General features: G+C 29.7%; 5 protein-coding genes and 2 non-coding genes across 7 annotated transcripts; 4 read left to right on the plus strand and 3 right to left on the minus strand.

The window, feature by feature from the left end:
• Positions 1 to 1846: 1846 nt before the first annotated feature.
• On the minus strand, positions 1847 to 2001 carry LOC122850732. Its single transcript, XR_006373641.1, has one exon. It is a non-coding gene; the product is annotated as a 5.8S ribosomal RNA (ribosomal RNA).
• Positions 2002 to 13831: 11830 nt separating this feature from the next.
• Positions 13832 to 14368, minus strand: LOC122850456. Its single transcript, XM_044149601.1, has one exon. The coding sequence runs from the start codon at positions 14366 to 14368 to the stop codon at positions 13832 to 13834; it is 537 nt and encodes a 178-aa protein (XP_044005536.1).
• A 13967-nt stretch (positions 14369 to 28335) lies between these two features.
• Positions 28336 to 29154, plus strand: LOC122850457 (baculoviral IAP repeat-containing protein 2-like). Its single transcript, XM_044149602.1, has 2 exons — positions 28336 to 28843; positions 29066 to 29154. Exons 1-2 carry the CDS (start codon positions 28336 to 28338, stop codon positions 29152 to 29154), a joined length of 597 nt encoding a protein of 198 aa, XP_044005537.1.
• An 8585-nt stretch (positions 29155 to 37739) lies between these two features.
• Positions 37740 to 63275, plus strand: LOC122849275. The gene is made up of 3 exons (XM_044147950.1): positions 37740 to 37901; positions 49189 to 49491; positions 63238 to 63275. The coding sequence occupies exons 1-2, from the start codon at positions 37746 to 37748 to the stop codon at positions 49468 to 49470; spliced, it is 438 nt and encodes a 145-aa protein (XP_044003885.1). The 5' UTR covers positions 37740 to 37745; the 3' UTR covers positions 49471 to 49491; positions 63238 to 63275.
• Positions 60400 to 65699, plus strand: LOC122850459. Its single transcript, XM_044149603.1, has 13 exons — positions 60400 to 60608; positions 60844 to 61581; positions 63238 to 63461; positions 63556 to 63698; positions 63864 to 63950; positions 64042 to 64140; positions 64258 to 64314; positions 64432 to 64518; positions 64637 to 64735; positions 64838 to 64925; positions 65020 to 65120; positions 65226 to 65466; positions 65581 to 65699. The coding sequence occupies exons 1-13, from the start codon at positions 60400 to 60402 to the stop codon at positions 65697 to 65699; spliced, it is 2292 nt and encodes a 763-aa protein (XP_044005538.1).
• A 13984-nt stretch (positions 65700 to 79683) lies between these two features.
• On the plus strand, positions 79684 to 82380 carry LOC122850460. Its single transcript, XM_044149604.1, has 7 exons — positions 79684 to 79692; positions 81388 to 81504; positions 81575 to 81638; positions 81735 to 81800; positions 81871 to 81957; positions 82056 to 82106; positions 82211 to 82380. The coding sequence occupies exons 1-7, from the start codon at positions 79684 to 79686 to the stop codon at positions 82378 to 82380; spliced, it is 564 nt and encodes a 187-aa protein (XP_044005539.1).
• Positions 82381 to 110293: 27913 nt separating this feature from the next.
• Trnay-gua lies at positions 110294 to 110392 on the minus strand. The gene is made up of 2 exons: positions 110355 to 110392; positions 110294 to 110329 (listed from the first exon to the last, which is right to left on the minus strand). It is a non-coding gene; the product is annotated as a tRNA-Tyr (tRNA).
• Positions 110393 to 124399: the final 14007 nt, after the last annotated feature.

The following is a 124399-nucleotide window of genomic DNA, read 5'->3' on the forward strand; positions in this document are numbered from 1 at the left end:
TCCTCCGCTTAATAATATGCTCAAATTCAGCGGGTACTCTTACCTACTCTGAGGTCATTATTAATTATTTTATTATTTAAATATATATATAAATTTGAATTTAAAAAAAAAATTTTTGAAAAAAAAATTTAAAAAAATTTAAAATAAAAAATCTAAAAAATCATTAAAATACAAACAAAACAAAATAATCAACAATGACAAAAAATATATAATATCATACATATTCAAGGACTCGACGACCGGCCACAAATATTTATTTTATATTAAAAAAATATATGTATGCACTTATTTATCGTTCGAGTATTTTTTCCTATATTCAAATATTTAACTAATGATTTTTTAGTATATATTGAAAATCTTTATTTAACATTTTTTTTTTTTTTTTTCACAAAAAAATCTTTTAAATAAATTATATATATGGGGCATTCCATGTCAACTCACAGGGATTTTTCCCTCACCCTCTCAGATTCGAAAATAAATATTTTTTTTGAGTTAGTCATCGACTCAGATGTACCTCTGATTTTTTTTTTATTTTTACCATCATTAACCGCCGAGCCAGAATCAAAAAACGCCTTCTTCACAAGAGAAAACTACGATTTCGCCATTTTTTAAAATTCTGATTTTTTTACTACAGATAGAGCACAAGATTAGCTCAATTTCCAAATTTTATCATGGGATAACGATGGGTTCATTATAAAAAATTTTTTTTTCCATGTGAAAATTACTAAAATCAGGCAAGATCATATCTCAAAAATCAGTTTTTTTTTTTGTTTCGTATAGGAAATTTCCTCACGATTACGGAAAAAATACGAAAGAAATTCCCACGCATGCGCAAAGTGGTTAAAAATCAAGTTAAATTATCGAAAAAACGGCTATTTATCGGTTATATATCGTACAGCCATGAAAATAACGATTAATTCTAAAATTCAATAATGGCGATCGGTGAAACTCGTTAAAGAGAAAAAAATGACCTAATAAAAATTTCGATGTCTTGAATAGTTTTCGACTTATCGATATTTTTTCAAAGCATGCATACGATTTACTTAGCCGTTAGATGTTTTACTATAGCTGTAATTATAGCTAAACATTCAATATTTATTCGAGATGTTAAATTTTTATTAGGAATTTTTTTTTTCTTTGACGATTTTTTTCGATCACCATTATTGAAGTTTAGAATTAATCGATATTTTTATAGCTGTACGATAAATAACCGATAAATAGCCGTTTTTTCGATAATTCAACTTGATTTTTAACCACTTTGCGCATGCGTGGGAATTTTTTTCGTATCTTTCCCGTAATCGTGAGAAAATTTTCTATAAGAAACAAAAAAGAAAACCTGTTTTTTGGGATATGATCTTGCCTGATTTTAGTAATTTTCACATGGAAAAAAAAATTTTTTTTAATGAACCCATCGTTATCCCATGATAAAATTTGGAAATTGAGCTAATCTTGTGCTCTACTATCTGCAGTAAAAAAATCAGAATTTTAAAAAATGGCGAAATCGTAGTTTTCTCTTGTGAAGGAGGCGTTTTTTGATTCTGGCTCGGCGGTTACTGATGGTAAAAATAAAAAAAAAACAGAGGTACATCTGAGTCGATGACTAACTCAAAAAAAATATTTGTTTTCGAATTTGAGAGGGTGAGGGAAAAAACCCTGTGAGTTGACATGGAATGCCCCATATATTTATATTTATTATTATTCATATTAAATTAAAAAAAATTTAATATAAATAAATAATATAATTCAAAATGACGAAATAAATATGAACATTTATTTATCGCTAGTACATATATATTATTATACAAGTATAATATATTTATATGTAAGTAGTTTTTTGTATCATAAATGACCCTTAGCTAGGTGTGGTCCGGGAATTGGATCCGTGGACCGCAATGTGCGTTCAAAATGTCGATGTTCATGTGTTCTACAGTTCACAAGTTGTCACGCAATTAGCTGCGTTCTTCATCGAACCACGAGCCAAGTGATTCACCGTTCAGGGTAGTAATTAGTTTTTCATTAAATGTATTATATGAATATATAAAAATATATATAAAATATATTATAATAAAATTTTTATTTAAACAAATTCAAGCAAATCAAGAATATATATATAAAAAAAATCTTTGACTAAAAATTATATATACAGACTGTCCCATTTTAATTGGATAATGGATTTTTCTTGAAAAATATAGCTCAAATTGAAAAATGATTCAAGTAAAAGTTGTAGGGTTTGGAGGGGGACCTAGAAAATAAAAAAAAAAAAATTCAAAAAATTCAAAATGGCGGAGTTTCAGGTATGAACATAGTTTTTTCAAATGGGTACTGTATTTTTTTTTTGTACCAAAATGTTTCTTACATCAAAACTAACACTTTTTATTTGAAAAATTTTTCGATAAAATCACTGTTTTTTCGGCCCGATTTCATCTGTTGATGGATTTTCCTCAAAAAAAAATGGCTTTGATATTTGATATTTAAAAATGATATTTGGAAAAGTTGGGGTGTTCAGGAAGACAAACACGAAAGGAAAAAAATTCGGTAAAAAATACAAAATGGCGGAGTGAGAAACATGGATGGAAAAAATGGACTTAGCCAAAAAATTTGATTTAGAAAAAGTGTTAATCTTGATGCGAACAATTTTGTAGTAAAAAAAAATTGCACCTAACCTTAAAAAAAAAAGATGTTCATACTTTAAACTCCACCATTTTGAACTTTTTAGAATTTTTTTTTTATTTTCGTGTTTGTCTTCCTGAATGCAACAACTTTTCTAAATATCATTTTTCAATTTGAGCCGTATTTTTCTAGGAAAATCCATCAACAGACAAAATTTGGCCGAAAATAAGTGATTTCATCGAAAAACTTTTCAAGTAAAAATTGTTAGTTTCGATGTAAGAAACATTTTGGTACAAAAAAAAAATATAGTACCCATTTGAAAAAACTTAGTTCATACCTGAAACTCCGCCATTTTGAATTTTTTGATTTTTTTTTTTTTTTTCTAGGTCCCCTTCCCAACCCTACAACTTTTACTTGAATCATTTTTCAATTTGAGCTATATTATTCAAGAAAAATTCATTATCCAAATAAAATGGGACAGTCTGTATCATATTTTTTTATAAAAAAAAAATAATTATATATTTCAAATATATCGAGAAATATTACAATAATTATAATTATATATTAAAAACCTTCGGTGTCCCCAATTTAATTATCGAAATAAATAAATGGCTGGCCGTTCAAGGAAAATATTTATATTTTATAATAAATATCCTATAGGTTACCAATGATCGAAAAATTAGTATAACTGTTAATAATATATTGTGAGCTTATACCAAAATCCCACTCGTAATATTATACATAATAAAAATATTTAAATTTATATTGAAACTTAATTCAGTTCTTTTTGTTTTTCAAATTATTTTTTTTTTTAATTTTACTTTTTTTCTCTAAAAACTTTTTCTTTTTTTGTTTCTAAAAGTTATTTACATTTTTGTTTTTTTAATTTTTATCTAAATTTTTTTTCTTTCAATCAATATTTTTGCATTTTATTTTTTACCGTTTTTCTGATGACCTATTTCTCAAACATTCATTTATTCATTGTTAAAGGGAACCCGAAAAAATGTCATTCATCCGAGGGAACGGGAGTTTCTTCACGGGAAGGATTCATCGGTGTACCAGCTGACTCACGTCACGGAGAGGAGGCCCAATGCATCGAGGTTGACAGTGTTTGTGGGGAAGAAATAAACGTAAACAAACGAGGCTGTGACGCTTGCCGGAACGAAAAAATATAGTATGTTATTTTTTTTTTATTCGATTAAATTTTTTGTCAGTCAGTTTTTATTTTAATATAACAAGTGCATGCAATGTAAATATAAGCTAGGTGGAAGTACATATATATTCGGGAAATTTATCATTTTTATTTAGTAAATTTTATAATATTAATCATGAATAGTTCAAGTAAAAACGAATGTCAAGACGGTGGAAGTGAAGATTGTATAGAATTACTCGATGAAACGCGTGAAGAAATACCTAAATTTTTACTCACAAGTACGACGTATACATTCAAAATAAAAGATGTTCCTCATAATCGCGGGCTTGTTGAGTTTATCGAGAGTTCTTTTCGACAAGTATATCAACGCGTTATGTCTTTGTCTAGCAATAACACTGACCGAATTATTTTTAATTTCCGATCAGAAAATATTGATTACTTCAGACTAGTGATTCATTTACACATTTAACACCAATTAATAAGTTCACTTTTGATCGTTTATGGGCAGTAATAAGTAGTATATGTCAAAGTGCTGGTGGTATAGATGCGACGGCTGCATTTAATATAAAAGTTATAATTTTAAAACGAATTGTTGGTGGATGTGGAATGCCTAAAAGTGAAAGATCGAGACGTGGTACACTAATAATTAATAATAAAGATAATTTATGTTTACCAAGATCAATCGTAGTAAAATTATCTGAATTAGAGACAAATAAACTTGACGTGGCTAGATTAAAAGCAGTTCGTGACGCTCGATATGAATTCCAAAAAACATTGACTCTTGAATTTATAAATAAATCTGGTGTTGTTGTTATCCCACCTGAGGGGTGTGGGTTAGAGCAAGTGAGACAATTTCAGATGTATTTAGCAACACGCCCAATCAAGCGCGTTTTAAAAATATATAAATATGTTTCTAATAATATCAATGGACATGAATTAATATTTGATGGTACAGATTTAGTTGAGGGTTATATTCGTGAAGAACGAAATTATATACCAATTGCATATTATGAAAATAGTCATCATTATGAACCAATAAATAATATAATAACTTTTATGCATGGTACAAAAAAATATTGTTCAATTTGTGATAAAAGATATTCATCACCTGAGACGCATTTGTCATGTCCTGCTCGATGTGATCGATGTTTCAATAATTTGTGTGAGATAAATATAGAACTAATTGAGTGTCGTGATTGTGATCGGGTTTTTTATGGACAACAATGTTTAGACAAACATAGGACAGCTCAATCTTATAATTCAAAGCATTCAGTGTGTGAGGAAATAAAAAAGTGTGAAAAATGTTTTAGAAAAGTTTACTTAAATACGCGTCATTTATGTGGATATTATCATTGTTCTGCGTGTGAAGAACTTCAACCACCATCACATTTATGTTATCTTAAAGGTAAAATGAATTTTAAAAAGAAAAAAAATCTTTGTGCTTATGTTTTTTATGATTTTGAGACAATGCAATCTAAAACAGTTAATCATAATTTATAAAATTCATGAGGTTAATTATGTAGTAGTTGATCTTGTGTGTGATAAATGTATGATTGATACAAGTGATTTAGATGAGCGTAATATACCGATCGAGAATAAATGTGATTCATGTACTACTCGCGAATTTATTGCTGAAGGGAAAGACACTGTAAAAAAATTTGTTAATTTTTATTTGGAATAAAAAATAAATATAGTGAAATTATTGTATTAGCTCATAATCAAAAAAATTATGATGGTCAGTGGGTTTTAAAAGAATTAATTAATCGTAAATTAGAAGTAAAAATTAGTACTATAATTACTGGTACAATTATTAATGTTTTGTCAATTGAAAATATAAAATGTATAGATTCACTCAATTTTTTTCAAGCACTTTTGAGTGCTTTACCTCGTATGTTTGGTCTTGATGAGAAAATTTCAAAAGGTTATTTTCCACATTTTTTTAATCATGAATTAAATCAAAATTATATCGGTGAGGTACCACCACCAGAAATGTATGGTGTGCGTGCGAAAAATAAAAAAGAAGCTGACAAATTTGATAAGTGGTATAAATAAAGAGTAGACTCTGGGGAATTATTTGATTTTAGAAAGGAAATGAAACTTTATTGTACTCTAGATGTAATTGTTCTACGTATGGCATGTTTCAAATTTATAAATTTAACTTTAAAAATTACTTATGTCAATCCATTCCGTGAAGCTTTGACTTGTGCTTCATCATGTATGCGTGTTTTTCAACGTAATCTTACTAAAGAAAAAATCGGAATCGTTCCCAGGTCTGGTTATAGATTAAGCGACAATCAGTCAAAAGAAGCTCTTCAGTGGCTGGAATGGTTAGCATATTTAACAGTAAGTAATATTCAACATGCTGGTAACTTTCATGAAGTCAAAATAGGTCCAAAAAAAATTAGGTTCAAATAAAAATGACGGAGAAAAGTGGAATGAGTATAAAGAAGTTTTAAGACGATTTTTATTTTTCAATAATAACAATAATATTGACTACAGAAATTTAAGTAATGATAATGGATACAAAATATCCTGAAGACTTGATTATAAAAGCAGTTCCTAAAATTTTTCAAAAAAAAGCACAAGGTTTAATAAATCATATAACCAGAGCAGATAACGGAAATCAATTAAAATGGAATGATAAAGGCTTGGTTAGTATAGAGGGAAAAACTATTCATGGTTCTAGTATTATTGATTTAATTAATGATGCGTTACGTCATCGTAAAAATATTTAAGCAATCGGCCATGATCAGTTTGCACGATTTTTAAAAGATATTCATGCGCCTAGAGATTTTGTTAGTAATATTAGTTTCTGGGAACAAAGCGACAACGATGATGCTGAAGAAGAAGTAATTACACCAAATTTAAGACCACCACCAATTAATAAAAGAAGATTGAGCAGAAGAGAATTGTCTTTTTCTAATGAAGAAATATCTACTGTACGTAAAGTTAAAAAACCTCCACAAAAAACTGTAAAATCAGCTACATCAATTTTGCGACCATCAACAAGGTCATCACAATGGTTAAGCATAAAAAAATAAATTTACCAAACATTTATTACAACCCCAAAAATCCCCTATCATTCTCGGGTGCACGAAATATATTTAAAAAATACCCAAAGTCAAAAAAAGAAATTAAAGATTGGTTAGATTTGCAAAATACTTATACACTTCATAAACCAGTCCGGAGAAAATTTTCTCGTTTACATTACACTACAAAAAATGTAGATGATTTATGGGAAATGGATTTAGCTGACTTGACCTCATTACAAAGTTATAATGATGGTAATAAATTTTTATTAGTTGTCATAAATGTACTTAGTAAATATCTTTGGGTTCAACCTCTTATTAATAAATCAGGAAATACTGTATGTCAAGCACTTGAAAAAATTTTTTTAACTAGTGGACGTCGACCAGTAGTTTTACAATCAGACAAAGGTAAAGAATTTTTAGATAAAAATGAACAAAAATTATTGGACCAAGTCAAAATTCATTTTCGTGTAGCACGTAATCCCGATATCAAAGCAGCTATAGTTGAACGAGTAAATCGCACACTCAAAGAAAGAATTTATCGTTATTTTACGTATAAAAAATACATTCATCAACAAAACCGACTCCAGCCGCTGTTACTATATACAATGCTCAAAAGGCACGTGAAAAGTAAATCGCACACTCAAAGAAAGAATTTATCGTTATTTTACGTATAAAAAATACATTCATCATCAAAACCGACTCCAGCCGCTGTTACTATATACAATGCTCAAAAGGCACGTGAAAATATAGAAAAACAATATACAAATGCGACAAAAAAAAATAATAAAAACCATGTTGGTGACTATGTTAGAATCAGTAATGAAAAGCAATCTTTCAGTAAAGGTTATGCTGGATCTTGGTCAAAAGAATTATTTATAATATCAAAAGTTTATATTCGACAATCTTTACCTATTTATGAAATTAAAGATTCAAAAGGTGAAGATATTTCAGGTTATTTTTATGAACAAGAAATAAGTAAAGTAAATCAAAATATAAATGAAGAATATTTTGATGTTGAAAAAATTCTTGACACACGGGGAAAAGGACAGAAAAAAGAATATCTTGTTAGATCGAAAAATTATTCTACTGATTTTGATAAATGGGTACCAGCAAGTAATTTAAAAGATCATGTTCAATAAAGATTTTTATATTACACTTGTTAGTAATAAAAATAATCAATATTATCCGAATAATACAACAGCTGCATTTACAACACAATTACATCGTGCATTTAATCTTGAAGGAAGCTGGTCAGTTGGATTGAGTGAAATAGCGTTTCCAAATGCTTTTTACATATAAATAAAAGTGAAGGAATAATTAATATTGATCTTGGTAATAATAATTTTAATGTAAATATCGAAAGTGGTGTATATCCAAATACAGATAGTGTCATATGGTCATTTAATGAAGATAAAAATTTTATACAACATTTTGAATTAGTATATAATACTCGGACACGTTTTGTTACTATAATAAAGAAATGTAGTGGAAAAGATTGCAAAAAACATAAAATAAAATTAACCAGAAAAATTGCAAATATTCTTGGATTTATATACCAAGCTGAGGGTCTTGTTTTTACTGAAATTCAACACGTTTTAAAAGCAAATGCACCAGCAAGCATATTACGTAGGCTTCCGTCAGCTTTATATGTACATTGTGATATTGTTTCTCCTCATATTATTGGTGAATCTAATAAGCAAGTACTTCGAGTTGTGCCTTTTGACTCTAGTAATTATCAATACGGCTCGTCCTTAATTGAAAGATTTCAACCATATTATTTTTCCTTATTACGTCACTCATTTGACACTATTACAATAGATATAAAAAATAGTTTTGGTGGCCCTATCTCATTTGCATACGATCCATTATTCGTGACACTCATTTTAAAAAAAATAATTAAAATGTATATTCAATATTATGAAAATCAAGTTGGTGGTGGGGCACTGATCCATCAAGTACATTTAAATCAACGTGGTCAAGGGATAGGAGGGTTTCTTGGTGGTCTCTGTAGAGGAATATTACCACTAATTGGAAGTGCATTGAAACCAGTTGGGAAAGAATTATTATCAGTTGGAATGAATGTTTTGGGTGATGTCATTACTCGTCAGAGCAATTTAAGAGATTCTCTTGATAATCATTTGAGACAATCTGGTCATAAATTAAAAAGAAAAGCTATGGATAAACTAGATACATTTTTAAGTGGAGGTGGAGTCGGGTATAAAAGTAAACGACAAAAGACAATAACCAGTCAGAAACGTTTAACTTCTCGAAGAAAACGTTTCAAGAGAAAAGAAAATCAAAAAGGTCGTGGCATTGTCAAAAGAAAAAAAAAAAGAGTTGTAAAAAAAAAGAAAAAAATTCAAAAAGGTGGTGGAAAAAAAAAACAAAAAGTTGTAAGAAAAAAAAAAAGAAAAAAGTCAATTGATATTTTCTCGTCATAATGTCATTTCTTCATAGCCATTCTTGTGAGTGTAGTAAATCTGAATTGGATTTATTTACAATACCACCTACTCAGACTACTGTTGAAGAGTCTCACTGGGTTTATGACAATTCAGTCACAACGCTCACACAGGGTTCACCAATTGAATTACATATTCCAGCTAATGGAAAAGAATATATTGACCTGGCACATACTATGTTAAAGATAAGATGTAAAATTACAAAAGAAGATGGAACTGCTGTTGCTGCTGATGCTGTGGGTGTAACAAATAATTTTTTACATACAATGATTAGTCAATGTGATGTTTTATTTAATCAAAAGTCAGTCTTTGGATCTAATTCTTCAAATGCATACCACGCATATATTGAAACATTATTAAACTATGGATCAGATGCATCAAATAGTCATTTGGGACTATGGTTTTTAGATACTCCAGGTTTCATGGAAGCACCAGTAGGAGCTGCGGCTGGAGCACAAAATAAAGGATTGCAAGATCGATCACTTTTTATGACTAATGGCAATCAATTTGAGATGCTTTGCCATTTACATGTTGATGTTTTTAATCAAAATAAATTTTTATTGAATGGTGTTGAGATGAAAATAACTTTAACACGATCAAAGAATGAATTTTGTTTAATAGACAACACAGTGGATGGAAATTATAAAGTAAATATTTTAGAAGCAACACTCATCATACGTCGTGCTAAGCTCAATCCAAGTGTACTTGTAGCACATTGAAAAGCATTGGCCAAATAGACGGTAAGACAGAGGCAAAAACAGGATGTGACACTGAATTGAACGACTGCAAAATATCCTTTGACTAGAGTAGAAGTAAAGAGTTTTATTTTAGCTCAGGGTATATTATCAAATACACTTGACAATATTATACTAGGAAGTTTACCTAAAAGAATTGTTGTTGGTTTAGTTGATAATAGAGCATTTAATGGTCATAAAAAATTTAATCCATTTCATTTTCAACATTTTAATTTAAATTTTTTGGCCTTAAATGTCGATGGAAACCAAGTTGGTGGTGAAGCATTATCTCCTAGTTTTAGTAATAATATTCATGATGCTGAAGCCTATCAGACATTATTTTCTGGAACTGGAATACATTTTGCTGATCATGGAATGAAAATTTCTCGTTCTAGTTTTACGAAGGGCTATACTTTATTTGCATTTGACTTAACACCTGACCTCTCTGCTAATGATAGCATGTACTGGAATTTAATAAAAAATGGAAGTCTCAGAATTGAGATACGATTCGGTGTTGCACTTGCTTAAACAATAAATTGTATAGTATATGCCGAGTTTGATAATATTATAGAAATTGATGGTACACGTCAGGTACTATTAGATTATAGTAATTAAGAAGTACGTATATATAGAGAGAAGAATACGTATATATCGAGCTACTTTGGTTATGTTATTCAGTCATAAATATGTCGGAAGTTTTAATCATTGATATTCAGTGTCTAGTTGGATCTCGCCATGAATACTACCCGAAAGAAATTTCTGTCTTGACATTACACGATAAATATATCAGTCATTGGATAATTGGACCACCTTTTAAGTACTCAAAACTTGAAAAAGGAGCTCGTCGACAAAACAATTGGTTAACAAAAAATTATCATAAAATTGATTGGGACGCATCTGAAGTACCTTACAAAAATCTACAATCATTAATTGAAAAAATTGGAGAACTTGGTAAAAATATTTTTGTGAGAGGTGAAGAGAAACGTATGTTAGTAGGGAAACAGGGCCGGTTCTATATCATCCCTTAATTAATCATCCCTTAATTAAAATTCGTAAAAAAAAATAAAAAAAAATAAAAAAAAAAATAAAGGGTAGTTTTTAGAGGGTAGTTGGGGGTGTAGATAAGATGTTGAAGATTGAGGGATATGTGTGTGTAGTTGAGATTGGGGGGATGAGGGTTGAGAGTATGGAGATTGAAAATGGGGGGACGGGAGTCGGGAGACGGGAGACGGGGACCAGATGTCGTTGACTCATGTATGATAAAAGAGATTGTTTATATAAACGTTATTAACGGTTTTCGTTCATATAAATACATAAAAAAATTATGGCTTTTTCTTAGAAAAAAATATAAAATAAAAGCATGCGTCATTAACGAAAAAATTCCGATATAAGTCGGGCAACATAATAATATCAAGTTTTACGTATATGTAAATTATTATATATATGTATTTGTTTCTACAAAACGATTTTTTTAATTGAAAACCTATCAGTGCATTAAACGTGTTCGTGACGAAGAAGTTAAAAAAAATATGGAATTGATTGTAGATATACAAGGATTTAAGCAACCTCACAACGCATTTGTTTTAAAGTTAGTTTGCATTTAAATTAATGCACCTGAAACACAGTTTGTATTGGGCCACCAAATACATGGAATCATCTACCTGCAAAATACAAGTCAATTAATCTGTGGTTGATACGCAATTGGCATGGGTTATCGTGGGAGTGTGGTGATGTATCTTATAATGACATAAAACTGATAATTTCTAACGTTTTGGAATCAGCTTGTTATATATACGTCAAAGGTGACGAGAAAAAAAAGTGGTTGGATGAAATCACTGACAATTCAAAAGTAATAATTGATTTATATTCAATGGATTCTCCAGGGATAAGAACAATAAAAAATCAAATAACAAGTCATCCAGGAATTCATTATGCTATACGTAATTGTCATTGTGCACTTGACAATGTACAACAATTAAAACTATGGTTTCAGAATTATTGGGGTGAGAAATCATCTCTTAATAAATCTATACAGTTGTACTATGCATTAAAAAATTTATCGAAACTTAGAAAAGAAGATATAGAAATTTTACCAGAAAATTTTATACTTTCATACGCCTCGGAATCAATGGTTGAAATTTGGGATAAATTGCCTGAAGATCTGAAAAACAACCATAAATTCATCGAAGAGCGTCGTTGTAAAGAACATTTTAATTTTTTGGGATTATATACAGATGAATTTGATGGACCATTACCAAAAAAAAAAAATTGTATTCCATGTCAAAATAATAAAAAAAAAATAATTTGAAAAAAATAATAAAACCTCACATATATATTTTATGTGAGCATTAAAATTTATGATGACTAACCAATGTTTATTTTAAAAAAAAAATTAGGGTCAACGGTTTTTACATATACGTTATAAAACACTACAGTGCATGTGCGCACGCATCAATATATACACAAAGGAGGGGCCTTGTGAATTCGAAAAAAGCTTGAGTAGAGCTCATTAATATATCAACTTGTGGTGTGTGAACATTAATAAAGTAAATATAAGTTATAACTAAAAATTATAATGGACCAGTGTCAAATAGAGTCTGAAATTTATCAAAATTTTTTGATGAATAATGCTGAATATAATACACAACAAGAAAAGCTGGAGTCATTTCTTGAAGATTTACATATACATTGGAAAAAAGTTGAACTTCTACGATTCGAAATGTTTTTGGATACGTATGATGAAGTATATTCAATGACTGAGAGTCAAATTAAATTAATTGACTTATTTGAGCTACCACCATACGTCTATGATGAAAAGGATCTTGTATTAAAATATTTTGATCGGACTGCAATTCCAACTTTAACACCACTCATACAAGAATTATTTGAGCTATGGAATAAAAATGAAAAAATTGAACGGAGATTCATAGAAGAACAAGAAAGCGAAGAAGACATTGTAGAACAAGATCAAGAAACAGACAGCGAAGAATAATTTTCAAAAATGTATTATATAAAAGTAAAATAAATATCTATAAACCAATGTTGTATTTTAAAAAAATGTTTCTTTATTTATTTTTAGTTTTACAAAATTCATTATGTTTTTTGATTAATATTGGATCTATAATTTCACTTAATTTTTTAATCCGCATTTGAAATCTTTCATGATCTCGAGCCATTGTTTCCCATTCTCCACGTCTTGCTGATCGATAGGCATACGCCCATGTATACATCACGTGTACGGTAGTGGTAGTAAACGATACATGCATCTTTTGAATAATATTGATTGCAATATTCTTCTCAATATCTGAGTTTGAAATATTTTATTGTTGATTTTTGAATGTTTTCTTCTGGTTTTATTTTATTTTTATTATCCATTTGTTTATTATTTGTCAATTAAAACTTGTAGTTAATATTTAGGTCGATGATCTCCTACTGAGCCATATTTACCTTGCTTTACATAACCATAATATGGTTCAGAACCTCGCAATGATTTAGATATTTCAAAATAATTTTTCCTCGATTCTTTTTCAACTTTTGATTCGTATTGCATTCCACTTAAACGCGAGGAGCTATTACCACTTGTATTTTTATCCATTATTTCGAAGCAAAACGTTTTTTTAAAATTATTTTCCTTTTTTTGACCAAGCAGAAAAAAGTTTAGAATCTTTAGATTTCGGTTCGTTGTATTGTTGTTGTTTTCTTTCTTCTTTTTCAGCTTTTGTCTCTTTGATCAAAGGAGTTTTATCAGAATATTCGTCAGTAGATTTATTTTTTTTAAACATTTCGATGTTTACTCAATAAAAGTTAAACATTGAATGAAAGATTTTGAGTTTAGGATTAAATTTAAACTAATTTTCTGACGGAGCCATTGATTGGATTGTACTCGACAATGCGATCATGTAATATTAAACAATCAGCCGATGTTTCAGCGGGAAACTGTTTGAATGATTCGAATTCAAGTCGTATATCAACGGGTCCAGATTTTAAAAATTCATTTTGTTTTGAACAATCAATCACAATAAGAGGAGCCTGATCTATGTATTCTTTTTTTGTTAATAATGGTTCTGACTCTTTTCCGTAATACGAAACTTGAAATTGAGCAAACATGTCATATAATAAAGCATATTGATTTTGTGTTATGTTAATATTAAGATTACCATATGGATATGATTGAGAATTCAAGAAAAGTTTAATATCTCTCATCTTACAATGATCAAAAAGACTGGCATCTTTATTTGCAACATTTTTTCGTGCTGTTTGAAAACCAACGATGACGTATCTTGGTTTTTCAAGTTGTGTTGATGTTTTAACACTCCAAATATGCTTTGTTGTTGCTGGTAGCAAAGAATAATCATACAGCTCCCAAGTACGAAAACTCATTGCTATAGATGGATCTTTTGCAGTAAAATTAAGTAAATGAATTTTTTGTTTGTCTGACACTCGTATATATGGCACTATCCACTCAATTTTTTCCAAACTAATTTTTACATTTTAAGCAGCAGCAGCATCAGCAACAGTTGTCTGTTTATATGCGTTTGTATCTGTATTCGATCTTACAATAATAAGTTCATGCTTTGCATTAATAATTATTTTACGATAATCTTCAGCGAAACCTAATAATATACTCAATGGAATTGATATATTAAACTTTCCTTCATTATCAAATATTTTTTCATCGTTTATCCAGCCTGCATTTTCAAGAAATGCTTTTTGATTAGGGTTAAATGATACTTATCCTTTCATTAAAGTTGCAAGACCAACATTTTTACTACGATCAACTTCAATGCCATTTATTCCATAACGAATTTTTTCAAACATATGAGCAATTGACATTTTAACAAGAGAAGTTGTAGCAGCGACAGCAGTTCCATTACTTTTTGTAAATTTTCCTGTAATATGTAGTGAACTTTTACTTGGTAATAAACACAAGTCTTGATGTTGAACTCCAATTCTTATTTCATCACTATTATTAAATTTTGAAGCGCCATATGGCAGATGAGTGTGAAGCTCATAATGAGCGACTGATTCATCGAATATTATAGGTTTTTGAATATTTAAGATTTCTTCCATGGTTGAAAGCAAAGAAAACAACAAAATTGTATAACTACTTTTTCTTTTTTAGTTTTAAACCGAGATTTTTCAGAAACTGAATGTTCTGACGTGTTATCACTTTCAGAGGTCTTTGAAGACTGCTTGACTTTTGGCATGTCAATTGATTTTTATAACTCTGTCCATAAACTTTTCTAGTGAAAACGATTCCCATTATTATAGGCGCTTTACATGCAAACGTATTGTTATAGTTTCTCCTCGAAAATTCACTAAGTCTCCGTCTTGATCAACAATTTTTAATTGAATATTGTGTATTGCTTGTACGGTGATTGGAAGATAAATGACATGCGATGGCACTTCTATAATCTTATATCCTTTTGGAACACCAGGAAAAAATTCATGAATCGTGTGAACTGGTCGATCATTCATGTAAGCACCTGTCGTTATATTACATTCAATACGCAAAGCATTGACTTTTATAATAGTAACAGTCAAATCTGATTTATGCACAACATTTGGCGTTAATATTTGTGATGAAAATCCTAGCAATCGACCTATAGTATTATTTTCTTGGAAATTTATAAAATTATCACATAATATTTCACAACATAATTCATTTGTATTAGCTTTAATACTCAGAGAAATTTCTGGTAATTCTTTCTTTATATAGTCTTCAATATCTTCAATTTCATAAGTGCCAGTAGGTATTGTAATTATATAGTCACCCACATGAAATTTATTATTGTATTCATCAATATTTGGTATTGAATTGAATGTTAATAATTCAACGAGTCCCATAACACAATTTTTATCTTTAGATAATTCTATTGGTGGAAAATATTGAGCCTCTAGAATAGAGGAGGCTCCAGACAGTGTTAGCGTGAACGAATCACTCATGACTGATATTGAAACTGTACGTACATATGTATTTATAATTTTCCAGCTAAAAATTTTAAACATATATGACCACATATAACTGTATCATATTTTTGATAATTTTTATAATTATATTTAATGCTACCAACACCGAGATATTTTTTAAGTTCTTCGGGAGGACCTAAGTCTCCAAAACTATCAAAAAAAATAACTTGATCATTTTTTTTTTATATGCAACCCAGTGTGTGCCGGGACCATCTTTATCATCAAGATTGATTATTGATGACTCATATTTCCTAGGACCTGATTTAGGTAAATCATTTCTCATAAATTTACCTCGAAAATATGGAATTTTAAAATTTTTTGCATATTTGATGAGATCAATATCAGTCAACGCTCGATGTGATAGCTTTACATGTTTTTTGATGGCTTTAAAAATAAACCAAATCCTTTTTTATGAGGCTGCAAAAACATACCATTTCCCAAAGCAATTGATTCCATTTTTGTATTATGGCGTTTATTTTCTTCAAGTCTACTTTTTGCAGCATTTGCTTCATTGATAGTTTTTACTACTGTAGCAGCTCCACCCGATAAAGCATCCACTGCACTAAGACCAGCAAAAATAGGCATTAAAAACGGTAAAAATCCTCTAATTTTTGCTGGTAATGGTAAAACACGAGGTAACCGAACATTTTTTTTACCACCAGATTTTTTCACAGCATCACGTGCTCCCTTTATAATTGATGTGATAGGATCGCCTCCGGGCTGAGTAAGTTTTTTTGTTAAATTGATAATTTTCTTTAATGATACCAAAGGTCTTTTTTTCTTTTTTATTTTTCTAGTTCCCTTTTTTTTCAATGTCATACCCATTTTCACTATTGCTTTCATAGCGTTTGTTATTCCCCAAGCTGCTGCTTTTTCAGCAATAGAAGAGTCGTTAGCAAGAACACGTTGCCAAGCTTTTTCAGCAAGTTCTCTGTCAGCCTGATGTCTAGCGACTAAATTATCTTTATTTTTTTCGTATTGTATATCGTGTTCTTTACACGATTTGTCTAGGGGATTTATACCTCGATCACCTCGTTCTAATCTTTTTGCTAATTTAGTACCAGGCCCACAATAATTGTATTTTGGGATATGTAACTCAAAAGGAAGTTTATTAATGATTTTATTGACAATACCTTTTCCTAATTTTTTTCGACGTCTGTGCTCAATCATAGTTTGAATGTAACTGATGTTAACGATTATGAGACATATTTATACGTATTTATATCAAAACGATTCAGTAATAATCAGGACTTGTTCCAACGTACACGATGCAATTTATTAAACAAAACAAAAAATTACCAGTAACCAATTTCGATGAACTTATTCAACAGAGTAGCGAAAGAAGGAAAAAAAGACATGGTGAATTACTACCAAACAGTGTTCGAGGAATATTTTGTGGTCCTAGCGGTATTGAAAAAACGAACGTATTATTTGCAATAATCACACATGAAAATGGTTTAAGATTCGAGAATGTTTATGTTTACTCAAAGTCTTTGAATCAGCCAAAATATAAATTGCTAGAAAAATTATTACAATCTGTAAAAGGTATCGGTTATTTTCCTTTTAATGAACATGAACAAGTACTTCAACCTCAAGATACGAAACCAAACTCTGTTATGATTTTTGATGATGTTTCATGTGAAAAACAAGATAATATCAGAGCTTTTTTTTGTATGGGTCGACATCAAGACGTAGATTGTTTTTATCTTTGTCAAACTTATGCTCGAATACCTAAACATTTGATTCGAGATAATGCGAATTTTTTAGTTCTTTTTAAGCAAGATGATCTTAATTTAAAAAGAATATATTTTGATCATGTGAATACAGATATGACATACACAGAATTTAAAAATTTATGTTATACATGTTGGAAAGATGATAAATTAGGGTCGAGAATTTTGGAATAAAGAATTTCAAACATTAATGAAAGAATATAATATACATTTATATCACACGTTTAGCAATTTAAAAGCATCAATTGTTGAACGATTTAATCGTACATTGAAAAATCTCATGTGGAAGAAGTTTACTCTTCAAGGTTCATATAAATGGCAAAAAATATTACCAGATATATTACAACAATATAATAATACAAAACATCGAACAATAAAAATGAAACCCCTAGATGTTAATTCAGTTAACGAGAAACATATATTAAAAAGTATTTATCAAAATTTTAAAATTAATAGAAATCCAAAAAATAAATATATCGTTGGCGATAAAGTACGTATAAGTAAATATAAAAATGTTTTTGAGAAAGGATATACACCGAATTTTACGACTGAAATATTTACCGTAAGCGAGGTTAAAAGCACTGATCCTGTAACTTATAAACTCATAGACTACGAAAATAATCCGATTCAAGGAGGTTTTTATGAAGAAGAATTGACTTCAGTGAAATACACAGACATTTATGTGTAAATTCTTGGGATTCGATTCACGACATAATACATGGATTGATAAATCTAACTTATGAGTACTTCTTGAAATCAGATGAGTGGGGATTCGACTATATATTGTGAGGTTTTTTTCTGACGGCTGACAGTTGGATCTCAAATTTTAGTTGTGAGTTTTTGTTAAATATAATAAAAAAAAAAAAATTAGCGTGTTGCGAGTACGCGCGGGGGAAGTGAAACTTCTTTCAGAGTAGTTTCATGTCACGCTGAATATTAATAATAATAATAATAATAATAATAATAATAATAATAATAATAATAATATTAATCCTGACAATAATATTCGAATATTATTATTATAAATTTTATTATTTATATCGACACATTAATGGAAGAAGGGCGTAAGTGCCATTTTTAGGAATTTTTTTTTTCTAAAAAGAAAAGGGCGTGAGTTCGGGCTTTGCATCTAATTTTAAGGCTTAAAGAAAAAAAAAAGTGCGTATGTTCAGGGACTTACGCCTTTTTTCCATTCTCAAAATCATTTTTAATAAAAGATGAAGATTTGTAATTATTTTTATGTTTTTCGTATTGATAATAAATTATGTATAATTATCAGTAAACAATCAATAATTTAAAAAATCCTGCCATTAAATAAATTTCAAATAAAATTGAAAATATGCCTTTCATCTTTTATCAAAAATTATTTTGATAACGGGAAAAAAGGCGTAAATCCTTGGACATACGCCCTTTATCCTTTATCAAAGGTTGTTACGCCCATTTTCCCTTTTTTTTAAGTATTAAAATTAGATGAAAAACCCGTAAATTTATGAATTTGCACTTACGCCCTTTTTCCTTTAAAATTGACGTTTTTGGCACTTCATTCTTTAATGCGACAATATAATTGATACCATCGATATTATTACTCATATTATATTGATATTATTGTTAATCATAATATTATTGGAGTTATTATTATTTATAATAATATTATTCATATATAACCATAGTATAAATAAAATAATAATTTCAAAAATATCATCGATGATAATAATATCAATATAATATTAGTAATAATAACAATAATATTATCGATTTATAATAATATCAGTGATATTAATAATATAAATAATAACATTGACAATAACATTTATATATAAATATTGATAATTATTAGTATTGATATTCAAAATATTATTATTATAGATATTATTATTAATATCAATACTATTGTGAATAATTGGTAATATTATCAAAATTATTGTTGTTATAATTATCATCATTTATATATATTTATAATAATTTTATTGTTATTATAATAATGATTCTTTAAACCCGCGAGATAACTATTGCTTAATACGTTTAAATGAATTTTTTTTTAAAATCAATTATTTAAGTATTAAACTCAGTTGAACTGTTTAATAATATTTAAATAAAAAAAAAAAAGTCGCTCACGCATACACACATAGCAGCTGACGTTCCTAGTTTATCCGCTTGTGGCCGAGCGTATACCAGAGAGAGTATACCAGAGAGAGTATACCAGAAAGAGTATACGTGACAGAGAGTATAGGAGAGCGTGTGACAGAGAGTAAACGCGAGCGTGTGACAGAGAGTAAACGCGAGCGCGTAACGCTAGCAGGGCCTCGAATTTTTTTGCTACCCTCCGTAAAGAAGTTTCACTTCAAAAATAAAACATGGTTCGTTTTATTGATGTGCAAGGATTCGGTAATCCAGAAAAGTGTTTGGATTTTTCATATAAAGAGTTTGCTTGGTTAGAGCTAGACGCTAAATATGAAAATAAAAATTGGAAAGATAATCATTTTATTTTCGCTGAAGAATATCCTGCAGCAGAATGTCCGCAAAGAGAGAAAAATAAAATTTTATGGTGTCAATCTAAAATTCATGGCATACCCTGGAGTTTTGGCGAAACACCTTATAAAAGGGCATTCTTTGAAATTCAACATTGTGTTTTTCATGAAGGACCTGTAATTGTCAACGGAAGATCAACGAAAGATTTGATTGAATATGTATGCGGTTTATATCATGAAGAGAACAACGAATTGGTATTCGATTTACAACAATTAGGTGCTCCAGACTGCAATAAAATGGAAGAAAAAGCACCATTTTCACACTCTGAAATGCATTCACTCTGTAAAAATTACGATTGTGCCATTGAAAATGTATACAAAATGAAACAATGGTTTAAAAAAAATTTTCCAAACATCAATACTGAAGAAGATTTCACCTGGATACAACTTTTAGAAAAAAGAATAGTTAACAAATAATAATTTTAAAAAACAAAAAATTGTATGGAAAAAATAAAAACTCATTTTTATAACATATTCAAGTATTATTTATTTTTTTATATCCCCATGGTACAGTGTCTGTAGTATTAGGCAGTAAAATTCGTTTGTCGTCTTGAAACTTAATGCTAATTTTGTTTGTAAAATTGTATGAACTACATGTTTTTTACTTCTAATTAAATATTGTTTTTTAATTAAATTCTTACGACTAAATAAACATTCTTTATAATCATTGAACTCAATTCCTTTCATTACAGATCTTTTTACTCCTTATGCTTTTTTTATAATTTTATGTTCATTTAATATTTTCATGCTGTAAGCTTTTGCACGCAAACCAACAAATTCCGTTACAATTTTGCCTTGGTTTTCGTCTTTCATAACACCGATTTTTCGTTTATTTACTAAAGGCATGTTATAAATATTATTTTCTGGATAATCAGCTGTATCAAATTTTTCCAAATTTTTTTTCATACATTCATAAATATCAGGTACTGTGAATAAATAAGCTAAAGCATCTGTATCCATGTATAAAAGTTTAGCTGAATTTCCGTACGTTTTCTTAACATAATCATAATGAAAATCATACAAATAAAATTTAGAAATATCAAGAATTGAAAACCCTATATAAATTGGTTTGTCAAATTTTATTTTTACTCTAGACATTTCAATAACAACAAGATCTTTTTCAAGTATGAAAATTTGGTTTTGATATTAGTGATTTTGCTCCATATCGTCCATCCCATTTTGTTATCATTTTCACATCTCTTCTACCACGTAAATTTTCGATTGCTTTACCATATATGACATTATTTAATAATTTAAATATCAAAACGCCAAAAGCATTAGTTGACTCCTGTCTTTTTTGAGTATTGAAATCTATATATTTTTTTAACCAAGGTGATTGCTTAAACTTTAATATTCTATGAATTTTTTTTAGCTGCATACCTAGACCTAAATATTGTTTTAGACTTCTATAATGAATAACATAATTTTTTTTTGGATATAAAGTGGTCATTAGTTTGACTTGTTTGGAATTTGGTGGGATAAGATGCTCAGGACAAAGTGGAAAGTCACGATGATCATCAAATAAACTCTCAGGGTATTCTAAATCTACTTCTAATATATATCCAACGTCTGAATCATCTGCAATTTTAAATACATCAATATTTTTATCATCATCCCACTCAAATCCTGCATAAGGCAAATAATTCATCATTGAATGTCCATAAAGATTATTAATATCATAATACATTATATAAGATTCATCTATATTAGTATTAAAGTCAGGCATGTATCTGTTATTTGCTTTAGCATACCTGTTTGTACATTGTGCAACTCCACCTCTGATTCCTTTTTCAATGAATAAATATTTTTCTGGATCAGTTAAGAGTTCTAATTCTATCTCTGTACATTTCAACATACAATCAAATGAATAACCTGGGATAGTATAGTAGTGTATAGGATCCAAACCATAATTTGAGATACAATTTTTTCGAAAATTTTCAAAAACATCAGCCAATAATAACACATCAGCTTGCAAATAAATATCACTGTAGTCACCTAATGTTTTAATTTTGAATGTATCCCACACTTTTATTGCATGCTCATAATCACTGTTTGAAATATTTTCATTACTTAATTTTGAAAAAAAATTTTCTTTAGGTGGTAAAGATGTTTTATTTAATTTATCAAAAGAATCTGTATATTCATAAGGATAAGTACCTTTTCGTTTGAGTAACTAAAATTCCTCTTCACTATTACAATATTTTCTAGTTATTTTTTTATCACAATCTTCCAAATATGATGCAAGCTTGTCAAGGCTACTAGGCATAAATTTAAACGAATCGAGAAATCTTAAGTGTATACAATTACTTCCCGAACCATCCAATTTTTTATACCTAACTTCTTTAGTGAATGAAACATATTTTTCTTTATTTAAAGGTAACAGCTTTATCAAGCCTTCGAATTGATTAGCCAATGATTTAATAATAAAAAAACTATCAAAACCGCTTAAATTATGAAAAAATATTGGCAATACATGTGTATCTTGATATTGTAGATTACAATTCGAATGTGCCAAACCACGAATGCGACCGGACATATGTGAATGATCAATAACGATTTTGTCATTTTCAGTCAACGGCTTGTCCCATATATGACATTTTTTAGATAAACGAAGCTCACGTTCTTGTTGAAAAGTCAATTGTTCCATTGGAAGAGGATTATTCAAAATGTTATTCACTTGTTTTGTTATTTTTTCAAGTTCATTAACGAACCACTCTATACACTTTTCACTACGATTATATGCAAATTTTAAAAGTGAATCATCATATGTACAATGAAAATAATAACCAACACTATATGGTATATGGAGATCTTTTTCATTTGCTTCTGGTTGAAGTATACATTCTAAATCAGCATAAATTGAGAAAGGTGCTGGCTCTTTGAATTTATAATTTTTAAATTTTGAAATATTGTCTTCTTGATCTGGCATTATCATTCTAGCATTATTTTGATTCAAACAATCATCAGAATGGTTTTCAAATGATTTTTGTGTTTTGAAATGACATAAACATCGGTCACATAACCATAATTCATGTTCATTTTTTGATATTTGCGAACTAATTAATCTCGATAAATTACGAATCCAAGCAAAATGAAAAACTGTTGGCGTTCTTCCTTTTTCATTATCATGATCATCATCATCATCATCATCATCATCGTCATCAATATTATTATCATCAACACAATCATCAGCAAAACTGATATTACTGTTGTCATTTGATTTTTTTTTATTGAAAGTTTCTTGATTTAAAATTAATCAATGAATTGTACTTTTGTCTGATTTAAATTGACTCAAATATATTGGAACTATTTCATTTTTTTTCTCACATTCTATTCCATGAATATTTATTGATAACTTATTCATTTTTTCAAATTTTGGCACATCTTTTAAGGCGATAGGAAACCGAATGCCTTCATATTTTAATATTGTTCTAAAGTCTGGATATGAGCTCACATGGTTACAATTCGATTTAGCTGGATGTAATGCCGCTGTTACTGATCATAAAAAGCAATATTCGTCATAATTTTGTATATTTACAACAGCTCGTTTATTTTTAATAAACTGAGGCATTTCAATATATGTATAACTCCCTCTAATTGGTTCATACAGATTAATATTTATGCTTAAATTAATTATCTCTTTCATAGTCCAGCCTGAATCCCTTTCTTGAAATTCTTCAACCTTGACAAGAAGTTTATCTGTCATTTTTTCATCAAACCAGTTGTTTAAATCAGTTGTTGGTAAAATAATGTCATTTTTTGTATTAAAATATTTCGTTTCCTCAACAATCTCATCATTTTTCATAACTTGAAATTTACATGACAAAATACCATTAACTTTTAAATTATTTCCTTTTTTTAAAATATTTTTAATGTGAATGGTAGTCATTTTTTTTGAATCTTGTAAAAAATATCGTAAGTCTATATGCTGCAAATTAATAACAACCCCTGTTCGCATACGTCCTTGAAATATCGACTCTACATCAATCCATTTTACTCTATCTTTTAATTTTCTATTATCTCTACCAATACCCATGCCAGCTTTTTTTTTATCTTTTATTTGTTCAAGTATTGATTGCAATTGTATTATTGTCGTTTGAATTTGAATTTTTTGACCATGAGACAAAGTCCAGACTTTCAATAACTTTTTTAATAATTTAATATTTTTTTTTCCGAATTTAATCCATTCTTCGATTTCGTTATGAGTTTTAATTACTCTACAAGCTTTTTCCATAATTTTAATTAATTTTTTACACTTATTCAAATCCATTTTTGGAACTTATATTTTTTTTCCCGGACGATGTTTAACACTCAAACGATTTCTGACTAACGGCCTATATAAATATACGTTCCTACAATTATATTATTATGAATTTTTACTCTCAGAAAAAGTTTGTGTCAATGAACTATGAAAAAAATATTTTTCGTCTTTTATGACACTTAAAATGACGCATAGCATTTTGTAAACAAAGAGTAAGCGGTTCAAATTATTTTTATTTTTTAATTTATAATAAACAGAGAGTTGGTGACTTAGATTTTTTATATTTTCAATTTTATTATGATATAATTTTTAATGGGTCATTTAATGGCTTATTTAGTATATAATAATAAATCAGTTTACACTTATATTTGAAAAAAATAAAAAATTATAGCTTTCGTATATGACTGTGACTTTTTTTAATTTTTTTAAATAAATAATTTAATTTATGATTTTTGACGGAAAAGTAAAGTGTTCACATCAATATATGGATTTAAATATTATAAAAACTTTTATTGCATAAGTCATTAACCGGAAAAAAATTTTTTTATAAACAATTTATGAAAAAAACACTGATAAAATTATTATTTCTATTAGGAAACTAGAAATAAAAAAAGGTCGTACCCGCCGGCAAAATGGTTGCGTATACTACAGAGGGATGTTCTATGCGGGGGCAGTTACTCTATAGTCTAGGGAGCCATGCCGGGGGCGGTTCTATGAGCAGTCTAGGGGTACCCCCAATAGAGCGGGCCCTCTGGCTAGTGTAGGGGGGTCACTGAACGGACCCAAAAAAGATCTACTATGTTTTTATGTTGCTCTGATACTTTACTCGGATTTATTTTTTTCCTTATTATCTCTTCCTTTATTTTCAGTGTTTTCCTCAATGCAATAGAAAGTCGTTCATTTACTTTATATTTTTTGAGATAAAATTGTATCTGAAAAAATTAAAAAAATAATTATTTTAAATAATAAATTTTTTAATTTTTTAAATAATAATTTTTTTAATTTTTTCAGATACAATTTTATCTCAAATCATGTAAAAAAATATACATAATTATTTTAAATAATAAATTTTTTAATTTTTTAAATAATAATGTATATTTTTTTACATGATCATGATACTTACAGCTTTATTGAAACTTTCTCTGGAAAAGTCGAATATTCTGTTGTTTCTAAAGTTTTCAACAACTCTGTTGATACAATCAAAATTCATTCTCAGTCTTTTATGCTGGAATAAAATAAAAATATTCATAAATAAAAATTTATACATATTGTTTTTAAACGTATCGAAATTATTAACAATAACTTACTTCAGTCTCTATCATCTTTACATTTTCTGCAATATCCTCATAAAATTCGTACTTCAACTCATCATTTTTTATTATTTTTATCACTTCACAAGCTAACAGCATCATTTGTTTTGTTCCTTGATTGTGTATTTCATCAAGCTAGAAAAATAATTTCGAGAATTAAATAACATTGAGTTTTAAAGAACGTATCAAAGAAAAAATTTATAAACATTATACTCACTTTATCGTCAATTTTCTTTCTATTGATGTGCAATGAAATTACTTGATTGTCACTATCAATGATTTCGAATAATTCCAAGGTTTTTTGTATTGCTGTTATTATATTCAATATTTCCAGACTCTGAAATAAAAATATTAAAAATTGGAATCACTTGAAAGACGACGAACAAAAATTTCTATTGCACAGCACACAAACAAAACTAGTCATACTTACTTCTCTCTGTAATTTCCGTATTTCTTTTATTAGCTGAACCATTTTTTTGAATTTTTTTGCTTTGACTGTCACAGACTAACCGTTTAAAACGAACTGAGGGTGTCTTAAATAAAATATTCTTGAAACCCTTAGTGAAAAAACTGATTTTCAAAATAAAAAAATATATTTTTTTATTTCAAAGGAATAACAAAGATAAAGATATAACATCATTAATATTTGAGAAAGAGGAAAAAAAAACATATAGAGAAGAAGAAAAACCCATATAGAGCATGTATTAGACTCTAATGCGTTTGTATATATTTAAACAAAAGTAATAAAATTTTAATAGTCGCCTCAAGAGTGTAAATCACGTCATGCTTCGACGAAAAAATATTTAAATACAAGTCTTTCAGTCAATTCCTTTATTAGATGAAAATAAAATTTATTGGTTTTTAAAAAAATAAATGTATAGACGCTGTGTCACTTAAGTGCATGTGCGTATATGTAATCTGATACTTTTCAGGTTCACTTTTATGTGAGGTCATCTATTTCGTCATCTCATAGAAGTGGTTTTTTTCTTTATTTGAAATTAAAAATAATTCTATTTTTTTTTTGTTTATTCACAATTTTTATTGCCCAACCATAAACTTTATTTAAATAATTTTTTCCAATGTATAAACAATAATTTAATTTTATTATATATACATAAACAAAACATTTAATTGAAAATTATTAATAACGACACACATCCGGTCCCCGTCTCCCGTCTCCCGACTCCCGTCCCCCCATTTTTAATCTCCATACTCTCAACCCTCATCCCCCCAATCTCAACTACACACACATATCCCTCAATCTTCAACATCTTATCTACACCCCCAACTACCCTCTAAAAACTACCCTTTATTTTTTTTTTTTTACGAATTTTAATTAAGGGATGATTAATTAAGGGATGATATAGAACCGGCCCTGTTTCCCTACTTATGTTTTTACAACAATATTTGCGAGAACATTGTATTATTAATTTAGAAAATATATCACCACGATTTGGTTTATTACCAGCAGACGAACATTATTGTTTATTTCACGGAGTAAATTATCCTAATTATACTTGTACTCAACAAAACGTTTATAAATTAAAAAATTGGTTCATTGGAAAAAAATTAATTATACGAGGAGGAAAAAGTGAAGACGACATTGAAGTAGATGTAGTCTTTAATTCGTTTTTCAATACAGTCAAAGAAACATTGGTATGAATACTATTCAATTAGTTGACGCATTACCACTTACGGATTTGACACGTGCAGGAGTATACGCTAGTGACCGATTACCTCATATATGGTCGAAACCTTGTGGAATTATTGTTAATCTTGATAATCATAATCAACCGGGATCTCATTGGGTGTGTTTTTACGTCAATAATTTGGGCCATGGACTCTTCTTCGACAGCTTCAGATGACCTCCGAGAGATCCCCGTTTCCTTTACGCTCTCAAAAGAAATTGTGTCATCCACGAGTACAACAATATACAGCTGCAAAGTGTTACGAGTAATTGTTGCGGTCATTGGTGCATTGTTGCTCTTCATTATTTCGCGAATGGTGGGAGGCTCGACGGATTTCTCCGATTATTTACGAATGATGTTGAACGGAACGACCGATATATTTTAAGAATGTTTGAAAAAATTGTTAGTAGACGTAAGAATTATAAACATAAGAAAAATTTTCATTTCCTTACTGGTAGTGGATCTAAAATACAATCATCTATTTGTAATCGAAATTAAATAAATAAATTTATAAAAAAAACATGTGTGGAATTTTTACTGGAAAATAAGTAGTTTATGAATTGGGGAATTGCATCCATTGGTTCAGGTGAAAACTCCCCTCCCATATTACATTATCAAAAAATGTACCCACGTCGTCTTTTACGACAACTAGTTTTAAAAATACCGTCTTTAGTAGAAGATAGAAAACGGCAATATAATAAATATATTTATCGAGTAGAAGAAACTAGACAAAAAAGTATAGAGCTATCACTGGTAGCCGATATTTGTGATCCTGTAAGATTTTCTGCTGCTGGATTTTATTATACTGTTCATGGATCTAAGTTGAAATGTTTTGAGTGTTGTGTTGAAATTGAAAAATGGAATCAAGTGACAATCCGTGGCTAGATCATCAACGTGCTAAGGCAAGCTGTCGTTTTATTAGAAATATAGCTTGTGGTAATGTACCTAGAGGAGTAAGCCCACAACTTATACCTATTGAAGGTGATCCACATGGTATACCTTCAGATTTTCGTGCTTCGTATCGTGTTCCATCTACTTCAAGAGACGAAGACCGTACATTTTATGCTGAATTTTATATTGATCTTGAAATAGAAGAATATTCTAATCCCCCAATTGAAGAACATTGTGTTGGAATATCTACTACACCGCCAGCGGAAAAAGATCTGGTCCCATATGAATCACGATTAAATACATTTTATTATTGGCCGAAATATATTTCTCAGACAAAAGAATCCATGGCTGAGGCTGGATTTTTTTATTCGTCTATAGGAGATTATGTAATTTGTCATCATTGTGGAAATGGAATTAAAGATTGGAAAAATAATGAAGATCCATGGGAAGAACATGCTAGATATTTTCCGGAATGTTATTTTCTCCGACTAATAAAAGGAAATGATTTTGTCGAACGATATTCATTGCAATACAATTTTGAAAAAAGTGAAGAAAGTACGGAAGAAAAAAAAATTAAGAAAAAGAAAGACAAAATAAAAAAAGATAAAAAAAGTAAAAAAAAAGATAATACATTTGTTTGTAAAATTTGTTATAATGAACCATTGTCTGTTATTTTTCTTCCTTGTTTACATATAGTTACATGTGTCAAATGTGCTCCAGCAATTGATAAATTTATTATATGTCGAGTTCATATACCTGGTGTCATTCAACCAATAATATCATAATTGAACATGTGTCAAAAGTAGATCAAATAAATTTTTAAAACAAATAAAATGTCTTAATTATTGAACCTATATTTCCCAGCTGCATAGAAATGAGTCATACTTGAAATTTTATTTAAAAATTGAATAATGAATAATAAATTTAATAATATAAAAAAAAAAAATTAAAAATTAAATAAAAAAAAAAATTACACCTGGGCTGACTCGAACGCTAGACCCCACGCTAGAAATATTGATATAACTTTTTATTTATTTGAAAAAAAATAGTAATCGTCCAATGGATGTGGTAGATAATATTATTATTCATAATAAAAACACTTGCAATAATTTTTTTTTTGAATTATAACAATTGTTATTGTTAAATAACCAAGTACGCATTTCAGATTTAAGTGACGGAGCGCTACGTTAAAAATATCAATATAACTTTTTATTTATTTGAAAAAAAATAGTGATCGTCCAATGGATGTGGTAGAGAATATTATTATCTATTATAAAATCACTTGAAATAATTTTTTTTCTAATTATAACAGTTGTTATTGTTAAATAACCAAGAACGCATTTTTAATTCAAGAGAGTGAGCGCTATAGACATAAGTGTAGTGCTGAGGCACTACAAAACATGGCTGCCCTACACTAACACTTATTCTCACACGCATTCTCCATTCAAACTTTTGTTGGGACTTTTGCTGCCGCTGCAGCGCTATAAACATTTTACACTAACAAAAGAAGAACCGCCCTACACTAACACTTGTTTGGCTCACACACATTCTCCATTGACACTTCTGCTGACACTTTTGCTTGCAGTCTGCTTGCACCTATGCGCGCACACACATCACAAAATAATATTTAAAAAAAAAAATAATATTATTATGTATATATCTACATACGTACATATATAAATAATAATAACAATAAATAAATAATGAAAAAATATATATGTAATAGAAAAATAATTATTATAATAATAAATAATAATCATAAAGAATAATAATAATAATAATAATAATAATAATAAATAATAATAAATAATAATAATAGGGGTGGTTTTTTAAGGGTAGTTTTTTTGAGGGAAGTTTATCAGGGCCCCGCGGAGTTTGTAGGTGCTCGAGGGGGGAACGCGAGCAAGCGGCACAGAGGGAACGGGGGCAGGTAAAAAAACGACTCCCAAAACCGGTTTTTTCGTGGATTGTATACCATTTAACAGCACGCTGCCCGCTATCTCTCCCTATACTCTACTGACATTCTACCAACTACATGGATTCAGTCTGGGCATCCATCATATTTTTTAGTTGGTCAATTAGTGACAGCTCAGCTTTTTTTGGTGTTCGACCAACTGTCCAGCTTTAGTGGTTTTGTGCCAATTACAGCATCAACATTGATTGGAGTATCATCAGATGAATCAACAGACAGGCTACGCCTGTTTGGTGATCTGACGGTTGCCATGGTAATATTGCACGTTAATGTTTTGTAAACATCCAAAAATAAAAATATATTTAATACCCTTTTGTCGATAAATAGGAGCGTAGGTATACCCCATCTATGTTTGATCAGAATAAATGGTAGTTCGATCGATAGTGTTGGGCACTGTTTATATAAAAAGGGCGTGACAGAAAAATTGTTAGATCACCAGGTCAAGGAGATGATGTAGCTGGATGTAGATGACCAAATTAATGTTGTAAGCATTAACCATATGCAAAAATACGATAAAAGATACACAAATAAGTATATGAGTTCAGCAGTTCACTTGATTATTCTTAAGTTGAGCTTTTTTGCTGGTTTGATTTCAAAGTAATTTCAAGTAAATATCGTAACACACTAAGGCACTAGGCCTAATCCACACATATGCGAAAATGTTGTTGATAAGAAAAACAGTATAATATAAAATGCACAAGCAAAGACCACTGTGACCATGCGGTCAATGCAACACTGATTGACACAGAAAAAATAACGGTAAAATAATAATTATTAAATATTAACGTTAATTTTCGATGGCACAGACCAATTACTATTAAAAGATAGTCGCGGACTTTTTGATTATTTAGTTTAGTTATTTTGTTAGAAACGCGGTGCTTTTGTTTATTTAATTAATAAATTAAATTCAAGGTCGCGAGTAAGTTTATATTGTACGTTTTGGAATATTGAGACTACGATTATTTATGGATTTTTGAGACTACGTTTTTGTATTTTGGATTTAAGATTAAATTTTGGATGAATAAATAATGCGTTTTGGTTTTGAGTATAAAATATTATTGTGTTGGTGTTGATTATTTTGATTTGACTATAATAATTTTTCTTGTAACTCTATCCGGCCCTTCTACCACAACCAGCACAGACACCTACACAGATAACGCCCCAAAAACCTAACCTAAAAATCCACGTGTCCGCTGAGTATCCAGCTAGACCCACGAGTACCCTACATTACGTAAAACCAAGAGCTGATCACGAAACGTGTATCTCTTACCACGTCCCACAGCCAAGAGAGCGAGTTCAGCCCAAGGCATTTCGGAGCAGTTCGGATCTACCAAGCTGTCCCCACTCCAAGCTATCCCTCCTCTGACTATCTTGGTGAAATAGTAAGAAAATATAATGAACAAAAATGATAATAATATACAAAAAAAGAAATACTAAATAATAAAATATAAAAACAAAGTCGTTAGTTGGAGGATTTCCGTTGGATCGGTCTTGATCAGCCTATAAGGCAGCGAGAATCGCTACACTGTTAATAATATTTTGTGAGCTTATACCAAAATCCCACTCATAATATCATACATAATGAAAATATTTGAATTTATTTTGAAACTTTATTAAGTCATTATTTCAATGTTTTTATGTTTCTCTATATGTATAATTATAAAAAAAGTATTATGCTTAATAGGGAATATAATATGTCAGGAAAATACGAAATTGAATTAAATTAAATGAAATCAAATTAAATTTGTAACATGACATTATTGTTACCTTCTCACTCAATTCTAGAATTTAGTTCAGGTCGCGGATCAACGAATTATTTTAGACAAAAGGGGGGACGGTAGATTTTATTCTACGACGCTAAAACTTACCGGAAAAACGTCACTAAAACTAACCAAATAACCAAATAGAAGGATAGCCAAATAACCAAATACCAAATACCAAATAGCCAAATAACCACGATAATCACGATAGTCACGAAAATCCGAATAATCCAATTGGATTATTAATTAATCCAACGATATATATTGATGTTGATCCGTTCCTGAAAATATAATTCTAAAACTAAGTTGAGGGGTTTGCCTGGGTCGTTCAGTATGCTGGTTCGTGGAGAGAGGGCCGAGTAAAGAATGTCAAAATTAAGTCACTGAAAAGGTAAAATCAAGGGTAGTACAATAAATTACTTGACAAGACAATAATTATGGCACACAGACAACAAGATTATTTATTATAAAAACAATTTGTGTATCAAAATTAATATTAGTTATAATGTTAAGTTTTATCAAAAATTATTAAATATTATTAAGTTGAACACAAATATAAAAATTATGAGTCCTGACTTCAAGTCATGGAACCAACAAGAAAAATGATGATACAAAAAGTAATTAACGAACTAAAAAAATATGATAATTAAGAAAAATGAAGCAAGGCTGACCAACTAACTATACATGAAAAAGAGGGGGATTTTCAGGAGAGGATGACACCTACTCCTTGGGTTTAGGTATGGATGACTCCAAAACCGTGGTGGGGAGAAGACTGTTCGAGGTTCTGGGATGGCTCCTCAAGAACCTCGAACTTACTAGTCGGAAGGCAAAAAACCGAAGTGTGTATCCAGTTGGATCGCCAGCTTAAATAGCTCGAGAAATTTTCCTTTCCCCAACAATATTCCCCTTCTTGTTTGGCCAGTCTTACCCGATAATATAATAATAAAATAACATAAAGTAATAATCATAAAATATAATTTTAAGGTGGGCGAGTGCAATCAAATTTAAAAATTGATATAAATTAAATTAATATAAATCGAATGACATTCGATTCAATTGAATTGAATCGAATTAAATTGAATCAAATTTAATTTAATTTGATTGAATCAAATTGAATTAAATTAAATTCAATGAAATTAAATTGAATTAAATTAAATTAAATAAAATCAAATTAATATAAATTAAAACAATATAAATTAAATTAGATTCAATTTAATTAAATTAAATGAAATTAAGTCGAATTAAGTTGAATTAAATTAAATTAAATTAAATTGAGTTGAATTAAATTAAACTGAATTGAATTAAACTAAATAAAATTAAATTGAATTGACTTAAATTGAATTGAATTGGATTGAATTAAATAAAATTAAATTGAATTTAATTAAATCGAATAAAATTTAATTGAATTGAATTGAATCTCATTGAATCAAATTAAACTAAATTAAATTGAATTGAATTAAATTAAATTAAATGAAATTAAATAAAATTCAATTAAATAAAATAAAATTCAATTAAATAAAATAAAAAAAAATTGAATTAAATTGAATTAAATTAAATCGAATTAAATTAAATTAAATTAAATTAAATTAAATTAAACTAAATTAAATTAAATCAAATTAAATTAAATTAAATTAAATGGAATTGAATTAAATTAAATGAAATTAAATTGAATTGACTTAAATTAAATTAAATGAATTCAATGAGATTAAATTGAATTGAATTAAATTAAATTAAATTCGATTAAGAAAAATCAAAGAAAATTGAATTGAATTACATTAAATTAAATCGAATTAAATTGAATTGAATTTAATTAAATTAAATTAAATTGAACTAAATTAAATTAAATTAAATTAAATTAGATGAAAGTGAATTAAATGAAATCAAATAAATATAAATTAAAGCAAATTAATATAAATTAAGTTAATATAAATTGAATTAAATTAAATTAAATTAAATGGAATTGAATTAAATTGAATAAAATTAAATTGAATTGACTTAAATTAAATTGAATGAATTCAATTAGATTAAATTGAATTGAATTAAATTAAATTAAATCGAATTAAATTGAATTAAATAAAATAAAATTAAATTAAATTGAATCAAATTAAATAAAATTAAATTAAATCAAATTAAATAATATTAAATCTAATTAAATTCAAGTAAATTAAATTAAATTAAATTGAATTACATTAAATTAAATTAAATTGAATTGAATTGAATTAAATTAAATAAAATTAAATTGAATTGACTTAAATTAAATAAAATGAATTCAATTCAATTAAATTGAATTGAATTGAATCAAATAGAATTAAATTGAATTGAATTAAAATAAATAAAATCAAATTGAATTGAATTAAATTAAATTAAATCAAATTGAACTAAATTAAATTAAATTAAATTGAATCAAATTAAATAAAATTAAATCTAATTATATTAAATTGAATTCAATTGAATTAAATTAAATAAAATCAAATCAAATTCAATTAATATAAATTGAATAAAATCAAATAAAATAAAATCAAATTGAAATAAATTAAATTGAATTAAATTGAATCAAATTAAATTAAATTGAATTAAATCCAATTATATTAAAAAAAAATAAATCAAATTAAATTGTAATAAATGAAATTAGATTCAATGAAATTAAATTAATATAAATTAAATTAAATTAAGGTCAATTGAAATCAATGAAATCAAATTAAATTAAATCAAGTTAAATTAAATTAAATTGAATTAAATGAAATGAAATTAAATTAAATTAAATGAACTTAAATTAAATTAAATAAAATTAAATTAATACAAATTAGAATAAATTCAATTCAATTAAATAAGATTAGATTAAATTAAATTATATTAAATTGAATTCATTTAAATTAAATTGAGATAAATTAAATTAAACTAAATTAAATTAAATTCAATTGAATTAAATCAAATGAAATCAAATTAAATTAAATCAAATTAAATTAAATTGAATAAAATCAAATTGAATAAAATTGAATCAAATTAAATCAAATCTAATTAAATCGAATTAAATTAAATTGAATTAAATAGAATTGAATGATCAAACCAGCAAAAAAGCTCAACTTAAGAATAATCAAGTAAACTGTTGAATTCATATACTTATTTGTGTATCTTTCATCGTATTTTTGCATATGGATAATGCTCACAACATGTGACGAGTTGCACTCGGCCACCTTTAATTTATATTTTATTATTATAATATTATCGGGTAGGGCTGGCCAAACAAGAAGGGAAATATTGTTAGGGAAAGGGAAATTTCTCGAGCTATTTAAGCTGGTGACCCAGCTGGATGGACACTTCGGTTTCTGCCTTCCGACTAGTAAGTTCGAGTTTCTTGAGGAGCCATCCCAGAACCTCGAATAGTCTTCTCCCCACCCAGGTATTGGAGTCATCCATACCTAAACCCAAGGAGCAGGAGTCATCCCCTCCTGAAAATCCCCCTCTTTTTCATGTATAGTTAGTTGGTCAGCCTTGCTTCGTTTTTCATCAATTATTAGTTTGTAAATTACCCTTTTTTTATATCAGTTTTGTTGTTAAGACCATGACTCGAAGTCAGGTCTCATAATGTTTATATTTGTGTTCAAATAATAAATAATATTTTATAATTTTTGATAAAACTTAACATTATAATTAATATTAATTTTGATACTTAAATTGTTTTTTTATAATAAATAATCTTGTTGTTTAAGTGCCATAATTATCGTCTTGTCAAGTAATTTATTGTGTTTACCCTTGATTTTACTTTTTCAGTGACTACTCGGCCCTCTGTACACGAACCAGCACACTGAACGACCCAGGCAAACCCCTCAACTTAGTTTTAGAATTATATATTCAGGAACGGATCAACATCAATGGATATCGTTGGAATAATTGGATTATTTGGATTATTCGGATTTTCGTGATTATTGTGATTATTGTGGTTATTTGGCTATTTGGTATTTCGTATTTGGTATTTGGTTATTTGGCTATTCGTCTATTTGGTCATTTGGTTAGTTTTAGTGACATTTTTCCAGTAAGTTTTAGCGTCGATGAATAAAATTTACCGTCCCCCCTCTTGTCTGAAATAATTCGTTGATCCACGACCTGAACTAAATTCTAGAATTGAGTGAGAAAGTAACATGTCACGTTACAAAATGGCGCCCAAACAGGGACCTGAATGGCAAAATTCAGGTTATTGCCTTCACCCCTTTTATATATCTATATTAAAATAATTACAACCTGCGACTACCCCCTCTTAATAGATAAATTAAAAAGACCCTGAAATTCCTCCTCCTAATACCACGAAATAAATAAAAAAAAAGAATAAATAAAAAAATAAAAACCCTATGAAAAAAAAAAACAATAATAAATAATAAAATAAAATTAGATTTTAATTATTAAAATGTCTAAACTTACAAATACCCCCCCCCCCTGTAATTAGAAAAAAAAAACCAAACCCCCCAAAACTACCAAACCCCATTTTAAAATTCAAATTTTCCCACCCTCAAGCTTCGTCGGTATATAAAACAATGGCCGTCGAGCTGACCGCGCTTGCGCGACAACCGGCGACGCTTCATCGTGTGATTTTTTGCCCCAACCGGCACAACCTGTTGAGGCATCATACGATGAGCACTGCGTCGTGAGTTGCCCGCAAGCCAAGGACATAATAAAATTAAAAAAATAAATAATAAAAAAAAAAGTATAGACACTGTGTTGTAAAGAAAAGAAAAAAAATAATAATAAAGTTGTGTAAGCAGCGGTGTTAAGTTGTGCTTAGAGTGTGTAGAAAGAAAAAGAAGAAAAGAAGGAAGAAAAAAAAAAAAATATATCAGTTGTGTGTCAGCAGTAAAAGAAAAAAAAGAAAGACTTGGATTGTGTGTTAGACAGTGGATAAGAAGTAAAGTAAGGAAGGATTTAAGTTGCGTGGTCGGTGTGTATGCTGTGTGTAAAGAAAATAAAAGAAACTCGTGCGACAACCGACGACGCTCCATCGTGTGATTTTCATGTCCCAGCCGGCACAACCCGTTCTTACATCACACAAGGAACATTGCGTCGTGAGTCGCCCGAAAAACTATAAACTAAAACAAAATAATAAAAAAAAAAGAAAATAGACATTAGAAGAAAAGTGGAAAAAAAAGAAGATTAGAATATATTAGATTAAGAATAGAATTAATAAACTGTGTGTCAGGTTGTGAAAAAAAAAAAGAAAAGAGATAAGAGGTATTTAAGTCGTGTTAAGTTCAGAAAAAAAAACAGGCGTAAGTCGTGAGTGTGTCAGCAGTAAAGAAAAAAAAAAAAAGAGAAAAACAGATCGTAGTTGTGTGTAGAGTGTGTAAGAAAAAGACGAAAAGAAAGGATATGTGATTGTGAGTTGTGTGTTAAGCCTGAAAAGAAATAAAAACAGATTTGGGCTGTGTTTTTTTTGTGTGCAAAGAAAAGTAAGGAAGGATTTAAATTGTGTGTAAAGTGTGTAGAAAAAGAAGAGAAGAAAAAAAAAATAATAATAATAAATAGGCTTAAGTCGTGTGTGTAAGTTGAGTGTGATAAAAAAAAAAAAGGTATTCAGGTTGTGTGTGCGTTGTGTACTAGTGGAAAAAAAAAGAGAGAAAGGAAGAAAGGATTCAGTGAGTGATTGTATTGGGTTATGGGAGGATTGGTGACACCAAGAGGATATCCAAAGGGTTACATCGGGTATAGGGATAAATGGATTTACGTGAAGGAGAATAAACTGGTAGAAGGAAAAGACATCAAGATTACGACACATTACATTTTGGTGCATTCGTATTGTCATCGTAGTAAGGTAAGATTACCTGATTTAATAATATTACCACGCACGTGAAAAAAAAAAGTTTCCTGCCACATATACTCCCACCCAAATATCGTAAATTTTTAAACCCACTCTAATACCCCCCCCCCCCCGGTAATCTAAAATTCGTTCTCATGCCCCGTGAAAAAAAAAAATATATATCGCGTACGCTCCCACTTATTGACCGTTATACTAAAATCCCCACCACAAAAAAAAAAATGTATATACGCGACCCCCCACTGTTTCCCGTTATTTATTTATTTTTTTTTTCTTTTTTTTTTAACTTCCTCTACAAATAAATTATGTATCTAATAATAATAATAAAAGTAAACAAAAGAAAAAAAGAAACTAACTACGTTCATCGGCGAGTCATCCCGGAACCATAGTTTACAAATCCCCATTTAGAATTCCAGACTAATTATGTTATAATAAATCAAATTTTAATGTAATAATTAGTCAGCCCTCCGGAGAAATAAATAATTCCCATTTATTCCAGACTAATTATGTTATAATAAATTGAATTTTATTGTAATAATTAGTCGGCCCTCTGGAAAAATAAATAATTCCCATTTATTCCAGACTAATTATGTAACGATAGATTAAATCCTATTGTAATAATTAGTCGGCCCACCGGCAAAATTTCTATTCCCCTTAATCCCAGAACTAATTATGTTATAATAAATTTAATTTTATTGCAATAATTAGTCAGCCCTCCGGAGAAATAAATTTCCCATTTGAAATTCGACCAATTATGTTATGACAAATTAAATTTTATTGTAATAATTAGTCGGCCCTCCGGAAAAATAAATAATTCCCATTTATTCCAGACTAATTATGTTACGATAGATCAAATCCTATTGTAATAATTAGTCGGCCCACCGGAAAAATTTCTATTCCTCTTAATTACAGGACTAATTATGTTATAATAAATAAAATTTTATTGTAATAATTAGTCGGCCCTCCGGAAGAATAAATAATTCTCATTTATTCCAGACTAATTATGTTACGATAGATTAAATCCTATTGTAATAATTAGTCAGCCCACCGGAAAAATTTCTATTCCCCTTAATCCCAGGACTAATTATGTTATAATAAATTAAATTTTATTGTAATAATTAGTCAGCCCTCCGGAGAAATAAAATTTCCATTCAAAATCCGACTAATTATGTTGCGATAGATTAATTTTTATTGTGATGATTTGTCAGCCCTCCGGAGAAATAGAAGAATTTCCATTTATTAGACTAGTTATGCTGCGATAGATTAATTTTTATTGTGATAATTAGTCAGCCCTCCAGAGAAATATATAATTCCTATTTATTCTAGACTAATTATGTTGCAATAAATTAAATTTTGTTGTAATAGTTAGCCAGTCCACCGGAAAAATTGATTCCCAATTAACTCACAACTAATTGTGTGTGATCCATTGATTGTAATAATTAGTCAGCTTTTCGGTAAATTCAATTTACATTCTATGTTATTATATTTTATTTTTTTTTTTTATTTTTTTTTATTTATTATTTAAAATTAATTGAGTATAGAGAGTTAAGTAAAACTTTGTTGGAAGGAAAGGGAGTCATGCGCTCCTAAAGATTCCCCTCTTCTCCCGATGACGAGTAGGAGGTTATCCCCACTTGTGGCCAAAATTTCCCCCACCCTTAGAGCTGCTCGCTAACCACTATATAAGCTGGCGCAGGGCGTCCGACTAGTCAGTAGTTAATCGTGCGCGAACCTGTTAAGTCAAAAGACTATAAGTTCGGAATATTATATGTATCGCACCACGTATCCAAATATACTACGATACTTTCACAAGGGTTGTAAGGCCTTATGTTTGATACAGGGCTATCAAAGGATGTGGAGGATAGGTTGTAAATTGAAATAATAGGAATAACACTTTATATAAATCCAAACACTGTGGCTTATATTCTATTAATATATTCACTTTATTATTTCACTAAAATTATAATTAATTGTATTGTATATTGTATATTGAGTTGACTCTGAAAAGTGTTGTCATGGACAGACACTACTATTTTATATTGTGAGTATGAAGAAACCCCATTGTACGTGAATCAATATTAATTAGAGATGTTACGTAAACGAGTGTTAAAGAGCAACTGATTTCTCAGTTTGTTGAAAATTGTTAAGTCCAAAAAATGGGTGTGTACTTAGTTGAACTAATTTTTGACCAATTAAAACTAATTAACTTTAAGAGAGGGTAAAAAACTAGGTGTAGGTGGTGGGATTTTTAGACATAAAATTGGGCCTTGTGTGGTCCAAAGGGTGACATAAAAAATACCATGTGTAAACAAAAAATATAGATTTTACGACCGGAAAGTCCAAGACGTTTTCATGAATTTAGTTCATTTAAAAAAGATATAAATTTACTTTTTTATTGTCGACTTTACGATCATTCTGTGTATCGAAAATACGTTAGTGCAGTTGTTTGACAGATGTGAGATTTTCTCTAATTTTTGACAAATAATGTTTTAAAAAATATGTTATAATAGTACCAAACAGAAACTTGAGTTTATGGTTTTATTTGTTACGTGATTTTTACTCAAAAATCTATGCATGAGTTGACCATGTGTGGGAATATTCGAGTTTGTAAAAAAGCTATTAAAAGTACATAAATTAAATCGTTGTTTAAAATATTTTAGAAAAAATATAAACCAAAATTGTTAGTCATATGTTATTTGAAATTGCATGATCTCGTGATCTAGCCATAAAAAACAGAGTAATGTTTAAAACTTATTAAATTATTGTATTTTGTTTAAAAAATAAAAAGAATTAAAGTCTGGTCAGTTTGGGACCGACAGACATGTGGTTCGACCCGGAACATTTTCCCTCCGTTGAGAGGTCGGCCGATCAACTTAAATATCTAGAACAGAATAAAAGTGTTAGTAAATGTAAATTAATTTATTCTAAAGTTGTCATTCTGGGTCACAAGGAACCAAGGGTGCTGTTTGCTTGATGTTGCGTTTGTAGGTGACCGTACGGACAATACCATCTGTCCAAGATGCGATGGTTGATCATCTCGTTAAGATGTTCGTTGTGCCAACGTTGCCATAGTTCTTGTTTTGTATGTTTAATCAGTTGCCATCTAGACAACCTGTTCATAGTCATGTTGTTGTATTCAGAATTCTTTGTTGTTGTAAGAGCATGTCCAATTTTGTCAATAAATGGCCTGAGTTTAATCCATTTTCTCGTTTGCTTAAATTTTTTTTGATTTTTTAGAATTTTCAATTCATCAAAAATTATTTCTTTTTGTACTAGTTCAATTATTGAATTTGTAGTATATTTGATTATATTGTTTTCCACATAATCATTATCGTTGTTTGTTTTCATTTGTAAACCATATGCAATGTCATTTTGTAATTTATTCCAAGATAAATAAATAGCAAAAATGTTGTAATGTTTTTAATGTTAATAGTTACTTGTATTTGTGACGAAATTGTTGTAGTTTTGTTGAGACATGTGTTGACCTTGAGCTCAGGTAGATTGCAACCCTCAGTCATCTTGAAATTTGGCCAGCCATCTGGATCTTTAAACAGCCAAGACGGCCCATGTTGCCATGTTATTGTTTTGATGTGTATTTCTAGTAGTAGACCTCTTGAAATTAGGTCAGCTGTTTTGTCAGGTGTCTGTACATGACACTATTGTGTAGAATTTGTTTTTTCTTGTATTTTGGCAATTCTGTTTGCCTTGAATGTTTTCATAACACTTAGCTTCTTTTTTAACCGGTGTATGACAATTGTAGAGTTTGACCAAAGAAATGTGTCATCTATTGTTGTGTGTATTGCTTTAATTGTCGGTGTGTAAAGCGAAGCAAGTTTTGTCATTTTGTCAAATGTAATTGTTCTAATTGTGTAAACCATTGTGTTTGTAATAAATTTCCAATACATGTTAAGTGTTTTTATTGCACTGGAGACATTTAATTGTGATTGTGCATACTTTTTAGCCTCTGAAAGGCTTTCTAAGAGTCTAGGCTCATTGAATGTCCATTGGTGTATGTTTAACATACCTTGTTGTAATGAAGGAGTTAATTCATTTGTCTTGATAATATCAAACGCATTTTTCTGTAAAATATGGTGATATTTTCTTTCTTGTAAGTGTACTAAAAATTGTCTGAATAATTTCTCAATGTCACCAGTATGTATGTACTGGTGTAGTCTAAATCGAAGTGATAATGAGAAAATATCAATTTGTATTGTTGGGCCAACATCTAGTAATTCATTGAGTGAGTGCCCCTTGAAACTTGTGGTTGAGTCGTCGTACACGACTCGTACTTTTGTTGTTTGGCTTTCTTTTTTTATTACCGTATGATGTGGTAAATAAAAACCATCTTCTTGTAGTTGTTCTTTTAGTACTTCAGACCTGTGACTTAGGTATAAGCAGTCTTGAAGTATTGTGTTGTATTGCATTTTTAGTTCTGCATTGTTTTGTAACTTTCTTTTCATCGAATTAAGCCCTGTAATTGCTGTAGTTCGTGTCTCTCCAAATTGATCGACAGTTTGTTTAAATGGTAAGGTGACGACAGATCGACCTTCTTTGTTGTTTGTAACATGTTGTGGAAAGTATTCTTCACATGCTTGTTCATCTACGGTGAGATAACTTGTTTGTAATTTGTCTTTAATTTTCCCGAGTTTAGGTAAATTAAATTGTGTGTCTGATGTCAGGTGACAAGACACTTGCTTTGTGGATTTGTTTGTAGGTGCACTACCTCCGATGACCCATCCTAATTTTGTCTTTTGTAAAAATAAATCAGGGCCACCGTTCTTGGATAGATCTATCTGCCCTCGAGAGAACAGAGACATTGTAACACCTGCCCCTAATAAAATATCGACTGGTGCAGGCTTATGAAAATTAGGATCTGCTAATTTCATTGTTGTAGGAATATTAATATTCTTTTTGTTAATTTCTAGGTCAGGAACATTTTCAGATATCCGTGGAACCGTGAGAAATTTAAGTGTTCTTTCATATTTTGTGTTACATGATTGTATTGTAATAGTTACAACATGCTTTGAGGCTGTTAATGCTGTGTTCAACGCGCCTATTAATATTAAACATTTACTTTTTTCTAATTTTAATTTGTTTGCCATACCTTCTGTCATAAAATTAGCAGTTGAACATGTATCAAGTAGACATCGACATAGTATTTTTTCTCCGTCTGTATTGAGTACGTTGATCAATGCTGAGACGACTAAGACACTTGTTGTCAAGTTGACGACAAGTGCTACAGCACGTCCTGTAGGTATGCTGCTATGTTGTAGTCAAAGTTGTTTGTTTACATCTGTTTCTGGAACAAATGTTGTGTTGGCATGGTCAGACTCAGTGGTCGTTGGCCGATGCAACAGTGTATGGTGCCTCTTTTCGCAGGTGTGACACCCTGTAGACATGCAGTCTGTGACCCCGTGACCTTTTACAAGGCAATTTATACACAGTGAGGCCTTTCTTACGGAATTGTATCTTTCATCATGATTTTGTGTTTCGAAAATATCACATTTATAAATTGTATGATCTTCAGAGCATATTGGACAAGGACGGGATGTAGTCGTTGCCAATGATACTCCACCTTTCTTTATTTGAGGTTTTTCTACCTTTTCATTGTCATTTGTATTTGTTTCTTCTTTCAAAGCAAAATTGGCACATCTTGCTCGTTGTTCCAAAAAGTCTAACAAGTCAGAATATTTTGGTATTTCATGAGAATTGTGTGTCATTTTCCATGCAAAAATTGTTTCTTGATTTAATTTTAATAACATAAAATCAACTAGTGCTATGTCCCATGTATTATGTTTAACTTGTAAATTTTCTAATGCTTTAATACGTTGTCTGAATATATCTACTAACTCACCAAGAGCTGCAGGTGTATCTTTTTTCAACTTTGGATAATCTCTTATTGTCGACCAATGTCTGTGAGTCAAAAGACGTTTATCTTCATATTTGTTTTTTAATATTAACAATGCTGCATCATAATTAGCATCATTGGTTTCTAAATGTTTAATAAGTTCTAAGGCATTTTCTGTGAGTACATTTATCAAATGGTATAATTTTAATGTCTTGGACAATGAATTATTGTTGTGAATTACATTTTTAAATAAACTAAAAAATGCACCAAACTTGTCTTGTGTACCATCAAACTTTGGAATATGTATTTGTGGAACTGGAAACATCGTGTTCGTGTTGTTATTTGTATTTGTAGACATTGTATTATTTGCAATAGTATTGTTGCGTAATAATTTTGTTGCTTCAGCAACAGCTGAAAAATACGAGTTTTGAATTGTAAGCTTCTCTGGAGCTTCTGTTTCTTCATCAATTTCTTCTAATTGATCTTGTATATCCTCGAAAACATAAAAACGTTTTCGAAGTGTTTTAAGCACTACTTCAAACTCGTCTGGATCAAATCGATCTTGATTAAGTTTGATTCTATCCATTCTTTTTGTAAAGTCTGTAATTGATTTTTTAAACATCCCACGTTGTCTGTGAAAATTTTTAACTTTGTCTTGTAACGCTTTGGCACTTGTTTCAACCATTGTAAATAGAGTGCTGTGACTCTCACTTTATTGTAATTACTTCGACTTGTGTCGCAGGTAAAAATTCACTTGATGAATCCGGCTCGAAGGACCAAAAAATGTATCGCACCACGTATCCAAATATACTACGATAATTTCACGAGGGTTGTAAGGCCTTATGTTTGATACAAGGCTATCAAAAGATGTGGAGGATAGGTTGTAAATTGAAATAATAGGAATAACACTTTAAATAAATTCAAACACTGTGGCTTAAATTCTATTAATATATTCACTTTATTATTTCACTAAAATTATAATTAATTGTATTGTATATTGTATATTGAGTTGACTCTAAAAAGTGTTGTCATGGACAGACACTACTATTTTATATTGTAAGTATGAAGAAACCCCATTGTACGTGAATCAATATTAATTAGAGATGTTACGTAAACGAGTGTTGAAGAGCAACTGATTTCTCAGTTTGTTGAAAATTGTTAAGTCCAAAAAATGGGTGTGTATTTAGTTAAAAAATTAGTTTCAATTGGTTAAAAATTAGTTCAAGAGAGGGTAAAAAACTAGGTGTAAGTGGTGGGATTTTTAGACATAAAATTGGGCCTTGTGTGGTCCAAAGGGTGACATAAAAAATACCATGTGTTAACAAAAAATATAGATTTTACGACCGGAAAGTCCAAGACGTTTTCATGAATTTAGGTTATTTAAAAAAGATATAAATTTGACAAATAATGTTTTAAAAAATATGTTATAATAGTACCAAAGAGAAACTTGAGTTTATGGTTTCATTTGTTACGTGATTTTCACTCAAAAAATCTATGCATGAGTTGACCATGTGTGGGAATATTCGAGTTTGTGAAAAAGCTATTAAAAAGTACAGAAATTAAATCGTTGTTTAAAGTATTTTAGAAAAAATATAAAATCAAAGTGTTAGTCATATCTTATTCTAAAGTTTGTCGTTTCACGAAGTAGCCATAAAAAACAGAGTAATGTTTAAAACTTATCAACTTATTGTATTTTGTTTAAAAAATAAAAGAATTAAAGTCTGGTCGGTTTGTGACCGACAGACATGTGGTTCGACTCGGAACATTATATGTGCAGTTTATTACTTTGAAAGAATTATCTGAGTAACATTAGATTTCGAGTTGTTGTTTATCTTATTTGTGTTTAACTCGTTGTTGACTTCCCCATTATCTATTGCTTTACCTGCGTCAAGTAAATTGCTTTAACCTTACGTCTCCTACACACGATCTTTACGGTGATATTATGGGTGATAAGGAGATATCCTCACCCCCTGGACCATCAGGTACCATATCCAAACGTAGAGGGCGGAAACCCAAAGCCCAGCCAGATCAACTTCAAGTTGTAGAGACCCCAGCAGATTCAACGAGCGAAAGAGACTTCCCTCTTAAGAGAAACACCCGCGGCCGTAAGAAAATAACCGGGAATCCCCCTGTTAACATTTTTGTCTCAGGCCCTTCACCAGAGGATCTTGGAGCTGCATCCAGACCACCTGGCGAAGACCGTGCTTCTACCCCACCTTTTCAGGACGCGGCCCAAGGAACTGACCAAGTTTCGCCCCCATTGGTCATTACTCATGAACCCCCTAAAAAGACTGCTGCTAAACCACCCCCAAAGCCAGTCACCAAAGACCCTGCAGTCTATCGAAGTACAATTGGGTCTAGGTATTTGGCCACCCACAAGAACATTGACCCATTTGCTTTAACCCCTAACCCTGCAAACGATCACGAGCTCCACGCTGGCAGTGGTTACCGTAGTGACTGCCGCTTATGCGTGACTGAACGTTTTAATAATATATTACGTACTCGGTACGCCGGTCTAGACGATGACGCCCCAAACAATGAGCCTGCCTCACCCGCCCGTGCCAATCCACCTCAGGGAGGATTAAACCTCAACCCACCCGCGCGAACTGAACCCCGCTATCCGACACCTAGACGCGTAATTACGCCCTCGGTTGAACATCTTCGGATTTCTGAAAGCAGTGCCCACAACCACAGCATGCCCAATTTATTACGTATTTTGGAAGGTGGAGGTTGACTTGTTCCGGCCATCCAAGCGAAGATGTAGAAGAATTTTTGTATCGAGTGAAACAAGCGAGGTTGTGCACAGGCGCGAGTGATCGTGAACTATTGCAGACCTTGTCCTTCTGTATGAAAGGTCCAGCCCTAACTTGGTACATGACGCATGAAGCTGAGTTTGATTCTTGGTTGGCCGCAAAGGCAACAAGTTTCGCGCCAGTTTTTCCGACACTGATTATCAACGAGCATTGCGCGAAGAGATCGACAAACGCGTTCAGGGCCCAAACGAGTTAGTCCGAAGCTTTATATCGTGTATGCGTGGTCTATTTCAAAAAACGGATCCACCCTGGTCGGAATCAGAGCGCGTACATTACACTGTCCGTAATATGTTGCCCATCTTCCAACGCCAAATTTCACCCCGAGATTTCCCAACAATGTGGGAAGTAGAATTGGAAGCATTGCGTCAAGAAAAGATTACGTAATCTGCCCAACAACGCTGATTACCACCTTGACCCGAGCAGTCGTTGTGTCCCAGTTTCGCCAGCCCATCATTCCGTTCACATCCAAACCCCGTTCTACGTCAAGGTGTTCTTCGTTCCTTGGTAGAAGAGGAGTCATCCATACAAGGAAACAAGGAACACGGTTTGTTGATGGAGGATGAATTACTGTCCACTCTGGGTGACTTACTCCAGAAAAGGAAAGAAGTCACCTGGCCCAAGGATCGCAACGTCACGTTTGCCACCCCAATCGCGGATTTTTCTGAATCAGGTCCAAGTCCTGTAGCTGTATCTAACTTTCAGCCTTCTCATTGAGTAGAATGTTGGAATTGTAAGCAACCTGGTCATATCTTTAGCGATCGTCAGGAACCTCGAAGAAGATTTTGTTATCGCTGCCGTCGACCGGATGTCACGTTGGTTACGTGCCTATTTTGCAATCCGGGAAACGACAGCGGGAGAGCATAACTTCGGCACATGCAGCTCCCGTTTTAACCCCGCCGATTAAAAACCCACCATTGAAATCAGCTGAGGCTACCCAGGCCCCACGGGCATCTGATGTGGTTAAAATTGATCACCCAAGGAGTTGGTGAAGTTAGTGCTTAAACCGTCTGGCTTGGTAGAAACTCCAGCAGAGACGTTGGCAGCTCCACCAACCCAGTTCCCCAAACTTCGCGCCTTTCATCTTAATATAATAGTTGGACCGGTAATAATCGAACCTTTGCTGGGCTCAAAACGTCCCAACTCCTTATCCACTCCGGTTTCAAACAACGTGATGTACTCCCGCGACATGTTATGACTGCGTCGGGTCATCTCAAAACAATTAATACCGTGGTTACAATCCAAGTTGAAGTTGAAGGTAAATCCACCCCTATGGACGCATTGATTTTACCCACCTTATCCGAGGACTTTATCCTAGGGTTAGACTTTCTACCAGCCACCGGAATGGTCATTGATTTCAGCGACCGATCATGGTATTATCATGACAATCTGGAGCGAAAGTTCTTGTTTGTGCCCGTTGATAAGGTAGCTCAGGTCGTACAAATGAACGGTCTCAGTACCCTTACTCCCCACGAAGAGCTTCAATTGGAACAGTTCTTAGCCAAAGAACTACCCCCCGTTCTAATTGATGACTATATATTCCCCATATCCCAACTCACACAACACATTGACGTAGGTGGAAGCCCCCCCATTAGACAAAAGCCCTATCGTGCTAACCCAGCAATGTGTGGTGTTATGAGAGAAAAGGTAGACTAAATGATGAAAACCGGAATAATTGCAGCTTCACAGAGTGAATGGGCGCGCCCCGTTGTTCTAGTTCCAAAAGGAAAAAGTAACTATCGGTTTTGCGTTGATTATCGTAACGTAAACGCGGTGACGAAGAAGGATGCATATCCAATCCCCGATATGTCTTCTATCCTGAACGAGCTACGTCAAGCCCATTTTATCACCACCATCGATTTATCACAAGCTTTCTTTCAAATTGCCCTAACACCCGAATCACGGGAGATAACTGCCTTTGTCGTCCCTGGCTACGGCCGGGTAAACCGTAGCCTCAAGACTATGCTTCGTGCATTTCTTGATGGCAATCACCGTGACTGGGATCACTATTTGCCCGAGTTTAGGTTTGCCTATAACACGGCTTGCCACGACTCTCTCTATCACTCCGTTTGCCAACGCTGGGTACGAACCTCGTCAGCCCCATACCTTTCGTAACCAAGTCGATGATGGCCTGCTTGTCACCCCCATCCCCATGACCGAATGGAATAAGAGAATGAAAAGACTCAACGTCCTACGCTAAGCCCTAATCTATGCTCGAAGTGAGGCTGAACTGAAGCAGTCTACCCAATATAATACCCACCGCCGCAAAGTCGAATTTGACGTTGGAGAATTAGTGCTCAAACGAACCCACCCTTTGTCTAACGACCCCAAATTTTATTCAGCCGGCTTAGAAAAGCCATTTGAAGGCCCCTTTATAATCACCTAAAACTTCTCAGCCACCCGTTATGAGGTTTCCGATTTTTCTGGTGTCATCCGAGGTGAAGTATCCATATCAGACTTGAAGCCTTGGGTAAAGGCAGTGGATCAGAAAGTAGTTAAAGGCCCACTCACACCTAGTAATTAACCATGTTATACCCTGCTTTGGGAAACCTAGTAGGAGACATCCCGGGTGACCCATTAAACTTAATTATGCAAATTACTAATTTCTACTGTTGATGAAATTTAGCTGGAACAAGCTGAAGTGGGAGTTACGGAACCAGTGTTACTCGCTACAGTTGAGACCACACCACCAGCACCATTGATTGATGAGATGCAGCATCAAAATGAAACCACACCACCAATATTGTCATCTGCAGAGGGTTCGATGCCACACGAGATGGTTACATCAGCTGATGTGAATACTGTTACAACACCCACCATCACACCACGTCAGCCAGTTGCTGGCAAAGATCTAGCAAAGCTTGCAGACAGCGGAGCTGGTATTCTCAGTGACGTTAGCGAATCGTAGTTTAGTTTCAGCGACGGAGAGGTAGGGGATATTGCGTTTGAACACAACAATGACGAATTGATGTGGCCCACTAATCCACCCCTTCCCGAAGCAGTTGTGGAGTCATCCCCTGCAGGCCTTCAACCAACCCCCCGAAGCTCACTAGACGCTAATTGCCTTGACCTCGGCCTCTTATTTGGAAAAGATTTCAAGGAGATAGTAAGTTCGGAGCCATCCACTGTCCGAATATCTGCCTCGAAATTCGATTCGCTGGACCCACGACCAGGTGATAACTATCATTTTACCTTTGGTAATTTCGATAAGCCCCTCGATTTTGCAGCCGCCCGACGACTCAGTGATCCTGAATTTTATTTGGACGAGAATCTCAAGATCGTCCGTAGAGTCCAAACCCCTTACTGTGTGGAGTCATCCCCAGTAAGTTCCCCAGAAAAACCCCCAGAACCTCATAACAGTGTTCCTACTCTCATTGTGGAGCAGTCACCAGCTGCGAGCTCATCCGCTGGTGATGGTTCTCCAGGAACCTGTAGTGCTGCTAGTCACTCTTCTGGTGCGATTCCCAAAGTTCAACCCCCATCCCCCATCAAAACCAAGAGGACTCGTATCCGCTGCAGCTTGTGTCACGGCCGTAGCCACCTCTGCAACAATTGCCCCGACCGTCCACTTGAGCTTATTGATGAGGTAAGCTCACCCCGATCCGTCGACTCAGGTGTGGACGCCCGCTCGGTCCTCTCCGATAAAACATCACCAAGCCCCACTCCCCCTGCAATCTCAGCTCTAATGAGCCTAAAGTTACCACCAATTTTGCTCAACCCTTTTGTAGCCAAGTTATTGTTGCCTTAAAACGCACGAAGAGGGTCAAAGCAGGGTTACCGTTCAGGACCTTGGCGTCCAACCAAACGATCTGATAATCCAAGGGCATATGAACCCAAATGCAGGGATTTCGATTGCCTTTGGAGAGATCCGAGGTATCCAGGTCCTGGACCTAATGACCTCGCTCCATGTCGTGATCCCAAATGTAAATTGCGTCGTCACTGAGGATATCTTTATTTATATATTTTTTTGTTTAGTCAGTATTGTGATAAGGTGATACGTGGTTGGACCACGTATGAAAAAAAAAATCAATATTACAGTTGCTGAAGCAACTGTGCCTTCCCTGCGGGGGGAATTTTAATTTCTTCTTCAATATATATTGAAATTCATGACTACAAATTTATTTCATTCTCTATTGTTACAATGATTATTGTTACAGCTAAAATTTATTTAATTTTCATTCATTTTGCTTGTTCCTTCTAATGGGTCATCTCTATGTCCAGAATCGCTTTCTCCTAACCTTTTAAACTCTCTGTTTTTATTCATTTCGTTGTACTATGATTTTAGCCTGTCAATGTTAAATATTTATTACAAAATTGTCGAGTTCGATTTTATTTATTCTATTTACTTTTTTCTCTCAGTTGAATCAGGGTTTAACGTTTTAGTTGTTGCTGAAGTCGTCATTATATTTTAAATTTTTTTATATTCATTTATTTTCAATTCCATTAATACTAGCACATCACCCTTTTTTCCCTAGAAATTTTCTGCCTTTTCATTCCATATAGTTAGTTCAATCTAAAATATATTTTCTTTGGTAAATTTATTATCTTTATTTAGTTTAATCAAACTTTTGTTCATTTAAATTTTATTTTACTTCATAATCACTGTCGTCTGCTAATGTTATTGTTCTTTATTTTAATAACCGTCCTGACATTGCATATATAAATTCCACTTTATTTATTGCTATTATGATTGCGATGATATCTAAATACTGTCATTATTACTATTGAATAATTTTCTTTTTTTTTTTTTTTTTTTTTGCTAAAATTATTTTGCCTGCAAATGAATTAATTGGTAGATGTACAATTTCTTGTATTTTTTTAAACTCGAAATTAATGTTTGGTATATTTTTATTTTCCTCATCGTCATCGAATTTTATATTAGCTTCTACTGGTATCATTATTTCTTTATTATTTATTGATGGGTATTGTTCATTAATTTTTCGCAATAATCCTCCAGTGATCGTATATATTTTGTTTAAATTGAATATTTAATAATTTATCATGTTAATAAATTTTTTTAAAATCTTTTTGTTGAAAAATCTTGTTGAAAAATATGATTTTTCCATGATATTTTGCTATACTTTTCTTTTTTTTTAACTGATATTTTCCTAATATTTTCCTATAATTATCGTATTTTTCTTTATATTCAGTGATTTTTCTATATTTTTGTTTATTCGTTTATATATTCTTTATTTTCCTATATTTTTCTTCATTTTCCATATTCATCGTGTTTAGATTGATTAAGGGACTTAGAAAATTTTCAGGGGGGGGGGCATAATTGATATGTCCTTATTTATCGTTTTTTTCTTCATATTCAGTCACTTTCCTATATTTTCTTTTATATTCACTGATATTTTCCCATATTTATCGTTTTTTCTTTATATTCACTGATTTTTCTTCGATATTTTCCTATACATATGTATGGTATTTTTCTTCATATTCAGTGATTTTTCTTTCATATTTACTGACATTTTCTATATTTATCGTATTTTTCTTTATATTCAGTTTTCCTTGATATTTTCTCATAATTATGAGAGTTTTCTTTATATTTACCCCTTTTTTTCATATTTACTGAAATTTTTCCATATTTATCGATTTTTTCTTCATATTCAGCAATTTTTTCTTTATATTCAGTAATTTTTCCTCTATATTTGCTGATATTTTCCCATATTTATTCCCTTTTTTTTCTTTATATTCCCTTATTTTTCTTTGATATTTTTCTAGTTTTTTTCTACATTGTTCTTTACATTTACTGATATTTTCCCATATGTATCATATTTTTCTTCATATTCAGTGATTTTTCCTTCATATTTACTGATATTTCCCTGATATTTTTCCATAATTATAAGAGTTTTCTTTATATTTAGCGCTTTTTTTGTTATATTTACTGATATTTCTCCATATTTATCGGTTTTTTCTTTATATTTAGTAATTTTTCCTTCATATTTACTGATATTTTCTCATATTTATCGTTTTTCTTCTTTATATTCAGTAATTTTTCTATATTTTCTTTCATATTTAATTTTTTCAAATATCAGTTTTTTCGTTAAGACTCGAAGTCAGGTCTCATAATGTTTATATTTGTGTTCAAATAATGAATAATATTTTATAATTTTTGATAAAACTTAACATCATAATTAATATTAATTTTGATACTTAAATTGTTTTTTTATAATAAATAATCTTGTTGTTTGTGTGCCATAATTATTGTCTTGTCAAGTAATTTATTGTGTTACCCTTGATTTTACCTTTTCAGTGACTTAATTTTAATATTCTTTACTCGGCCCTCTCTCCACGAACCAGAACACTGAACGACCCCGGCAAACCCCTCAACTTAGTTTTAGAATTATATTTTCAGGAACGGATCAACATCAATGAATATTGTTGCACTAATTGAATTAATTGGATTATTTGGATTTTCGTGCTTATTGTGATTATTTTGCTATTTGGTATTTGGTAATTGGTATTTGGTTATTTGGCTATTCGTCTATTTGGTTATTTGGTTAGTTTTAGTGACGTTTTTCCGGTAAGTTTTAGCGTCGTAGAATAAAATTTACCGTCCCCCCCTTTGTCTGAAATAATTCGTTGATCCGCGACCCGAACCAAATTCTAGAATTGAGTGAAAAGGTAACATGTCACGTTACAAACATTAATTTGGTCATCTACATCCAGCTACATCATCTCCTTGACCTGGTGATCTAACAATTTTTCTGGCACGCCCTTTTTATATATAACAGTGCCCAACACTATCGATCGACCTACCATTTATTCTGATCAAACATAGATGGGGTATACGTACGCTCCTATTTATCGACAATAGGGTATTAAATATATTTTTATTTTTGGATGTTTACAAAACATTAACCTGCAATATTACCATGGCAACCGTCAGATCACCAAACAGGCGTAGCCTGTCTCTTGATTTATCTGATGATACTCCAATCAATGTTAATGCTGTAACTGGCACAAAACCACTAAAGTTGGACACCAAATTTTGTGCTGATATTATGAAAATCACAAGGACAGTTGGTCGACCACCAAAAAAAAGCTGAGCTGTCACTAATTGACCAACTAAAAAATATGATGGATGCCCAGACTGAATCCATGATCTCAGCTATTACTGCATCTGCAGCAGCCTCAAATAAGAAGATTGACTCTCTAACATCGCAAGTCACTGTATCAACTAATGAAATTAACCAAAAAATCAAGAATATTGATGCTGATATTAAACGAACCAAACAAACTGTTGCCGTTATATCTGCAGCTGTCGACCAAGAGAATTATTTTTGCAGCACTTTTTCATGGCCAAGAGCAAGCGTCTCTTACCAGAATGGATGGACAAGCTATACATCACCAACGACTTCTCTCCAGCTCAACTCAAACAACGCAACCAACTCAAAGAACAGCTAGTACAATCGGGTGCTCAAAATTCAACCATAAAATTGTTGAATGGTCAGTTCAGAATCATCACGCTGAAACACCGCAACACCACCAACTGAAATCCAACAGCATCATCAGCAACATTGATCAAATCAATTTCTGCCAATATAACCAATTTTTACCTAACTCAACTATTTTTAATAACTCAAACTTAACATCTTCTAAGTACTGCATAAATCCTTACTCTTCTAATTCATCATCAACAATTAATAATGATTATAATCTTCAATATGATCATCATAACTATCCTGAATTAAATATATATTACCAGAATGCACGTAGCATAAAAAAAAAAAAAAGGCTAATGAGTTATTGTTAAATTCATCACATTGTAATCATGACATTATTATTATTACAGAGTCTTGGCTTCACGACTCGTTATCGTCCAGCCACTACTTTGACAGTTCATTATACTATGTTTATAAAAAGGATAGATCAAGTGTAACTAAAACTCGAGGTGGAGGAGTTTTAGTTGCACTAAATAATAAATTAAAAATACATCATATGATTAACCTACCTCAGGAAATTAGTGAACTCAGGGAGATTGGAATACTTGGTGTATTTACGGAATATCTTAATATTAACTATAAAATTTTTACTTTATATGTCCCTCCGGACATCATTAATAGTAACAGCAAGTTATTTATTAAATTTCTAAAACACTTTCAAAATTATTTACTTAAAACCAAGGGTAACATCATCATAGCAGGCGATTTCAATCTTCCTAGTTACACTTATAGTAGTAATAGCAATTCAAAATAGCTCGGAATGATCATTTTCATCGAAAAAAATTAAAAGTTATTGTTTCTGTTAACGTAATGTCTTAATTCATGTCAAGTTGATTCAGTTATTGACGATTTTATTTATTTTGTTGAAGATTTTTATTTTTAAAATACCAAAAAATTGTTGCTCTTACGGATAAAATTTATCAAATAAATTAAAATTAAATTATAAAATATTTATACATGTGCCGCACTTTATTCATTCATATGCCATACTTGCAAAAAAAAAAAATTATTATTTTAGCATCGGATTTATTTAATGTACATTATCCGTACATATGCCATATTTTATGCGCACGTATGCCGTACTTGGTAAAAAAAAAAAAAAAAATTGTTTTAGCATAGTATTTATTGGCCGTACCTAAACCGCACTTAATCCGTACGTATGCCATTTTGGCAAAAAAAGAAAAAAAAACTGCTCGAGCATAGTATTTATATGCCGTACTTAACCTGACCGTATTCCGTACTTGGTAGAAAAAAATAATTAATTTAGCATTTTATTTATCTGCCGTACTTTATCGGAACATATGCTGTACTTTATCCGTACGTATGCTATTTTTGCAAGAAATAAAATAATAACTGATGAAGCATCGCATTTATCTAACGTAATTTATCCGTACATATGCCGTACTTGGAAAAAAAATTCATTATTTCTAGGATAATATTTAATTTTCCGTACCTACGCCGCACTTTTTTCGTGAGTATCCTATGCTTGCAAAAAAAAAAAAAAAAAAATGATCGAGCATCGAATTTATTTGCCGTACTTCATCCGTACAGAAGCCGTACTTTATCTGTACTTTATAGTAATTTTCTTCCGTACATAACCCGTCCGTATGCCGTAGTTTATCCACAGGTATGCCGTACTTTGTACAATGAAATAATTATTTTAGCATCTTATTTATCTGCCGTACTTTATCCGTACGTATGCCGTACCTTATCCGCCCGTATGCCATTTTTGCAAAAAAGAAAAAAATTAATTATTTTAGCATTTCAATTATCTGCCGTATTTTATCCGTACATATGCCGTACTTTATCTGTACTTTATAGTATTCATCTGCACATTGATAGATAGAATATAAAAGGTAATATTTTTGTAATGAACAAAAAAGGTATTAGGTATTCAAACAATAATATCAGTAAAAATATTTTTTTTAATTAGAATTTATATGGTATGTGACAAGCATCTAAACTGCAAGCTATCTTTGTATCATTTTGTCAAATAATTATTATAATAAATAATAAAAAAAATATGTCAAAAAAATATATTAAAAAAAACTAATAAAAATGTCTTTATTTCTGTTACAAAATAATTGCTAACATAACCTCATATATTAGGTACAGTTGTTTTTAACAACTTCTACAGTCACTCTAATTATTCACAATAGACATACATATGTCATAACTTATAATCATATACATCGATGTGAACTCCAATGTAACACAAAAAAAATGAGCTCTCTAGTCATGAATAACATTCAGCGGGGGTCGACAAGAAGTTTTTCAAGCGCCACCATCAGAAAAAAAAGCCCTAAAGTGTAAAATTTATTTTGCTCTGTTAATTGGACTGCCGAAAGTCGTCGAATTACCCATCACTGCCCACGAGTAGAGCTTGGCTGCGTTCTTTGGCCAGTTTTTTTTCACGCATTCTGACCGTGCAGTTGCGCAGAAGTAGAGGAATCAAGTAAAATTTTTAAAATATATATGTGTGCGTTACACACACTTACAAACACTTGAGAGCTCACGTGCTTTTCAAGCTTTTGCGCAAATGCGTGGTCATGATGCGCTAAAAAAAATTGACGAAAGAACGCTGCCCTTATACCCACTCTACCCGCGAACCACGCACACATGCACACATGTCTTGAATATAATACATATCATATATGAATGTTGACTTTAACAGTCTAAATTCATTCTTCAATTATTTGCAACCAATAATTTTATTTATCATAGAAAATATTGCCGAGACATTAATCTAAACTCTTAATTTAATTATTTGGTTTCATCCTTTTCTTAGCAAAATTTGCCAATAGCTATTTAATTCATTAATTAAGGCAAAAATAGCTAAGAGAGGGATGTAACCAAATGAATAACTTAACAGTCTAAAATAATTCCTCAATTATTCGCCGCAAATATTTTAATTTATTCTAAAAAATATTGCCGAGAAATTAATCTAAGCTCTCAATTTATTTATTTGGTTACATCCTTTCCTTAGCTATTTTTGCCATAATTTATTAATTTAAAACCCTGGTGAAAATATTTCTCCGAATTTTTCCGAATTTCTCTGTGATAACTCCGAATTTCTCTAATTATTAATTGTTACATAACGCAAAGCATAATGGTGTGAATTTTTTATGAAAAAAATGAAAATTCGAAGACGCTTTTTTTTAAAAAAGTTGATATACCTGAGGTACTTGGTCTACAAAACTCCCGTGATCGTTTCATCAAATTGATGAATGTGGGATAATAAGTGGAAAAATTTCCCCTCGTCGTTGATTTCGAAAAAATTTCTCTGCGGTAAAATTTTTTTTTTTCACACGTTTCTTCGCGTATTTTTATCGCGGAGAAATATTTTCGAACGTTTCTCCACCCAAGTCCATTCGGAGGAAATTCGTAAAAAAATTTTGATACCTCTCTCTACTCATTTCTCCTCATGGGTCAATTTGGGAGAGATTCGAAGTAATTGCGGAGAAATTCAGGAAAAATCGCGAAGAAATATTTTCACCAGGGAAACTATTGGCAAATGTATCTAAGGGAAGGATGCAAACAGATAAATAAATTATTTTGCAGTTTAAATTAATTCTTCGGCAATATTTTCTATTTTAAATCAAAACTATTGTGTCAAGTATCGAGGGATGTCATTTCTTGCAAATCTTTTTACAATTTTTTTAAGTTGAAACAAAAATTTTAATTTCAACGTGCTTTCAATCACACCCCTTTTAACAGTTGAATAGATAGATAAATCAATTAAATACTATACAAAAGTTTTCTTTAAATAAACTAATTCCTAGTATAAATTGATCCCACAGCAAAATTTTCTATAATAAATTGAAATAATTGTGGCCATGTGGCTGAGGAATTAATTTAGACTACAAATTATTTTATTTAGGTACATACATCAATTCTTTAGATACATTTGTCAATAGTTTTTCTATTAATCCATAATGGCAAATGTTGCTAAGAAAAGAATGTAACCGAGTAAATATTGCTACGAAATTAATCTAGACTGTTAATTAATTTATTCGCGGCTTCATTTTTTTCTTAGATACATTTGCCATAATTAATTAATTCAAAAAACTATTTGCCAATGTTGCTGAGAAAAAGATGTCACCAAATACATTTATTTATAATCTCAATTGACTCCACAGCCATTTTAAAATCATTGTGTTAAACGGCTGTGGAGTTAATTTAGATTATAAATTAATTTAGTTGGTCACATCCTTTCCTTAACTATTTCTGCTTTAATTATTTCTTAAAAATCTGTTAAGCGATTCAAAACAAATTGATAGCTGTTTCTAGTTCTAACCTTTTGTTTAACTTTGAAAAATTTATTTGCAGACACACAAATTAAACAAAGAAAAGAGATCCCACACACAAGTTCTGAAACAAAACAATTAATCTATTAATTAATTAAATTCAATTCATTTATTGTATAATATTTGTAATTAAAGTTAATTAAATCTAATGTCAACAGTATTTGCACTACAAACGACATAAAAAGTAAACAAACAGTAAATAAAAGATTACACGTGATACTGTCGTTCGAGTCCGATCCCAGCGCTCTTATTTACTCCGAAATGACGGCTTCAGTAAAAAAGCAAAGCTTACACTCCTTATTCACCTCCATGCCATCAATTCAGCAATTGAAAAATCGATATTTTAGGTGTTTTAGGTATTTTCGTTGCCGAACTCCGCTGACCATCTATCCAGCAATTTAAAAATCGATATTTTAGGTGTTTTCGTTGCCGAACTCCACTGACCATCTATTCAGCAATTTAAAAATCGATATTTTAAGTCTTTTCGTTGCTGAACTGCGCTGTCCATCTATTCAGCAATTTAAAAATCGTTTTATAGTGTTTTGAAAACCCTCAGATCCTCAAATCCTTAAACCCTCAAACCTCCGCCATCCATCAATTCGGAAATTTAAAAACAATTGAATTTTTTTTTTATTTCAGTTTGACATAAATATTGAACAGTCATTTAGATAATTTTTCCAATAATTGAAAACTAAAAAAAATAATGTCATGTGCTAGTACTGTCACTACAAGAAACAGCTTTTTCCTATGAAATTTTGGTCGGTATTACAGGGCGAAATTGCAGAGCGGAAAAAAATTTTTGAGGCATGTGGCCACTAGCATAGTTTTTCAACCAAGTGCTATGCCAAAGCACTTGTGTCACTATATCTCACTAGAAATTTACTAGAAAATGGCCGCCGACGACTATGCTAGAAAAATGCTGCACGCAGCATTTTAAGCATAGAACCGCTAACTTCACACTTGTTTTTTTTGATACAGCCAACATTAAAAAAATATAACAATAATGGTTAGCGTTGTTAATAAATTTGTTTGTTCATATTTACACATGTATAGTACATACTTAGAATGATTGACTGTCAAAATATCAAATTGTCAACAAATAAGGAAGGTTATATTTTTATTTATTTCTTATGTGTTTGTAAGCAAGTTGGTACAGCTGAAACAATTTCAAGAAACGATTAAAACGCCGCCCTACAGCCGTTATATGTGAACTGTTTCTTCCATAATGCTATGGCATAGAACTTGGTCGAAAAACTATGCTAGTGGCCACAAGCCTTCATTAAAGGAATGCACCCATTGGGTAAAATTTTATAGGAAAAATCTGTTTCTTGTAGTGGCAGTACTAGCACATGACATTATTTTTTTTGGCTTTCAATTATTGGAAGAATTACCTAAATGACTGTTCAATATTTATGTCAAACAGAAATTAAAAGAAAATTTACTTGTTGTAATTGCTTGTTATTGTCACATAAGTTGTACAAGATATTATCGTAAATGTTCAAAGTCTGGAAAATAACATAGAGGATTTTATCACTTCTATCGTTGTTTCTATTTCTAGTTTTTAGTCGGTATTACAGGGCGAAATGTCAGAGCGGAAAAAAAATTTTTATTACAGGAATGCACCCATTAAGTGCTTTTTTTTGTGTATTCATTTTTTTCCTGTTTGTTTTTGCAGATGCGCAGTCGAATGCGCAGTCAGCAAAAAGTCAATTTGCAACAGCGTAGGACATGAGGGGCTGAATCAGCCATGTTTCAATTATTATTTTTTGAGAATTATTCGTTCGACGCCACTGTTCTCTCCTCAAGTTTGCATGACATATGCATGTGCATGATCATGCGCAGTGAAGTGAAAAAAAATAAATACACCCAAGAAAGCAACTACAAAAAAAGCACCTATTAGAAGCGTTCTTCCGTCAAGTTTTTAATCACGCATCAAGACCGCACATTTGCACAAAAGCTAAAAAGCACGTGAGCTTTAAGCTAACAAAGGATAAACAATATGATATAAACCATAAACGTTTGTGTAATGTCGCAGATCCGCTAAATGCAAACGATGCTGCGTCAGTTAAAATTGTTCGCGAAATGATTCAAGAAGAAACGCGAGTGCTATATCATCTGACTGCATCATTGAAAGATAGTTGTGAAAATAATAGCATTATGATTGGTGGACTCGAATCAGCTTTTCAGGATCATGAAAATGAACATTCTATAAATGTTGATGCAGATTCAATTTATCAAAGCAAAAATTTTTATCAACTCATAGAATCTAGAGTTAGCACACTGGAAACTATGTACAAACGTATTTCCGATGTAGTCGAAAAATTAGATAATAAGAAAATTTTATAGAAGGGGAAGGTTGATTTTGAAAATTGTAGTGGGGGAGCTAGCATCAGGCAACACTCAGAACCATATATATTTTGCCAGTTGTGAAAAACGAACTCGACAGTCAAGATCGCAGTTGAAAAAATTAAAATGGCCATTTTTGTTGATTTCAAGGATTCAATGATTCAATTTTTATTATCAAAGAACAATTAGTAATGCAAACTTGAAGCTAGCAAGTGAAACTATCATTTTTGCTGCACCATGTGGAAAAGAAAATTTAATAAATGAGTATTGGAAGACTATTGAAAAAACTGTGACTAATGTGCATGGAATTTTATGGAGTGCTGGGGATGTTGACTATCGTGAAGTATCAAATATAATTAATGAAAAACTAGGTGGTGATTTGGAATTTATCTATGTAAAAGGTGCTGAGAAAAAAAAATGGCTATCAGAAATTTTGAAATCACAGACTGCAACAATCATCAACCTTGATGATCTTGATTGTCCACCAGATGAAAAATTATATAATCTACCAACATTGAGGCATATGACTTGTCATACAGAATGCATTAATTATATTTGTGCTGCTGAAAATGTAAATCGATACGAATATTGGTTTGCTAGAGCCTTTACATTTCGACCATCTCTTCGCAAGTCTATCATGTTCTATAGTATTGTCGAAAATTTGGCAGATATGTCTGCTAAAGATATTGCGCTGATTCCAACAATGGCAATCATCAAATTTTCCGCTCATGAAATAGATAAAGTCTGGGATAAGCTGTTCGAAAACCAGAAACAAAATCCTCAGGTTTCAGGATTGTGCAGATGTAGCAAGCATTCAATTGATTGTGGAGATGGTGATATAGCTGGATGTTTTTTTTATTTACTAATAAAAGACTGTGAGAAAAGTGCTGCAGAACAATCTTCTACTAAAATGATCATGTAAAAAAATTAATAAATAAATGAAAATTTAAAACGATGAAAAATTGTGTTGGAATGTGTATTTATTTCTTTTTTAATATTTCAATTATAAAATGAGTTTAGCATTAGAATTTCTTAAAACCAAGTTTAACCACGTTCAGACAAGTTTAAACATGTTTAGACAAGTTTAAACATGTTCAGACATGTTTGAGGAGTTGGACAGCTGCAAATAGTAAATAAGTTTTATTATTATCATGTATAAATACTAACTTACAATCATCCAAAACTTTTTCAACGAAACACATGACTCATTACAAATAATGAATCAGCCAACTCATAATCTTGAATAATTATTCAGCCTCTAACAGCAAAAATTTTTAGAAAAGTGACTCACAAAAAAAATATAAACCTAACCTAACCTAAGAAACATTTAAAGTGGGGATCGATTTTCCTTTAAAAGCTGCTGCCCAGAGCTGTAGAGCCACAGATCTCATCGAACCTTCTGAGCTAGCATCTCCAAGACAGTAAAAATAAAATTGGTAAATATTTTATACTTATATTATATTATTCATACGATTAAACATTTTATTCATGTAACCTCTCATTTATGTATTTATGCATTGTCGTATTATTATTCTTGCAATGATTCTGATTTTGTTTCATTTCCAACAGGCAACATGGACAAATTATATGCAGAAATGAACACTATTGAAGTATTACCATATCCTGCTACTATCCCAATCAAAAAGATTGAATTTGATTACTTATATTGTGTGACAAGTTCAAACACCATATGGAGATTCTATCATATTGGAGTTGGAGCGCAAATATTCAGTATTTCTACCAAAAAGACTTAGCAGTTTCATCACACAGAATTCAACAATTTTACCAGAGTTACTTAAATTCGTCAGACATGGATCGAACCATTTTGGATTCGAGAAACAAGAACAAAACAACATTGAAATGCTTAATTAAGGAGTAAATGTATAAATAATGTTAATAAATATATATATATATATCAAATACAACAAATTGTGTCTCATTTTTCATTTATTTTTTTATTCAATTATAGTTTTACATCAATTTTTTTTTTTCCTTTATATTATGTTAATTTCTGAATACTTGCACTGATAGGCTTATACTCTATAATACGATCATGTAGAATCAAACAATAAGCACTTGTTGCTGGAGGAAAGTTTTCCTTGGATTCAAATTCCAGTCGAACATCAACTGGTCCATATTTTATCATTTCATTTTGCCTGCTGCAATCGATGACAATTAATGGTGATTTTTCCAAAAATAATTTTTTTGATATTGCATAATTTATTTCTTTTTCATAAAATGTTTCACCAAGGTCCTTAAACATTTCATATAAAATTGAAAATTGATTTTTCCCAATATCAAGGTTCAAATTAGCATATAGATATGACACTGAATTGAGAAAAAGCTTGACATCTCGAATATTGCAATGCTCAAAATAAGCAGAGTTAGTAAATTTTTTCTTTTTTTTCTATTTTTATTATCTAAAATTTGTAAACATTACAAAAGAAAAAAAAACAAATTAATAATAAAATAAAGTAAACTGCGAAGACAATAACCTTGCAAAATTTAATAATAGTTAATTTATTTTAGTTTACAATTAATAATTAATAATTTTTTTTCCGTTTTTCTCTTTAGAATGCCAAAAAAATTATTTGCATTAGTAAAATGGACAGAAGGACAATATAACGGTTCATATACAGTTGGCATGGATGTCAATTGTATCAAGAAATTTGATGACAAAAAATTTATCAATGATCAGTATGACCCAGAACAACCATTTGTTATTGAATGGCGTGATTCAGCACGCAAACCACTTGGAGGCTGGTTACTGTATGAAGCTCATATTATTGCAATATCAGGTGAATGAAAAGTTATTATCTATGATTTTATGCAGTAAATTTTTTATTTGAATTTATGATATTTTTTTAATAAAAACTTTTAATATGTTTTCAGCTAGTATAAGTGTGTTGGAAAAAAAAATGAGCATCATTGATGGGTTTCAATCTCCTGACCGTACAATTAATCCAAAGTCTTTATCTATTGATGAATCAAGTACACCAAAAATGTCAAATAAAAAACAACTTAAAACTTCAGAGGTATAAACATTTAATAATAATGATAATAAGTGCTTTTAATATTAATTATGAAAAATTATTTATATTTTATTTAACAAAATTAATTGATTTCTTGTTATTTATTTATCATAAATTATAGGACATATAATATTTAATTATAATAATTTTTTTTTAACTCTTTTCCAGATCATTCACATCAATCTAAAAAATGATGATAAACAAAGAACAAGAAGAGAAAATATTGAAAGAATAGTACATACAATTAAACAAACAGTAAGTTAAAATTTTAATAGTTTTAGAATTCATTATTTACAATGGAAAAATCTACATTTAATTGATATTTTTGTTTCTTTCTTTTTTTTAGGTCAATTTGGAAAAAGAATATGATGAGAAAATATCAAGTGATAGAGATTCTAAAGATGAAATTGAGGAACGAAAAATAACAAATAAAAAGAAACCAATAGTGAGCCTAAATTTTAATAATTATATTCATTATCTACAATAAGGAAAATATATGTGTATTTATTGAAAACTTTAATTATTGAAAAATAATTATCAATTTTTTATTTTTTTTTTCTAGATCAATTTAGAACAGGAAAATAAAATTGAAAGAACCAACAATATAATTGAACCATCAGTAAGATGAAATTTCATTATTTACTATAAATAAAATATATATGTATATATTTTTAAATTTAATTATTGAGTATTAATCGAAAAAATAATTGACAATTTCTTTTTTTTTTTTTTCAAGATCAATTCGGAACAAGAAAATGATAACAAAATATCATGTGATGAAGATATTGATGAAAAAAATAACAACAGTATAATTGAACAATCAGTAAGATAAAAATTTTATTATTTTTGAAATTCATTACTTATTATGACATTTGTTTATATTTTAAAATTTGATTTTTTAAAAAAATCAGGAAATTAATTATTAGTTTTTGTTTTTCTAGATCAATTTGGAACAAGAATATGATGAACAAATATTGAGTGATCAACATTTTAATAATAACATTGATAAATCCAAAATAATAAAACAAAATGAGCCCTCAGTAAGTTCAAATTGTAATATTTCAATTACAATAAATAATTATTATTTAAATAATACGAGTAATAATAAAAATACTAAATTATATTTTTCTTTCTTTATTCAGAATAAATTAAAAACTAATGAGGATGTAAATGTTAGTAACAAACGGAAATCTAATAAAGAATATGTCACCAAAGAAGATTTAAAAAACTGTAAGTAATTTTAAATAATTTTTTTATATTAACCTTTAATTTATTATTGAACATTGATATGATATATTGATTGATTATGAATATTTTTTTGTAGTTGCAGCAGATCTTTTAACTCAGCTTGGAATTAATCCTCGTAAAAAATATAAAACATCAGATTCTACTGATGAAAATTCCAAAACTGATTCTAATATTAAGGTATTTTTTTGATGTTTTTTTTTTTATTTATATTATAATTTTATAATCAATTATAAAAAAAAGAATATTAATTGAATTTGTTTATTTTATTTTTTTTTTTAATAGCTAAAAGTTTTAGAATCAAAAGATAAAGAACATCAATTAGAAATTCCATATAATAAATGGAAAACCGCTAAAACTAAATCAACATGCACATCGATGACATGGTCATTAGTTTTGGCAGCGTTTGACCAAAAAACTTTGATTGCTAGTAATTATCATGGAGGTGCATCTAAAAAAATTAGCAATGATAAAAACCAAATTAAATTGAAGAGAGTTGACGAAAATATTATTCTTATTATAAAAGGTAAAATAATAACTAAATTTTTATAAACAATTATTACAGAATAAAATAAAATACAATTTTTTTTATTATTATTAAATATAAAATATCACTTACCTTTTTTTTTTTTTTTTATAGAAACTGTCAAGGATAAATTTTCAACACAATTCAATGCTGTATCTTTTGGTTCAAACATAAATACAAGATTGTCACAATTACGGAAAAATATACAACGACAACAGTTAATTTTTATATAATAAATAAAAATTTTCGTGAATTATACAATAATTCAAACTGAATTATAATAATTTAAAAATAAATTATTAATTTAATTTTTTTGTTTCAGGAAAAAAATTGAGGAGACAACAAATAATTAGATTTAAAATACATTAATAAATTTTATTCAAATAATATGTTTATTCACATAACTATTAAATTAATATTAGTTTTTTTTTTTTTTTTTATGAAATAAAATTTATAAAAAATACTCATATATTTTTTTGAAAACTTGAATTTTCTCTTTGAATTTTATATCTATTTTTTTTATATATAAAATTTTATAAAAACTTTATAAAATTTTATATAAATTTTATATAAAAATTTTATATAATTGAAAAAAAAATTATATAAAAATTTTATCAAATTAAAAAAAAAATTATATAAAATTTTATAAAAATTTGTTATTTATTTTTATAAAAATAGATGTCAAATTTTATAAAGAACTTTATAAAATTTTCATATAAAATTTGTCATCAAATTCGCCCACTTTTTCATAAAAACATTTTATAAAATCAATTTTATAAAATTTTTATAAAAATTTTATAAAATATTTCCATGGAGGTATCCATCAGTCAGACCAGTATGGCCACTTAGCCATAAGTCGTTTGATACATTAACTATATTTTGCTAAAACTGTCGTAGTATTAGAAATAAGTTTGGGGACACTTACCCAAATTCTCTATCTTTAGGACATGATATTTTCCTTGTAACTGAATCATGGTTAGACAAAAATTTATCGTCTTATTTATACTTTGATAGTAACTACTATAGAGTGTTTAGAACTGACAGGAATTCTTGTACCAAATCCAGAGGTGAAGGTGTCTTGTGTGCACTAAAGCTATTAAATATAACAAAATATCACCAGATCAATCTTCCGGATTCAATCAGTAACATCACTGAAATAGAGAAGTTGGGAGTATTCTTCGAATACATGGGGACAAATTACCGCCTATTTGTTATATATATACCACCTGACATAGTTAACTCAAAGGCCAAAATTTGTACCAACTTTTTCAAACAACTACAAGTTTATGTATCTTGATTTGACTGTAATTCAATTATTGCAGGTGACTTCAATTTACCATACATTCACGATCTTACCCATTGCAACACAAAGTTTAACACTGCATTAACCTCGTTCATGTCACTGCTTAAGTAAACAATGTAACCAATACTAATGGCAATATGCTTGATTTAATTTTCACGAATAATTTCACATATTTATTAGAAGAAAGTGATGCCCTGGTTCCTCCAGACAGGTACCATCCACCACTCCAACTACACTTATACAACTATCATCTACAAACAACTCAATTAAGACATCCGTCACCTTATACTCAACTCTCGTCCACATTTAAAGCCAAGCATATTAATAGCGTGCACTACAAAAGTGATCTTAGGGCCTTGACGTGGGCACAGCTATTGTGCACGTGTGATGCTGGGACAGTTGATACTCTGTGAGACATTTTCTACTCAACATTGCAAAATATTATCTTAAAAAATTACAATACACCACAACGCACTTCCCAGGGGGGCTATTCTCGAAGTCATACGAGTCGACTCGTTCACACGGACCGAGGTCCGTGGACGGATCTTGCCTTGAGTAGAGATGTGAGATCCGTTCACGGACCTCGATCCGTGTGGACGAGTCGACTCGTATTCATTCGAGAATAGCCCCCCAGGTATCACCTTACCCAAACTGGTACTCTCCAGAACTACGTGAGCTTATCAAAAGCAAACACAAATATTTATCAAAAAATAATCGTAATAGCACCTCCATCAACTCCCTGAGAATAAAAATTTAAGTAAGTCAATCAAAGCTCTCGTTAAACGTGACTTGTTTACGTATAACCGACACATTGAATTAACAGCCCAGCTCCAACCTAAAATTTTCTGGAAATTTATTAATGATAAAAAAACCAGCAACAATGATAGTATCAATAGTTTGCTGATTGACAACCACGTTAGTTATGATATCTCTAAAATAGCCAACTCTTCTTCTAAACATTTCTCCGAAATATTTAATAAGTCTACCTCCACTAGTAATAGTCTACCAAATATTTTACATGATATACTCAACAAAAACAACTTTTGCTCAGTTAGTATTGACCCCACAGATGTAGCACGTGAACTTATTAAACTTAAAACAGTAACACTACTGGACTAGACAACCTATCTGCTTCCATTATCAAGATATGCCCTGATGCACTTATTCATCCACTTACTACAATATTTAACACATCAATAACTACTGGTACCTTCCTAAATGTTGGAAAAATCCGAAGTAATACCTACACCTAAGAAGGGAAATAAACTACTCATAGTGAATTACAGACAAATTTCTATTCTTCCAACCTGTTCTAAATTATTCGAAAAATTGTTGTACAAACTAATATCATCATATTTTGCCCTTTTTCTATCAAAGTACCCAAATTATGGTTATTATTACTCTAAAACCGAATACCGTTTAAAAAATTTTTGGGCTATATAAGAAATTTTTATTTTTATCCTAGCCACCCCCTGTAAGAGGGTGAAGTTTCCCGTTTAAAATACATGGGGTTTCCTTACTTAGACGTAAGAATCGATCTAAAAGCGTCAATTATGCATGGGAAAAATCTTTTATTATATTAAATCATCGAGATTGAAGTCTGCTTTAGGATAAAAAAAAAAAAATTTATATGGGTCATTCCATAATTTTTTTATTATGCCAAAGGTTTTTTTTTTTTGTTCGATTTCGCTAGTTTTCAACGTTTTCAATATAATATGAGTGTTATGACATTATACTTTATATATTTGATGAAAAAAAATTCTAAATAAAAAAATCTATGGGTCATTACACGTAAATTTATGAAATAGGTCATTTTTTACACACGTTTCATGTATTACAAATTATAAGTTATAAAAGACTACAAATATTGAATTTTCGAATTCGATTGCATGATGTGTATAAACCATGGAGTTGAATAAGAAGTGTAAGCTTTGCCTTTTTACTGTGTTGAAGCATAGGCTGTCGCTGAAGCCTTAAATTTCAGAGTAAGTCAGTTCGAAAACTGCTGACATCAGCCCTGCACCAAAAAAAAAGACAGAACGAAATATTCTTATTCACTCTAGCTTGTACATCTATGTTTGAATACCTCCTTGGGCTCTTCAGGTGCAGTTCAATTATTAATATGGATTAATTGATTGAAATATCCAATAACATCTTATTTTTTCTTATTTTTCAATAAAATTGAAGGTCATCTTATAACTCAAATTGTTCAAGGGATGTCATTTCTTGCAAATCTTTTTATAATTTTTTTAAGTTGAAACAAAATTTTTAATTTTAAGGGATTTTGTCGATTTTTCTCCGAATATGAGAATGCTTCGAAATTTATACAGTAGATTATTGAAATACTAATACATTCTATGTAATTTTTTGGTAATTGTTTGGATGCTTGTTATTTTTTTATTAATTATCAAAGGTGGCAACTTTTACCATAAGCTATTATGGAGAATGCGACTTTTGTCAAAAAAAAGTCCATTAAAATAGATCTCTAATCGACAATATGACAATGTAAAAAAAAAACTATCGGGTTATAAAATGAGACAAGACAAAACGTATGGACATAAAATAAAAGAGGTTTGGAGCTTAGTTTTTTTACAATTAATAATTCAAGTGAAAAAAATAGGTATTGATCAGGAATTATTGAGAAATCACTAGAGACCTTTTGTGGATGAGTTAGAAACACAGTATTTCTATGAGTGCGAAAAAGACAAAAAACAGAAGAAAACTGTTGTCTTACTCTTCGATTTAAAAAATCGGCAGAACCTCTTAACGTCCTTTCAATTACACCCTTTTCAAGAATTAAATAGACAAATAAATCAATTAAATATTATCCAAAAGTTCCTTTCAAATACATTCATTCATTCTATTATTAATACATTCTAGTCTAAATTGATTCCACAGCAAAATATTCTATAATCGATTGAAATATTTGAGGCTAATGGCTGAGGAATTAATTTAGACTACGAATTATTTTATTTAGTCACATCCATTCCTTAGATGCATTTGCCAATAGTTTTTTTTATAAATTGTCAATGGAAAACGTTGCTAAGAAAAGAATGTAATCGAATAAATTAATGCGTAGTCTGAATTCATTTTTCGGCCATTTCCCACAATAATTTCAATTTATTATAAAAAATATGGCTACGAAATTAATCTAGACTGTTAATTAATTTATTTGCGGCTTTGTTTTTTCCTTAGATACATTTGCCATAATTAATTAATTAAAAAAATATTTGCAAACGTTGCCGAGAAGATGTAACCAAATAAGTTAATTTATAATCTAAATGAACACTCTACAGCCATTTGACACGATAATTTCAATTTAATATAGAAAAAACTGCTGTAAAATTAATCCAGACTACGATGTAATTTATTTGGTTACATCCTCTCCTTAGGAACATTTGCTGATAGCTTTTTCATTAATTAATCATGGCAAAAATAGCTAAGGAAAGGGTGTAACCAAATAAATTAATCCAAAGCCTAGATTAACTTTACAGCAATTTTTCCTATATTAAGTTAAAATTATTGTATCAAACGGCTATGGACTCAATTTAGATTATAAATCAATTTATTCTTTCTTCGTTTTCATATTGATAAAAGATTTTTTAGAAGTTGATCGATCTCTATAGTCATAGTGATATCAATCACAAAAGAGGTTTCAAAACAGTGACGGAGTTGAGAGCCGTCAATGCTGCTGCTAAACGAGCTTTTTGCCTGTTTGATGAATACAATTCAATAATAACACAAAATGAAGATCAAAAGCGATTTGTCATACAGATTGTGTCAGAATACCGTTTCCTGATGCAAAAAAAAAACAATGGTCATGTAGAAAAAAATAAATCGAAATGTATAAATAAATGTTTTTTTCATTTCAAGACAATATTTAATATTTAATAATATTAGAAATAGTTTAGAGTTGAACGAAATTTCGTGAAATGACCCATAGATTTTTTTATTTTAAATTTTTTTCTATCAAATATATAAAGTATAATTTCATAACACTCATATTATATTGAAAACGTTGAAAACTAGCGAAATCGAACAAAAAAAAAAAACCTTTAGCATAATAAAAAAATTATGGAATGACCCATATAAATTTTTTTTTTTTTATCTCAAAGCAGACTTCAGTCTCGATGATTTAATATAATAAAAGATTTTTTCCATGCATAATTGACGCTTTTAGATCGATTCTTACGTCTAAGTAAGAAAACCCCATGTATTTCAAATGGGAGACTTCACCCTGTTACAGGGGGTGGCTAGGATAAAAATGAAAATTCCTTATATAGCCCAAAAATTTTTTTAATTTTTTTTCAACGATATTAGGGGGCGGCACGATGAAATCACCCATCACCCAAATAAGAACCACCCTAATGTCACATATAAATAATAATTGTCAGGTGGATGTCATTTACACAGATATGTCTAAGGCGTTCGACCGGATCGACTGGAAAATTTTAGTAAACAAATTGATCTTGATTAATTTACCAACCAATATTATTTAGTTAATCTGGTCGTATCTTGTCGATCGCCTTTGTTACGTCTGTGTGGGTGACACCCTCTCAGCACCTTACTCACCAACGTCCGGAAAACCACAAGGATCTAACCTTGGTCCACTATTGTTTAACATTTACATCAATGACCTCTCTGAATCTTTATCATGCTATACTTTACTTTATGCAGATGATGTTAAATTATATTTACCAATTAAGTCTCAGTCTGACAGCAATTTTTTACAACACAATCTGAATATATTCGTAAACTGGTTCAAATTGAACAGACTAGATATCAATGTAGCTAAATGTTACACTGTGTCGTTTGTAAGGTCCAGGAAATTGGTATCACATCATTATACAATTAATGGTCAAATACTAGAACGCGTTAACATTATCAATGACCTGGGCGTTACATTCGACCACAAATTACTATTCAACTCTCAAGTGGAGAGGGTGCTCAGCATGGCCATTCAGCTCGGATTTGTCATACGGTTATCACACACTTTTAAAAACCCTGTTACTATTAAAACATTATATAACTCGTATGTTGTGTCAAAGACTGATTATTGCCTACCTGTCTACCCTCTACACAGTAAAAAACAACTGATGCTACTTAATAAAGTACAACGTAAATTTAGTAAGCAACTACTATACATAACTCAGCATTTAAAAATGCCCAGAGGGTGTGATGACGATGTACTCAACCAAGCTGCTAACATGCCATCAATCCAACTACGTCGTGATACACAGCTGATCGCATTCTTTATCAAGCTACTTACTGGAGCTGCTGATTGCCCAGCGCTCTTGTCTGACCTGAGAATAAGGATGCTATCAACATCACTACGTAATTTCTCTCACTTTTATTCACTGTCACACCTTGGTAGTACACCGTCATCAACTGTCTCACCGCTTCATGCAATGTTAAATGTCACGAATAAAGCATGTCGAAACACAACACTATTTGAACACATTATGTCATTTAGTACTATAACTCCCCAATTTATAATGGATTGTGTAAAAATATCATCAAAGTAATTATTATTTAATATTTATTTCCTAAGATTACTTATGTTCAGATAAATTTAACGATTAATGTATATAGTAAACTACAACTGGTACGCTGGCTTCCAGGCCTAAATTGTTGCTGTATAAATATAAATATTGTTGTAAAATAGTAATTTAGCAACTATGTAATTAAGCAACTATGCAACTATGAAACTATGCAACTACGTAACTTTATCACTATATTGTAATTTATTATATGTATTAATATATGTAACATTCAGTTAAATTGCAATTGCAATAAATAAATAAATAAATAAATGCTGGAAAGATAATTATGGGTTTATTGTTATTGATAAAGATAGTGAAATAAAAGCTGGACGATACAGAAAAAATTTTGATACATTTATTAGCATTGATGCATAAAACAAATAATGTATCATACTCATGAGGGCAAAATAGTGAGCAGATCAGTTCACGACACCAAGAGTGCAAGATGCCTCTGACTAGAGAAAACCTTGTGGAAGAATCTAATATTTTGAATGAATTAGAAAAAGTTCAAAAAGTAATACAACAAAAACATAAATTATCAAAACATAATCAAAATACTTTAGAGCAGTCATCGATTAATTATTTTAAGCCATTGCTGACACCACTCAAACAGATTAGTGATAAAGTTTCAAATTCAGAAAACATTGAGGCATCAAAAGATACCAATTTTGATGAGGAAAATGAAGATAACAAAATTGATGAAAATAGCAAAATTTCCGATGATACTTTAATAAATGTGGAAGAAGAAGAAAATAGTGCAAAAAAAGTCATAGAAAAAAAATAATATTACAAGTATCAATGATAATGATAGCTTGGTGAATCATTATCTTAACACCATCGATACAATAGCATGGGATAAAGATTTTGGAGTGAGAAAATTCAGGTCCTACTATAAAATTGGTTCTGCTGAAGTTTCTTTTAAAGACAATTGTGTATATATTGATAACAATTTCTATGAAATGACACCAGGAATAATGGAATTATTATTCATGAAAAGTCCGAATAAAAATCAAGTGACAGATATTGATAAAAAAAATTATGCTAATATTATCATAAATACAAATGGTCATCTAAAACGTTATGAACCACTTGGATCTATCAGAAATCCAGCTTCATCAAAATTTATGGAGTATATTTCACCTTATATTACTGAGCATCATGGTGCTGGTCTTTTGTCTACAACTATGAGTCTCCAAAGCACAAGAAATATTCCACGACTAGATTATGTATGGTGGAATGATCCTGAAGAACTTGTCGAACGCCTGCGATTACTGATTGCCTCACGAGCAGCTGGAAACTCCAGTCACAATAATGAAATCATATCGATTATTGAGGAATTGCGAGAAGCTGGTTTCATATATTGAGAAAATTGCATATTAATAATTAGTTGTTGCATATCATCAGTTGCTGTCACATGGCAAAGTATAAATGGAATATTGTTAAAGAGCTTCATGCGCTTGCGCGAAAAAATTTTTCAAGAAGACATGTTGATATTCGTGACATTGATGAGACCTGGCAAGCTGATCTTGTGGAAATGATTCCATATGCTGCTGAAAATAATGGCTATAAATACATATTGACTGTAATTGACAACTTTTCAAAATTTGCATGGGCTGTAGCTGTGAAAAATAAAAGTGCAATCGAAGTTACAAAAGCATTTGAAAGCATCTTAAAACTTGGCCGCATTTCAAAAAATTTGTATGTAGATGATGGAAAAGAATTTAAAAATTCAAAATTCAATGAATTGTTGAAAAAATATAAAATACACATGTATTCTACATTCACACACTTGAAAGCATCCATTTGTGAGCGTTTTAATCGCACATTAAAACCTATAATGTGGATGAAATTTAGTTCTCAAGGCACATACAAGTGGGAAAAATTACTACCATCTCTTCTAGAGGAATATAACAAGAGAAAACATCGAACAATTGGCATGAAGCCTGCTGACGTGACTCCAAATCATGCTGGCAAGTTAAAACAACGTTATGATTTTGTTCGAATATTAAAATATAAGCATGTTTTTGAAAAAGGATATATACCAAATTATACTAATGAAATATTTAAAATTGTAAAAATCAACAATACCAATCCAGTAACATACATGTTAAAAGATTATCAAAAAAAACCCTTTGCAAGGATGTTTTTATGAGGAAGAATTACATTCAGTCAAACATCCAAATATTTATTTGATTGAAAAAGTAATAAAAAAACGTGGTAATAAATTATATGTAAAATTCTTGGGTTTCGATAATACTCATAATCAATGGATAAATAAAGCAGACTTATAAACTAAAAAACAATGCATTTTAAAATTATTCACTCTATTTATTTACACATTTTTTGAAACATAATACATTTTACAGGCTGTGGTAATAATTATATTTTTGAATTGTATTATAATACACTAGTATTATACATAGCAGACATTTACATTAATATTTATTAAAATTATTATGATTTCTACATTTTTATATTTATTTATTTATTCATTTTATTTTATTTATTGTTTTATTGGATTATTTATTTATTTAATTATTTATTTGTACAGTTAAAACATATAACCATTAAAGCAGTTTTTACACTATTGCATGAAGTGTATTTACAACTTACCAGATAAACCCTAGATAATACTAGCTTAAATTTTTATTCATTCGCGTATTTGTTTATTCAATTTTTACTTAATTGTTTATTTATATCTCGACATGATATCCATCTATAAAACTTTTTTGTATTTTTTTGCACAACAAACATTTGTCATTTTATTTAAAAAAAAAAAAATACAGTATAATACCCTAGTAACATACCCCTGTAATATAAGTACATATTTACATTATAGCGACTTTTACTCTCGCTTGAGTATGAGGTTTTATTCATGCTACTCAAGCACCCTCTTTTGCTAAATTTGAAAAACATAAATGTAAACATTTTTATTCAATTTTCATTGGCTCATCAACAAATACTTCTTTGTAACCCCACGGTAGAGTATCAGTTGAGTCTTCAATAAGATGTCGCTTATCATCACCAGCACTTAAAGCTAATTTTCGCATTTCTATGGTTTGTAACGTGACATTTTTGCATGTTACCTTCTCGGACTAATTATCAAGTATTTTATTTGGTTTATTTACTAATTTATCATGAAATACAAAACTAACCAAAACCAATATCCAGAAACGTAAATTATTATTATTATAGTGTTAGAATCGTGTAGTTTTCAATTCACCCTAAAACTCGAAAAAGGTATGAGCTAAAATCAATGAGGTTTTCAATTCGCCCTAAAACTTGAAAAGGCATGAGATAAAATCGTGAGGTTTTCAATTCGCCCTAAAACTCGAAAAAGGCATAACATATTCATACCAAAAATACCCAAATAACGACAATTAAATCCAACAACCGAAACAAAGACCAAAATAACCAAATAGCGTATCAATAATTAGCCTAGAGGGACGCTAGAATCACTCAGTGTGCTGGTTATGGTAGAAGGGCCGGATAAAGTCACAAGGAAAAATATTTAATACACAAATTAAATAATCAACAAAACACATTATTATTTTTATACTCAAAACCCAAAACGTGATATTTATTAACCAAAACTTAAACGTAAATCCAAAATACAAAACGTAAACTCAATAATCCAAAACGTAATACATAATCTTAATCACGACCTTGAATTTAATATATTAATTAAATTAACAAAAGGGACCGCGTTTCTAACCAAAATAACTAAACTAAATTATCAAATGAAAAATGTATGCTTGACGTTGCCCATGATTCACACGGCCAACGCCCCAAAAACTAACCTACAAAAATACACATGTCTGCTGGGTCTCCAGCTAGACACATGGGAACCCTAATATACTTAAAACAAGAGCCGATCACGAAGCGTGTGCATCTTACCACGCCCCACAGCCAAGAGAGCGAGTTCAGCCCAAGATATTTTGGAGCAGCTCGGATCTACCAAGCTGTCCCCACTCAAAGCTATCCCTCCTCTCTTTATCTTGATAAAAAGGGGGAGAATATACTACAAAATAATAATAATAACACAAAAAGAAAATATTAAATACTAAAAATATATATATATATATAATAAATAAAACGGAGTCGTTGGTTGGAGGATTCGTTCACTTGGTGTCTTTCCGTGTATAAGGCAGTGAGAATCACTACAGGTTTTAACTTCATGTTTTTTCGATTGTATCGTCCGTTGAATACGATCAATATTGACATTATTTAAAAGACAATTTTTATAATCATCAAAAGTTATTGTTCCTAGAGCAGAACCTTTTACACTTTTTGCGCGTGAGCCATATGACTTTTTATCTCGCTGAACTCGATATGCATACATTTTAGCTCGCAAACCAATAAATTCTAATAAAATATCCCCATTTGTTTCATCTTTCATCAAGCCAACTACTTTTTTATTATGCTGCCTAATGTCCCAAGGGTTTGCAGGAGAATACTCAGATGTATCGAATTTTTCCCAATCTCTTTTCATATATTCATAAATATTATAACGTGTTACACCTAAAATGAAACTATCTGTATCCATATAATATAAAGTGACAAAATTAGAAAAATTTTTGCGTAAATAATTATAATAAAAATCATACATGTATGTTTTTGAAATATCTAATATACTAAAGCCTAAATATATTGGTTTATTTAAAATAATTTTCAGTCTACGCATTTATTATTGCTAAATCACCACTATGTAAGATCCTGAAAAATTTGGTTTCGTAATCAATGCTTCTGCACCATAGCAACCTTTCAATTTTGTCACGATTCGTACATCGCGATGCTTTCTAGCATCTTCCATCAATTTACCAAATACACTATTATTTAAAACTTATAGAAATTCTTTGAAAATTCATTTGTTGCTTTTTACGCAATTCTGTATTTAAACCAATATTTTTTGAGCCAGTCTTTTTGGTGAAATTTCAATACTCTATACAAATTATTAGCTATATTTAATCCTAGACTGGTGTATAATTGCGAATTTCTATAGCGAATAATATATTTTTTGGTGACAATGTTGTTAGTAATTTTTACATTTCGAAGTTGGCAATAGTGGCTTATCATGTATTGGAGCTAGTAGCAGATCTTTATGCTCATCATGCAATTCGATTGGATAGTCCATATCAACTTCTAAAATATAACCCTATTCTGATGTTTCACTAATTTTATTTAAAATATTTAAATTAAAATTTCCAACCCAACTAAAATCTTTATACGGTAAATATGACATCATTGAAGCCCCATATAGATTATTAACATCAAAATACATTAAATAATCATCTTCTAAATTTGGATCATAGCCAGATTTCATATATTTATTATTTGCCTTACCCCAACGATTTGAACATTGTGCCAAGTCACCCCGAATACCGCTTTCAATAAACAACATTTTATCAACATCAGTCAGCAACTCTAATTCAATTTAGTTTTTAGCATTGCCTGCATTGACAATGATGGACATGTAATAAAATGGAGTGGGTCAAGCTTATAGGTTTCCATACAATTATCTCTAAAATTTTCAAATATATCACTTAATAATAAAATATCAGTTCTTAAATATAAATCTGAGTACTCTCCAAGTGTTTTTATATCAAAAGTATGCCGAACATTGCAAGCGTGAGCATAATCGGCATCACTAATATGTTTATCATAGAGTTTTGAAAAAAACTGATCCTTCGTTGGTAAAGTAGGAAGGTTCAATTTCTCAAAACAATCAACAAAATCATATGGAAAAATTCCTTTTTTATTCACGAAACTGAATTTATTTTTATCAGTGTAATATTTTTGAGTTATATATTTTTCATCATTTGTTAAATATGAGGCTAATTTTTCAATACTCGAAGGCATAAATCTAAATGAATCAATAAAACGAAGCTGCACGCGTGTACCTTCGACATACTTTGTAAATGAGATATATTTTTCTTTATTTACCGGTAATAATGTCATACGACCTGGAAACTGAGTTGCTAATTGTTTTAAAATAAAATGAGAATCATAACCTGACATATTATGCGACACTACATTTATAATACACGACTCTTGATAATTTATATTACAGCTGTTGTGTGCCGGACCCCTGTAGCGATTTAAGAAATGATGATGATCTTTAACTTTAGGGTCTTTTTCCGTGAATTTTTTATTACAAATATAACAAAACTGTGCTCTATCAAACTCAGCTTGTTCTTGTGGAGAAATAATCATTGGATTATTTACACTGAGTATAGCATCAACATTTTTCGATATTTCATATAGCTCATTAATGAACCACTCAATAAAATCATTAGCACGATATATTTTATGTTTTGATAAAGAGTCATCATAGTCACACCTCAAATAATAGCCTATACTGAATGGTATATGACTTTGCACATCAACACTTTATCTTTGCACACTATCTTCATTCTCTTCCACTTTTTTAAGCAAACACTCAATGTCCATGTAAACAACAAACGGCACTCTTAACTGATATTTATAATTTTTAAATTTTAAAATATTATTTTGTTTTGTAGGCAGTTCAATACGCGACTTATTGACATTAAAACATGCAAGTTTATGATTCAAATAAGATGATTGAACTTGAAAACTGCACAAGCAACGATCACGAAAAAATTTTTTATTTTTGTGTTTTGACAATTGTGATGACAGCAACATTGACATATTATGAATCCAAGTATAATGATATTCATCTGGAATGTATTCATCATCATTATTATCTTCTTCATTTTCTTCTTCTTCTTCTTCTTCTTTTATTCATTTTTCGTTGCATTAAAAGATGAATTGTTTTTTACATAAACTTTATTGAAATTTAAATTTTTTGTTGGCTCGATTGGTTTATATTCACTCAAGTGATATGGCACAATTATTTTTTGTTTTTTACCATTTCTTTCTATTATTTTATAATTTTCATTTTTATTATATTCGATGCCATATACTGATATTGATAAATCGTTTACTTTTTCAAATTTTTTGATATCCTGTAATGACATTGGAAAATCAAATTGTTGATATAATAAAATATTTTTAAATGGATCTTTACCATTGTTAGGTGGCTTGTACTTGCTCATACGCTCAGGGTGATCTTTAAAATAATACATGGCTGCTAAAATTGACCACAGAAAACAGTATTCATCATCATTTTTTACATTTATTATTGCATGTTTTACTTTGAGCCATTTCGGTAATTCTCCAAACGAATTACCACCCTTAAGTGGTTTGTATACATTGATTTGAATTTCCATGTTATTTATTTCATGAAGCGTCCAACCTGAGTCTTGCATTTCAATATCATCTTTTCGCGCATTTAATTCATTGAATTTTGCTGTATACAATTCATCCATATCTGTTGATGGTAATATTATCATGTTTCCGGTATGAAGATATTTTGTATCAATTGTCTCATTGTCTTGTTTGGAAATTTTAAATTTGCATGATAAAGCACAATCAACTTTATAAGAATTAGTACTTTCCATTGCCAAATTTAATTTTGCTATGAGCAATGTTTTAACATCATTACAAAAAGCCTGGACATCAACATGTTGCAAATTGATTACTGCGCATGTGCGCATATTTGAATCGAATAAACTTGAAACTTCTTGCCATCTTACTCTAGCACTAATATTTTCACTTTCACTATCATTATTATTAACATTCTCATAGTCACTATCATCGTTTAAACTGGAACTAACTTTAATTAGTAATTTTTCAATTTTTAACTATGCCCGCTTTGCATATATTAGAGAAGTTGAAAATTTTTTCCGCTCGTTATACTCCAAATTTTCATTCTTCATAATATCATTATATTTAACAATTCGACACGATAAATCATCGATTGATTCACAAATTGTATCTCTGTTGACACTATTCTGCGATAAGTTAATAAACATGTTATCATAAAAAGCACGCTGCTCTTTATGACTTTTCATTGGCATATTTGCGAATATTATCATTGAGTCAGCCATATTTGTAAAGTATAAAAACTGTATTAAGTAGCAGAAAATAAAAAAATATAAACTCCGGCTGTGAGGTTCAGAAGATACTGATATATTTAATTGTTTTGAGAGTCTTTATATACGTACGATGGGGTGAAATTATTTCATTTTCAAAAGGTGTGTCACATTTTTCATAGAATTTTTGTCTTGAAAATATTTATCGGAAAATAAATAAAACATTTTGCTTCCCTTCAAGATGTATTTTTGTGAATAACAGTCAATACAATTTATCCTGTTACATTGTCTTCATTATTCACGGTGATAGAATTTAAAAATAAAATAAAAGCTCTTGGAAAATTTTATCTTTTGTTTACTTGACAGTTTTTATGTGCGGCAGTTGTGAGCAATTCTAAACAAGTTTCATCTTGTAAATTTGACCTTCAATTATTGAAGCATAACGAGATAAAAATATTGAGAAAATTTTAACATTGTTTATTTACAGGAAAATAAAAGTATTGTAAAGATATTATAGTATGTAAGAGAAAAACTTTTTTTTGTTTAGGACGAGAGATTCTCAAAGCATCATCTTAGCATGTGACTGTATGTGTGTATGTGTAGATGCACAATTTTACATGAAACATTACATGACAACATAGGGAATATATATTTTCTATGTTGGTTAGTGACACATAATTCAACAATCATCTCCTCCAGGTATAATGAGAATAGATTATTGCAAACGTTCTATCTCTTGTTTACGACAACAAACCTCGCATAGTAAACAGTTTTACATATCTAATTTTCAGAATTATAAGTCATTTTGTGAGTATGCGCAGCTTTTGAAAAATGCTTTCCATGAAAAACAAACTTCCTATTTCCATCATCATCCTAATGATCCCCACCTAAGCCCTTATTTTGGGATATATAAGCCAAGTACAACTGCGAAAATATCAAATCAGTTTGGGACTTGCTGAGACTGTGAACCAGGTGATTTACGAATTTTATAACAATGAGGTAAGTGATATATCAACATTTTAAATTATTTATTAGTATTCATAAATTTATCATTCTAAGTTTTTGATTTATTTATTAGTGGTTTTCAATTTGTTAATTCATTAATTTTCTTGATTTTCAGTTGGATCGACTTTTCACCCAAATTGCACCACTGATTGTTATTGAGGGAGAGTATCGAGAGGATGAGCGTTCTGGAGTTTCATATGATTTACACATGCGAGAGGATAATTTAAAAATGGTAATATTCGATTTTTTATGCATAATTATATTGAATCATTATATTTGTTTTAATAAATATCGTTTCTCAGATTGAATATAATCTTCTATCAATACATAGTTTGATGTATTTATCAAGACTAATGAATAATTATTGTAAGTACTTTTTTATATTTAAATTCAGAGATTTTTTCTAAATCATTAAACATGTCTATAATAATAATAATAAACTGCATAAATTTTTATCCACAGGTGGTTTCAATATTCATACAAAATGTATAGGAAATAATAGAACTCCAATCTCAACTATTTTGCCAGGTATAATTCGAATGTTCATAATTTTTTATTTGGTTTTTATAAAATATAATTTTTATTCATTGTATTACAGATTACTGGAATGATGGCTCCATTTTCCCAGAAGAAGACGATTCACTAGTGGCACTTGATGAGTTGCAGTATGATGTGACTCTAGATGGTAATATATACATATATATATATATACACACACACACACATAATTATTTTCTTCATATTAATTACTCGATTTAATAATGTTAATTCTTATGTTTTCAGGATACTATGAAATTTTTGATTCATTTGGAAGAATGCCAATTATTAATTTTTGTAAGTATATCTAAACTGTTCATATAAATAATAAATACACCTCATTAAAAGAAAATAATAATAATAATAATAATAATTACTTATTTGTTTATCTAACAATATAGCTCTCAGACCACCAGAAGGGGAAGAAGAAGCATTGAAGCAAGAGAGAAACATCATCAGAGAACAACAAGAAAAACTGGAGAGAGCTGCCATAGAATTCGACAATATCCCGTGTAAAAATAATCGACTTTATTATGACTCCATAATGACTTCATATGATATGAAGTCATAATTTGAAACAAATATAATGAATTCATAATGAAGTCAAAAAAAAATTTTATATGAAAATTTAAGTGTATAATTGTACAGTTTAATATAAAGTTTTAATATAAAGGTTTGTTGGACTTTATAATTTCTTTATCTAGACGGCCTTCACAGTCAGTGTCGCTGTCAATGTTGGCATCTGAATCATCATTAGGTTTATATTTTACTGATACATCGGATGAATTATCAGAGTTGCTGAGCTTTTACGTTTTGCGATTTTTTTTGACCTAAATTCTGTAAATAATAGAAAAAAGGTTTGTGATCAGTTAGAAATTTAATAAAATAGGCAACAATATACTTTGGAATATTTATCATCTTTTGCTTAAAACAAAATTGAGTCACAGTATAATAATCTAAATTCACCAAGTTTTTGCTGTTGATAACTTTCCAGAAGAAATTGCATTTTTCTCATCATTCTTCATAAATTGTATCAAAACTCACTGTTGTGTTTAATGTTTGCAGCCATGATTTTTAAAATTTTTTTTTCACATTCATCAAAAAAAAAAATATATGAATAAGAAATTATATCAAAAACTGTATGGATTACAATTATACTATATGGTATAATAGAAAATCAAGGTTGATATTATTAGATTTATATAATGAACATGTGTTTTTATATTAAGAAATATTAAAAAAAATTTTTACCTCCTTTTGCCAAGAATTTTACTTCGTACACTTTTCCATTCTTTATATTGTGAAAAGAATTTCCATCCAACGATTTTTTAAGATCATTTATAGGTACGATTTCATTTTGCTTTATTTCTATATAATAAATTAAGGCCCACATTGTGAATAAATTCAGAAAAGTAATAACGTATCGGAAAAAAAGCAATTGTATTGCCTGACGACCATGAACTGTTTACTGCAAGAAGTTAGCAATAAAATGAAAAACAAAACAAAATAACAAGTCGTTGTTATCATGCGTTGCTAGTCAATGTTTGCGCGTCAAAAATGCGCGATACATAACATGTAATTCAATTAACACAAGTATAAGTATTGATTTTCACATCTCTTTTTTTATTAAACCATAAAATTCAAGTTCTTAACATAACATATCCATTCATTCAATGAAATTCCAGTTATTTTTTCTTTTATTAAAACTTAAAATTTAAATCCTTTATCATTTTACGGTAGCATTATTTCATCTTACGTAAAAATTCAATGCTTTTTTTTTACGATGAACAAAAAAAATTAATATTCAAACAACAGCTTTACTGAGCAAAATAATTTTTTTTTAAAAAAAAAGTAAAAAATATCTTATTGAACCATTTAATTTATTTACAGTATTTAAAATTATTCGTCATTTCTCAATCACTTATATTAATATAATCCTATTTGTATAGGCGTGTATAACTATGTACATAAAAATTATTCTAATTCCAATGTGTTGACTCTATCTACTGCATAAATGATGGCAGGGTTTTTTGGATTTTTTATTTTAAAACAAACGTCTTTTAATTTTGTGAGATCGATAACAAGCAAGGTTCATGTTGATATACGGTACATATTTTATATATTTTTATTTGACCATTGGTAATTTGTGTTTCTATAGAAGGGGTAATAATCGTATAAGGAGCAATAAGAGCGTAACATTTTGAGTGATGTGTGCACTGATTTTTACATATGCATTGATTTATTTTCAAGAAAGTATCAATTTCGCCTATAAAACATTCATTTTGGAATTCGTACTTAACCAGAGTCGAAATTTTTTTTCTCTTTCTTGTGTACGCTATTGAATCATATATGATGCCATTTTGATAAAGTCTTTTAAATGTAACAGGTGAACCGGATATTATGATGCCAGCTATTTGTAGAGCATCTTTTATAACTTGCCGCAATGGCAATGATTTTTCTATTTTACCGAGTATATATGAGTCAGTCCCTTCAATTAATTCAAGTTTTTTTCGACGTCTGCTGCTTTTTTCAACTTCTTCACAAAACTCAGTGACAGCATCACCAGGTAACAATCTTGATTTTAGAATAAATAAATTAGAAAAAGTTGAAATTAATGAACCCATTTGTAGCTTACTGTACCTTGTTCCATGAATCAGTCGCTTGAAAATACCATTCAAATGTTCGAACTGAAATAATGACGTTATTCTAAGAGGTCCAAATTTTCGGACGTTATTAGGAAGATGGATTAGCGAATGTAAGTTACAGGTCATATTGTATTTACCGTACCATTTATGAAATTCAAGAACGTATTTATTGAGAGCTTTTGAGGCAGTAGTGATCATAGTCTCAGAAATACTTGTAGAGCTAAGTAATGAAACTCCTAAGACTAGAAGCTTATGATGTTCAAACTGTTCTGACCGCATATAAAAAGAAAAAATAGGAACAGAATAATATAAAAGAAAATTTTTGAATTCATAAGTTTTCCAGTACTTGCGATCAACCAATGAACGAAGCAACCGTGATACAAAATGTGGTGGACAGATGAGTAAAAGCTGATTGTTAATTGACTCGAAAACATGTCTAAGATTCCCCAGTACATCTTCAGTTCCAAACCATATGCTCATTAATTTTTTCACTACCCCTAAATAAATACAATGCATGTCATCAATAGCTGTATTATTTATATAATCATAACAAATTTGTGATAACATACTTGGGCCTTTGACACCTTCGACTTCAGTACCCTGTGCAAGTGCTTGGCTAGCATGAATTTTAGTTTTCTCAGTCGTACGTAAATTTACTGACCTTCTTGGGTAAGGGTAATAACGATAGTTGCCTATTGATTCAGTTTTAATGGTACATACCATGCAACCAAAAGTAGCTAGATGTTGTTTCAGATTCAACATAGCAGCTTTAGCGGGAATATCAGCTGTTCCTAATAGCAAAATAACTCTGACAGTAATATTATTACCAATAATTTTCATTGGTATCCCACGATATAATTTTAAGAATGTCTCTCGAAAAACACTCAAATATAAATTACCATGTGGTTTTTTTGGTCCATACCAAATGCCACCTAAAATAATATTCTCTTGTTTGCATCTGTCAATAAACGGTAATTCGTTTATTTGTAAAAACAATGGCCAGATACTGAACTTAGACGATTTAAAGAGACTTATTCCGTCTGTGTTCCAGGTTAACGAAAGATCGAATGGCTTATTGAAATATCCTAATTCTAAATTAAGTTTTTTCCAAGAAGATCCATCATAAATATCTTCGTAATTACTTGGAGAAATGTTTTGTCGCATTAATCGAGAGTGAATTTTGTGAACAATATCATCGCGGTTTAATAATTTTTCTAGTTGTGGTATGATAGGGATTTCTAAAAAATTATTGTGCTTTGTATTGATCTCACATCGTGAGCACAATTGTTTTTTCTGCTAAAACCGGTATAACAATTTGCACAGTAATATATAAAACTTTTATCTATATTGGACATAAATTTTTAAAATTATAAAGTGTCGTAATGCAAGAATTTGGCTTGATACAGTGCAGCTGAATAAGATGAAGTAAATCTTTTAAACAACTACCACTTAATTTATGACGAACTATGAATGTTAAAATTGCAATAATGCTTTCACCTCGGTAATAGGTGATCCAGGATACAGTAAATCATCAATACAATCGAAAAATAACATCATTCGGGTCCGCATTCGATTCACTATTATCTGAGCTGATGTCACTTTCTGAATCAGTATCAGAATCACGATCGGATCCAGATGACTGTGAATCATTATTGTCCTCGTTACCGTTTTTGATGATTGATTCGATTGACAGTCAGCATCAAAAAAGTCGCATATATTATTCTCGTAACCATCGGAGTCTGATTGATTTAAATAAGAATCAGTGTTAACAAAGTTAGTCGCATCCAGAATTGTATTTTGGTTGATGGATATAGTATCTTAAAAAAATGTAAATGACAAGTAAATTTTATTGTTATTCAATATACTAAATTTATTATTCAGGTGTTATCATAGATAATAATTAAAATCATATTATACCATTGTCAATGTCTAGACTGTCACTTGTAGCTATTGGTGTTTCATCTTCAACGCTCACTTCGCTATTTATAAATTTGGAAAGTCTCCATCGAGTACTTCGCGACAATTCACCAAAATTTTTTTCGTATGACGACATGATTTACAAGTAATATTTCTGTGTCGAAATATTAATAGATATATAAGTACATGTATTCAAATTATATATAAAAATAAAATAAACGTACCTTGAATAATGTCTTATCAAAGTGTAATCCATGAGAATTCAAAGAAATCAATATTTATACGTAGATAACAAAATTTATATTTATTTATTATGAATTTATTATTTATCAACAACAAAAAAAAAACCAAAACAAATTAAACGAAAAATTGAATGTGAGCCGTTGTCAAGTAACTGTTATTGTCTGAGCAGCAACTCAAAAAACAATTGATAAGTGGTACGTAGTAACGACTTTTATTTACTCCGTAACGAAGCTAAACTTTGCTTTACGGTTTTTTGTATATAGCCATATTTATATATTTTAAAGTATATAATATGTCGAATTCAAAAGAACGATATGCGCTGATTTTGTGGCTTATTTCACAAGAAAGTGACGTGGTGCCGATCACTCAAATAAAACGAGAAGGAATTACTAGTGCCAAATAGAGAGATAAGTATTATTCTGCCCGGGTCTTATTAGAAAGTGGTAAGTTGAAAAAATTTTTAATGAATGTAAAAAATTATAAAAAATATATATATATATATATAGAAAAATTTTAAAAAATTAAATAAATATGAAGATATATATAAATATAGAAATATATAAATAAAAAAAAATATCAATACAAAAAATATTAAACAAAATAATATAAAAAATATTGAAAATAACACAAATATACTCTGACGTAGATTCTAGCAATAATACGATTTGTTTTAATAGATGATAAGACTTGGCTCGAATGTATTGAAGTTGGTAAGGATGGATCTTTATCACAAAATGAATAAAACAAAAAACAGGATTAAAAGATTTCAAAACCAACAAACGTCAAACTCATAATACTCTCGATGCTGACATTGTTAATAACATGAATATATTTGACAGAATACATTTGATTACAGTGAAGCCACGAAGTTATATGCATATATGACTTCACGTGGCTTCATATGACTTCATATGACTTCATATTAAACTGTACAATTATACACTTAAATTTTCATATAAAATTTTTTTTTGACTTCATTATGAATTCATTATATTTGTTTCAAATTATGACTTCATATCATATGAAGTCATTATGAAGTCATAATAAAGTCGATTATTTTTACACGGGATATATAATAGTCAAATGGACATTGCAAATTGTTCAAAAAAGGATGATGATGATGTTGTATTTATAGAAGAAATAATTTCTGTTAATGATGATGATAATAATAATAATAATAATTGGCATAATGATTGTACAATACTCGAATGAATCATGCAAAATTGAATAAATATTTGATATTAAATTTATAATTTTTCAGTCATTGTTTTTTTTTATTATTAATAAATAAATCCATCATAAATTTATATTTTAAGTCATTGTTTCAATTATTATTAGTAAATATATCCATAATAAATAAATATCATCCAATCACAGTGCATATATATATATATATATTAGGGTGGTCCTTAAAAAGGCTATGGTGGAATTTGATCACTCTCACCCCCTCATTTGGTTAGAAATATATAAAAAAACATTCTCTCAAATTTTCAGAATTTTTACTCAACATTAACCCGTGCCGCAAAACCTTTTTCTATTTTCGATTTCGGGATTTTTAGCAAGATTACGATATTCATGGAGACAAGATTTTATAAGTAATATTAGAACGTCATTGCAAGCAAAAAATATCGGTCGCAACTGAACTTCGATATCTCGGATTCTTTTCGAGGTATCGAAGAAACATGATATTGAATTTTTCTTTTCGTCATTTTTTTAGTAGATAAATAGTTTAGTGAAAAAAAAAATTTGGAATCGATTTTATTAGTATTTTTTACGAGGATTATTGTGGTGCAAACAAAAATATCGTACCTTCAACAGTTTTCGAGATACTGAACTTTGAAGGTAAAATATATCGAAATATATTACTAACTTTTCATTGATTTAATATTTTTAAATAATCATAAATTTAAGAAAAATCAATATTAATAATGATTCCAGTAAGATTTTGTACGGAGAAAAACAATAGTGATGATAAAAATTTAATATCTCTATCTATTTTTGAGACATCGATTATTGAAAATTAAAAATATCGATATATTTATAAGATGACGAGTTGTAACTAGAAAAAACTAGATTCCAAAGTCATATTCCAACTTGGATAAAGAAAAATGTTTTGCTTATAGCCGCTAGATCTTTTCTCAGCTATATCTTGACCTTTGCTATATCTTTTATTCGGCCTTAATTATAGCTAAACATACAATATCTACATTATTTTACCCGCTACGTTCTTTTCTTTAGCTACATCTTTTCCTCACCTGGATTTTTCACTTAGCCGCTAGATCTTTTACTTAGTCTTAATTATAGCCAAACACACCCTTGGTAGAAATAATATCTCCGGATTTTCTACGCGATCGAGACTTCCGGAGATATTATTCCAGAGTTTTTCCAGATTTTCTCAGGATTTTTTCAGACAAAATTTCTTTTTTATTTATATTTTTTTTATATTTTTTTTATTTCTTTTTATACTCATCAACGAGTATGACTACTTTACCACAAAATTCTTTATCATCGATTTTATGTAATTTTTTGATATTAGACATGTCTTTGATTAAATACTTAAAATTACTCATCACTTTATCACCTCTCAGGATTAAATTATATGATTGAGCAATATCAGATAGAATTTCACGAAATGAATTTTCATATGATGATAATTCATTTGCTGGTTTTATCATGGAAAAATTGATTTGTATAACAGGAAATCTGTTCCACTCATATTCAGTACTCTTCCAATTTTCCATCTTTCAAAAAGTTCTTCATTACCTTTGCATAGTTCAGCAATCAGATCAAGGAAGAGTGTTTTACCAAAGCGGCGAGGACGAACAAAAACAGTTTGTTCATTTCGCCTTAACAATTTTTCAGCAAAGTCAGTTCTGTCAACATAGTTACAAGACTTGAGTAAAGCACAAATGTCTTGTCAAGCAGCACCAACACTCATTATCTAATAAACAAAGAAAAAAAAAACAAGTATGTATATATGATATAACAAATCATCGAGATAAAAAAAAAAAAAATATAGTCAATTGCTCCAAGTTGCAACCTAAGTGTTCCGTAGGATTTTTTTTTTTCTAATTTTTTTTCACTCATTATCTAATAAACAAAGAAAAAAAAAACAAGTATGTATATATGATATAAAAACAATTTGTAAAGTTGCAACCTAAGTGTTCCGTAGGATTTTTTTTTTTCTAATTTTTTTCTAACGTTCGATTTTTTTTTTGCTTTTCATTTTAAAATGAATGACTTTGAAAATGATATTTTTTCTTTGTTCTTTTTTATAAAAAAATATCTTTCAAAAACGAATTCTGACACTACAATTTGTTGAATAAAAAAAAAAAAAAAAAAAGGAAAAATTTTTAAAAAATATCGTAAAGTCTACTGATAAAGCAACGTCGATTAGTACGTTGCCGGAATCGATCAGTAAATATTTACAATTGGGACCTGTAAGAAATTGGGAATATTAAATCTGAAATTACTGTTAAGGTTGGTTACAAGGGACATAGTCGTACTATTATTTAGGCTTGGAGGACTCGTTTAGCACTACGTTTATTTTGTGGCCCCTCTTTGAAAATTTTGTTACGCTTTTGTCTTAAAAATCGTAATGTGTGTGTAAACAGATAGGCACCAACACTATTCCAGCAAGCAAAATGGAAATCGTGAGACACTGTATTTTTTTATATACTACCACTACTACAGCATCATTGTGTATGTCACGTAGGTTTTTTTTTTTTTTCCAAAAAATGAATTGACGCATAGAAGGACGTCGGAGTTAACTTGATGAAACTTAGAAAAAATAAGAAGCCGATTGGTCTAGTGGTCAAGGCGTTTGCCCGGAAAGCAAAAGACCCGGGTTTCGATTCCCGGCAGGGGTTATTCTTTCTAAGTTTCTGGTTTTTTTCAAAAACGAGACTAAACGCCCGCTTGCGCGGTCTTTTATTTAACCTGAATGTCGATGTCTTATGTTTGGGGATACATAGTTACGTTTTGTCGAATGTTTTTTAATATAATAATTAGATATGTATTTATATATTTTAAGTCGGTTATTGTATCAATGGTCTTTTTTATTTATCTGTACATATATATAAAAATAAATAAAAAAAAAAAAAAATATTGGATATTCCGGTATTTAGTGCAAATATTTTCTAGCAATTTCATTAATTTTAATTCTTAATGAGTGACAGTTTTTTATCTTTCACTTAAATCATTAATATCTATAAAGTTCTATTTCAATAGATAATTTTAATTATTGTCATGTTGATTAACATGTGATGTTAAAAAAACCAGAAAATGACGTGTAGATCGCGCTTTTCGGGCACTCAACCCTTGACTTTCTATTAATCGTTTAAAAAAAAAAACTATTATGTGAATGCCAAGCTTTTTTTGTTTAAAATTGTATTATCAGTGCTGATGGTGTTATTCAATGCGATTATCAAATTAGTCAATGCAATTTGACCATTATTTTGGCTCGATTTTACTCAATGTATGTGTGTAAATATGATCCCATCTAATTAGCCTAAGTTTGATGAAATTAGAATAATCTGTTATACTCATTCTATTGGAGTTTTTTTGGAGGATATTGGAATGAAGTTAATTTCCTTTGGGAGTTAATAGTTTAATTAATATTAATTAATTAATATTTAGGGGTGCAGGCAGCCTGAATTTTCTTATTTTTCAACTTATTTAGGTTTTTTTTGCAATCGATAGATAATTCTTTGGAGAATCATAATATGCAAAAAAATCCCATTGGGAGTTTTTTGATTTATTATTAAAAAATATTATAAGTTATAACTTTTAAATTGTTGCTATGTGCTGATTAATCATTTTGGTCCATTGCGCATCCCTACTCCAAATTTTCCCTCCATGCACATTAATCTCTATCATACTCCTGGTTTTTAAAGGTTAAATTAGAAAACAATAAATTTATGTTCAAGCACTTTTTTATCATAAATAAACATTTCGGAGTAACTTGGAGTAATCATAAAATTAATGCTGTCACTTTGTCAATGTATGGGATTTGTGGGTAGAGATGCGCAATGGACTAAAATGATTAATCAGCTCATAGCAATAATTTAAAAGTTATAATATTTTTTAATAATAAATTGAAAAACTATCAATGGGATTTTTTTGCATATGATGATTCTCCAAACAATTATCCATCGATTGCAAAAAAAAAAACCTTAATAAAATGAAAAATAAAAAAGTTTGCACCCCTTAATCTTAATTAATTAATATTAATTAAACCATTTACTCCCAAAGAAAATTAACTTCACTCTAATATTCTCCAAAAAAAATTCCAATAGAATAAGTATAACAGCTTATTCTAATTCCATCAAACTTAGGCTAATTAAATGGGATCTGTGAATATTTATTACTATCTCATTCATGTTTTTCGACAAATTATAACCTATCTTAATTTTTTATCAACTGATGGCAATGTGTTTGATTTAATAATATTTTCAATTAAGTTTTGACTATTTTAATGTTGTATATGCTGTTGTTGATGTATTAATATAGTTGGAACAGCATGTTAACACCGAATACAACAACACAATAACAATGACACTTGACATTGATTTAATTGTTGCATTTGGTTAATGTTTTAATAATATGCTCCAATGGCACTTTTATTGAAAATATTTCATAAATAAATTAAATATTTTTCACATTATTGCCTCTGTGCCAGTGAGGCAAGATATTTGTCTATTATTTTCTTTACAGTTTACTCAATAGTATTTATAACCATTGAATTCCATATTAAATTAACTTAGCCACTATTTTAAATATATCGATTTATTGAATGTATCGAACGTATAACGTGTATGTGTATGTGAGCGAATGAAAATAAATGTGTCGACAGCGTCAGCCAATAGAATCACGAATAAAGCGGCGTCAAATGAAGTTAGCTATTAGTACCTTGTTCTTTTTAATATAGGAATATGTGTCTCGCCTTAGTGACCACCAAAGAAGACCGAAATGCACAAGTGCAAATGCAAAAACGACAGTTGCGTGTGCACAGTTGCTCAACAGGTAGAGCCAACGCTCAACAGATGTAACCGGTTTTGTAGTCTATAATTACAGTTTTATGGTATAGTCTGACGTTTCTCTTCCCTATACTATACTATACTATACCATGTTAACTTAACTGTTGACTACAAAACCGGCCCTATTTTATATATTTGATAATTCAATAATATATATATTTTATATGTATTATTAATATTAATTGATTAAAGTGTAGTGTATATTAAATTAACTTAAACTACTAAAACTTTGAAACAACTTTCGACGCGCGACTTCAAAATGATGAATCGATATAAATCGATATGTGTTGTGTGTATGTATGGGTAAGCCAACGTGAGCCAATGAAATGACGAATAAAGGTGTGACACGTGAAGTTAGCTATTAGTACCTTGTTCTTTTTATATAGGATAATGTGGTGTTTTCACACCCCGCTCGGCAAGTAAAAAGTAAACAAGAAGAAGAGAGCAATGTTGCCGGATCGCAATTCTGTCATGTCCTCTCGTTGCGAGAAAGACGAAAATTTCAAAATTTAACATTAAGTATCTTTAAAAATCAACGTCAGAAAAAATTTAAATTTTTTTATCGTATTTGTCTTGCCGAGCACTACAATTTGAAAATTTTTTAGTGAAAAACGAACTCGTTGAAAATAAAAATGTACGGTATATCAACTTATAGTCATATCCTCGCGTATAAAAGTTGTCAACTTTAACATTAATTATCTCAAAAAAACGACGTCATAAAAAATTGAAAAAGATTGAGAGTATAGATATTTATTTCATTTGAAAAATGAGCCAAAAAAAAAAAAAATTGAGTGACCATTTAATTATTCATAAGCAACCTTAAGCTTATGGAAAAAATGAAAAGATCTTCTTAGATATAATAATATATCAGGAGATCTCAGGATAACTTGATATCAAAACATATCGAGAGATAACTTAATATATCGATTATGGCGCTATCTTTTAATATCGAAGAAGATATCATAATATATTTAGATATATCACAATATATATTTAGATATATCATAATATATTTAAATATATCATAAAATTAGAAAATTTTAATATATCATAATATATTCAGATGTATCATAATATATTTAGATATATCATAATATTTTTAGATAAATCATAATATATTTAGACATATCACGGGAAAATTTTAATAAAGAAAAAATACTCTTTAATTGTTTAAAACAATTTATTTTTATTATTTATATATTTATAACGATTTATTTGATTATTATTGACCGAAAAAGTGCACCATAAATACTCGACGTCACCAGGACTTGAACACGGTATCTCGATGTTGAAACTCCAGAGTCTCACTTACTTAACCATGGCAGAAACAATTAAAGACGACGAAAAAATGTTCTACTTAAATATACATTATAATCATGGCAATCCAAGAATTAACTGACACTTAGCCAATATATAAATTTTATTGGTTTCATATACCCCGGAATGTATTTTCATAATTTATGAAAAAAAATTTTACGGAGGCTATAAGAGCCGAAAAGGCTCAGCCGTAGTTCATAACTTCGGAACAAATTGTTTTAATGACTTAGGATTTGGCCTAAAAAAAGCGTCTCTGAAAATTCTATTGCCCCTAATAAAAAAAAGGCATTATCTATTCGGTCTTTTTTCATTTTCTCCAAAAAATGAAAAAAAAAAATTTTTTTTTTTTTTTTTCACGAAAAATACCCCGAGTGGAAATCTGTTCAGAATAGCTTGATTTGCTCCCAATCCTGATCAATACTTGATCAATGTTGCCTTAACTCAGGAAACCTGATCAAGTTTTGATCAAGATTTGATCAAGATGCTTTATTAAGGACAACCTGCTCAAGATAAGATCAAGAAAACTTTAACTCGTCTGTGATAAGGCAGTCTTGTTCCAAACTTGATCAAGAAAGTAGTGTACATGTGACAGTTCTGGCTCACCCCCCGCTGTGCCACCCCCCCTCCCCCCCCGCGAAACCCGCGACCCCCTGCTGTGATCCGCGGTTGATTTCGCGGAATCCGCGGATATCGCCCCAGGGGGTCCGCGAATTAATTTAATTGGGTCAAATCTCTCCGGGGGGTCCTCGAATTAATTAATTAGGTCAATTAATTAATTAATTAGGTCAAATCACCGCAGGGGGTCCTTGAATTAATTAATTAGGTTAATTAATTAATTAATTAGGTCAGATCGCCACAGGGGGTCCTCTAATTGATTAATTAGGTCAAATCGCCATGGGGGGTTCGATTTTTTGTAAGACGCCATATTGGTTTTTCTATAAGACGCCATATTGGTTTTTTCTAAAAGACGCCATTTTAAATTTTTGAAATTTTGAAATTCCCGGGTCCCATTTTTCATACGACGCCATATTGTTTTTTTCCGTCTGTCGCCATATTGGATTTTTTTTTTCAACGCCATATTGGTTTTTTCGCAAGACGTCATATTACATTTCGTTATTACCAAAGGTAATTATTATTATTATATTATAATATATTATTATTTATCATCAATAACAATAATAATTTAATAACGTTTATAATATTTTCATAATATTTTTAAAATTCCCACAAAAAGTAGGTAATGTATTTCCCGTTTTTATCATATGATATCTTCAGTAGTGCGCTGCAGTTCCGTTTTGTCAGCGCTCTATGTTTTCCCAAATTTCCCACAATTTTCTTAAAGTTTGGTTCGTCACGGAATGAGGTTGTTTGATAATACTTTTAAAGGAAAATACAAAATGAACTGTGGAAGAGTTAATAGAAGAAATAATAGAAGGGTAAGTAATTTATTTTATTTTTTATTCATTTTATTTTATTTATTTTTATTTAATAAATTAGTTGTATGGCTTTTTTTATATTATTCTTTGCAAAACACGTGTGTGCAATCGAGAGATTTACCCACGTGTTTTGCAAAGAGTAAAATATATATAATATTTATAATAAAAAAAAGCCACAACACTAATTTATTAAATAAATTAAAAGAAAATGCAATAAACATAAATTAATATGAAAAACAAAAAAAGATTGATGAGAACACGTGTTTGCATGATGCAATTATTCAAGCACGTTTTCTAACCTTTTTGTTTTTCTTATCAATTTTATTATATTTTCTTTTTATTTTATTCTATTAATTCTATTTTATTCATTTATTAAATAAATAAAAAATAAACAAAATAAAATTAATAGAATAAAATAAAAAGAAAATATAATAAAATTGATAAGAAAAACAAAAAGGTTAGAAAACTTGAATAATACATCAAATACTCATCAATCTTTTTTGTTTTATTATTAATTTTATTGTATTTCTTTGATTATATTATATTATTTTTTTTCAGCGTGTAGGTCTTTGGGAAAGACTCCTGGAACGGAATTTGTGGGTCCGATACCACGCAATGTCTAGGTTAGAGCAGGAGGAGCTGGAGGAGAGGTCATCCAGAGAAGCCACCGTCCCCGTTGCCGCTAACCAAGGTAATTTTTTATATTTTAATATTTTTTATTTTAATATTTTTTTATTTTTTAATTATTTTATTAATTTTTATTTTTTTTACAGATAACACTGGTGATGATGACCCAGCTGCCAGGTTAGAGCAAGAGGAGCTGGAGCAGAGGTTATCTGGAGAATCCACCGTCCCTGTTGCAGATAACCCAGGTAATTTTTAATATTTTTCATTTTTATATATATTATATTTTTTTTATTTTCAATTATTTTATTAATTTTTAATAGCCCAATTTTGCTCCTAAAAAAAAAAAAAAAAAAAAAAAAAGGACATCTACCGGGAATAAAATACAAGGCTAATTTATCTATTTTTTTTTTTTTTTTTTCCGGTAGATGTCCTTTTTTGACTTGTATTTTCTTTATCGTTTTTACAGATTATACCTGTCATCGACTTGGTGAGTGATGATAATGATGATGATGATGATGAACCAATTTATTGTAAGTATTTTTTTTTTCTGATGATTTTTTTTTTTTTTTTTCTTTCAGTATTTTTCATTGTTGTTTTTTTCTTTTACAGTAACCAGGGATACTCGTGAGCAGTAATATGATGACGATGATGATGATGATGATGCTTATACGGTTATTCTCGAACCGGAGGAGATGACTAGGCGGTTAGAAAATGTAGATTACTATAATTGTAGCTACATACCACGTGTACTTTCGCGAAGAGGTAGAATTTGCGGAAGTCCAATGTGGACAAAAGACTTCATTTTTTATTAAAAAAATAAATTAATTGAATTGATTTGAAATATTTTTTGTTTTTTTTTTTTTTTCATATGAAATTTTTATTGCTTATCTCTCTTGTAATTATTATTTTTATATTGATTCGTTTTTTTTATTTATTTGATTTAAAATATTTTTTGTTTTTTTTTTTTTTTTTTTCATATGAAATTTTTATTGCTTATCTCTTGTAATTATTATTTTTATATTGATTCGTTTTTTGATTTGAAATATTTTTTCATATGAAATTTTTATTGGTTAGAATCATTTTGCCTTAGCTATATATATTTTCTAAACTTTTTTTTTTTTTGGTTTCATTCTCAGAGTATCGCTAGTAGTTAATAAAAAATGTGATGAAGTCGCTAGTAGTCAATAAAATGAAATAGTGGCGCTAGTGTGATGATGTCGCTAGTGGTCATCAAAAAGTGGGGATAAAGCTATATAAATATCAGTCCATCTAACTCATTCTTTCAACACATTTCATTGTGATCTGCTGCCAAGACGAAATAGTCATATAAAAATATCAGGTAAGTCTTAACCACAATTTAATAACCAATATTTATTTTTATAATCCTTAGATATTTTATAAAATTTCTCAATAAACTATCCTTAGACTTTCACTAGCTATCAATCTACTTAAATACTTTTTTTGTAATCCATCATTATCTCATCAATTTTTGAGTAATTTTGAAAAGTTTTAAGTCAATTATTCTTAGATTTTCACTAGCTAACAATTTACATAAATATTTTCTTTTGCACCAGGTTAATATTTTTCTATAAAAATAACCTCAAAAAAAATTTTTTTTTTTTTTTTTTGGTAATCCATCATTATCTTGTCAATTTTTGATTAATATTTAAAAGTTTCAAGTTAATTATTTTCAGATTTTCAATAGCTATCAATCTACATAAATATTTCTTGCACTAGGTTAATATTTTTTTATAAAAAAATAACCTCAAAATAATTTTTTTGGTAATCCATCATTATCTTTACAATTTTTGAATATTTTTTGAAATTTTTTAAGTCAATTATCCATAGATTTTCGCTTTCAATGATTCTACATTAATATTTTTTGATTTTTAGGTTCACCAAACAAATATTAAAATAAAAAATTCGAATAAAATGGATTTAAATGCACAATGCAGACTACGTCGAGAAGAATATCGAATAATAGTTGAACGTTTACACGAGGCTCCAGATCACAATCAAATCAATTCTACAATTATTTCTTTACGCAGAGATATTGCAAATTATAACAGATCATGTGCAAGTCTGTCAGGTGCTCATAAAAAATGCACTCAAGCAACAGTGGCAATACTGACAACTTATTTATTAAGATTACAAAGTTTGCAAGTACAAGGTGCAGGTGTATCTTCAACAGTTGATATATCAAACGCTTCTACTGAAAAATACATTGAATGGCAAGACTTAGAAAATGTATTCAGAAACAGGATGAAGACAAGTATTATAATTAATTTAAAACATAAAGATGTAAAAGACTTTCTTTCTGATGCTAAAGAAATGTTAATTAATCAGTTAGGTCTTATTTTACAAGATAAAAATGCACTCAAAGTCAATACTGTATTAGCTTTAAACTATGAAATCGAAAAACCTTCAGATAATAGTGTAGAAGTTGAAACAAAATATTTCAGTGAAGGCAGTTTTGAGGTTTTACAATCATCGGATCTGAGCCAACTATTCAAAGAAAATTTTGAACATTTTATAGAAGATGTTGAGGAAGCTGAATTAAATGGATCTGGTTGGAAACTGCAGGAAATCCTCCATCTTGAAATCCAAATAAATGATTACATACCACTGCAAGGTGGTAATTCATCTTTCGTTGAAATGCCACCATGGATACTGAAAACTCACTCAGTTGTAAACGTCAAAAATTCTGATAATTTTTGTTTTGTATGGTCAGTTTTAGCATGTTTATATAAAGCGTCTTACCATAGTGAGCGTGTGAGTCATTATACAAAACATGTTGATGAATTAAATTGCGATGGAATAACTTTCCCGATAACATGGGAAAAAATCAAGGTTTTCGAAAAACAAAATAAGTTAAAAATTAATATTTATGGTATAGATGATGATGATGATTATGATGATGACGATGACAGTGATGATGATGATAATGATGATGAGAAAAGAAATAAAAAACGTAGAAAAGAAAGGGTTGTACCATATTATATAAGCAAAAATGAATCAGATAAGGAAACGATTCATCTTTTAATGGTTGAGAGAGAAGTAGAAGTGGAAGACGATTATGATGATGATGATGATGATATTGTTGTTGTTAATAATTTCAATTCACGAAAAAATTTGGCACATTATCATTTTGCATGGATTAAAAACTTATCGAGATTAGTGAGCTCACAAATTTCTAAACATAATGGGAAGAAAATAATTTGTGATCGTTGCTTATGTCATTTTCAATCGCAAAAATCACGGGATAATCATGAAAAACTTTGCAGTGAAAAATGTAAAAGTGCAATGAGATTACCGACTGCAAAAAATAATATTTTACAATTTAAAAGTTATAAACATCAATTAACGGTACCGTTTATAATTTATGGTGATTTAGAATGTTTATTGAAAAAAGTGCAGAGTGAAGAACTTGAAAAAAATCAAATTTATCAAAAACATGTTCCAAGTAGTGCAGCATATTATTTAAAGTGTAGTTATGATGACTCACTTTCCAAGTTCAATCTTCATAGAGGTAAAAATTCAATTGAATGGTTTATTACAGAGCTTGAACAAATTGCTCATCAAGTCAATAAAATAATAGATAATAGTAAACCAATGTCTCTCACACGAGATGAAGAATTACAATTTTTAAATGCTAAAAAATGTCATATTTGTGATAAAAATTTCATGAAAAATGACGTAAGAGTAAGAGATCATTCTCATTGGACCTCAGAATACCGAGGTGCCGCCCATCAAATATGCAATATTAATTATCAAGAATCATGTATCATTCCTGTAGTATTTCACAATCTCACAGGCTATGATGCACATTTCATCATCAAAAAACTTAAAAACCAGTTCCGAGGTAAAATTGATATACTTGGAATCAACAAAGAAAGGTATATTTCATTCACAAAATCTGTCAAAGGTACCCGCATAAAATTCAGATTCATCGACTCGTATAGATTTATGGCTAGTTCCATAGATTCATTATCAAATAATCTAGATAATAATAAAAAATCAATAACGAAAAGTCTCTGTAAAAATGATGATGAATTCAATTTAATTACAAAGAAGGGAGTATTTCCATATGATTATCTTGATGAATGGGAAAAATTTGATGATACAACACTTCCATCGAAAGATCAATTTTATTCAAAATTGAATGAAGAAAATATTTCAGATGAAGCATATGCACATGCTCTAAATGTTTGGCAAAAGTTCAATATAAAAACACTTGGGGAATATTCTGATTTATATTTACAAACTGATGTTGCCCTTTTAGCTGATGTTTTTGAAAGCTTCAGAGCTGATTGTTTAAATACATATAAGTTAGATCCAGCACATTATTATACACTACCTGGACTTAGTTTTAGTGCAATGTTGAGATATACTCAGATTGAACTAGAATTGTTGACAGATCCTGAAATGATGTTGTTCATTGAGCAAGGTATAAGAGGTGGTTTATCACAAGTCTCAAATCGATATGGAAAAGCAAATAATCGATATATGGGCAGTGAATATAATCCAGAGGAAGAAGAGTCATTTTTAATGTACTTTGATTTAAATAATATGTATGGAGCAGCAATGAGAGAATATCTTCCAACTTGTAAATTTGAATGGATTAATAATTTTGATATTTCAATATTAAATTCAACTGCTGATAACTCAAAATATGGATACATTCTTGAAGTTGATTTAGATTATCCTGCAAGTTTGCATCATCATCATAAAGATTTTCCTTTAGCACCAGTACGCGAAAAACCACCTCTAGAAACCAGTAAAACTCCAAAACTACTGGCAACTCTAGATAATAAAAAAAATTATGTTATCCATTACCGGAATTTAAAACAATATTGTTCGTTGGGGATGATTATTACTAAAGTTCATCGTGTTTTAAAATTTGAACAAAGTGCATGGCTTCAATCTTATATTGATCTTAATACAGAGTTACGAAAAAAAGCACGTAGTGCATTTGAAAAAGATCTTAGAAAATTATTCATTAATGCAATTTATGGTAAAACTCTAGAGTCTGTAAGAACTCGTAAATCCATAAAACTTGTAGAAAAATATGGTGGTAGAGGTGGAGCAAGATTTTATATCTCAAAGCCAAACTTTCACAGTCATTTAATCATTGACGATCTTGTAATAATTGAGATGAAACCAACAAGTATACTTTTCAATAAACCAATTTATCTTGGATTTTCTATTTTGGAAATGTCAAAAACATATATGTATGATTTCCATTATAATTTCATAAAACCAAAATATGAAGATAAAGTCAAGTATTTATATGGTGATACTGATTCTGCTGTTTACCACATATTTAGTCATAATCCATACGATTTAATACGTAATAATCCTGATAAATTTGATACATCTGATTATCCAGAAAATAATCAATATGGAATTCAATTAAAAAATAAAAAAGTTATTGGTATTATGAAAGATGAGAATAATGGAAAAATAATGAAAGAATTCATTGGTTTACGAAGTAAATTATACTCTTATGTTATAGCAGATGAAAATAATTCATTAAAAAAACGTGTTCATATGAGAGCAAAGGGCGTCAAAAGATCAACTGTAAGACAAATAACTTTCGATGATTATAAAAATTGTTTAATTAATCATGTTATTTTAAAAAAGCAACAAAATATTATAAGATCACATAAACATGAAGTAACAACAAGAACAATTGAAAAAATTGCTCTCAGTTGGCAAGATGATAAACGACAGTTAACTAATGGTGAAACTGACACTCTGCCTTGGGGATATATACCTGTTGAACGAATGTGTTTGAGTAAAAGTATATTTAAAAGAAAATATGAATGATGTAAATAAAAGTTGTATAAATGTATATAATAAAAATTATTGTTAGAAAATAAATACACGTTGCTTTTTTTTATTTATTAGTTTATTGATTATCTATCCATTGATTATGACTATTGTCAAATCCAAGATATTTTACATACATCTGATTTCCTCGTCTTTTCAAAACTTTTTCAATCAAATAAATGTCAGAATGTCGAACTTTTTGTAGCTCTTCAGTATAAAAGCTTCCTTGTATTGGATTTCCTTGATAGTCTTTAAGCTTATACGTTACAGGTGATGTTTTATTAATTTTAGTAATTGTGAATATTTCGTTTGTCCAATTTGGTTTATATCCTTTATCAAAGACATGCTTATATTTACTTATTCTTACATGTTGATTTAATTTAAATTTGATTTTAACATGACAATGATTTAAACTTTTAAATACAGTTTGTTTTAATATTTTAATATTTTTACCAACAACTTCAACTGGTTTCATTTTAATTGTGCGATGTTTTGTATTATTATATTTTTTATTAATTCTGGCAGCAATTTCAACCATTTATAATTTCCTTGCATGCTAAATTCAAAAAACATTTTGTTTTTTAGTGTTCGATTGAATCGTTCAACTATTGATGCTTTTAAATGAGTAAATGTTGAATACATATGAACATTATATTTTTTTAACATTGTTTTGAATGTTGAATTATAAAATTCTTTTCCTTGATCCACATGAAGATTTTTGCATATTCGACCTTTTTTGAATATTGATTCCATTGCTGCTGTTACCTCTGTTCCAGTTTTATTTTTGAGTCCAACAGCCCAGCTGAATTTTGAGAAAATATCAATGACTGTTAAAATATAATTATATCCAGAATTGATCTTTGAATGTTCAATCATTTCAACAAGATCAGCTTGCCACGTTTCATCCTTATCACGAATATCAACTTTACGTCGTAAAAAATTTTTTCTTGCTGGAGCGTGTAACTCACGCACAACGTCTCTTTTATAATCAGTCATAGTTCACTGACGGATGTATACAGACTGATTTTTTTATATTAATATATTAATATATTAATCCACATTCTCTCAACTCTTCAATAATTGACATGATCTCATTATCATGATTCGGATTACCAGCTGTTCTTGATGCTACTAATAATCGTAATCGATCAACAAGTTCATTCGGATCGTCCCAATAGATATAATTGACTCTAGTTGGATTATTTTTCTAAGAGTCATAACCGTTGGTAATAATCCAGTACCATAATGCTCATTATTAACATTCTTATGAGGTGCAATAAAATCAATGTATTTCCGAGATGCTGAATTTTTTATTGGCATATTAGATCTATGATATTGATGATGTGCATTTGTATTATTAATAATTTCATTATAATTTTTTTCATCAATATCAGTAATAGTTCTTCTGTCTGGTGATTTCATAAATAATAATTCCATTAATCCAGGTGTTATTTTGTATGGTGTATCAAAAATATTTAATTCATCATCGTTAAAGAAAATTTTCGCATTTCCAATTTTGTAGTCAGATTTTACTTTTTTTACACCATAATCTTTATCCCACTGTATACTATTGATTTTTCCTAAGTAATCATCTATTAAATCTTTATTTGATTCTTCCACAAATGTTTCCTCACCTTCATCAGCAGTATCATATTCAGCTTCTTGTTCATAAACTGATTCTTCAATATCAGAAGTACTAAAATTGTCCTCATGTGTTGAATTATTTTTTTTATCATTCGTATTTTTTTCATCTGGAAATGATTTATCATCATCAATTAATGATTTTTTGCTAACCGTTGTTGTTGGCAGTTGTGCAGCTAATTTGTTGAGCGGTGTGACAACAGGTTTAAGATATTCATTTGCAGCATCTGATATATTTTCTTTCCCTAATTTTATCAATTGATATTTTTTCCGAATAACGTCTTGTACTTTTTCAATTTCACTTAAAAATTTTGTTTCATCAACTAGTTCTTGCTCACAAAGAGGCATGTTGATCCTTTGCGATTTTACAATTAACTGAGAAAATTTAACGAATTGTTTTGTTATTTATAGTTATAAAGCAGTCAAAATTATTTCTATATCTCCCTTTATCTATATCTCTATCTTTATCGATACACAGGAAGCAATATTTTTCTTTCCAACAATCCACACACATCTGACGGAATTTACTATACTCCATATCAATATTAACGTGATCGTGATGTATATGCTTTAAATTTGTATCATCTTGTGGGAAGACTATTAAAAAATTGATATTATCACGTATTAAATGTTTTGGTATTCGTGCATATGATTGACATAAATAAAAAGAATCAACAGCTTTGTGCCTCCCCATACAAAAAAATGCTTTTATATGATCCTGCTTTTCAGTTGCAACATCATCAAATATAAACAAAGAATTTGGTTTTGCTTCGTCAACTGGTACAACTTGATCGTTGTCTGAAAATTTATAATAATTTATTTCTTCAAGTGGTTCTAGTAACTTTTCTAAATATTGATATTTCGGTTGGTATAATGATTTACTGTAAATATAAATATTTGCAAATCGTAAACCATTTGGATCAACAATTAAACTCATTAAAGCGTTCGTTTTACCACAATTACTTCCTCCAATTATCGCACATCTTATTGTATTCGGTAGTAAATCACCATGACGTTTTTCTATTAAACCATTACCACTTTTTGATGTAATTATATCAAAGTTTATAACTGGTAATTTTAGAGCTTGTTTCTGGTATTCCATCGTGATGAGCACTGAGCTCAAATCATATAAATTCAACCGTTTTATACCAAAGCGAATCAGTCTGTTATAAGCTATGATTGAGCATACATCAAAAAAGAAAAAGAACAAAAAACGTTGTGGAAAAGGAATACTCAATAAAATAATCAACAAGTTACCATTCGAACTCCATCTGCCTGGTTATTCATATTGTGGACCAGGTACCAAGTTAGAAAAACGTTTAGCAAGAGGAGATCCAGGAATTAATCCTTTGGACGCAGCCTGTAAAAATCACGATATTGCATATTCGAAAAATCGCAACGATATCAAGGCAAGAAACGCAGCTGATGATATTTTAGCTCGTGAAGCAGCTAAACGTATTTTTTCTAAAGACGCAAGTTTAAGTGAGAGAGCAGCAGCTACATTCGTTACTGGAGCAATGAAAGTAAAATCAAAATTTGGTATGGGTTGTGTTAATGAAAAAGAAAAGAAATGTACGAGAAAAAACCATTATCTTCGTTGAAAATAGAAAAATAAAAAAAAGACTGGAGGAAAATTAATAAAAAATAAAAAACGTGCAGTTAAAAAAAAGAAAATAACAAAAAAGAAAATATCATTTTCAAAAATCGTACAAGCAGCAAAACAAGCAATGAAGGGATCAAATAATTCATCAGTTGCAATTAAATCAGCAATAAACGGTGCGAGAGCAGCTATTAAAAAAAATGGTGGCAAGAAAGCTATTACAGTACCTAGAGTTTTACCAGTTGCTAAACATATCGGTGGTGCACTACCACTTTTAATCCCGATTTTCTCAGCTATATCAGCATTGGGTGGATTAGTTGGTGGAGCATCTGGTGTTGTCAAAGCTATCAATGCAGTAAAGACAAGTAAAGAACAATTAAATGAAAATAAGCGACACAATAAAATGATGGAATCAATTGCAATAGGAAAAGGACTTTATTTAACACCACATAAAAGCGGTATGGGACTTTATCTCTCTCCAAAAAACTTCAACTGATGCTACCACAAAGAGCTTTAACTGACGGTGATTTATTAAAATTTGCTAAACAATCAAAAATTGCTAATTTCGTGGAGTTTTTATGCGAAATGATATGCCAAAAGATGGACCTTGGAAACAAGAGTGTGGAATCATTAATTTAGATGATAAAAGGAATCCTGGAACACATTGGGTAGCATATAAAAAACTCAATAAAAATTCAGCAATATACTTTGATAGTTTTGGCAACTTACAGCCACCGAAAGATCTTGTCAGTTATCTTAATGTTGGTAGCATCAATTATAATCATAAACGTTATCAAGATTGGAATACGTATAATTGTGGACATTTATGTCTCGCATTTCTCACAGGAAAACTATAAAAGCAGAAGAAAAGAAAATTTCCAATCAGTTATTTATCAACCTTGACAATGAACGATACGTTTACTTTAACTCTCACCGGTAAATCTTCAGTCTTAGAAACTGATTACTTTCCACCCATACAATTATCAAGTGAAAAAAATTATTCATTAGCACTTATTTCATTTTTATCATTTAATTCATTACCAAATATCGATCATGAAAATAATATGATTACATATTTGAACAGTTATGATACAATTGAAATACCAACTGGAAGTTATGAAATAGATGATCTAGCTGCTTACTTAGAAAAATATAATATCAAAATTACATATAATAAAAATACTCTACATTCATATATTACAAGTGAAAGAGACATTGATTTTGTAAAACCAAAATCACCAGCACGTTTAAGGATTTACAATATTGAGTTCTAAAACAAAATATGAATCAAACTACCCGATTAATATTTTAAAAGTGAATACATTGAGAATCGAGTGCAACATTACAACAGGAGCTTACGTGAATCAACAAAAGTTCATACAATATATAACTTTTTCCTGCTGTACCACCTGGTTATAAAATAATTGAAGTACCAGCTAATCCAATCTATTTACTAATTACTGTTAAAACCATTGATCATTTACAATTAAAAATTGTTGATCAAAACGGAAAATTAGTGAATTTCCGTGGTGAAACAATAACCATTACGTTACACGTAAAATCATAGGAATGGGAATTTGCTTCAATTCACGCGCTATAAAACGTGGGGCATCGTATAAAAGCAGCACATCATGGACACCTCCAGTCAGTCTGAATCGAGCAGTCAAGAAGTTGACATCTCAGAATATAAATTACCTGCAGAGTCTAGGTCTAAAAGTAAAAAAAAATTTTGGAACTTTAATTGGATAAATATAACTTGTCTTAATTGTTTTACACGTCAAAATGAGTGATGAAAATATTTTCGATATAAACGCGCCAGTTCAATTTAACAATGAAATATCCAACTATGAGCTACATGCTCATCAGTCATTTGGATCAACCAGCTTCGATAATAGTGATGAAATAAGAATATCAATACAGAATCAAGATTTGTTTGTTCTACCATCAAAAAGCTACATACGTATGAGTGGAAAATTAACGCAAGAACGTGTTGCTGCAAATGCAGAAGATCCACTTGCTGATATTTATCCTTTAACGTTAGTAAATAATGCTATGTGTTTTTTGTTTGATGAAATGCGTTATGAATTAAATGGAGTTTTAATTGATAAATCAAAGAATGTTGGTATAACATCTACAATGAAAAATTATTTGTCATTAAGTTCAAGAATGAATTATGAAAATGCAGGGTGGATAAATCAAAATGGTATGAAATTGATAAATGATGATGGATATTTTGATATATGCGTTCCATTAAATATAATTTTTGGCTTTGCTGAAGATTATCAAAAAATAATTGTCAATGCGAAACATGAACTCATTATGATACGATCACGTTCAAATTTGAATGCGATTTTACAAAAATTGAATGGCTTGTACCGTATATAATGTTATCAAACAAAAATAAAATTGATATAATGAAATATATACAAAAAGATCCTGTCATTTCTATTGGATTTAGATCGTGGGACTTATATGAGTATCCATTGCTGCCACAAACAACTCATCATATATGGACAGTGAAAACTGCAACTCAACTGGAAAAGCCACGTTATGTTATTCTTGGTTTTCAATCAAATAGAAAAAATGATTGGCAAAAAGATGTAACACATTTTGATCATTGTAAAATAACAAATGTTAAACTTTATCTTAATTCTCATATTTTTCCATATGGGAATTTGAATCTAGATATTGAAAAAAATCAATTTGCTTTATTATATGATATGTATGCTAATTTTGCAGAGTCTTACTATGGCTCAAAAATAGATTTAGTAACAAAAGATAATTTTATTAAAAAATCTCCATTAATTGTTATTGATTGTAGTAAACAAAATGAGTTTTTGAAGACTGGTGCTGTAGATGTACGCTTGGAATTTGAATCAAAAGAAAATTTTCCTCAAGGAACGACAGCATATTGCTTAATTTTACATGATAAAATAATTGAATATAGACCAATAAGTGGAATAGTACATAAGTTAACATAAATTAATTGTAACCTATGGTTTTAATTAAATAAAAACAAACGAAAATAATTTGATTTAGTGTATTTATTTATTTATTTATTTATTTATTCACATTTCCTCATCATCATCGAAATCACGTAGATCATATGTACTATCATCTAATATTACATCTTGGTTATTTTCACCATCAAGAACCATGGTTAGTGTTCCTTTCTTGACAGCATTTTCTAGCTCCTTAAATTCTTGATCATCTTGATTGAAATGTGTAGCAAATCTTTTTGGTAGATATGCATAATTTTCATTGTTGATTTCAACTGTTAGCGCTGGACCATACTTTGATGTTGGAAATCTCGCTACTTTAGTAATTTTGTATACTACTTTCCTCTTTAAATCCTTCAAAGATTTGCGTTGGTTAGCTTTTTGAAGTTTCTTTGCTTTTGTAAAACCCATTTTTAATATCTGTAAATGGAAAAGTTATTTTGTAGTTAACAAAATAATTGAAAAACATTGAAAGTATTGATAAGTTAATAAAAATTTATAAATATATGGTTAAACTTACTTGTTGGTTTTTAAGACTGGGCGCACTACAGCTGATGGACTGAACGATGAGTGATGCTTAGTCTCTGTGCACGAGAATATATACTAAATCTCAGGTCCCCCACCAACGAAAAAGTTCCCTTTCCTCTTTTCACTAAGAGTGGGGGAACGTTGTGATTGGTTAATATTTTGTGGGAGAAGGAAAACCAGGTGATGCTCATCTCGACTAAAATTTTTTTCTTCTTAGAAAATAGTTTTTACTTTCTATTATTCTAATCTCTTAATCCTTTAATCTTTTTTCTGGAATTTATAACAATAGATGTGAAAAATATTCTTTTGAGAAAAGCTAATAATTCCTGTTTGAACATGTTTCAGTATATTTTCTAAAATTTAATCCATTGTTGTCAGATGATTCATCAATTTTTATAACAATGAAATCTAGTCAGTATTTTTTTTTCCTGTTCAAACATGTTAAAACTTGTTGAAACTTGTTTCTATTATTTTATTATACAAACTAAATCTTTTTTTATATCTTATATTTAAAGGAAGGAAGGATAATTCTAAAAGAATTAACAACTTTTAAAAAATTTGGTTTTGCATCATTTATTCATTAATAAAATTTAATTCTCCAATATCAGTTCCTTCTTTACATTTTAAACAATTTCTTTCATACATATTCCAACTTCATCTTCACAATCATTTTGTATTGATGTTTTTACATCGTTTTAATTTTGAAATTGTTGGATTTGAACGTTGTTCTACTGATAATTTTTCCCAAATTTCATCAATTTGATGTGATGCAAATTTTATAATAGCCATCACTGGAAGTGCAGCAATATCTTTTTGTGTCAAGTCAGTTATATTTTCAACTGCACAAAAATGTAAAATGGATTTTTCATGTTGGCTCTTGTTGAAAATTTTAATATACCAGTATTTGTATCTCTGTGCATTTTCATATGCACATTTGTAAGAACTGCATAAAGGATGTGAATTCACATGTCGTATTGCTGGATGTTCCATCTCTAATATTTTTATATCTGGACATCCCAACCGTTAAATGCATTTTTCTTATCTTCACCTTGATGACAAATAAATAATTAAACTTTCCAACTAATTCTTCAATGATTATTGTTGATACGTTATTATATTGATCACAACCAGCTTCCCAAGATATCCCATGATAATTGTTTTCACAATTATTCACAGTTTTTTTATATTCTTCTGTTAGATGTGATTTTTCACAAGGTGGTTTGAATATTTTTATAGTTGGTGAAGATCTTGAATTTATAGGTTGGATAACTAACTCTTTTACGACAAATGAACGTTGAGGGTCTTGAACTCCTTGAAAGCCAATGAATGGTGACAGTTTGTTTTAATATATTAACTCAACTCAACTCAACTGTATAGTGACCAGTTCTGAACTGATGATATTCCTTTATACCTCTGATATTCACCCCTTTTCCATCCCTTCCACTTCCTATTTACCCTCCACAACTTATTTTATAAACATCAAATAGATGATGAAATAAATACATTACATAACTCTGTAATTTGTCTTGATGATGCAAGAGCTAAGGTTCCAACCTATAAAATGATTGGTCCTCAGTTCGAACCATCATCAAGACAAATTTTTTTTTTTTAATTCCATCAACATTATTTTATTATAAAATGGAAAAAAAAAAAAAAAATATTCCTTCGAGCCGGATTCGAACCAGCGACCTCTGGATGTCTCTCATATTTTAATCAAACCAATTACAGTCCATCGCTTCTACCAACTGAGCTATCGAAGGCAATTTAGTTTTTCATTGAATAATATTTGAAGGAATATTCTTTTACCGACAGGGAATAGCATAATCTCTTGTTTGTTTCAGAGGATAGCGTGCCAAACTCTCATGCCAAAGGTCTGAGTTCAAATCCTGGTTAGGGAAAATATTTTTTTTCCATTAATAATAATAATAACATGAGATGGCGGCTTTAAAAACCAAAGATGACATTTAAAAAAATCCAATATGGCGTCTTGCGAAAAAAACCAATAGGGCGTTGAAAAAAAAAATCCAATATGGCGACAGACGGAAAAAAACAATATGGCGTCGTATGAAAAATGGGACCCGGGAATTTCAAAATTTCAAAAATTTAAAATGGCGTCTTTTAGAAAAAACCAATATGGCGTCTTATAGAAAAACCAATATGGCGTCTTACAAAAAATCGGACCCCCCATGGCGATTTGACCTAATTAATCAATTGGAGGACCCCCTGTGGCGATTTGACCTAATTAATTAATTAATTGATCTAATTAATTAATTCAAGGACCCCCTGTGGTGATTTGACCTAATTAAATTAATTCGCGGACCCCCTGGGGCGATATCCGCGGATTCCGCGAAATCACCCGCGAATCACAGCGGGGGGTCGCGGGTTTCGCGGGGGGAAAGGGGGGGCACAGCGGGGGGGTGTCCCAGAACTCTCCTATATATACTACTCAGTGGTAATAATGTGTGAATTTCCAAAGCGTAAGAGGGGTAGTGCGTCTGAAGGGTAGTGCGCTTTTTTAAATTCATTGTTTACCTCTGCCATGGTATAAACCATAATTAACATATTACAAAGAAAAAGTAATTTGGCATAAAAATTGTCAATTAAAATGGTAGATTCGTATATTGTTTTATCTCAATTATTTGCTTGAGTCATAAGGTTAGGACAGCACTTATATTTTTTATCTTCCAGAATCTTAAACTGGCTGATAATTTTATTGTTTTAATAATTTTATTCAGTACAAAATTTAGTAAACTCCACAACAATAACAATACATACATGGAAAGGTGTAAAAAAGAGTATACATGAGACTGGTTATTTTTGAGTTCCTAGGGAGATTTTAAATTTTGTGATCTACTTTGATTATGGACAAAAAGGACCGTGATCCTCTACGGAACACCTCCAGCTGCCAAAGCATTGAATGCCATTATTGGGACAAGACTTGGCAGCGTGTTGTGAGTCTTGGCAATTCTTACACGGGTAAGAACATATCGGAAGATCTCGGATAATATCTAAATATCAAACCATATCCACTAACTATGAATATTTGTTATTAAATGAAATAATATGTTTTTTAATAAATCTTTTACAATTCAGAGCATAGACACTATTTGTGTCTTTATATATTTAGATATATACTGTTTGTGTATATATGAAGAATTTGTATTTTGGCATATGAATAATTTTGTTTGAAATATAATCCTTTGTTGGAGGATGAACATTGTGTGCCATATCTCTTAATACATGTATATATTTGAAAATATATCAAAAAGATATTTGGACATTACATCATATATCAAAGATATATATGTAATACATCTGAAAGATATCCCTGACATAACACTGGCTATTAAATGAGATCGAAGATACAAAACGATATATCCAGAGGCATGGTATAAATCAAATGAGAAAAAAATATATATATGTGTTGATGAGAATATGTGTGATGATGAGAATACTACGTGCTTATTATACAATATTTTGTCATAACAATGTATCTTTAAATTTAAATTAAAATATGATAGAGTTGATATGAGGATGCTCAGGGTTTGACTAATGATCCCATACTCGATGTCGACTTTTCCATATCGAATTTTTTCGTTTTGCATTGTATACGGATGTCGTAAGTCGCGCATACCCAGGTATACCACGAGATTGAACGTGAAATTTTAAATAGTACGTGTTTTAAATTTTGGGTCTACGACAGCATTACTTGAGTTATTAACGTTTTAAAGTTACCAATGAGAATCGAGCGTCGATAATTATCATCATTATGGCGTCACCGGTACCACGTGTTTACGCGCTATGGATAAAATGTTTTTGTTTTAATTAATTCAAAATTCGAACGCCAGATGAATTTCGTCATAAATTCGCTGGATGAATGCGCAGCTGCATAGCTCACACACACAGCACTCACACTAATTATGACAAAATAATCATTTTAATTTAAAATCACATTTATATTTTTGAATACATTATGTGATTTATTTTTTCATCACATTTTAATTTGAAAATACTTTTATATTTTTTTGATCACATTATGTGATTATTCTATCAATGTGATCAATAAATAAATCACATAATCATACAATGGATTTTAAATTGAAAATCATTTTACATCCATTGACGATTTACAAATATTTTAAGTAAAATATTAAATGCATTATTGTGGACAGGTAAATTTATATTGGTAAGATGTTTACTTTAAGATCATCCTTTCTTTTTAATTTTATTTTGGAATTATTATTTTTAAATTGGAGCTTTACTCTTGCGACTTAACTTTTGTTTGGACAATATCTAAATAATTTAAATCAATTTATGTGAAATCAAATATAATTAAATAAATAATAAAATTATTGAAGTTTTTGTTTCTAATAATAAAATGTTAAAGTGATTAAATTGTAAATATTTTGTGTTTAAATTATATTTTTCCGTTTATGAATTTGACTGTTCCAAATACTATAAAATTATTGACTGTAACATTTCTCCGGGGTGAAATTTGTTTTCTGTGCTAGAGTTTTGTTTGGATTATTCGAGACTACAACATCAACAGGTGACCATCAGATTGACAACAACAAGTTGTTTCAGTTCTTGAGGATTTTTTAATATTAACGTGAAATACCAAGTTGATTTATTTTAATTATTCTATGATTATTTGCTTATTTAATTTTGGTTTTACATATTCTTTTTTTTTTTTTTGTTATTTCATAGTTTAATTTTAATTTTCAACTTGGTTTGTAACAATGGTAATGAAAAAGAGGGTGAAATTTTTAGATGATAAAAAAAAAAACTTACTCAGTTTTTGGGAATATCATTAGAAAGTAAAGGGTTTTAGAGGAAAAATAGTTTAGATGAAGTTGTAGAAGGAAAAAACTGAAACTTTAATTTATTTATCTTGGAGTTTTTGCGTATTTAAAGGTTAACCGGGAAATCGCGTTTTAAATTATCAAATGTACTCTGTCGAATTGTGAAAAAGGAACACGGATTCTTTTTCACTCCATATCGTAACTCATCTAGACTGTTTAACATTTTATTTTTGAATATCATTTATTTGAAATTCTCAGGTTTAGGTCTTGGATAAGCTAGTTCAACAATCGCTATTAATTCGATTTTGGTTTTAAACTTTCAAATTAGTATATTGTTAGGAGTTAATTGAATATCTCAAGTACTGAATGTGAAAGAAGTCATTTTTAACCTGTTTCAGAAGGTTAACATTTTTTTTAAGTCTCGTTTGAAACGTTGAGAAAGCAGTATTGTGTATAGAGGTCCGTATTTTGTTGTTTTCTTGAAATAATTAATCTTGCGAGTGCAAAGTATATATTAAAATTAAATAAATGCAAAGTTTGTCGACCTGGTTTCCGAGAAACAAACAAAACCAAAAATCATAATGGGCACTTCGATAACAGAACATCACCTATTAATCAGTTCAACAGTAATCTACAAATTCATTGCTTACAATCAAACAGACAAACATATTATAAAGCAGCTGAACGTTCATTGTTACATCCCTGGTAGAAAATAATTTTTGTCAAAATTTGTCAAAATTTTATTGTCAATTTTGGCAATATTTGTCAAATTTGTCAATTTTGATAAATTTTTGTTTCAAATTTTGGAAGTATTTGACCAAATTAATTTAAAACTTTCAAACGAATTCTGTCAAATTTTTCTGAATATTCGTCAAATTTTATCAATTATAATAGTTTGTTTTTGATAAATTTTGGAAAAACATTCGACAAAATTTTGTCTAATTTTAACAAATTTTGTCAATATTTTTTCAACTTTGTCAATTTTGATAAGTTTTTTGATAAATTTGAGAAACATATGACAAAATTTGTCAAATTTAGTCGAGTTTATCAAACTTTGCCACCTCAGTTGTTTCTATACTTTATATGTTATATGTTATATATACACGGAGAAAAAAAAAACGACAAATATTGTAAAGAAAACAGGACAAAAATTGTCGTACCGCACAACAAAGTAGAGGCGAAATTGAAACTCTACAATATTTGTTCTGCTGGTAGTACAGTTTTTGTTAATTCATCTGGCAGAGTAATAATTTTTGTGCTGTTTAACAAAATTTGTATTAAACTTGACAAAAAATTAATAGACATACAACAAAATTTGTTATGCTCCAAACAAAAACTGTTGAACATACAACAATTTTTGTATTTAGTTTAATTTTATTATTTCCACATAACAAATTCTAAAGTATATTAAATTTTTTTTTGAAAATTACGAAATAAATTTTCATTATGATAATTAAAAAGAAGAAGAAAACAATTAAGGAACAAATTAATTCAAATTAATTTTGATTTATTTTCATATTTATAATTATTAGATTAAAATAAAAAATCTCTGCATTAAAATGACAGTGCAGGTTATGTTTGTCATTTCATATAATTTCATACTTTATTGTTGATGTGATTTGTTAAATATCAAGTTTGGTTATTTATCTAGTTGCTCACAATATTTTAGTTTATAATTCAATGATTAAAATATTATTAAAACTTGACATCTTGGGCTTAATCAATTTATTTTTAAAACGTCAGTCACACCAAAGCTGATCTCAACTGACAGAAAATTCCACACAATGCCATGTAGATATAGGCACAGAAAAACCGATCTTACCGATAACACCCGAAAATCAAATTGTTGTGCAGCACGGTAATATTTGCCTTGAAACTGGACAATATTTAATGGCATGAACAAATATTAAAGCAACACTACAAATATTATTGGATAAGGTAAAATTGTTGTGCAGCTAAATAAAATTTGTTCAACGATACAATAAATTTGTTTGTAGCACAAAATTTTGTTTTGATAGAACAATTTTTGTTGCAGCAGCAAAAGCTTGACAGGATAGGATTTCGCCTCTAGTTTGTTGTGCTCTCACAACAATTTTTTGTGAGTTTTCTCAGTGTATGCTAAATTCCAATGACACGTCATCATGGTGTTTAACAAAGAAAAAAACAATGAAAATGGAAAATTTTAATGGAGAAAAAAATTAATTATAAATAATATTTGGATCCTAATAGGTGCTTGAGACCAGCCGCGGATACGAAATCCATTAAAAGCCTTTTGATTTGTACTTATTTTTGTAATTTTAATGTCAACAATTATTTTATTTACACGTTATTGAAGGTGGAGGACAGGTTAATTTTTTCGAATTGACTCGGAATCATGAAAAAGTTGCTAAATGATCAGAATTATTTTGTATTAATTTGTGCTATTAACATCGGAATTATTCACCTGAAGAATAACGACAAAATAAAAAAAAAAAAAAATTAATTTTTTCCAAAAAATGTTTACACAATATACAGAGCATGGTGCTTTAAATGATAATCCTTTTTCCATTTATTCTATCTATTTCAGAAAGAGCAATTCTGGTGGAAATATTTTCTCGGCATTACTCCGTTTTTGGTCAATTTCTTGAGAAATTACTCTGGCATGAGATCAATGCTGGATTTTTATCTCTTTCATTGATCTCATGCCGAAATAATTTTGCCGGGACTAATTTCATGCCGACGAAATTACTCCGGCATCAATCTCATGTCGGAGTAATGCAGGAGTAATGCCGGAGTAATATTTCCACAGGAAAACTACAACTTGTATCAATAAAATAAAAAGTTTATAAACAATAACATAAATTGTAAATGAATTTTTCAGCTCACGTCTTTCTCATCAAAATAATAAAATTATTTAAAATTTGTATTTTTTATGAAGGCGGTATGCAACTGTTAATAAATAATTGTCGTTCAACAATTTTTTTTTTTTTCATCTATCGTCTACCATCATCTTTATTTATTGTAGAAGAAAATAGCTTACTCCAAATACAATTCACAATATTTTGTTATTATTATTGATGTACAAATTCCGATTTTATGAGTGCAAATTAGCTTCTGCTTTTTTCTTTAAATTAGATGAGAATTCGATCAAAAAGACTCGTTGCGTTTTGCGAATATACATGAATATTTTAGAGCAAATATTTTAATTTTGTCATTGCAAAATGTACTGATTATTCAACAAATATTGTAAATTTAAATTCTCGAGTAAACTATTTTTTTTTAAATATTATTAAGTACGAATCCTACTTTTATTGATTCAAATAAGCTCGACTTTTCGAGAATAAAAGAAAAAAAATTATCTATCATTATTTATTATCCGCGGTGCCATGCAATTGTTAATAATAATTTTCGTCAAAACAATTTTTTTCTATTATTTTTTTGAGATAAATTCGTGTATCAATATAAATTAACTATGAAACTTTCCTTCAGAGTAAAACAAATCATTCAATAACATTTTTTTTTTAAGACACCATGGAATTGTTAATAAACAATTACATGACACGCTCAAAATAATAGAATAATCCTTTTAAATAATTCTTTTTTTATCTTTGGAGAGAAAAACGTTGGCTGATAATAGCAGAACTATTTTAAATTTGGAAAATAATATGAAAAATTGTTTAGTTAACGTTACATGTCACTCGAACAATTGTTAACATTTTATTTTATAAATATTGTTAAATTAGGTAATTTTTTTTTTCTTGAAGAGAATGTCGTGAGTTTATTTAAACCAATGAATAGGTTCGTACTTAATAATGATTGATAAAAATCTGTTTCTCTGAAATTTAATTAACAATACTTTGTTATTGTTAATTAAAATGTTACAAATCTTGATTTCATTCTTACAGGTCATGCCCTATTTAAAATGAATCTATATACTTTTTTTTTGTGTTTGAATGTATTCTTTTTTTTTTCAATTTTTCGTTATTCATTTATATAACATTAACTATTCTTTTATTCATAACAAATTCAATTAATGATAATCGTTTGAAGGTTATGGGCATAATATTTTTGACAGATATAAAATATTTTATAATCACAAACGTCAACACACACATACATAATAATAAATTCAAGTGCCACCTATATCAATTTATACGACATGCACGTGACCTTCTAATACCCCAATCAGATTCCAGTAAATTCAAAAAATGAGACGCTAAGTTTGAATGCGCAAGTTCAAATTGTTGCGCAAAAAATGCGACGCCATGACACCAATGCTTTTGTTGGGATAAACTGGAAGATATCGTCAAATTTACCATCATTGCCATGATGACATTAATCAACAGAAGAAAATAAAAATATATATTGAATGTTTTATCGCATACAGGCATGAAATGTTCTCTCAGTTTATAAAAGAGAATCATATATCCATTACTCATATGGTAATATTAAACCGATAGACAGACTTCTATAGATGGTATAAAACTTTTAAAAATGATATATAACGGTCAGAAATTGGGTATAATATAATTATGCAGACAACATGATAGGTTTTTTTTTTCAAATCGAACAATTTTAGCTTTGACGAAATGATAAATTTTCAAGTTTGATAAAATTTAACGAATAATTTTTGTTAAATTTTGTCAGGTTTAATCTGGTGACAAATTTAGTTTGTCTCTAATTGTCGTAAATCGAAGAGTTCCAATTTCTTCTAAAAAATTTGACACATTGTGGCTAAATTTGACAAATGTGATGACAAAATTTCTCATAAATTATTTGACAAATTTCAGATAATATTTGTCAAATTTTGTCAAATTATTTTCACCGGAAAAAAGAAAACTTTTAATAAGGCCTTGGTAAAATATTTCTAACTTTTTCTAACTTTCTCCGCCGTTTTCCAACTTTCTCTACCTTTTACAATGACCATAGCTGGAGAATGGCGGACAATTTCTCCAACCTTTTTCCAACGTAAATTTACTCCAACTTTTTCCAACTTTTCTCCACCCTTTATCCAACTTTTTCAACTCTTTATACCATTTCCCAACTTTTTCTAACTTTTCTTAACCCTTTATTCAACTATCCTCTCCCATTTCTCCAACTTTCTACTACATTTGTCTGACTTTTTTTCAACTTTTTCAATTTTCAATTTTTCCAAAAAATCTACTAATTATTAATTGTTACATAACGCAAAGCATAATGATGTTTATTTTTTTTTGAAAAATTAAAATTGAAGACACTTTTCCAAAAAGTTGATATACCTAAGGTTCTTGTTCTATAAAACTCCTGTCATCGTTTCATGATCGAAAAAGGTTTGTATAAATTTCAGGTGGCAAATAGTCAGAATAACTTTCAGGCGGATAAGGTCAGTAATTGTTGAAAAATGAATAAATCATTTTGGTGAAAAATGGCTGAGAAATGTTGAAAAAATTTTGAAAATGTTAAGAAAAGTCGAAAAAAGTTGGAGAAAAGTCGGAGATATGGTAGAGAAAAGTTAGAGTAAATTTCAGGTTGGAGAGATGGCCGAAAAAGTTCGAGTAAATTTGAGGTTGGAGAAATGGCGAAAAAGCTGGAGAAAAGTCGGAGATATGGTGGAGAAAAGGTCGAGTGAATTTTGGGTTGGAGAAAGGTTGGAGAAATTTGTTCGCCATTTTCATGGGTCATTTTCGTAACAAAGTGAAAATAAGTTGGAAAAAGTTGAAATGAAAGTCGGAGAAATATTTCTACTAGGGGGCGATTGAAGGTCACACAGTAAAAAAATATACGATTGCTGTTGGCGTCATAATTTAACCAATAAATAAATTATTTGTCTCAAGAATCAGTAACAACAGAGTATGTATATATTTGAACGATAAAAAACTGGTAGAAAACCTCATGGATTTAGAGATAATAATCGGTACAAACACTCTCCGCATCTAACGGTCAACAATTAAATTTGATTTTCACTTTCATCATCATAAAGAGAACAATCGTTCCAATCGTCATCTTCCCAATCAGATATTTCATCATCATCATCTGATATTTCTCCAACAAATTCTTGAAAACTCATATCATTGTTTGTTGCTAATGATTTTTTTCCTACTGATGATTTTGTCGATTGAGCGGGTTCAATAAGTGGTAAATTGTGTTTGATACTAACAAGTTTTTGAGTACGATCATTTAATAATAAGTTTCTTTTTTTTGTATAAATATTTGAAAAGTCTTTCCAATTTTTTTCACAAGCAGATGGTTGTCTGACATCAGGGTTATTTTTAGCACAAATCATTTCCATATTGTTTTAACTTCATTATCACAATTTTGACATTCTTGAGCAAGATGCTTCTTCATAGCATTTCAGAAACATTTTTTTTTTTTTTTCCGCAATATTTAAACTTCCTGTTTATATTTTTAGGATTTGCAACAACATTAGAATGTCCAAACTTTGATTCAAAACGACCCATTGTTGAAATTGGTATCTATAAAATATATGAACTGTTATTAAATCTCTTCGAACTAAATTTATTCACTTTTTTTTACTTACATATATGACATATCAACAACAAAAAAGTAGACTGTCAACTCTGGATTTAACCTCACTTTTCCTTTTTTACATTAACCAAGCCTCCTGAACTGAAGTAGAAACAGGGCCGGTTCTATATCATCCCTTAATTAAAATTCATAAAAAAAAAAAAAAATAAAAAATAAAGGGTAGTTTTTAGAGGTAGTTGGGGTGTAGATAAATGTTGAGGATTGAGGGATGTGTATATAGTTGAGATTGGGGGATGAGGGTTGAGAGTATATAGATTATAAATGGGGGACGGGAGTCGGGTCTTGAAGCAGGAGACGGGGACCGGATGGTGTCGTTATTGTAACTTCCAATTAAATGTTTTTGTTTATGTATATATAATAAAATTAAATTATAGTTTATACATTTGAAAAAATTCAAATAAAGTTTATGGTTTGGGCAATAAAATTGTCAATAAACAAAAAATAATATTATTTTTATTTTCAAATAAAGTAAGCCACTTGTATGAGATGACGAAATAGATGACCCACACATAAAGTGAACCTGAAAATATCAGATTACATATACGCACATGCATTTCAGTGACACAGCGTCTATACATTTATTTTAAAAAACCAATAAATTTTCTTTTCATCTAATGAAGGTTGACTGAGAGACTTGTATTTAAATATTTTTCGTCAAAGCATGGTGATTTACACTTCGAGGTGACTATTAAAATTTTATTACTTTTGTTTAAATATATACAAACGCATTAGATTCTAATACATGCTCTATATGGTTTTCCTTCTTCTCTATATTTTTTCCTCTTTGTCAAATAATAATGATGTTTATGATACATCGGTGACAACCAATTATTTTTTGCATATCAATAGAAAAAAATTGCCGCTAAAGTGAGTATAATGTTTATAAATTTTTTCTTTGATACGTTCTTTAAAACTCAATGATATTTAATTCTCTAAATTATTTTTCTAGCTTGATGAAGTACATAATCAAAAAACAAAACAAATGATGCTGTTAGCTTGTGAAGTAATAAAAATAATAAAAAATGATGAGTTAAAGTATGAATTTTATGAGGATATTGCAGAAAATGTAAAGATGATGGAGACTAAAGTAAGTTATTGTTAATTATTTTGATACGTTTAAAAAACAAAATGTGTATAAATTTATATTTATGAATATTTTTATTTTATTAAGCATAAAAGACTAAGAATGAATTCGGATTGTATCAACAGAGTTGTTTAAAACTTTAAGGGATTACCTCGGCCAGTCACTAATAATGAGAATGCTTTGAAATTTTTACAGTAGATTCTTGAAATACTGATACATTTTATGTAATTTTTTGGTAATTGTTTGGAAGCTCGTTATTTTTTTATTAGTTTTCAAAGTTGACAACTTTTAACATGGGCTCTTATGGAGAATACGATTTATGTCAAAAAAAAGTCCATTAAAATACCGATATCTTTAATGGAAATAATGACATCGTGAAAAACCATTGGGTTATAAAATTGAGACAAAATAAAACGTATTGAAAAAAAATTAAAGAGGTTTGGAGCTTAGTTTTTTTATAATTAATAATTAAAGTATGAAAAAATTCATCTAATCGAGCAGTATATATGACGTCTACTATATATTCTAATGTACGCTTGGCAACACCGAATAGTGATCTGCCATGTTGTGGCGCGTAGGTTTAAAAACACCAGTAATAAATCCCACATTGATACACACATACTGCCACAGCAGCTATATCATACACTAACACAACCGCACTCTCAGTACAACCAACTGTTTTTTTTTTTGCGGTGTTTCACGATTTACACGTTTTTTTAACTATTGAATAAATGTTTAAAAAAATAAAAAGTTGATCAATTATATTTTAGGGATTAATAATATTAGGTTATTATACAATAATTATTTCAAAAAATTATTGTTTTATCAAAAAAAAAAAATAAAAAATTCAGCTTTCTGAGGTTGGCATTGGCTCTTGGACCAATGTATTAAACATAGGTTTTATCCCCTCTCCTATACCCCAAAATTTGGCCGAGGTAATCCCTTAAAAACAATAGAATATTCGACTTTTCCAGAAAAAGTTTTGATAAAGCTGTAAGTATCATGATTATGTAAAAAATATACATCATTATTTTGAATAATAAATTTTTTAAAATAATAATTTTTTTAAAATTTTTTTAGATACAATTTTATCTCAAAAAATATGAAGTGAATAAACGACTTTCTATTGCTAAATCAAATTGTAACCGTGTGAGCTGATATCCAGACTTCAAAACAATATTAAAATATGAAGGCATTCGATTTCCTATCGCCTTAAAAGATGTACCAAAATTCGAAAAAATGAATAAGTTATCAATAAATATTTATGGAATAGAATGTGAGAAAAAAAAATGAAATATATTTGAGTCAATTTAAATCAGACAAAAGTACAATTCATTTATTAATTTTAAAATTTATATTTATAAAATTATAAATTAAATAAATAAAGATGATGATGATGATGATGATGATGATGATGATGATGATGATGATGATAATGAAAAAGAAAAAACGCCAACAGTTTTTCATTTCGCATGAATTATGGTTGTGTGACCGATGTTCATGTCATTTCAAAACACAAAAATCATTTGAAAACCATTCTGATGATTGTTTGAATCAAAATAATGCTAGAATGATAATGCCAGATCAAGAAGACAATATTTTAAAATTTAAAAATTATAAATTCAAAGAGCCAGCAACTTTTTCAATTTATGCTGATTTAGAATGTATACTTCAACCAGAAGCAAATGAAAAAGATCTTCAGATACCATATAGTGTTGGTTATTATTTTCATTGTACATATGATGATTCACTTTCAAAATTTGCATATAATCGTAGTGAAAAGTGTATAGAGTGGTTTGTTAATGAACTTGAAAAAATAACAAAACAAGTGAATAATGTTTTGAATAATCCTCTTCCCATGGAACAATTGACTTTTCAACAAGAACGTGAGCTTCATTTATCTAAAAAGTGTCATATATGTGAAAAGCCATTGACTGAAAATGACAAAATCGTTATTGATCATTCACGTATGTCAGGTCGCATACGTGGTTTGGCACATTCAAATTGTAATATTACATACTACGGTGGCGCACGGTTACAGACGTGTTTTAATACGGCTCTCTAAATTATACATATTTATACGACCTATTTTAATTATTTATAATTGCTTGCACCTATATTTGTTCAGCATTAAGTGTGTCCATCGGTGTTTAATTAATACTTATCATTACTCTGCAATTATTACACCTACAAACAATTATTTTTGCTCAAGTGTCAAGTGCAGGTTTACATAACCTTAACCAGCGTCGCTTGGGTCAATCTCAACTGCAGATTATCGCTTATTATTAATATACTAATTAGTGTTAGTGAACAGTGATTTGTTTATCTTAAAATTATTAACTAACTTTAGTGAATTTATATTAGTTTATATAATTTTTTTGACTATAACTTTATACCATTTATTTTTATAAAAGTGCCCAACTTTGTATGGACCTCATGGTATACTCTATAGTACGCAGTAAATCATATTTGTTCATATTTAACTGACATATTGTTGTCTGGGCGTATATATTAATTAATATATTGTTGTCTGAGTGTATATTACATCAAATCAATTAATTTGTGCTGGTGGTAACATTCATATTACTTAAGTGTTGCATAAGCCGGGAGTGATTTTGCGTCATTGTGCAAAAGATCTTCCTCTGGACCTGGTGCTGACTCTACAGTATCGACATCTACTAACAGTAGCCTACAATACCGACATTTTAATATCATCAAATCACACCACTATCGCTGGTCGTAACGTCAACGAATTGTACATCGCACCATTACCAATGTTTACCGTTACCATGCAGATAGTATAGCACTGTGTTTATATCCATATTATTATGTCAACAATCAGGTCACCTAGTCTACGCAGTATGTCACTTGATATTACTGACAGCTCTCAAACATTTATAACAAACAACAGCAGCAATACAGTCAACACCATGTCGCAGGATAACAAAATTATCGGTGTCTCTACCTCTACTGATGACAAACCTAAACGTGGTCGTCCATGCACAAATCTTCAATCCACCAATGATGATGCTATTGATCAAATTAAGGCCCTAATTGATCAACAAACTACCAATATTGACAATAAACTAGGCACTATCGCTGATCAACTACAATTATTTGCCAACTCTGTTAATAAAAAATCCGGAGATGATAGATCATCAACACAGCCGCCACTGCAACATATGATAAATACTACCAATAGAGTCTGTCGTAATACGTTTCTTTTTGGTAAGATAATGTCTTTGGAGTCTGTATCACCTACATTTGTTTTACACTGTGTTGAAGCAGCTAATCAAGCCTCAAAGCGTCGTTGAAATGGCACCTCCTTCACAAGAGTAAACTACGATTCCGCCATTTTTTAAAATTCTGATTTTTTT

Source organism: Aphidius gifuensis, linkage group LG2 (genome assembly GCF_014905175.1).
Source record: "Aphidius gifuensis isolate YNYX2018 linkage group LG2, ASM1490517v1, whole genome shotgun sequence".
Lineage (NCBI taxonomy): Eukaryota > Metazoa > Arthropoda > Insecta > Hymenoptera > Braconidae > Aphidius > Aphidius gifuensis.

What these genes read in the sequence shown, in the direction of transcription:
- LOC122850456 (XM_044149601.1), bottom strand. Translation starts at nt 14,368, where the DNA reads ATGAGTTTTCGTACTTGGGAGCTGTATGATTATTCTTTGCTACCAGCA.
- LOC122850457 (XM_044149602.1), top strand. Translation starts at nt 28,336, where the DNA reads ATGGAATCAAGTGACAATCCGTGGCTAGATCATCAACGTGCTAAGGCA. An exon ending in TGCTAGATATTTTCCGGAAT is followed by an intron (nt 28,844 to 29,065) that starts GTTATTTTCTCC and finishes GTTTACATATAG; the next exon opens with TTACATGTGTCAAATGTGCT.
- LOC122849275 (XM_044147950.1), top strand. Translation starts at nt 37,746, where the DNA reads ATGGGAGGATTGGTGACACCAAGAGGATATCCAAAGGGTTACATCGGG. An exon ending in CGTATTGTCATCGTAGTAAG is followed by an intron (nt 37,902 to 49,188) that starts GTAAGATTACCT and finishes GATGAAATTTAG; the next exon opens with CTGGAACAAGCTGAAGTGGG.
- LOC122850459 (XM_044149603.1), top strand. Translation starts at nt 60,400, where the DNA reads ATGATTCAAGAAGAAACGCGAGTGCTATATCATCTGACTGCATCATTG. An exon ending in TCATATTATTGCAATATCAG is followed by an intron (nt 63,462 to 63,555) that starts GTGAATGAAAAG and finishes ATATGTTTTCAG; the next exon opens with CTAGTATAAGTGTGTTGGAA. An exon ending in AAACTGATTCTAATATTAAG is followed by an intron (nt 65,121 to 65,225) that starts GTATTTTTTTGA and finishes TTTTTTTAATAG; the next exon opens with CTAAAAGTTTTAGAATCAAA.
- LOC122850460 (XM_044149604.1), top strand. An exon ending in GAGAGGATAATTTAAAAATG is followed by an intron (nt 81,505 to 81,574) that starts GTAATATTCGAT and finishes ATCGTTTCTCAG; the next exon opens with ATTGAATATAATCTTCTATC. An exon ending in GTATGATGTGACTCTAGATG is followed by an intron (nt 81,958 to 82,055) that starts GTAATATATACA and finishes TTATGTTTTCAG; the next exon opens with GATACTATGAAATTTTTGAT.